The sequence below is a fragment of the Diplotaxodon limnothrissa genome, linkage group LG20 (genome assembly GCF_057381915.1).
Source record: "Diplotaxodon limnothrissa isolate DT_005_m linkage group LG20, D_limnothrissa_male_GT1.1, whole genome shotgun sequence".
Taxonomy (NCBI): domain Eukaryota; kingdom Metazoa; phylum Chordata; class Actinopteri; order Cichliformes; family Cichlidae; genus Diplotaxodon; species Diplotaxodon limnothrissa.
This window is the reverse complement of record NC_140615.1, coordinates 10,048,845-10,191,151: the sequence shown is the minus strand read 5'-3', so window position 1 is coordinate 10,191,151 and position 142,307 is coordinate 10,048,845. Positions and strand designations below refer to the sequence as shown.

Genomic DNA, 142,307 nt, shown 5'->3' with positions numbered 1-142,307 from the left:
GGATTTTGTAAAAACATTTAAACTTAATTACTAAAAGTCTTACAGCACCAATTTAAACTGAGGTCAAAATTCTCCCTGCTTCCTGTAAAGGTTGTGTGTCTGTGTGTGCGTGTGTGAGTTATAAATTGCAGGGTGTTTTCGTAGATTAGCTGCCATGTGCATCAGAATATTTAGAACCTTCAGAGAGTACATCATGTACTGTTCCCTTATTGCCCAAGTGCGCACTCTCTCACACCCTCACACAGTCACAAACATTCAGAAAGCCACTCAAGGATAAACACATATATTTCAGTGTCGGGGCCAGAAGATGAAGGCAAACCGTAGACACACATACCTGCAACACAAACAAATGAGGATGGGAGGGTGAGAGAGATGGCCGTGATAAACAGAGACGGTTAATATGTAGATGTGAAAGCTGAGAAAGACAAAAGCAAAGAGGAAAAAAGGCAAATGTAAGGGGGAGAGGGGAAGGGAGATGAAAGGGGAAAGTGTGGGTCTGTGTGTGTGTGTGGGCGCAGATCAGAGTGGGTCTGTGGAGCAATAAAGCCGGCTAATCCTGGTTATGAGCCAGAACACACTCACATAACAAACACACACACTTTCACCACAGTGGCACAGTGACATTTCTAGTTTGGGTTGCATAACCAGTCTCCCCCTCCACTCTAATCCTACTTGTATAACCAGCCATTCACTGCAGTTATATAAGCTCTCTCTCCCTCTCTCTCTCTCGCGCGCGCGCGCGCGCACACACACTAACATACTGACACACACCACCTCTTCCCGTTGTGCCCTCACAGGCTGCCAGCTTGTGTAACTTTAACCACTTGATACCGCTGACGTTGAATTCCTTTTTTTATCAGATATGGATTTCGGTCGTTCCATTTCCAAACGCGCACGCACATAACCTTCGCGTTTGAAGCAGCGTCATACAAGATGCGACCAGTGACCCCTGTTACTTGACATGAATGTATGAAGGCCATTAAAAAGAAGGAGGGCTTGTTTTCATTGGAATAGCTGCTGCAAGATTTCTCAATCTTTGGCACTTGGGCCGCTGGGCCTGTTTATTCACAGTCTCTCATTCTGTGTGTCTCAAAAGCGAAACAGCCCTGCTCACCACGAAAACAGCATGAAATGCACCGATTCTTAAAGTGTTTATCATTTAACCTAGTAGAATTACCAATTTTACATAATTAATAACTTCTCCAGTTTGCAATTTCTCCTCCACCCCCAAAAAAATGATGAAAATTTTTTATATGCAAGTGTTTGTGTACTCTCTCCGGCCTGCGCAGACGTCATAGATCTGAGCTCTGGCGAGGACGACTCCATCGTCCACGTTAGCGAGTCTACAGCTGAGGAAGAAGAAAGCGAGCCGAGCGACGCCCACATCAACGATACCCTCAACCAGCCGGACGCCCAGGGGAGGGTGCTGGTCAACCTGAACCATCCGACTACAGAGGAAGACATCTTCCTGTCGCCTCAGCTGGCCAGAGCAGTGAAACCTCATCAGGTACTAATGTAGCAGCACCTAGTGTAACTTTTTGAAAAATCCAAAAAAAGGAGAATTTATTCATTGTGTTTAAAAAGTCCTTTAATGTCAATTTTGTAAAGCCCCATAAATCCTGACCCCGGAGTTTCACTCTCTCTGCTTTTCTTATGCTGCCTCTTCCTCCTTCTCAGATTGGGGGAATCCGTTTTCTGTACGATAACCTGGTGGAGTCGGTGGAGCGCTTCAGCAGCAGCAGTGGATTCGGCTGTATCCTGGCACACAGCATGGGCCTGGGAAAAACGCTGCAGGTCATCTCCTTCATCGACGTCCTCTTCAGACGCACCCAGGCTCACACCGTGCTCGCCATCGTACCTGTAAGAACCCGCGGGTTTGATCTTGGTGTAGTAGAACGGAGAAGGAATCAATAAATGCTCAGATATATGGAAGAAGAGAAAAATCTAAGTGGATTAAATCAAAAGATATAAGTGAATAGATGAATAATAGAATAAGTGCAGGGACACGTTTTGCCTGCGAGCTTTCGATCGATAGAAAGAAAGTGTGTGTAAAAGTTGATGTGAAGAGAAACTCAGAGAAAAGGGCATGTTAATAAATAATGTTAAGATGTTCTGCAGCTCACGCTTGCATGAATTATTGATCGTATTTATCCTTGAGTTCTATTATCTTAAAATGATTTTGCATCAAAAGGGAAAATGAAACACAAAAAACGGAACACATTTGCTGGACTTGTGAAGCTGGAAGGCAACACGCTTGTTGCCTTTGTTTGGAGTGAGGTTTCTGAGCTGTCACTCTTATGACGTGAACAGAATTCTTATAGAAATTAGATGATAAGCTATAAGAGGGTTTGGTGATTTTTTAAAATGTATATATTTTTTGTTGTTCCAGGTGAACACGCTGCAGAACTGGCTGTCAGAGTTCAACACCTGGGTCCCGCCCCCTGAGGCTTTACCTCCAGATCCTGATCCTGCAGTGGTGACACCACGTACCTTTAAGGTTCACATTCTCAACGATGAACACAAGTGAGTAACAAACACACTTCTTTTTCTTTTTTTTTAACCTAATCCTTTTTAAGATTGGGCGCTTAAAAACAACCACGTCTTTGTTGTTTTGCTCTATCACACTAGACAGAATTCAAATTGATTAAATGTTATGTAATCATCGAGGAAGAACCAAAAACAATAAAAATCCTGCAGGTTCTCTCCTCCTCACACAGACAGCAGGGTCAAAGCAGTCAGGAAGTGTTTCATTTATCTGCCTTTAAAAAAACCAAAAAGACTAAGCTGACCCTCTGGTCGGCCTGTGAACTTAATCCCCGTCTGGCCCGTCCTTTCTCCCGTCTCTCTAGTATCTTCCCTCCCAACAGCTGCTGGATTTCTGCTGGAAAAGATTTTCTGATTCTCACGCGTATGTGAATGTCTGAAAATATTTATTTAATATAAGATAATCGGATATTATTACAGGATTTCCTCCCTTCTTTGACTCATTTTCTTCGCCTTTAGTCATACATCTCACACTTTTTCATAGGTTTCACTTAAAGGTGCTTCGAATCACATTTAAGCTCATCACTCAAAGGAAAACATGCCTCCAGCTTTCTTTCTCTTTTTTTTCTTCTTTTTTTTATTGAACTGTAATGAATGTTATCTTTTTAGGAAAACACTTTTACTTTGTGGATTGCTGCCAGGCAAAAATATATTTCATTGTCTTACCTTTGAGAAACACAAGCAGTAACCAACCTGATATCTTCTGGTGATATCCAGGAATACTACAGCCAGGGCAAAGGTGGTGGAGGACTGGGCTCGGGACGGGGGCGTGCTGCTGATGGGCTACGAGATGTATCGCCTTTTGTCACTGAAGAAGAGCTTCGTGGCTGGAAGGAAAAAGAAGAGCAAGAAAGCAGCGGGACCTGTCGTCATCGACTTGGATGAAGAGGACAGGCAGCAGGAGCTACTTAAAGGTTGGAGAGACTGGGGATGATGATAGAGGTTGCAGGACAGGAAGGACAGGACGTGAAGTAAAAATGGGAGAAATGCAAAGACTAGAAGTTTCAGATTACAGCGCAAGAACAATCAGAATTGCAAATTAGATTAAAAATATCCTCACTTGTTCTCTGTAGGTATCGAGAAAGCTTTGGCTCGGCCCGGTCCAGACGTGGTAATCTGCGACGAAGGACATCGCATCAAGAACTGCCACGCCAGCACGTCGCAGGCTCTAAAGAACATCCGAACCAGACGCCGTGTGGTCCTCACCGGTTACCCGCTCCAGAACAACCTGATTGAATACTGGTGCATGGTCGACTTTGTCCGGCCCGATTTTCTAGGTACGGAGCAACCTGTGCCTCGTTTCAGCAGACGAGCATTAGCAGTTAATGTCAACACTGCAGCTTTTACACCCTGTGCACATTTCAGGTACGCGGCAGGAGTTCAGCAACATGTTCGAGCGTCCCATTCTGAACGGCCAGTGTGTGGACAGCACACCTCAGGACATCCAGCTGATGAGGTACAGGAGCCACGTCCTGCACAGCCTGCTGGAGGGCTTTGTACAGAGGTAAGGGTCACTGTCATTGTCCATAAAAGAAAAGCTCAGTGAGGTTTTTGCGAATATTGATTGTAATTTGTCTTTAATCCAGACGAGGCCACGATGTCCTGAAGGACCAGCTGCCTTCTAAGGAGGAGCATGTGATTCTGGTGCGTCTGTCTCCCCTGCAGAGGGCCCTCTACACAGAGTTCATGAACCGCTTCAGAGAGGCAGGAAACACGGGCTGGCTCAGCCTCAACCCGCTCAAAGCGTTTTGCGTCTGCTGCAAGGTGAGGAGTGCGAGCGTGTGTCTGGATCTCTTCAGAAACTTTGTTTCACTGGTGACGATAATGACATTTATATATAGTTTTTTTAAATATAAATTTGCGTTATTCTTCAGATTTGGAACCATCCAGATGTCCTGTACGAGGCTCTGCAGAAGGAAAACCTGGCAAGCGACCAGGATTTAGACCTTGATGACATCACCTCTACAGGACGATGTCCGGCACCAACCAATCAAAAGCCCAAGAACCTGGACAACTCTAACCCCGTCGGTGGCCTGAGCCTTAACCAGCTGCAGGAGAAAGCCAATCAGGTCATCACATATGAATGGGTACGTTGGAAGACTATTAGAAAAGTGCGATCCAATCAAAGTTAACAAATGTTGGTACTGAAATTTTAAATAGTCCATGCTGTGTTCAGATGTGAGAAAACTGGCCCATAGTTCCCATCTGTAACCTCACTTTTTCAAAATCAGTGAAACTGCTTATATAGGAAAAACCTCTGAAGCTGGTCTGCAAGCAGTTTTTACAGTCTGTCTTCTCACGCGGACAGGCAAAGGACATCATGACTGACTACAAGCCTGGCATCCTGGAGAACTCTGCAAAGATGGTTCTGCTGTTCCACCTGATAGAGGAGAGTGTCAGAAAGGGAGACAAACTCCTCGTCTTCAGGTAAAAGATGTAAAAAGTGCTAGGATGCAGATTTTTGATTCGAAAGAAAAAGTAATAAAAATCTTTACTTTTCAACAATTTTGCATTCCATTACTTACACTCGTGCACCTCATGGATCAGATTTCTTATCCCCCCCCCGTCCGTCTGCCTTCTTGCAGTCAGAGTTTGTCCACGCTGACCGTGATCGAGGATTTTTTGGCTAAGAGACCAGTGCCTCCATCACCCAATGTGCCCAGCAGAGACAGACCCAATCAAAACTGGGTCCGCAACCTCAACTACTATCGTAAGTAATCATGAGGTTTCGGAGGTGCGAAACAGCGCTCTATGTAATATGCTAAACCGAGCCGCTAATTATGCTGAACTGATGAGTCTGTTCTCTTTGGGGGAACTGACTGCAATGCTTTGGGTGCTGCCACTCTCATTGACTTGCCATGAGTGCTGCCACCTGCTGGTGTTTTCGATTTCTTTAAATAATACCTATATGTTGATTTATCATTTTTCTGCAAGCCAGTGTTTTCATTTACAGCTGTTCTATTTGTGGGGTTCATGTGTCGTAATTGATAAGAATGATCCACAGATATTTATAAAGATCTGTCATCCAAGATCAAATTACAGTTAATGTTTTATTTTAACTGGTTAGTTGAGCTCTAATAATATGAATCCTCAGCTGTAACTTGTCTCTATATACATGGTACTTTATCTGTACAGTCCATATAATAGCATATGGGGATTCAAATATTGAAGGGTAAAGTTTCACTGTACTGTGAAACAAGCAAGCAAGCGGTATAAATTCAGAGAAAAACAGGAAGAGAAGAGCTACAAGAATATAAAACTTAAAGAACATGAGAACCTCTTAGATATGAGTTGCCGTGTGATATTTTGAAGGACTGGATGGAAGCACAACTGCCTCAGAGAGAGAGCGACTGATAAACCAGTTCAATGACCCCTCCAACACCTCCGCATGGGTTTTTCTGCTGTCAACCAGGTAACACGCTCTCCACACTAATTATATCAATATTATAGGTCATAAATCTTAAAAGGAGTAATCAGCTTACTGCTGTCCCGTCTGTTCCTGCCAGGGCTGGTTGTCTAGGTGTGAACCTGATCGGGGCAAACCGCGTGGTGGTTTTTGACGCCTCCTGGAACCCGTGCCACGACGCCCAGGCCGTGTGCCGTGTCTACCGCTATGGGCAGAGGAAGCCGTGCCACATCTACAGGCTGGTGTGCGACTTTACGCTGGAGAAGAAGATCTACGACCGCCAGATCTCCAAACAGGGCATGTCTGGTGAGTCGGAAACATGTGAAAAAGCGCTGCAGAGAGTTCCAACGGAGCTGCAGTCAAATAACCTCTCCTAAAATATGTGCGTGGTAACGTTTTAGTTACTTAAAAATGCATTGCATACAGGAGCATTTGTCACAGACATTTTCCTGTATTTTTAACCAGAAATAACTCAAATTTTAAAAAAAGGAGGAGGAAAGGGAAAAAATAAGGAAAAATTATAAGACGTGGAGATTGTATTCAACCTCCATCATCCTCACTTCATGGAAATTTCACTCCCTTCAAACATCTGTCAGTGTTGAAATTCACTGAAAACCCCAAGTGTAGGTTCCTCTGTGCGAGCAGTACCCCTAAAACTAAATAATAAGCTCTGAGGTAAAGTCAGAGCTCTTCTGCCAAGAGGCTGTCGTCTGACACTGAAGTGTCTCAAGTGTTTGCTGTAAGCTTTGTCTGGTGAGACGAATACATCGAGGCCATTCAAATGTAGCCATTTCTGTCTACATTTTTTTTCCTTAGATGAATCTTTTTCCAAACAATTTTACCTCAATGTCTTAGTTCTTCTGCTTTTTTTTCCTTTCTGTCAATCAGACCGCGTTGTGGATGACCTGAACCCCGTGCTGACCTTCACCAGGAGAGAAGTTGAGTCTCTTCTTCATTTTGTGGAGGAGGAACCAGACTCATCTAGCATCCATCTGCAGCCCAACGACAGAATGGAGAGCATCCTCAAGAAGGCCCTGCACCTCAATCCCCACCTGATTACAAAGGTATGAGGAAACATATTGTCCCCATACGCCCTCTAGAGGCGATTACAAATAGAGCATAGACGCTCCTGCACTCCATTGTGTATTTTTTCCATTGTTCACTACGATTTGATGAAGATAAAAACTTGTTTTCTACAGACAGAAGTCTCCTTAAGTAAGCTTGTTTATGTTTTAGAGTTCTCTGCTAATTGAATAAGCCCCTAGCTGTCATTACAGCAGGATGACATGTCCAAGTGTGTCCATAGTTGCCAACTAAAATCCATTTTTGGAACTATGGGAAGTATGCCAAGGAGTTACAGTGAAGCTTTGTTTTACATTTATAACACTATTTTAAACAGCTTGTGAGGTTCTGGAGATTAAGACGTGATGAGTCATCACATAATTACACCCCTTTTTGTGGCTCGCTTTAAAAAGCAGAGAATCTTCCAATTGGCGTTCTCATGAATTTTATTAAATTGAATTGGTATAAGCTGGAAAAAATATAAATGTATAGGATGAGGTCATCATAAGTGAGGTAATCGTGCAAACTTGGAGCAGAACACTGATCAGCTTTCAACCTCCTCCTTTCTAGCAACCATTCCCCCACGAGTCCTTGCTGATAGACCGCAGGGAGCTGAAGCTGAGCAATGCAGAGAAGAAAGCAGCAAAGAAGGGCTACGAGGCTGAAAAGAGGGCCTCGGTGCCATACACCCGCCCTTCCTACGCTCACTATTACCCTGCCAGTGATCAGAGCCTTACCAACATCCCTGCCTTTAGCCAGAGAAACTGGTTAGTAATTGACATCTACAATCCCAGTATGTATGCTAACAAGCTACCGTAAATCCAGTTCGTATCACTTGTCTCATAATCATTTTAAAAGGTTGAGCATTTATCAAGTAAACCCTCCTTCAAAAAAATAAAGACAAGTCATAAATCAAGAGTAAAAAACAGAAAATCTCTGTCTATTCAGGCGTCCTCCCACTAGCACTGAAGAGAAGCCAGTGGCCAGTGTCAGGCCAGTCCAGTCAACTCCAGTCTCTATGATGCCCCGCCAGGCATCTGCAAGCTCTGCCCCAGGCAATGACTCTTCTAAATGCAGCCTCGGAGGCTTCCCTGTCAACTGCCTGCAGAAAGCTGGCGTGTTTGTACAGAAAATTGTCACCACCACTGGTAAGCAGATTCTCCATGCACTCCATTTTATCCCTATTCTTTCTGTCAGTACTAAAGATTACTATTTCTTTATGGCCTTAAACTCTGATTGTCTTTCTTTATCTCTTTATAGACATAGTGATTCCAGGCACCAACAACTCCACAGATGTCCAGGCCAGGATCACCGCTGGAGAGAGTATCCATGTCATCAGGGGCACTAAAGGTACAATACCGCTTTGTTATACATGTCAGTTCTTTTGTGCGGTGGTCACAAAATGCAGATAATTGTGTGAACGTGTCCTTGTTCCAGCTGTTTTTTGTTTGTTTTTTGTTATTATTGAAGAGATTATTTAAAAAAAACTTTTGGTATTTGTCGAGTTAGTCGGGTAAAAAGATGTAATAATGAAATGTTTTCATTTAATTCTAATAACGGTTTTGTTTACCTGTGGCTTTCATAGGGACTTACATCAGGACATCTGATGGCCGAATCTTTGCCATCAGAGCAGCTAATAAGGCCAAGTCGGTGGAGGAGAGTTCAACAGCACCACCCAAAGGTAGGATGATTCCCTTACAATAACACCTCTGAAAGCATGTAACCCTAGTTACTGTATTTACGTACCATGTCAGAGATGTAGCACACTGATATTAATGACTTTATTGTATTCTTTCAGTAAACTGAGGCTTGAATTCTTGTAAAGCTTAAATCCAATTCTTTTCCCCTCAGATTTGCAAGCACCCCCTCCAGAGGTTCCCACCCATGTCAGTAACGGTTGCCTGTCACCAAAGACTGTGCCCCGCCCTCTTTCCCCCGACAGCCCGGAGATCATTAATGAGTTGCAGCGCTATACGGGCGGCGCAGGAGCTGGTGGGTCAGCAGGCTCTGCTGTTCATCTGCCAGAGAGCAGCGTGAGCAGCCTGCCCTCAACCAAACTGGTTCAGACCAATGGCAGCGGTGGGAGTGGGTTATTAAGTGGAAATCTGAGCCACCATGATGCCTCTGTGACTAATGTCATTCAGCCCAACATGGATGCCACTGCCGCCCAAGATCTGAGAACGGGCTCCAAGCGCAAAGCCTCCACCCCATCCTTGGATGAGCGGGCCAGTAAGCAGCCTTCTGCCGGCAAGCACTCCTCAGCCCCTGTGGCCTCGCAGGGCTTCCCCTTCACTGGGGGCTATGGGCTCCCCCCTATGGGTCTAAACTCTGGCATGCTGGGTGGTTCACTGGGGCATCCGCTTTTCATGGGGGCAGGCTCGCATTACTTCCAGCCCCCCCACACTCAGCTGAGTGACGCCAGTTACATGTACCCAGATCGGCATGGGTGGAACATGGGCGGAGCCGGCACTGTTCCCACTTCCTCTCCTTCCTCATCACTGATGACAACCACCGCTCCCACCGTCTCATCTTCCTCCTCAACATCATCATCCTCTCCATCAGTCAAAGCTGCCAGTTCACTTTCAGGAGCCTTGCCACCATTCATGCTGAGCTCCAACATGCCAGGCATGGCTGGGATGCTCCCACCAGGCTTCCCTCTGTCGTATAGTCCATCTCTGGCGAGCCTCTACACCAGCTCAATGCTCCCAGGAGGGGTGTCGGGCCCAGCTGCTACTCCCGGCCCAGCTGGAGCCAGTTTCTTGTCCCAATACCCTCCTACTGCTGCATCCAGCTCCTCCTCATCTTCCCCTTCTTCCTTCTCCCCCTCAGCTCGGTCCGAGGGTCAGCGAGGCCCGGTGCTGGTGAACAGCGGGAATGTCAGCAGCATCAGCAGCTCAGATGAAGATGATGTAATTGAGGTGAGGGGACAGTGACAAAAGAATGATGTCCTTTTGTGAGAATGCTTTCAGAAATTGTAATAGTCACCATAAAAGAATGGCAGCCCATTTGCCAGGATGCAGGTTTCCAAGAGGCCAAGATGAAATTAAATTAAATGAAATGAGGAAAAAATGACAGACATTTAAGGTGTTGAGATCTGAGGCCCTGCTGAAGTGTTTCTCCTGAACATCTCTACTTGCCTTGAAGAAATGGTCTGAATGGGGATTTAACAGTGACTGGACAGAGAGAGATAATCGTGATGCTGAATATCAGAAGAAGAATCCTGATAAAGGCTTAAAAACCCTCCAAAGGGATGGAGAAAATAAAAGTTTGAAGATTTTGAGCTTCCAAAAAAAACTGTTCTTTTTTTTTTTTTTTTGTCCAATGCCGGCATTAAGATGCTTATCACTGGACTGAGTACTGCTGAGTATGGGCCTATAGTGACCACAAGCGGCCACTAGTTATACTGTTGACTTTTAGAGATACTAGCTCTGCAGCTTTGCTAAGTGTCAAGACTTTTGCTTTCCGCTAATTAAAAAGAGGAGCTGGAGTTGCTTGTGAAACAGGTTTTGCTATTACATTAGCTGGTAGCACAGTTTATTTCATAACTGAAGTGGTATCGTCCATCACTTGTTGCTACTGAACACTTCTTAAAACGGCAAACGCAACGGTTACAAGATCACACAGAAGTTTTAGAGAGCGTTTTTGACAGAACGTAATAATAACTCACTGCCAGGACAGGTGTATTGTAGGATTTTTGTTCTTGAAAGAACACACAACAGATGTGAGATCATATTGAAATACTGAAGAAACAGTTGTGCTTTGAGGATGAGGTTAAAGATATTCACTGAAACTTTAAAAACTAATGAAAGAATGTACGCTTAATCAAATGCCTTTACACCGGGCCTTTTTGAAAAGACTCCTTCTCTTTAGGCATCAGATGTGGGAAGATTTGTTTTTCTTCTTTTTGTGCGTGTTTTTTCTATTTATGTAATCTCTGATTGCCTAAAAAAAACAACAGCCAGGTGAAAATGAGGAAAAAAATAAACTGTGTCCCAGTGAGGTGTCCTCCTTGTAGCGGAGAAACAACCAACAGAAAATGCCTTTTTGCCTCCATCTTTCTGAATGTTAACTGTGAGAGAGGCGAGGTAAAGAGAGACAGACAGTCGCCATGGCTCTCTGAATCTCACCCACAGTCTTACTGTAGCCTAGTGAAAAACGATGCAAAACACTCACTCAAGCCTATATATGTATTTGTACAACCCCAGAGGAACGCTCGTGTTATTACTGTGTTTGTAACTGCTTGTTGTGTTTTTAAGGGTTGCAAAAGGAATCATTAAAAAAGAAAAGAAAAAATTTAGATTCATGTTACTCGGTTTGGTAACATGTTTTGAGAGAGATTTCACCTCTGCTCTGCTGTTTTTCCTTTTTCTTTCTCTGTTTCATCTCGGTTCGTGAACAGAGGTCAATGTGAAACCAAACCTTTTTTTTAGGGAGAGATGATGTAGCTTTGCCAAAAGGAAAAAGAAGGAAATGGCACATCTGAAACCTCCATCAAAGAGGATTGTGTCTTAAGAGACCAAATAATGCAGAGCAGATAAAAAATAAAAACAATCCTTTGCAGAAACACACTCTCTCTACAGCATGCTCACAGCTACAGTTGAGAAGTACATATCCATTTTTACACTGTAAAAAGATACAAATCTGTGTTTGACTGGGTGGAAGCTAGAAAATCTTCATAGTGTGACCAATTTCCCCTTTAAATTTGCTATAAATGGAGTCCGACCTATATATTGTGTATATCAGCCGATATTAATTTTTTGCCAATATTTCAGTTTTGGCATTTATAATAGATGGTGAATGGAAAATTCAAATAAGAGATTTTGGGGTGGGGGTTGCATCCACCAGAGGACAGTCTGCACTCGCAGCTAACACGTGTTTGGAACTACTAGCAGATCAGATGATTGTTGGGTAGAGCAAAAAAGAGCAATCCGCTACTTGTGACAATAAAACAATGTTATTTTTAAACTGCAGGGTTGGATGTTGGTCAAGACTCATAAATAGCTATAAATAAAAAATCTTAGGGAAATCTGTTTGTTTTCTGTGCGTGAAAGGAAAAAAATATCGGCTGATATATGAGATTTTTAAATCCTCAAATCCGATGTATCAGTAAACAATATCGGTACCAATATCGGCATCGGTTCTAAAAATCCCATATCAGTCCGGTTCTAGATGTAAACCATCAATCTGCTGTTCCAGCTGACCCCCCTCGGCCTAAACAGCTGCAGGAAGAGCTTTAAAAACCACTAGCTCTTTTGTTAAAGATAAAACAACGTCAAGTTAAGACTCAGCATTACCTGTCCTTTTCTCCCTCTTCCATGTGTTTGTTCTCCATACTGAAACTGTAAGTTTACTTGTGTTTCATTTTTGCTCTCTACAATGTTTGAATTTACCAAATTTATTTATTTATGACGGTGTATATTTATTCATTTGTATTTTTATTTTTTTACAATGTCTTTTTGGTTTCATTTGTTTCATCACTATCTTGTTTGTAAGATTTTTACAGTCATATTAGTATTGTTACTACAGTTTTTGTTTTTTAAGAACTAATGATAAGCCAGTCTGACCCAACACATGTGAAACTGTGCAGAACTTTGATGTGGACCAACCAATGTGTTATTAAGCACATTACTATCCAGGATAGCATAGAGTTAAAATCATATCTAATAACTGATCAGCCGTTTAATATGAAAAACCAAAAAACTGTCACCAGGGATATTCAACGACTGCACAGTGTTGAAATCATTTCCTATTTATCTGCGCTCAGATAATATAGATGCAAATTTTAGTATTGAATCTGAGCTAAATGAGCCATTTATGTGCATGCTAGCTCAATCACAAGTAATGGGTCAGAAACCGAGGCAGCCCAGCCCACTTATCATCTGGAAAAACAAAGCAAAACAACAACAATAAAAAAAAAACATCCATTCTCCCCTTTTCTGTGCTGTATTACCATATCACCAGAATTGTCCAGGCGTGTCATCACCCCTGTGATGGCAAAACAGCAAGTTTTCCTCAGTGTTGAACTGTTTGGTTGTCAGCTCAGCGTTTGCTGCGCAGACTGACTGCTCTTTAGTTTCACAGCTTTCTACTTGAATTTACATATTTATTTATACAAATCAAGGTGGTCGGGCAAGCAGAGCCGACTGTCTGAATTCCATTTTAGCCGAGGTGAAGATTAAATCTGCTGTCTTTGAGGATTGGCTCCAGTCAAAGCTTGTTGTGTGGACAATGTGTATGACTTTGGATTACATCATTTTTTTTGTTTTTTGAAATTTGTAAATAAAAAGAAACATGTTCTAAATCATACTCTTCCTACTTTGTTTATATCAGCGGTGACCGATGCAGTACTTGCCCTCTTTATTTGTTATTCACACGCAGAGACTCACACATACATACAGGCAACTGAGGGCATCTAAATCTTACAACAGATTTGAAGAAGATACACTTGGAAGAGGTGCTGCAGTATATTTGTCTCGAAGTAACTCAGTTTTGCATGTTAATCTTCAATTTTGTGCATGTGTAATCTAAAGTGAGACTTGAAGTTAGGGATAGAAGTATTCTAAGTGAGTTTTTAATTGCGTTAAAATGCCTGAAGCACTTCAAATAATAGGTTTCTCTTAAGTTAGATAGACCCTTAAGTCATTTAGGTCTATTATTCTTTAAAATTGAGATACATATTCACTCTAAATATAAAATAGTCAGGTTTTACTGTTGCCTCAGTCATGAACAGTAAGTTACACTGATTTAACTGGAGATAATAATAATAATAATAATAATAACCAGGAGGTTCAAATAAATAAGCTCATAGTAGCAAAACAGAAAAAAATGGTGCAGTTTTAAGAAAGTAAAAAAGCTCAAGTGAATTTGATAGTTTTACTCTATTGATTTCTTTCACCTCATACATGCTAGTGACTAGTTTCTGATCTGATTATTCCGTTTTGGTGACACTGACTCGATGTAACACGGAGGGTCAAATCAGGCTTGCATGTTCTACTTCATACTACTTGTGTGTGGGAGAAACTTTCAAAACAAGCAGACATTTACCCCTCAGGTGTAAAAGGCAGTGTGGATGCCCAAGCTCAGTGACCTTGACCTTAAGGACAAGGTCAGAGGTGAAGTTCTGAAAATTCTGTGAACAAGGTTACTCAAGAACGAAGCGACGTAGGAAAAAAAAAATCTAGGCCAGAAACAAGCTTCCACAAATATGATCGCTGAACATTTCCACCGAAGTCGCAAGAGAGATGTAAACTTCAGCTTTGGGCTGGTTTTCTGTGTCATTTACTTTATTGCTGTCATCAAAAGAAGAAACAGTGGACAATGTAAAGAATACATCAAGCTTTATTTCTAGTGTTCTGTGGTGTCTAAATAAGAAATGGTAGTATATTGTTTCATTTCAGCCATATATACAGGTATACGTGGATAACTGGAATAATTATTGCACTGCAGGAACAAATAGCCCCTCTGACAAAATGCAGTCACCCGCACCATCACTGCACTGTAGTAGCAAAGTAGCAGTTACTTTCCTAATATTAATTTAGCATAATCTGGCTGTTGGGAGAATATAATGAATATTACTGGTTATGTCACAGTTTTTATTAAACGCCTTTTATTTGTTCTCGAATTAAACTGCCAAAGCCTTAGGTCAGGGGTCTCAAACTTGAGGCCCGGAGGCCACGTGCGGCCCACGTCACCCCTTCTTGAGTTGAAGAAATAAAAAGCAATTTGGCCCTTTAAGTGACTTTTTTTGTCATTAGCCAAAAATGATTTTAACCCGCTGGGTTTATTAAAAATCACTACCCTTTCAGCTTGTTTGTGGCCAAAAGTGTCCACCAACAAATTAGGTCTTTCATTTTTAGCATTTTTATGGTTTTGTGCAATTTCTTCTGCATAAAGTTTTTAACTAACACCAGTTCTTTCCATAAATATAAAATAGTCATTACTTTTTACATTTTTAACTCTTTAAACAACAGTTTGTTTGTACAAGACAAACTCAAATCTCACAATTTTATATATTTGCAGTGCTGCTGGATTTTTTTGTATTTTAAATAGTAGAGTCTGGGACGTACTACTAAAATATTTTCTCTCCTACTAAATGCTTATTACCTTGTTGTGTTCTAAAATAAGATAAAATCAATAATGTAAAGAAAACCACAAGATCAGTTTGAACCAGAAAAACATTTTAGAAAGATGAACGTGAACATTTATGTTGTTGGGGATGGGGAAAAGGCATGAGAGAGAGTATCTGTCTGGGTGTGAGAGTCCTGCTTAGGTGGAACAGAGGCTGCAAATGGACAGACTGTGGTCCTTGCATGTAAACTTCCCACATTTGCAGCAGAAGCTGCCATTTCATCTCTTTCTGTCTGTGAAAAGGTCGCACTGCCTCCTGCCCTTACATTTAATGATAAGAGAGGGGCCTGCAGCAGCGCCCTGCACCATTTGTGTTCATCCTTCCTATAGTCATAAGGAAAAACAAATTCACACTTTATAGTTATCTTCACTCTCACTATCAGTCTCTCTTCATCTGATTCTCCACCCTTTGTTCAAAAGAATGACAGTTATAATATAAAAGAAAACAAACATGTAAGATCACATACAGAAATGAAACAGCATTAGTTGTTCATCTATAAAAGAAAACTTCAACCTTAGTACGACCGAAGTGTAAGTGTCTTACAACCGTTGTTGGGCAAGACACTTCACCCATTGCCTACTGGTGGTGGTCAGAGGGCCCGGTGACGCCAGTGTCCGGCAGCCTCGCCTCTGTCAGTGTGCCCCAGGGTGGCTGTGGCTACAATGTAACTTGCCATCGCCAGTGTGTGAATGTATGTGTGAATGGGTGGATGACTGGATGTGTAAAGCGCTTTGGGGTCCTTAGGGACTAGTAAAGCTCTATACAAATACAGGCCATTTACCATTTGTAAAATGATTAGAAACGTTACACCAACGACTACCGGTCATCTATTTAAATTACTTAGGATGGGATGGGCATTTCCTAGGGGTCCAGGTGTTGTGCCAAAAAGTGATCGTCGGGCAGAAAGTGATTGCTGTCCGTGGGAGCGCGCGCAGCTGCTTAAAACTGTAGAGTCCAGATTACTTACAGCTACTTCCGTGCAACTGATATAAGAAGCGGTAAGCTGAACACAGCTTCAACCGTCTGTTTGTTGAAAAATAGTAACGCGACCGCATTTTCTTGTTAGTAACAGTAACGGTGTTGTAACGGTAGGAATAGTAATTAATTAGATTACTCGTTACTGAAAAAAGTAACACCGTTAGTAACGCTGTTACTTGTAACGCCGTTACTTGTAATGCCGTTATTCCCATCACTGGTCATAAGAGTAATAAGGCATCCAGCACTACAGACACAAGTGTGCCATGTGCAGTTTATTTCTCCAGATCACTAAAAGCACTACTGTTGCCATAATTTGCCCAAATCAAGGATCATCCCATGTGTTTAATCAAAACTGCTGTAACCGGTGACTGTTCTTAAGTAATGTCACTTACTTGGTTTAACACTACAAGCTCAATAGCTTGAGATAAATAGTGATATGATAATGAGCCCAACACTAAAATGTTTTGTAATCACTGCACATCCTGCTTTATTGTCACTCATGTCTGTCTGTGTGATGCCAAATCCTCCACAAAGACCCTTAGAGAGAGGGGGAAAAAAACATTAGCAGTGGAGCGTCCAGGAGGTCAGGCCTGGATCAACAGATTCCAGAGGTGCTGCTGTAAATCATGTAGTCAACAATCTGCTGCTGTGAACGCTGGTTTCAACACAGTATATTTTCTACATTGTATACACATTTTCCCACTGTAATATTTAAAATTTTCCAACAATACAGTGTGATAGCACAACCAACAAGCAGCCAGTACAACCATAGTTTCCTTAACACAAAAATCAGTAACACAGAAAAGTGTCAGCTAAAGGGTTAAGTCTGCAGGGCCCACACACACTTATGTGAACCTCCTCTGGTCTCTGTCATCCTCTTGCTCCTGCAAAAACAAGCAAACCAAAAACCCCCAAAACAAAACACATACATCCACAACTTTGTCACTGTTTGGGGTGGATTAGGCATTAGAAGTGACTAATCCTAAAATAGTTACAGTCATCTCAATTTCAAGTCAGTCACACTTAGTACACATCATCAGTCCATCACAGTCCAGTCACATGCATTCATACCAATCATTGCTGATAGTGGAAACCTGCGCACCAGCTTAAATATCCACTGAAAGCAATATGACATCATTACAAAAAAACCCCAAACAATTCTCTATGATTTTGGAATGGATTAAATCGCTGCAATCCTTCTAGTCACAGGACTTACCATCTAAAATGGCCAGTGTCTCAGGTAGGTGAATTTCTCCTGAGCCCACTGTAATTTGTAGAAGCTCGCCTTGTATTCGCTTTCAATGCTTTATGTGAGTAGTGTGGGCCTGTGGGCCTCAGCAGCAGTAAAGCTAGCGGTTGCTAGTGACAGGGTGAGCTTGTGGGACCCTGGAAGTGCATCCTCGTGGTGTGGGGTTTTTTGTTCGGTTGTTGTGTTTTTTATTGTTGCAACTTTTTTTCTTTTTCTAGTGTTATTGGAAAAACGGCGGTGCCGGCTCTTTATGTTAAGGTTCTCTATAATAAAAACTATTTTATTTACTAAACACCTGTCTGTTTTCCTTTTCATTCTGTTTCCGGGCTCATTTGTTACTGGTTCGCTTACTCGCATGCCTAGACCCCTTCGGGGGGGACGTAACAATGAATATTTCACACTTTAAAGCTGCCTGTTTATTTAAGGGAGGTGAACAATACATTATAATTGTGCACAATAATATCACAGATGACATATATACTTAAAGTCGTATATATGCTGTGTCATCTGTTCGAAGCCTCTCATGGTCAGTGCTGTTCTCCATGCCTGTCTTACTGTACATGATGTTATTTGTCATGGTCCTGGGTCATTTGACCCAGTGTTTTGAGTTTTCCTGTATTTTTACACTTTTGTACTATGATTTATGTATAACGTTCACTTTGTTAGTCTTTAGTTTATTCTATAGAGTCTAGTTATTCTGTTTTGAGTTTCTTGTATTCCCTGTTTAGTTCCCTGATTATTTAGTAGTTTCCCCCTGTGTAGCTGCCCTCTGTGTCTCCCTCTTGCTTTGCGATATTTTTTTTTCCAACAGGATATCTCTTATCTAGATCTCTGCTCTATCAGACATGCCGGTCCACATTTACAAGACTTCAGCAAAATCAAATCAATGGTGTTTTACGATGTTTGGCCACATCCTCCACCTTTGCATCTCAAATGCCTGGCTTGTTCACAAGAGGGACTGTGCCCTACTAAATGAGAAACCACTCTCTCTCAAAAGGTTTCATCGTGCAGTTGCCCACAGTTTGATGCAGGTCAACAAGCTTCCATCAAAGTTTAGCTGACCATCATCTTCTTCTCCACCTCAAATGTTGCCTCAGCAGAAACGTTACACCCCAAGATCTTCACATCCACAACCAGATGTGCGTTATGACAACTTGGGACACCTGCCACTTCACTCTGACAACCAAGGCTGGTGTAACCTCTGTTCAAAGGAAGTGTCAAGGTGGAAATATGTCCAACTTTGTGCTGCTCTGGGTCACTTTGCTAGCTCTTCCTGTGACTATGTCAGTAACTTGGGTGTATTGCTGGATAGCTCGCTCAAACTTGATAAGCAAGTGTCTGCTAGTGAGATCTAGCTTCCACCAACTGCGCCTTATCTCTAAGGCTAGGCATTATGTTCTGCATGAGGACCTGGAGAAGCTTATTCACGCTTTTGTGACCTCCAGGTTGGATTATTGTAATTCTCCGTACTACGGTCTTCCCTCTTCTCTTTTCCTTAGACTGCAAACAGTCCAAAATGGGGCAGCCCGCCTCTTGACTGGTACCAGGAAATTCTGCTCTATTACTCCTGTTCTAGCTGGCTTGCACTGACTGCCCATAAAGTGCCATATTCAATTTAAAATATTACTCCTTACGTTCAAAACTATTAATAAATTAGCGCCGAGTTATCTTAGTGAACTTCTCAGGCCACATACTCGTAATAGGACACTTAGATCTGCTACTCAACTACTTCTGACGCAACCTAGATCTCAGCTGAAGTCTCGGGGTGACCGTGCGTTTGCTCTGGCTGCCCCGGTACTGTGGAATAACCTCCTTCTCGCTATCCGCACCTCTGATTCTATTGTACTATTTAAATTACGACTAAAGACCCACTTCAATCTTGCCTTTCCTTCTGGTTAACATTTCACTTATGATTTTACATTATGCACTTTTATGCTCATTTAATTCCTTGTTTGTTCTGTATCTGCTGCTTCTCCTATGTATCAGTGACAGTTATCTGCTTGCATACCTAGTGCTTACTTTGGTCCCATTTCTATTTCTATTATCTTCCTCTTGTTCTCTATGTTACTTGTTAAGCACCTTGGTATACCCTTGGTTTTAAGTGTGCTTTATAAATAAATAAAGTTTATTATTATTATTATTATTATTATTATTATTATTATTATTATTATTATTATTATTATTGTATCATTAAGTGCAAAGTGCTTCTGTGCCTGAATGCCCACCAGCAGTGCTTTGTTGCATATCACCAGAAATAAAGGAAATCTAAGGCCTCTAAATTGCAGTTGCAGTTGGTCCTGTAGCACTACAACTCTCTTGTATCTGTTCAGTTACTGTGCTGCTAAGTTACAGAAGTTTATAACTGTTTTGTTAAGCTTTTAAAAATATTTTTTGTATTCAGTTTTACCATGAATGAAAATCTCAGTCGTTTGGTTGAGGCCCAAGTTTAAAAAACTATGGAGTTGTTTGAAAAAAAAAAATCTAAACTTTGTTACTGTTGTTCTAAATGAATAGAAAAATGCAAAAGAAATTATTTTTAATTGCAATTTTCTTGGTGTGAACCTCAAAGGGTTAAAGTAAAAGTACTATAAAGGCAGGATAAAAAAAAGTGAAATATTTAACTTAAAATATAGTGCAAATTAAATAGCGTATATAAGTAAATGTAAACTAAATGAAATAGTTTTCACCGTAGGCAAACGAAAGTCATCATTTACAGACTCGTTTTACGGAAATGATTGTGTAAAAACTCAGTATCCCAGAGTGCTATGCTGTCCGGAAGTTACGCAACGGCGTTTTTTCACCGATTGTTGATGACGGTGGCAGACAGCGCAGGTCAGTTCGCTGTGTGGTGTTTTCTGGGAGGAGAAGTGCCTGGAAAGGTAACATAATTTTGTCTGGCAACCTGCTTTGAAAGGAGAGAAGAACATTAAAATAAACCAATGAAGCTAGGGTCGTATGAGAAAGACTATGAACTGTATGAGAGCTGACGCTGGTCCGGGAACGTCTTTAATATTGTTTTGAGGGCCTGTTGCTAGCGACGGGAAACCCTCAGGCTAGCCCGGGCCGAGAGGACTAAGAACTGGGGCTCGGTGGGCTTTTTCATCGACCAGGTTTTACTGGCCCTAGCTGTTCTGTTTTACACTCACACGAAACCTCTTCTGATCTTCAGTGGACATAAAGTAAAGTACTTGGAAACACTCTCAGTTTGACAGCTAGCTAGCCTTAGCTATCAGTGTTTACAAGCTAGCTCAGCCAGACTGCTCTTAAGAAATTACTACTTGGCTATTTTGCTTCTCTTATTGTTGGCATATTTGGCCCCTAGCACCTGTCTGGTAACTGGTGGTGATTTGTAAGCTTGCCCTACTTTTGTCTACACCGACTGAAGGTCGCCAGCTTGATTAAAATGCCCCAGCTAAGGTTATCTACTGAAGCCCGAAGTTTGTTACTTTGTTAAACTGTAAGAATCAGCGGTTTTGCTTGTTTTCCACTGTACTGTTCCTTTTGAAGGGTAGATGAGCTGTAACGCTTCAAACTCCCTTAATGAGTTTTAATACAATTGCTAACAAACGTTTGTAGGAAGAGTAGAAGCTAACTGTATTGATTACTAAAGCTGCCTATGCCCACTTCACAGACATTATCCGGATGAAGGCTCACAGAGGAGTGTGGATTTTGATGCTGTCAGGACCCACGGGTGTCTCCTGTTTTGCTTGGCATCATTGACCTCTCTCCATTATTCAAGAACTGCTACAACAACAGGCAACTAGTTCTGCTTTTTTAACTCTTTTGGGCAGAGTTGCTCAAAGAGGACCTTCTTCATAACTGACCACAATGAATCGTTACCTGCCTGTGGCACGACAGCACTTCCTGGCTGCCCTTGCCAGCACCAGTGTAGTAGTAAAAGCTATAAGTGCTCTAGTAGTACTGCTGTACCTGCTTTCATGGGCTGTCAACACTCCATACGCATTGGGGGTGACCCCGGGCTACCTTTTTCCACCCAACTTTTGGGTGTGGACGCTGGTAACCCATGGAGTGGTGGAGCAGCACGTCTGGGGTGTGGCAGCCAATGTGGGGACAGTAATGGCCTGTGGGCGCCTGCTGGAGCCTTTGTGGGGTGCTCTGGAGCTCCTGATCTTTTTCGCAGTGGTTAACGTGTCTGCAGGCCTGTTAGCAGGCTTCTCCTACCTCCTCACCTATGTGGCTACCTTTGACCTGGACTTCCTGTTTGCTGTGCGTGTCCATGGAGCAGCCGGATTCCTGGGAGGTGTCCTGGTGGCGCTGAAGCAGACCATGGGGGATACTACAGTGCTCAGAGTGCCACAGGTGAGCATAATTAATAAGAGAGGGTGGGGTAAAAAGGCGGGCCGCCGAGTGGCTCATGGGAACGTGACAGGCCCTATGGCAGAGATTGAGGACAGAGGGCAGTGGTTCGAATCCCATGCGGACCATATGCTGGGGACACAAAAAAAAAAAAAAAAAGTAAAAAGGCGTAAAGATGAACTGAGTATGTACCCTAACAACTGCACAAATAACAATGGAAAGCTAACCACTAGTCTCTAGAATATGTGCATAAACTCTGTTTTTTTGGACGTGACAGATCAGTATAACACCAGTCAATGTTGAATTATTATTATTATTAATTATTATCTGGATTAATACAAGCTTAGGAGTATTACCTGCAGACTGCTTGCTTTGCCATTAGATGTGCAGCAGTAATTAATTATTAGTAGATATGTAAGATTTAGTGTCTCAAAATCACTTTTTTAGACTGGATGAAAGTTGGAATTTCTGGTTTTGATAGGAGTGCATATATTGAAGAATAAAACCAAATGTATATGGTGGAGTACAGTGTAAAATCGCTGGCTTTGTATGATATGTGTAATCATTTGTGGTTTTATAATGCAAAATTCAGGTGTTTCTTGGATGTACTGTTGGCTAAAAAGTACTCAGCAACTTTTCACAGTCTGAACAAACACAGGATAAGTCTTGATGAGATTGTATCTGTAATTGTGTTTAAAATAAACGACCCCCCCGCCCCAACACACACACAAAACAATTCTTTTTATCTATTGCATTATTTTTGCATTATATGGGGATTTGGTGTTTTACCTTTTTTCCTGTATAGAGAAGTTTTGGCACCCCCTCCTCAGAGGTCTTTTACAGAGGTCTGTTATTTGGACTTTATCAATTCATCCATCCACTTCAACTTTTCAAACTCAGGGGTGTGAGGTGACTGACCATAACAGGTCACCAGTCTGTCACAGGGCTGGGTTTGTATCAAGTGATAAATAAAAACAAAACAAAACATAGATTTCTGTCAGCTAGATATCACAGATTTATTGCCTTAACTGTAACACTTGTAAGTCGTCTTCCCAAAGTCTGTAAAAGTGGTCTGTTTGTAGTTTATGCTGGAGGAGAGACATAACTTTTTTTAATTGTCATATTTCTACCATCTGTATATTAATTTAAAAATCATGTTGCAAAACGTGAAACGCTTTCAGAGGTTTCATTCATCCAAGTGTCATTTTGTCACCAGTTTTTGCTCTTAGTGGGATTATATGGTCATAAGTTATCACTGTGTAAGCACATGTAGTTTACAGACTGAAGTGTTCAGCGTTTTCTCCAGTTGGCCTGTGTTCGATTTTCTTCGACATTTGGATTATAGTGCAGTCTTTTAATTTACATTTTAGGGTTTAGTTTCCTGCTCGTCTGCAGAGCAGCTGTGTCCAGATAAGGTTTTAGTTTTTCTTGCTGAGACACACTTTAGTGGCATGTTCCCAATAAGTTTCTGAAACGTCTTGGCCATTCTGCCTTAGTTTGCCCTCATTTTTGCTTTTTGTGCTTGTTGCCAGTTTGAGTGAAACTGGGTCACTTCTCAAATCTCTTGGTCTCAATTGACCAGGTTAGGAACTTTGTTGAAACATTTGTTGAAACACTTGGACTGTGACTTCTGCCTGTTACCCGGCATCTAACCAGTTGGTTTTCCCCATTCCTAAATCTAACTCACTTAAAGAGATTGTGAGAACTGCAAGCCAACAAGTTTTTATAAAATGGTAGCTTCCTCGATGATTTTGGCCACCAGAACTGAAGTCTTTTTGTTCCTTTCAGGTGAGACTCAAAGCAGCACCAGCTTTGGTCCTCCTCTTCCTGGCTTTATTGCGCCTGTCTGGATTGCTTGACAGCTCCGCTCCCCTGGCTTCATACAGTTATGGTGCACTGTCCGGATGGGTCTACCTGCGCTTCTACCAGAGGCACAGCCGGGGCCGCGGCGACATGTCAGACCACTTTGCCTTCGCAAGTTTCTTCCCAGAGGCAGTGCAGCCAGCTGTGGGACTGCTGGCAGGGCTCGTCCACTCTGCCCTGGTGAAGATGAAGGTGTGCAGGAAGATGGTAAAGAGATACGACGTGGGAGCGCCCTCCTCCATCACCATCAGCTTACCTGGGACAGACCCACAGGATGCAGAAAGGAGGAGGTGAGTGAGCGCAAACAAGAAGGAGTTAAATATTTACATCTGTAAACATATGTCCTCATACACTAAACTGAAATTGAAGCATTGAATACAACCAGCCTCAGTTTGTCTCAGTAAAGTGTTGTATAAAATGTTATTTTTGCCTTCATCTATTTATATTTCAAATTATGGTCTAAAATGCCCACGTTAAGGCCACACTCCAACAGTCCCTGCATAATTAAATAAATGGTGCGAATAGGTTCCTAATGGCATTCTAATGCCGTTCTATTAAAAGAGAACGTTTGAGTTATGGCTCTTAAAATGTCAGACTCTCAATACACATTCATTAATAATTAGGGCTGAACGATATATCGCATTTGCGATAATATCGCGACATGATCAAGTGCAATTTTCTAACCGCAAAGGCTGCGATTATACTGCGATTATAAGGCTGTCCAAATTACTACCATATCCCAGAATTCATAGCGCGGCCCAGCCAAACTCCAGTTTCCAGCAATGGCGGCCGCTACTAAGTTTTAAAATTACTCATACTAATCTTTCTGGGTCACAAAATAAACTTTTAACATATTTTCAGGCGAGAAAGTAGTTGTGTAAACATCAAATATCTGCTCGGTTTATCAAGATATCCCATATTTGCAAAAGTGCTTCGACGTTTTCAGAGGCGTCTGCTACCCACCAGCTCGACAGCTAGCCGGGAGCTCGAGGATTACTGATGCGGCCGAGAACGGCACAACTCCCGGCACATCATTTTCAGATCACCGCGGAGTTTCGCTGCTCGGGTTAAACGTAATATATAAGTCACTTAGACAACCTAAAAATGTTATTGTTGGGCTTTTTTCAGTGTTTTGTTTGTTCGTGAGTAAATCGGTTTGGCTGAGATTAAAGTTATTAGATTAGATAAAATAAAACTTTATTAATCCCCCGGGTGGGTTCCTCCTTGGTTTTCACACAGCTGACTAAACGTCAAACAGAAAACTTATTAAACAGAAGTATGAGACAGTCGAGAATTTACACCAGTGTCTGGTTATATTTTAGATAGCAAGAAGCAGACGGCCGAGTTTATTAAACTCCACCGAGACAGCGGTGACGCTAATCAGAACTAGCCTTCTGATTAGCTAATCAGAAGGCTAGACCGTCCAATTTCACGCCTTTAAACTTTAAAGGCGTGTTTGTGTGTGTGTTTATACAATTGCTATTATGTTTGCACTTTATGTGTAATGTTACTGACTGCAGAGATCAGTAAGATGTGTGTATTTTTTATTTATTAGTTTTATTTATTTAATATTATTTTTTAATTGAATGACAGTCTAGTAGTTCACAGATGTCGAAAAACTGAGTGTGGTAAAGCCACTGATTTTTTTTTATGTATATTTCTGCAATCTGCACATTGTACTGACTTTCATTTTAATGTTTACACCAGGGTTCCTTGTCAGCACTTTATGCTCAGATGTTTGTAAGCTTAAAAATAAACTATTGTGTATGTTCAAATATACTGTTGTGATTGAAGAAGTTAAATAAAAATGTCAGTCATCAATTCATGCATCACCTCATGTCATCATAACAGAGGTCTGTCTTCCAGGAAAGAACAGTTTAAAATTAATGTAATATAGTATTGGCCATACTATATGATGTATTGCTTGTCTTTGTTTAATAATACAGAAGACAAATACCTTAAAAAATAATCGCATATCGCATCGCAATCGCAATATTGGGGCAAAAAATCGCAATTAGATTATTTTCCATAATCGTTCAGCCCTATTAATAATACATTGTTAATGGGATAGCTACAAAATATACTTTATTGTGTGTGTTTGGTGTCATGTTTGGCAAATTTACAAAGTAAGGGAAGAGACCATAATCGTAACTGTAAAAAATGTACAAAATAAGAATTGCATATTAATTTAAACACTTGTGTATCATTAACATGATACAGTTATTTATTTAATTTTTTACAATATTACAGTAGTTGTTAGTAGCCATGTAGTTAACCAAAGAAAAGACTGGGTGTGACATGTGTGTTTTGTCTAGAATAGCAAAGTCTGCCAGTGTGTTCAGTAACGTCTGTGTGTAAGCACAGATATCTTAAAACAAGTTACTGTTACCACTTTAGATTATATGTTTGTTGATGTGAAACAATTGTGAATTATACATTTGCAACTTTTTTGGCTACATGTTTGGAGAGAAATAAATGCCCCCACAGCAGCAATGACTTCTTTGACATTTTAATAAATTTAGAGTTGACTTTTGAGCAAAAGTTAAGTAAAACATTATTTAGGATTTTTTTTTTCACTGCTAGATTTGGGTACTCCTACTTAAAAAAAGAAATCCTAAAAGACAACAGAGAATTTGGTGAGGTAGCTCTAGTAAGTATTGATTTGTCATAACTAGGAATGGATGGATTCAGTTTGACATGTCCGATCTTGACTCAAAAAGCTTGATTGGGTGTCACGACAGCAGCCAATCTACTCAATTTAGTGTGACTTTATTCTTTGTTAATTACGTCACACCTCGGCACAACTACTATAAGAGGTAATGCACCATGGAGGAAATGAAGAGCAAAGAGTCAGCAGTAGTTTTGTACGTTTGCGGTAGTTTTTGACTTAACCACCAACTTTGGTAAAATGAGTTGACGCATGTGAAAAGCTCTATTGGTGCTTTTCCTGTCAGGTTCTGTGTTTCTCTTAATGTTCAGCGTCACAATTGTTGGGAGGCTTTAATTGCACAATGATGTAATCTTAATTTCTAGTATTTCGTTTCCACTGACTCCCTGATGTGTTTGAGACAAAAGGTGAGATTAGTGCAGTATGAAGTAGTCTAATCAGAATTACACGCAGTTAAAATGGATGTAATTCTGATTAGACTAGTGCAAACATAATGTTTCTGTTCTTTTGGCACCATTCAAATAGTCACATTTTATTTTACAATTAGAAAAGCAGTGTTTGGGTTGAGTTTGATGTTGCCTCACACAAAAACTTGTGTCAGATACTTGAAGCCAAGTTATTTGAACTCCCCGAGGGGCCCACTTGGTAGATGTTGCTCGTTTTTTATATGTATTTTTTATTTTGGTGAATTTAAATATTGTTCAACATTATCAGCTTTTTAGTCTTTATCATTAAAGACTCTCAGTGTGTACGTATGAAATTCCTACAAGAATCCCATAGAGACACATTACTCACTTCTTTTTATTATGTCAGTAGTTTAGTGTTTTGAGCCCTGAAATCATTGAAGCAAAGCATTTCTCTTCGTCTCATCCTTGTAGACAACTGGCCCTGAAAGCTCTGAACGAGCGTCTAAAACGCGTAGAGGACCAGTCTGCTTGGCCCAGCATGGATGACGAGGAAGACGACGATGACGACGAGGTCAGAACCGACACACAGCCGCTCCTACCAGGCGGACGTGAGCCCTCCTCCACACCAAGAACAGCAGGGGGAGCCATCAGTGCCTCCCTCTCCTCCACCTCCTCATCATTGATGTCACAAAGTGGCGGAGCACCTTCCTCGGGTGGAGTGCAGCACCCAGAGTCCAGCATCATCAGCTTTGAGGATGCACCTTCAAGATCATAGCAAACAGAACACAAGTGTACAGATATGCACGCTCTGTTTGAGGTCACTGGCAAGTATACTGGTGTGTTCAGAGTTCCTGACTAGTATACAGGTTTATTCAGTGACAGCTATTAGGCATACACACACACACACACACACACACACACACACACACACACACACACACACACACACACACACACACCCCTTTGACCAGTGTATACAAACAGCTGTGCACACTCAAACTCTGTCAGCATCATTGTGAAGCCCAAAAGACTGTACAGTGCTTTCAGTTGAGACACGATGGTTGTAAATGCTCAGTGTAGTTGGGCAGACTGAACACTAAATTCTTGACTCGCTCCTGCATACAAACGAAAGAAAGTCACAAAAATTCTTTCTTTTCCAGACTTAATCCCAGCTTGCAGAAATCTGTTCACTGCTTCGTGTGTCTTTTTCTTTTTTTTTGCTTTCTAAATAAATAATGAAATGGGTGTATGATATTCTTTTTTTGTAAGTTTTACAGAGCAGCCATATTCATTCTTTTGTTTTTCGCTGTGGGGAAAGCTGTCCGTGACAGAGGCTGGGTTTGAGTTCCTGATTCTCGATGAAAGACTGTGGCGCGTCAAATTGAGAAGCACTAAGTCAGATTAGCTTTGGGTTCACTGGTTCCAAATATAGAACCAGGTGTGGAACGGAGGAAGCATGAAAAGCATGTTACTCAGCACCAACTGCTGGACCACAGGAAAGAAGCTGCTGCGGGTCTGTCCTGCTGATGAACTGTGTTACCAAACATCAAGATTTGAAAAAGTGCCAGGTGAAAGAAAAATTCCAGACCAGGTTAACTTGCCACCCGATACCTCTCTGGAATCACAAGCAGAAGTACAAACCACATTAACCCCACCCACCCTCCTTTTTTTTTTTTTTTTTTTTTCTTTTCTTTTCTTTTCTTTTCTTGTCAGTGCCCCCCCCCCCCCTCCCCCCCCCCAAATAGTCTATTCACTTATTTAATTCAACAAAAATTTAACTTTTTTGGACTAACAAGACATGTTGGTGGTGTTACGCTCACACAGATCTGTGGATGATTTTCTTGTTTTGCAAGCTGATTTTATTTCTTTCCTGATCCTAACCTGTTTACACTTCTGCATTCAAGATTCTGAAATTATGCTACAAATGTGTGAGCAAGTGCTGTTCTGTTATCTGGGTGCCTACAATGAAGGGAGGGTGGTCATTGTCTGCGCTTCTTTTATCCATTTGCACCATTAGAAATGTGGTATTTAAAGAAAATCACATTGATTTATGAGTTACCGATTTTAAGTTTTATAATTGTTGTAACTCTGGCACTGGTCCATGAGGACAAATGATTCCACAAACAGAGGACTGCTGTCCTGGTCAGTAGTCAACATGGCACAGGTCTCACAGTCACATCCTTTGGACTTGTAGCATTACCATCTCTAAATTTATACTTCCAGACCTGACTCATGGTGAATCGTTTTCTAGGGTTGTTGATAGCAGCTAAATTATTTCATCTAAATAAACATGAACTTCATTTACACCTAAAGGTCATCAGTTCACTGATTGTGCTGCCAGTCATTGCTGTTGCTGTTGCATGCTATTGTGGAAACAATCAAATCATTGAATTTGCAATTTCCCTCCTGTCCTTTTTGATTAGTCATTTGAAGCAAATGAATTGTTTAGCAATGATGACAAACTGAAACCGTACTTTGGAAAAATACGTTTGCACTCATAATCATAATCATAAGCTTGTAATTTCAGTGAGAAATTACAACTAGCTGAGACTGTGAACCATGGTGTTTTTTTGTTTTTTTTTAAAATCACTTTAGATTAGAAGAGCAAAAGTCCATGAGGTTATATTCACACCCTCCTTCGGCCTCTATGATTCTTCCTGTGAAAACAGGCCAAACATTAAGACTAAATGCTGATTAGGGTGAACTGCTAAGAATTAAGAGTTACCTCTACTTTCCTAAAGATATTTAAGAAAATTACAGATTGTTATTATTATATTATTGGGGAAACTACAGAGCTACAAAAATGAGTATGATGTTACATGTGTAATTCCATTTAATAGTTTTGAATTCAAAATAAATATTAAAATAGGTTGTTTTTAATGTTGTTTTATCAACATAATGAAACTTCCTGTGTCACCACACCTTCAAAATAAAAAAACAAAAACAAAAAACCCACATAAATGTAGCCAACCAAATTGAATTCCTCCTAAGTGAAAATGTTTATCTGTGGCTCAGAAGGAGTGATTCTGAGCACGCCTTTGAAGCTACGAGAAAACGGTCAGCCTTGTGTCTGGACTCAAATTTTCCCTTTTTTTTTTTTTTTTTTAACACTGAAATATAGAATTGGGTTCTTTGCTTCTTAATAAATGGCAAAAATAGCCTGTAGTCTGCAGACCTTCGCCCCATGTGATAAATTGAAACGGTTGATGGAATGAGATGTGATGTTGACAGGGAAGTGATAAGCCATATTAGAGGGATGGAATTCTGTGTGCTGTCCTGTTTATTCTTGTTTTATCTCACTGTGCTCATATTTTGGCAAGCCTGTGTATACATGGGATGATTTGGGCCTCTACATTAATTTGAATGTTACTGTTTCTGTAAATGAACGGACACAGGAACTGATCTTCAGAGTGGAGCAGGTGAAGCTGCAGTCAGACGTCTGATACTTAACACTGCACCCGACCATCAAACACAGTAGCAACGGATAAAAACAGTCAAGGCAACTTTGTACATAATTGCATAGAATTACAGTGCAATTTACAGCTTTATGGTGTCATTTTCATACCCTTTACATGCAAGATAGTCCGCAAATAGTCAAATAGCAGTTAAAAAGTGTGTGTTAAGCTTGACTGGCTGCCCAATTCAGCTTGCATCACAAAATCAGCATTGCAGCAAAACATGCTAATGCGGTTGCCTGCAGATAACTGTGAAGTTCAGTGATTTGGTGAAGTTGTACCTTTTTATTTTTTTTTTAAATTTTTTAATTTTTTAGTGGTTTGAAGGCTGTGGAGCATTGTAGCTGGCAGTCTGAGGTTTCAGACTGAATCTCGTCAGTCTGACATTCAGCCAAACCTCACCTCCAGTCCTGTTTCCAATGTTTTGTTTTTTATTTATTTCCTCCCCCCCCCTTGAATTAAAATGTCATTAAAGCGAAGAAGGCAGATCCTGTCTGTGTGTCTTATCCCTTTGTACAGTTGGGTCAAACTATAAAAACTGCAGACGAGCATAATGAATGATGTCAGTGCTGTTCACTGTTAAATTACAGTGGCCTCTCTTTTAGGCTCTGCAGAAATGCTAGCATTGCAACTTGGCCGACATAAATTTGGTTCAAGTCTTTTTTTCCCCTTCCCCTGTTCACATGTATCATGTCTTCAGCCGGGCATGGTGACTTTTTTAAAGCTTGTTTCACTCCACCCTTACATTCATCCTTAAATGTATTCTCACAAATCATTTCCCAATTGGATGTCCAGTTACATAATTTTATGTTCAATTTTTTCAGGTCTTAAACAAGCTCCTTGCTTTGAGACACATGAGAGATGGATGAAAATTGTATGCCCAAGGTATAAAATTGGAAGACGAGTAACTGAAGGGCTTCATGTGTTGTTACATCAGAATTTAAGACTTCTTTTAGAACTATTGCCTCTATTAATCTGATTGTTTTTCTTGTCTTAATTTTCCAGTATGAGTGTTTTTACAAATGTGAAGCTGAGAAAAGAGAGTTGTACCAATGACATTAAATATAATCACTGCTTGATATGGCTGGGTTATCACTTGTAAGGTACATTTGGGTGTTTGGGGGATGCTGTACATGTAAGGTTGTCAAGTCTTTAAGACACTTTGTGAGACAACATAGTCCTAGGAAAAATGTCATTGTTTTGGGAAACACCAAACTTCATGAGCTTTAGATAAAAATGGTTAAGAAAGATGAGACTGTTGTGTTTTGGCAGAGTTGATCACCCACAAGGTTTATTTTTCTTGCTTTTCATTACTTCCATTTTCCTTCTCTGTCTCTACTTTTGCTCCAGCAGATCTCGTTCACACTAAGGACATCTTTCTTTCTCTGTACTGTGGCATTTGCACAGACTTCTGTTGATTTTCAAATATATTAGTTCATCTCAATATGAAATAAAAGGCGATTGTATGAAATGTTAGTGAATGGTGTATTACTCTTGTGGTAATTGGTACCCTGCTGTGGAGCTACTATTGAATTTGTGGGCTCAGTAGTCATGTGAAAGAGTTTTTACATGTCACTATAAGTCACACATCAGACCTTTAGAATCCTAAATTTAGATTTTTGGGTTTTTTCAGCTTTCCTGAGCATTGCACAGTCCAACCTTGATGGGTGAATTTGCTGTGGCGTCCACTCCTGGGAAGACTGTCAGTTGTTTTGAGTGTTTTCCCACTAGTGACTAATCCTTCTAATGTATAATGATGAATTTATAACCCTTACCAGAATGAAGGGGAGAAACAGTTGCTTCTTTAAGATCATTGTTGATGCACTTCCTCCTTGGCATTGCATTAACACAAATACTACCAAAGCCTTTTCTTTTATAGAGGTGATCACACAGTAGTATTTATTAGAAGGACTTGGCTAATACTTAACCTCTTAATTCCTAGTAAAGTAAAAAGTGTGATTAATTTGGCATATATTATATATTGCCAGAGGTGAGGAAAACCTGTAGTGTAACATTTATTTTGTTTTTCATATTTACAGGAACATTTTTACACAATTTCGTCTCCCTGCCTCTGAATTGGCTTGTTTTCTGAAATTGACCGCCAGGTGGGGCAGTAAGCACAAAGTTTTTCCTGTTAGGCTCTGGCTCTGGCACTGTTTAGAATTGGACCTTAATGCTATAACTTGGGTTCAATTAACTCGGTTCTTAAAATATTTTCGCCCGTAGGGGCATAACCCCATCATTTATTTTATACTGGACCAGTACAGTAATGGCCACTGTCACTTGTTTAGCCCAAAGCTACAATTAGCTGGAACCTAAGGAAAACGAGTTACTGTTAAAGTGTAAGGAAATGTTGGAGTCAGTCGTTTTGGACACCGCGTAGTGGTTTAAGTAAGATTATTTTAGATTACCTGTAATTGGAAACCCTTGTAAAAGTCTTTTGGTTGGATAGAAACACTTACGCTGTTTTAAAACACATGTTAACCTGAGTGAAAGTCTTTTTTTTAAAATTCCACCTGTGAAATAGACTCTGTTTATGGCTCACATAGTACCCTGAAATTACACATTTCCACAAGTGTTCATACCAAGTCGTGCCCGCGCAGGTGTGGCTCTCAGGCTCGTGCCCGCCACCCCTCCCCCTCTGCTAGAAACTACAAACCTTAGCGGCTCGCTCTCGTCAAGTAATTCATTGTATCAGATTTAGACGGGAGGAAGCAGCGAGCGAGTCGGCTGGTCGGAAAAACAACTTTGGTCCGGGAAACACTGAAAAACCCAACTGCTAGGCACATAAACTGAAGGTAAACAACTTTCTGCGATATCCGACTATGATGAAATGTTGTTTCTTTCGCACTGTTATTTTTAAAAGTGATGGAAATATTTTTTTTAAAGTTGCCCGGAGCTGAGCGAGGCCGTGCTAGCGAAGCTAAAAGCTAGCGATGTTAGCTTACGGTAGCTAAGTTAGCCTTTCCCCGAGCCGACCTCTATTTTAGTGCCGCTTCCGCAGTTGCTGTTCAGTTGTGCTGAAGAAAAAACTAGTGTGTGCTTATCGTAGAAAGTCTTTCGACCCCTGCCTCCCCCTAAAGAAAATTATCAGGCTATACCGGGCACTGTTTACAAACTGTGCAAACTTAGCAAGGCTTATAAATGGAACCGCAAAGATTGGTCTAGATTGTCGAGTCTTAACCAAACAATGAGGCGATTTTCCTGACTTGCCTCGGCTGATCAGGCGGTTCTCCGGCGTCTCTTTTTTGTCTGTTAGTATGGCTGTTAGGCGGGTTATAATTTTCCCGTGACTAGTTAAAGATAAGAAGGGCGGTGTGAAAGAGCGTTGCAGTTTCTTTAAAACCTAAAATTCATATTTCTCGTCATTTTGTACGCTTTAGAAGGCGTCAGTTGTACTTGGGCGCACCATTTCTACTTATTAGGGCATTTTAAGAGTTGCGTTTTCTTTGAGACGCTTTGTGGCGAGAAGGTTTTACCTCTGGTAAATCGTACGTGTGTTATGTGTGGATCTCGCTTGGTGTGTAGTTTGGATGTTGGCCACCCACCCATTCTTCCACTGCGGACACACTAGCCATCTGTTGCCTCTGTGATGACGCCATTTTTCTGGTGACCCACCCAGTGGCTAGCTGGTTAAAAAAATGTTTGGTTTAACACTCCCGAGCTCTCACAGGCGACACAACTTTTTCTGTACCTTGGCTATAGTGGACGACCATGTATAGCAGAAGTCAGCTTTCTAACCCGCCACATGGGTGTTGCTTGGTGATACCAAAGTGATCCATCATCATATTTATGCGTTATGGTTATTGTTGATGTGACAGTATCATGGGTGTGACTTTGTGTTCTCTCACAGTTAAAATCAAAACTAAAGATCTAATGCAGTCTTGGGGAGATGGTAGCAGTGTATGTAATTGTCAAGTTGACAGAAGTATTTCCTGTTCTTTTTTTTCTTTTCTTTGACTAATAATGAGAAACTGTTACATGTAATCTAGTGCCGGAGCCAGTGACCACAATCGCAAAGCATAGCTTTTTGTATAGCATATAAATTGATTTTAAAGTACTGTACATTAATAATCAAAGTAAATATTTCTTGACATTATTCTTTTCAATGTAGAATAGCCTCCAGGGTAACTCCTTCATAAGGTTCTATCACTCTGAATCTGCCTCCTAATACACGAGCAAGGTTTTACTGCAGGACTTGCGGGTTGTTGCCCTTGAAGCTGTTAACTAAATTCATATCCTCTCCACTGTAATAGAGGAAGATGATGGCTTTTGAACAGTATCCAATTTAGATAAATGGTCAGCTTTGTCAAAATAATTTCATACCGATTAAGACTTCTTACCCATACCACATATATATCAGTACATGCGTGATGACAAAGACAAGCCCAAAGTGTAGGATGGTGATGAATGGGTGGCTGGAATTTGTGTGCTGATTATTGGTAATTGTTCTGCAGCCTTATTATCCACAATAGTGTCTCCAGAGGTTTGTACCAAAGAAACTGTAATTGTTTTTATTTTATTCTTTAAATTGCAGTTGGTACCATAATCATTTTTAAAATGGTGTATATTAAATGTTTAACAGTAATTTTATTGGCTGTGCTTATCTGTAGATCAACTGGTCTCATACACTTGATGGTATGCTTAACCTAAGCTAATAAAAGCTTCTGGTATTGATTATGGTAACTGGAGTCTCAGAACTGAAATGCATTTTGAAATTGTTGTTAACAAGAATTGATTGAGCCTTTGAAATTTGACAGTAGTGCTTTTACTTATGGTTTTCTTTTTCATTTTAATTGATGATTGATGACTGTGCCTCCTGTTTGCGGAGTAATTCAGTAAGATGTAGTTATCAACGAACAGTTATCAGAATGTAGTATGTAATAGGAACCTACATTTCTACTATATGTATTGTATTAATAAGGCCCACGATGTTGTTCCCTTTAATTTAATGTTGTGTAAAGTACACATTATAGTATGCGTGTTTCATTGTATGTTTATAACGCTACATGGCTAATCCGTTCAATGCTGTAAAAAACATTTCCTGTTTATAGAACTGGGCTTGAAAGGGCATCACATATGTGCATACTTTAAAAGTAAATTTGAAAACCGAGACCAGAATTGCTCCCACAGTAACTTACAGTGGTTTTTATCTTCGTGTATTGTGATGCCCAACTGGAGCTGCTAGTGCTATTAGTTAAAACATTGAGTGTGGTAAAGTTCATTCAAGTATGAAATGCACTGAAAATTCAAAAGAAAAATTGGATTTATTTTATTTTGTTTATGATCAAAAACTGTGGCATAAATAGTTATTTCCTCTAGATTCGTACCTGCCTGAAAAATGAGAGATGAACTGAACCGTGGGTTTAAAGAAATGCTACACCCTTAAAATAAATGAATTATCATCTGATCGCATACAGGGCAAAACCGAAACCGTGACGTACAGATTCATCTGCACTGTTTATACCGACAATGGTCTGATATTTACAGATGGCTGTCTAGCCACTTTTAGCAAACCAGCAGGGACAAACTGGAGTACACACAATGTTGAATCAAGTTCAGCAACATTGTACTTGGTAGGCTGAGATGACATCCAGTCAAAAAACCATGGGTTTGACCAGTGTGAAGAAGCTGTTTTCAATTCAATCTTTCACACAGACAGAATTCCTAGATCACAGGGGACATGGCCAGACAGCTAACTTGATGAGCAAATACTGTAAGGTCATAATTTAAAGGGCTGTCTTGACCAAAGGTAGCTAGTATAACAAGCTCGTCTTTGTTACTTTGACATGTAATGACCTGAGTTCCAAAGTAAATTCATACACCGTGTATCTCTAGCCAAACTGCTTACAGCAGGTGACTACTGCCTACATTAAGTACAGGTTATGTTAGGGGAAAAATCGCTGAAATGCAAATATTTCTCTTCTTGAATACAACCCTTGTGAGCAGCCTAGTCATTTCATTAGCTGAAGATCTATGACATGTTGTCAAGTCTGTAGTGCTTTAGCAAACTAATAGCGCATACATTACCAAGCAGTTTTAAAGGGGATATTTTTATACTGCATTTTTCCGTTATGTATGTGCTGTACATATTGATAATAAATTGCATTTCTTTGGGCTGCAATTTATTATCAATATGTACAGCACATACATGTTAGATCACAGAAGAAGCTTGTGTCACGTATCTGTGAGAAATTGAAATATTTATCAGCCAGCAGTCAGTTAACCAGCCTTAAGTGGGGGTAATTTTCCACCCTGGAGAATGTATGTGTGGGGTTTTTCCTCACCAAGCATACACACCTTATCGATGCCACCGTGGCACTTTCTAAAGGTTTCTTGTCTTTTGTTTTGTTTTTGTTGTTGTTTTCTTTCTAGCAGACAAGATGATGAATCATCAGGTGCACAGTAATGTTTAAGGCTGTGTCATACAAAGTGAAAATGCTGACAGAATAGCATGTCACTTCACACTTGAATGACGTGTGAAAGCATTATGGAAGTGTTTTTGTGTTTGAAAGTGGTTGTGTATCTAAACAGGGCTGCTTTTCATAAGTAACCAGAAATGCCTACTTGATTTTTTTTTTTTTAATATAATATTTTAACAAACTAACAAAAAACTGCTGGCTAAGTGTATATTAACCAGTTGTTATTTGTTGCTCTCTGCTTCTCTGTGTACTCTTCGCTGTAATTTGATCCTGTTGGTTGTCAACGTCTCTCTCATTTGAGTTAATCTAATAGACTCTTGCTGACTACCATGCTAATTGGGTGGGGATTTGCACGTGTAGCCTAGTCCTTACTATCTACAAGGTTATGACTGACAAGTGAAGTAACATGTTACCTTGGTTTGCTGCTCATCCAGCATACAACACAGCTTGTATAACCAGCCGTGTTTTGTTAAACTCGAACAATATACTATCTTTAGTGACGGTCAGCTTGCCCACTATCTGCGTTATCACCATGATGTCAATGTCTGAGAATGTGGTGTTTTTGAAAAGGACTTGTTACGTCACTCCTGTTAATTGACAAACATGTTTAAATTTAGCATGGCTATGAAAAATGGGCTGCCTAAATTTTAACAGCCGATGATGATGTGTGGAAATCTTCATTTCACATTCTGTTTGTTGTAAACAGGTAGACAATGCTCAAGTTTTATTTTTTCATTGAGTACATCTGGATTTTAGAAAAGGAATGATTAACTAACAATTATCCTGTCGTTTAAATGTACATCTAGAGACACTAAGGGCACTTAGTCATTATTCAATGATGCCCCCTTGAAAGGTGCACGTTTACTTGATGCATTGGTCCAGAGATTTTACATTACAATCTACACGTCCTAAAAAAAATTGGCAGGTATGTGGAAACGTGCACAGAGCGTCACAGTCATTGTCTGATGACAACATTACGTCATAGATCCTAGCGTGCTCACAGCTCCAGAATCTGAAAACACGCTTTGTAGCTTTCAATCACGTGTGGGATGGGCAACATTGTTATGTAGTTTTTGTACTTTGGCCATCAGTATTCACCCTAAGAACTAATAATCAACCTATATTAATCTTTTGACAGCACTTCTGTACTAGGTCATACTTACATTGTGATAATTGTATTTACTGAAATTAATGCCTAAAACCAGCTTTATATCATTTCTATTGCGGAGACCCCTGCTAGCTATTAAGCATGGTTGGTACGTTTAACGACTTGACGTATAACCAACATTCATCAAAAGGAGGTCACAGATACTCATTTTTACCTAGTGGGCAAATTGACTGTATACCCACCTCTAGGCTACAGCTGCCCCAATTCTTGTCTTTTCCTTTTATTCTCAAGTCATGGTGGGGGTGATCTGATCCTTCTTTTTTTTTTTTTTTTTCCTCCTTTTTTTGGACGCCGATGTCCTACTTAGACAATTCATCTACCATTTATGAGATGCTTTCCATGCTTTTTAGATTTGATAACTAGAAATTGAAAAGAAAATGTGTAACATAATTATTAACTAATTTATGTTCACTTGCTTCATCCTCTGTTTCTTCATTTCTATGGGAAGGGGCTAACTGAGCAGAGCAGCGGGCATAAGATGAAGACAACGCAATTTGTTCCTGAGCGCAATACAAGCCAGTCCTGGCCAGAGCATTAACAGCTCTGTCACAGTTGCTCTGCTTGGCAAGCAAATTTTAAAAAATGAGAGAGTGAAGCCCACAGGGAAGAGCAGCATAGCCAGCGAGTGACAGGAACTCTAGCATGTGTGAATTTAACCTGTGGTTGATGAATGTGTTCTGTGGAAAAAATCTTAGTGGTGGAAGTAAGCCCTTTGTTCAGATGTGCTGTGCTTTAGGAAAACGCTGCCTTTTCATCAGAAATTTACTGATTTTGTTGCCAGAAACTAAAGACTGTAGGCACATGTATCTGAGAATTTCAGTTGCATGCAAATTACTATATGGACGTAGGGCTGCTCAATTAATCGAATTTTAATCACGATTACGATCTGGGCTTTCAACGATCATTAAAAATGACTGAGCCGATTATTAGCCCCTCCCTCATTTATCCGCGACACCTTATAAACCGGTCCGTGGCGCAAAAAAGGTTGGAGACCGCTGATTAAGAGGACCCGAGGGAAGCTCGGAAAGCTAAGCAGAAGTTATTTGGAGAGGAGAGTGACTGCCGTTGGTTGAAAAGAGAGTTTAAAAAAAAAAAACTTCAGTGGTGTTGCACACTATTTTATATTATTTTTTTAAAGTCATTGTTAACCCTTTAAAGCCGGTCAGAGCAGCACGCTCCGTTTTGCGTAACTATTTTTAAATCCCTGTAGAACCTGAACCGTGTAAGCTAGCGCAATAATTTGTTTTGCATATGAAACCGGAGGAGTTGTACTTACATCTTATGCCATCAGCTTGTCCTCGGTCACGGTTTCGTTCCACATATAGCTTTGCAAAAATTGCATAAAAAGCGCTTGCAGGAACAAAAACATAATATTCCAGAAACACGCTTTGCCGTTCCTATCAGCTGTTCGTAACGCTTCCCACAGTGAAATGAGGCACATGCTGTTTTCTTTGCAAATTTGCATCATAGGATTGTTTTTTGTTTTTCCTGCAGTATATAAAAATTGCTGTATCTCCAAAATAAAACTATGAAGACACTCAAAATAAATTTCCTGTGGTGGGAAACTATTTTTTGCAACTTTATTGTATTTAAAGTTTTGAGGGATAAACCTCTTAAATTTCTCCAAGTAGAAATATATGTAAACAAAACAAAAGCGATTTTCAATTTTTTTTTGTAGTTTATTGCACTTTTTTGCAATTTATGTAATTACTATGCACTTAATGCATACATATTATTAAAATATGGGCTATAACAGTTGTATTGATGTATAGCAACTTGAAATGCTCCCACAAATGGCACTACAGCATGTAAAAAAAATATATATATATATATATATAAGCTCTGGTGGACTTGGTTCTATAGTAGGTCTTAAAGGGTTAAATAAATATCGTCAAATAATCGTGATCTCAATTTCAGTGAAAATAATTGTGATTATCATTTTTGCCATAATCGAGCAGCCTTATATGGACGCACACACAAACATAATGGTATATTAACTAATTTTTATTTTCATGCAGCTGGGGTTTTATTAAACTATGGTACATCAATAAAACTCTGGTACCCTAGCAGATTAAAGGGGCCAGTTAAACAAAGATACATCTCCAGAACTGCAGCAGATTAACACCATATTTTAGCTGACGGATTGAAAGACAACAGGAGAGGTGTCAAGCAGTTTGCTCTCTACCACGCCTCCACCTGACTCACTATGATGGAGATAGCAGGGTAGAGAATGATGATTGGCACTCCACACTGCTATACCTTCTCAAACCAAGGAGGAAATATCCATTCAGGGATGTGATTTATTAGCCCTGCTATGTGAGGTCCCGTTGTCCTTGTGCTGTTAGCAAGTACACAGTATATGTACTGTGTTGGTGTGAAAGTCTAAGCAGCAGGGCCACCATGACAAATGAGCTATGTTTGATGTGTGCTCAATGAATAAAGAGAGCGTTTCAGTGTGTCCAGCTGAACAACGCTAGCATTTAAAACACATTTCCTATTCAAATGAAGACAAGTCACCTTCTTTTGTCCTGTTTAGTGTCTCAGATTTTTTTTTCTTTTTAAATGTGGCTGAGATTATAGTCATTTTCCATAGTTTAAACAGCAGTGCATATTAAATAATTGTAAAATATCTGTGGAGGTTCAGCAGAAAATCCAAAACACTGGCACTCATTTCGTGTCTTTAACATTCAGCTGAATGCAATTTCCCAACATGGACTGATCCTAGCTGCTGCAAACCAGTGACACAAGACTGCATGTCACTCATTTGCACTAACTTCCCTTAACTCTGTTGGGCAAGTTCATCTCACACCCACACTGGTGCGCTTGTTGGGTCATTTACAATAATGAATTACTGGAACCTTGACTCAGTACTTCCTAGTAGCTCGCATCTTTGTGCACCACACAACACCTTTGTGATGTTGTGTATAGGTAGTGCAGAAAACGTGCAGTGCAGTTAGAAGAACAGGGGACAGTGTAAACACTACACGTATTCTTAAGTTACATGCACAAGACATTGGATTATTAATGAAAGTGGGTTACAGTTATTTACTCAATTTTACATCGAGAATGTGAACAACGTAATTAACCTTTTAGTTTTTAACAAACTATATGTAGTAGCCTGCAGGAAGTTTAACTTTACCCCAATACAAAATGATTCCTGCTCTTTTCTTTGCCATTTTTATCAAGTATACTCTGTTTTCAAATCAGTTTGAATAGTGATACCAATATATTTCTGATTATTTTCTGATTTCATTAATCATTTCACAACTCTGGGGGGCTTCTGAGACTGAGTTGCTTTTCAGCTATGTGGTTTAAAGGTGTTAAGTGTAGTGTTGCATAGTTCAGGTGCACCTAGCAACACTACCCTTCTATGTGGCACAAATGTGACTCAACTTTCACATTTTTCTCTGTTCTCATGCTCAAAATGGGCAGTCAAACAAGACCTGAGTAGCACAAATTTTATTTGTGAACAGGAGAGTAATTCTCCCAGTGGTTACAGTCAGTGCCTTTTTGATGCTCTGCTGTAATGCCATGCTATACATATACTTCATACAACGCTTTTCCTGTGGTTCCCTGATTAAAATGTTCCTTTTTGTATTCCACCAGGGATGGCAGCCATCCGTAAGAAGCTGGTAATAGTGGGGGATGGAGCGTGCGGGAAGACTTGCCTTCTAATTGTCTTCAGCAAAGATCAGTTCCCTGAAGTCTATGTCCCCACTGTGTTTGAGAACTACGTTGCTGACATAGAGGTGGACAGCAAACAGGTGAGACAACTGCAGGGATTCGAACTACTACACTGCCTACTGATACTTAATGTCATGTAAGAGTGGTGCTTTGGGGTAGATGCTTTAGACCTGTTGACCCATCTGCATAAGTGACTGTTTTACTCTGTGAACAAATTTAAAGATTCTTACCTGAATTATATTTTTTGAATATTTTAATAAAGTAGGTGACTCAGTCTTGGGTCTTCTAAATGTCACAGCACATCTTTCCCTTCCTTACTATCTGCACTGGTTTTTGTGCTGGGACTCATTTCCTGGGTGCTTAATCATGCTCAGTGCTTTAATTCTACCTTCAGGGCCAAGTGAGCAAGTGTTGAAAAAAATGTACTGTTCCATTTTCACATCTTCCTTCACACAACAGCAGTCATCTGCTAAGTCTGGTTTCTTTTTGAGCTTGGTCATCATGTTTTACAAAGTGTCTGTAGCTTGTGTGTTTGCACTAAGTGAGGATTATATAAAATATAGTAGGACACTCTGCTCTGGAGTTCAGTGGATTTGATTATTTAGCACTCCACACATATCCTGTGTGGGTGGAGTTAGTTCCTCCCAGATAACTGCGGCAGCCAGCCTCATCAGTCACAAACTCTTGAGTCCTGACCTCTTTGTGGGTTAATAGGATTCTGGGACGGGAAGTCTTTATTGGCTGTCTGATTTCTAACCTCCTGTGCTGCTGCAAAGGATTCATGCTTCTTGAAGTGTGACACTTTTCCAAATGCCTTCTTTTACCATTTAGATTTGCATTCTGTATAGAGAAGATGTTATGTCACTGTCATGTTTTGTATTGTCTCTGAAATTAAATGGCACGTGCAGAATGAACAAGAGCACAATTTATGTGAGCACATTGTTGGTATTTTTTCCCCTACCTCTTACAAATTTGGCACGTGTATTACATATACCAAGGCTTTGCAGAAATATTAATTTAAACTAAAATTGCTCTTTGAATGTGATTGATTTTAGGCAGCTTGTGGATGTTCTCTTATGTCTGGCTAATAATGTAATGCTTTATATGGCTTTCAAACTGGGTATTCAAAAGGTTGTGAAGAGAATATTTGAACTATTGAATGGCAACAGCTGGGGAAAAAAATGTATTTATCATTTCCATATCATAGATCATCACTCTTTCAGGTCTTTTTCAAATTATAATTAGTGATTATGTTAGTAATCCTTGCCAGTTTAAGGTTGTAAAAAAAGCCTTTGTTGTCAGGACTGTCTGCTGCAGGTGTTGCTCACCTTCTTTGCTGGCTTCAGTGTAAAAGTTATGCTGATCAAGATGAAAATTACACATTTTTCCATCCCCTTTTGATCAGTTTTTAAAAGTTTTCCTTGTTCTCCTTTCATCAAATCTCATCTTTTGTCCTTCTTTGCCTTCTCTTTTCTCAATGTTGGTCAGGTGGAGTTGGCTCTTTGGGACACAGCAGGTCAGGAGGACTATGACAGACTGAGACCTCTCTCCTATCCAGACACTGACGTCATCCTCATGTGTTTCTCCATAGACAGCCCTGACAGCTTGGGTGTGTACAAAGCAAACACATTCTTGCAGTTGCATACACTCATGACATAAATAAAACAAATTCTCTCTTTTGTGTTTGCCACATTTCTGATTTCATTAGAAGATATTTCTGGACTGTTTTGATTGTGCACTTGCAGAGGAACTACTTACATTTGTGTGCACGCAGAGTAACAACTCGTTTGTTATGTAGTGTCATCCATTCCTGCTGTTAAACAGAGTCGTATCTTTTTTCCTCATGATGATTATTAACAGCACTTCCATGATCACATGGAAATGGCTGTACATAAAAGTGATAAAAGCAGCAGAAAAATTAAACTGCCAGAGATTAATTAAGCTTCAATGAAAGGACATAGTTGTAATAAAACAAAGTCTTATTGCACGAAAGATTGTCATATATCTTCAAAGCAACATTTTTTGCTGACCAAGTAAGATAACATTTGATACTCAGTGGAGATAAAAGCAGAGCTCTTTCTTCTTTTCAGAAACATAATTTAATTATGTCTGCATAAGCTTAAATTTTAAAGACTGATCAGAACGCTGACATCCTCCAATTTTACTCTGCTAACACATTTAAATGTAAATGCAGCTGCGGTGACATCAAACTGCTTTGTTTTTGCAAAGAATGCAATGATGGTTTGTGGTGCCCACTTTTCCTATGAAAAAATGGGATTAAATGGTAAATAGTACTTTGTTTCTCCTTTAAGTGAGACACAGAGGGCTACAAAAAGATAAACAAGTCCACTGGAACAGGGCAGGGATGGACACATCATCACTGGAGAATGTCTTAAAGCAAAAAAAAGAAAGAAAAAAGGGTCACCTCAGGCATAAAGGGCTCTCAATTAAATTTTAGTCTGACAGTTATAACACTTAAACAATTGAATTATTTGTTTGTTTATGCCTCCCGTCTCTGGTCTTTGTCCATTACAGAAAACATTCCAGAGAAGTGGACCCCGGAGGTCAAACACTTCTGTCCAAACGTTCCCATCATTCTGGTCGGAAACAAGAAAGATCTGCGTAATGACGAGCACACACGCAGAGAGCTGGCCAAGATGAAACAGGTGCCTGACTTTTTACTTGGTTTGAATTAACATGTTTGTTCTGAACTAAGCGAGAGTGAATCTTAAGTGTTCTTCTGATTTTTAGATCTTGAATTAGTGGTGCCGTGTTTCTGCCAGTCACTATAGCAAAAGCTGTTTGAGATTAAACACTTATCTAGAATATGTGTGTTCCTAAACTACCACTTTGTTTTTCTCGGCTAATAGGAGCCAGTGAAATCAGAAGAGGGCCGAGACATGGCCGGGCGGATTGCAGCATTTGGCTACATGGAGTGCTCTGCTAAGACAAAGGACGGCGTGCGGGAGGTGTTTGAGATGGCCACCAGGGCAGCACTGCAGGCCCGTCGTGGGAAAAAGAGCAATAAATGTGTGCTACTGTAAATTGGCCGTCATATTTGGACTGTTTCACCCTGGGTTACTATACCTGGGGATAGGGCTTGGGAGGGACAGAGGGATTACAAGATGGGAGGGAGGGAGGGGGAGGAAGAAAAGAGTGCAGTAAATGACTACCGCTGTAACCTGGCTGTTTGTTGGACTGAATTTACCCTGGGACTTGGGTTTGAAAGGCTTTGATGGCAAAGTACAGGTGGGGAGACGAAGGGAAGGGAGGTGGTAAACGACTACCGCTGTAAACCATTGGGCTCTTTACCTGTGGGTTTACCATCTGGGTGGGAAATTTACACCAGCGACCAGCCAAATGCTGGAACAGTTACTTTTCAACAAGCCACTTACACTGATAAAGATCCTTAAGATCGAGTCCTTCGTAAAATCTAGCTGACTGGTAGCCCTGATAAAGTTGCTCATGAATTACAGGGAGTTGGGGACAATAACAAAATTTTTTAAAGTTACCTGAATGGATGACCAGACAGACGGAAGGGAGAAACGGACAGCACAGTAAATGAGTACCACTGTAAAAGGCCACCAGTGGACTTCATCCCCAGGTGCTCATGCCTGGAATTAGGGCTAAGATGGTGTGAAGTTTGGAAGATGGAGGGATGGGATGTATGAAGTTCTGAAGTGGCCACGATAAGACAGGGAAGCCAGGGCATCACTTCCTAGTTTTGCACTTTTATCTTACTCGTTATATGCTGTAGGTCAGTTAAAACAGCCCTCAATAGGAGACAAATCGCCAGTTAAATAAATTGAGTGCTCCTCAGAATGGTGCTTGAAACAAATTTGAGGTGTATTAGCTAGCACTTCAATCCGATGGAAGAAAAACTCTCTTATTGATAGGATTAAACTAGTAGTCACATGTTGTCAGGTGGGTTGTGTTATTGGAGAGGCATGGAGCATGCTCACATGCCATTTAGTTTCTCTTTGTAGTTAATCCTCTGTTTATAGACTCTGTGACAAACACATTTAGCCTCTACTCTTACTGGATAATCTGTTGCAGACACCTGACATTGAGTGCTGTTGTTATTTGAGGCTAGCTGCTTGTTTTAAACGAGATCTGAAGTGTATCTTATCACAATCTGCTTGCTTCAGATGATCTTAGTGTTTTAGAAAACACAGCCAGGTTCAGTTATTTCCAGGTTAGCAGCAGTGTGCCTTTGGTGGCCAGACAAGATGAGCATAAACATGCTGGAGTCTTAACTGCAGCTGGTTTGTCTACTTTAGTTCACATCTGAGGGTTCTTTAACATTTAAGTTCTTCAGACTGAATCAGTGGAAGTGGCAGGTGAATTGTGGTCCCATTGGAAGACAAAGGTAGCTTCCTGTGTTGCGTAGACCCACCTGAGCAAACTGCCATGGCTCTGCTCCCATCCCTTCCTGTTCCACAGCTGGCCGCTGGTGCTCATCCTCCTCTGGTTTTAGGCCAGGACAAAGAACAAGGAGGGGAGAGTAATGTTTACATGCACACCACTGATTTCCTTATTTGGGATGAATGACTATGAATATTACGTGTGTGTGCTTGTGTAAGCATGTAGAAGGGTCATGTGTACATTAAGCAGATCAGGTAAATTTTTGAGGGGGGGGAGGGAACGGATACCTGGGATTTACCATCCCTTTTACAGGTTGCCTGTTAGTAACTCTCATCTGCTTTAACGGTTAAAGAGAGACAAACAACAAAGTGACATGACCTTTTTATCCCAGAACAGTGCATAGAAATGCCAGAATTGTCAGGTTGGTCAGCCAGGTGGATTTCGTATAACATGCAGGTGAGCCACATCAAAGAAATAACCACCTGCTGCTAATATAGTTTTGTTTTGTTAAAATAAAGAAAAAAGAAAATGTAGGCATGGCCAGTCTGAGGATTGGTTAGTCACCAGCCTTTCCTGACTTTACTGTGTATTTTGCTAACACATTCTGGCTCTCTTCTGTGAAAGCGTTGCGCCCTCCTGTTCTTCTTCCTGGTCTACAGGGAGGAGCCTGTTCTAGAAACCAGTCTCGTGGTGTTTGTTTTTATACTTTATTTCCAACTTCTTTAAAAAAAAGTCATAAACATATGTTGTCTATCAGTATTTAAAAAAAATTAAAAATAAAATAAAAAATAAGAGGTGGAAGACTAGGGAATACTTATGTTGCTTTAGGTTTTTGTTTTTTCCTTCTCTGTGCTTTACCTGAATCTTTCTGATGATTTACTGTTGGTTTTAATAACCAATCAATCATCCCGCCAAATGCTGTTGTTGGGCAGTCAGGAGAAAGGCTGGCCTCTCGGCTGCCTGTCTAGAGCATCGCTAGGACAATTAGTGCTGGCTTTTTTTTTTCTGTTTGTTTGTTTTTGAACACACTGTTAGCTGAAAAGACAAAAAAGGAAAGCAAACTTTATTCTCATGTACAAATCATTTTTATTTCTAGTTTTTATTGTATTTTTAAGTCCTTATTTTGGATGCTGAAGTAGTGATTTAAACAAAGGAACAGGAAAAAAACAAGCTGTATGCAAAGTCTGTAAATATATTAAAAAAATAGGAAAAAAGATGTGGGTTTGTTCATACTAGGCTATACACACGCACATGACTGGAAACTATTTGTAAACTAGCTTTGGTTTGTGTAATAAATTACTTTCTATAACACACAACTCCTATTCATTATCGTCCGGGTTGGGGAAGAGCACTTTGGCTCAGTCAATAAACATGTAATATAAATGAATGGTTTAGTGTTTAATGTACTGGTGCCTTTATGTCTTAAGATTACAACACTGTCTGAATACATGACAGTAAAACTAGCACGGGAAATCTAGAGAAAAATCCAGACAGCAGCTGAGGGGAAGTGAAACGACTTGAGATGCAATAGAGCATTTTAAAAGGAACCAATTCTTTCTTTTTTCCTTTTTAAGCCTTTACTCGAGAGGTACATTTCAGGAAAAAAAGTAACATGAAGCAAAGACTCAACTCAAGGTTGCTGCAGCCAGAAACTAACTTAATGTTACGTGGGGGATGCACTAAATCTAAATGAGCTGCACAATACAGCTCAGGTGATCAGGGTTTAGGATTTAGTCTCTCGCAGGAAGCTTCAGTCATGCTCTTAATCTTAAAGTCATCCACACTTAATTTGTGCTACAGAACGTGGTCATTATTTTATACTTTGTGGTCTGAGATCAGTTCAGACTGAGAAGTCTCAACTCAGGATGAAAATATGAAATTGCATTCCCACTGCACCTTTAAACGTCAGAATGAGCTTAGATTAAATAAAAAGCTGATTCTCGCTGAAGTTTGATTACGACCTTGATAAATAACCAGTCGTTAGGATGACTGCTGCCTGGGGAGCAGAAAGTAACACCATACCACTCAAAGATGATGTTCCTGCGCTGCAGAGAGTGTGTGGGATGCTGAGGTGAGGCAGTTTCAGCCTGCGTGGGACGGTGCTGGATGTTGTGGGGCAAGTAATCGAGAATCTGCGAGTGTGTGCGGAGTGTGGTGCCACTCGGTGTCCAGCAGTGGTTGTGTAATGCAGCGTGGAGGAGTGGAAATCCAGGAATAAAATGGATTAAATGTATGAGCAGGATGGTACTTGCATGGAGCTGAGCCTACATACGCCTTTGTGTAACTTAAAAGAAAAAAATACCTCTGTGTAGCACATGTAAGCAGTCAAACGGCGTGGACTAAATACTGGTTAAAAAAAATCTGCCTGTGTCAGTTCCTTTCTTGTGCTGCCAGACACTTTGATGTGAACACGGAAATCATGATTTGGAGAGTAATGATCGCCACGGGCATTCGAGTGCAAGAGGACACAGGAACAGAAATTAAGCATTCATTTAATATTCACAGAAGTAGCATAATAATGCCAGGCCATTTCAAAAGGAGGGGATATCAGAAACTCCGGCTACTTTATTATTAAAAAAAAACCCAATGCTGTGCAAAAAGCTTGAGGCACCATCGTCTCTTTATTATTTTGTTTCCAAGCAGCATGACTTTCTTGTCATTTTCTAAAGTGGTCTTGACCTATGGTTCTGAGTTTTCTGAGTTATAGTTTTCTGAAGGTCTTCCAAAGCTTTTCTTTAGACAAGTTTTCTTGCACAAACAATGAGCTATTAGCCAACAACTTGGCTCGGTGGAAGGGTGGCTATCAGGAAACCATTCTTAATGAAGGAAAACAGGGAGAAAAGGCTGATGTATTACAAGTTACACATTAAGAACTTGACTGAAAATCAGCAGGAACAGGTCTAATAGAGTGATGAATCCAAAGTATACATTTGTGGTTCAAATTGTCATCAGTATATAAAGAGGAAGTAAGCAGAGAGGTACAACAGTGAGTGTCTACAGCCATCTGTAAAACACACTGGAGGCTCTTTAATAGTTTGGTGCTGCATTTTAGCCAGTAAGTTTGGGGTGCTTGTAGAAAACTGATGGAAGTAGACTTTGACCCACCATGAAAAACTATCTAGAATGCGTCTGATTGGCCACATCTTCATTTTTCAGCACAAGAATAATCTCAAACATACTGCCAATGCAGTAAAACACCCAGTGGAGCACAATCAGTCATGGATTGGCCTCCTCAGAGCCCAGATCTCAACATGATTGAAGCAGTGTGGGATCATCTTGACAGAACAGAACAAAAGGCAGCCAACATCCAAAGAAGAGCTTTGAATGTCCTGCACTATTTAAAAGAAATAAAAGAAAGCTTGACTAAGAGTTCAGGCTGTGTTCAAAAATAAAGGTGATTTTGATATTGGAGTTGTGCAAACTCTATTTTTGCCTTATATACTGTATTTACGTGTATTTACATGCACATTTCCATAAATCTCTGCACCCGTTTCCCATTTCCAAAACATAAGAAAATGAGAGGTACTTTAAGATTTTTGCTCAGTAATATTAAATGATATAGAAAATATGCCTCTAGTATACAGGTAGGAGGTCGTCTCCAACAGTAAACTACAAAAGCCACAGTGGGCGGATGTGAGAGGAACCACGTCAACTTAAGCCTGCCAGACTGCAAAAGGACCGACCTCCGTGACTGCGGACCTTCTTGTAGGAGAGGGCCTCATCCAGAAACAATAAGCTGTGTTGTACTCTATTCTTATTTTACCGACTCTGCCCTCGTGATCTCATCTGTTTCCTGTTTGTCACTAAACGGGCACAGCCTCAGTCTCAGTAAAGTTTGTAATAACCGTATTAAAATGCTGTTACACTTGCAAAGTGGCAAACACAACACAGGCACACAAGAAGCAACATTGTTAGAACCACTGTAGTTTGTTGTAGTCACAGCTACACCAGCTATGACTATACAGACAGACACTTAAGACATATTAAGGGTATTCCCGACTTAATAAAAAGCACCTCCTCAACTGTGAGATCTCTGCTGGCTAGGCAAGGAAATGGACTGGGGCTCTCTAGAGACGCATTCAGAGCGAAACCCACGAAGTCGAAGAGGAAGGAAGGAAGTTCGTCACTGCCTACTCCACCCAAAACTGGTGGCATGTAAGACATAAGACGCGCTGTCTCTAGCGCAACACTTGTAGAGGAATGAGCTGAAGGGGAGGGTACCGATGCTGCTTTCTTTCTTTTGCTGTGTGGCTCCTTCCCCTCCCGTCTTTCTTTCTTTCTTTCTTTCAGTCAGTCTTTCCCTCTCTCCCCCTCCTTCCCTTCCCTTCCCTTTCGCCTAACAGCCGGGGAAGACTAGCGAGCAAAGAGGCTCAACTGCCGGCTTTATATACCGCTCTATTTTTAGCCACTCACGGGCCCGACTATTTTTAACCAATATGAGCTCATTGCCTGGTCCGCCTGTCCAATAAGATAAGAGGAAGATGAAGGGAGTCGTCCAATAGGTGCTAGGAAAAAAGAGAAGGGGCGGGTTACACAAGAGTCTGTTATCTGCAGTGAAACGGTCGGCTTGTGAGGGAGGCAGCAAGGAAAAAGGAAAGACCTCTCACTTTGCTGCATTTCCATAGGATCTTTTTGAAGTTCATCATTATTCAGACTCGCTGTTCTACAGCCCAAAGCGGATCTGCATGGAGGCAACGATTTTTTTGTCTAATTATGCACCTAAAATTGTCTTTGATTTCTTAGAAGCGATAACGATACAATACATAGTTTTAAATTGTTTTAAAAATATTTTGTTGATCCCATTTATATAGAGGAGATTTTCGAAGAGAAGTGTGTGAAAATCCAATTAACCTGCCTAAACCTCTTGTACCTTCCTTGCAGAAGTTTTCACATTATGTTTTAAATTAGCATTAGCTAGCAATTGTTATTTTAAATATGTTAAAAAAAATAGTTAGTGATAATCTTTCAGTAAAAGCTAACCCCAAACCAAGCTATAGCCCCTGGCTTGAATTTGTAGGCCATAACATTTTGTTCGCGATCCATCCATCCTACAATAGACGGCCTTCCCAGGATGGGATGCCGTCTATTGTAGGCTGAACACAGAGAACCATTCACACTGACACTTAAGGCAAATTTATATTCTCCAATTAACTAAACCCCACGAATGCCTTTAAATGTTGCACTGAAGCTGAAGTACCCTGAGATAACCTGCATAGACAAAGGGAAACTCCACAGAGGATTCAAACCCAGGACCTCCTCGCTGTGAGTCAACAGTGCTGACCAGTGTACCCCCCTCTTCCATCCAGATCCACTGAACACGATCAGCCAAGGGTAATTTAAGATGATTCGCATTATAAAACTGAAAAAACAAACAAAACAAAAAACATCTCGTCAACTTCCTGACAGGAAAAGATCTCATTTCATGTGAGCATCACTGCAATTTAACTCTGGCCCAAGATACATGACTACAGCAGTGTTGACGTCAGAAATGTCTGGCCCCTCAGTCTGGAACCGTTTTTACTCACAACAGAAACATTAAATTTTCACAACAATGTTGTCTCGGCAATGAATAAACATCTATGGATTAAACTACTGCAGTACTATTAGTTTGCTGTGTATGCTACTGCCTTCATTTTATATTTGCCCTTATAATTTGCCAGTGTCGAGTGGCCCTCTCTAATCACATGCATTAGATCATATTACTAGATTATAATTTGCAGATTCATTATTAGAATTAGCTACTATTTTGTTTATTAAACTTATTACTGTGATGTGAGCTAGTTTTAAGTAATTATATGATGCCAGGAAGCTTTATCTTTATCATAATAGATTTGACTTTTATCCATAGAATAATTAAAGGTTTTAAATAAATGGTGTTGACTATGTAATAACAATGTAAAATATTTGCGTGGCTAGGGTTGTGGTTATATACAAAATCTTTAAGGGGGCTGCTGCCACCCATGCCCACCTCTGGAAACATCTCTGTTTAAAACAACTTCATTCTTAAAAGAACATTTTCCCATTAATCAGCATTCATGAACAGTGTTGAGGTAACGAGGTTTTCTAAAAACCAATACTGGCTGAAACTGACTGAGTGGTTTCACATACATCATCCAAACAAGCCTGCAGTGAATCATAAAATGACGAGACTCGGAGTTGTGTCGTAACAATACCTATTTCCTTATTCTTAATTAGCAGAGCCATCCATGCGGCAGCTGCTGCCCAGATTTGCCTGTCACACCCTTATATTTTCCCGATAGTCATCTTTCAATTAGACGATCTTCGGTAGTGGCTTTGGACTGGTGGGACTGGCTGCTCGGTCCTGTGTGTGTGTGTGTGTGTGGGAGAGAGAGAGACTGGTGTGTAGTTTTTGTTATGACTTTGGACGGAGGGTATGACAAGGATTTCCCCGTGATTGTGACTCATCGATACACCCACCTATTCTTCTTGTTTCCAAAAGTTTTATTTTTAACCGCTGGGTGTCCTGTCACCAGTGAGTGTCTGTTTCTCCGGTAGAACAAGAATTACGATTCACGACACAGTTAAAAAACAGAAGAAGAATAAAGCTGCCAGTTGGGTGTCTTAGCTGTTACTTCTTAAAAATGCTAATGTTTTGGATCTACTTTTAATTCACTAACAGCTGCCGCTCATCCCCCAACAAAGCGCGCTCACGACAGCCGCGCCCCCGCACAAAAGGTTCCAACACATCATGATGTGAGCGCGGAGGACGAGAACGGTCAAGTCCACTCCCTCCAAAACACTCTCCACCCTGCCATATACTCCATATCATCTGCTAAAGAATTTCTTTCCCGACCTCACCGTGGGATTAAAAATTTAAAAATATGGCTAATTTAAAACTGGCTAATTTAAAAATATATTTAGCCCAATTTAAAATAGCCAAAAACCAAATAACGGCAGTCGTAAATGAAAGTTGAACCATTCATGAGGATACAACCACAGTAATTACTTTTAGCTATGTACCCGTTCTATGTTTTATTCTAACATCTGAATAGTATATTAAAAACATAACACAAGGTAAGTTTACTCCACTCTGAGATGACTATTATCATATTCTTACATATTCGCTGTAACAGTTCAGGCCACACAATGTCAGACTGACCTCTAGCGGTACAAAGGCGTCATTACAACTGTGTCGCTCGGTGTTCTGGTGAAACGCCAGAGATTACGGTTAGTCCAGAGTCTCGCGGGATTACGAGATCACATTCAGGTAAACAGTAAGAAGAAACGTAAGGTGGCAGCATAGTCCTACCCCTCTGATGTAAGTGCACTATAACCACCGTACTGAATAGGTGGCACAGACAAGGTTACACTTTAGCACCCTGACTAAATTATGGCCAACTTTTCTTTCTTTCCAGATGTTTATAGTTTCGATTGAAATATGAAAGTCACACGAGCATGCTAAATCTTTTCTTATAGGACAAATATGGCACATAACCTGTATATAAAGGAGTTAAATAAACACTGCTGTCATTGAAAGTAATAATTAAGCAAACAGTAATATAAAATTTGAAGTGACCTAGCTTGAAATAATGGTTCAAGCTAATTATGACTTTATGACTCTAATTACTCCCAGCCCCATTATATCCCATAGTGTAGTAAATAAACATGGCTACAGTTTGTAACGTTTGACCTTTCAGAGCTCTGGTGTTGATTCTCAGTCTGTGATTATTTGCATCAAAAGGCCACTTAAATGAAGCTGATGCTCGTTTTGTTTTTACATCACTTACACTGGTTTGTGAACCATTACTGTCATTAACAATTACTGGTCATCAGGGTTCATGTTATGTCTGCCTTATAGGGGTCCATAAGCCAAACAGAAGAAAACGACGACAATGAGCTGCTCATTAACTGCTGCATTCTCACTCACTTCACGAAACACGGGGAATGTGCATGAGTCAATGGACGTGTCTGTGTGTGCCTGGTTTGCAGAGAATAGCTGCGGTGGGATCCAAGACCACTAACAATTGGTCTTAGCAGCCAGAGTTTGCATGCTAATTGACAAATGACGTAACGTGTCAAAGACAAATCGGAGGCTTTTTGTTCAGGCTGACTGGGAGGTCATTAGTTGCAATTAACAAGCAGACTGACTCTGGCAGGATCAGCAACGAGCTTCTAATTATCCTGCCTTAATGACCTGAGGGTTTAAAAGGTTCCGGTAAGAGATGGATGCAACATTAATATTTTTAAGCTTGTCATTTTACACATTTTCTCTTTAGGTATTAGAAATGTGAACATCAGAACCAGGAGAAGAACCTGCATCATCAGTAGCATGCTAAGTTCCTGGTGAGGATTTCTGTTTGGCCCATTACTGACAGGTGAAACTGTAGCTTTACCAGATTCTTGCGCAATTTCAACCAGCTGTTTACAAAATGCACATCGAAAGACAGCAAATGCTGACTCAGTAGAGACTTATATGTGTAAATGATTACTCCAGCATCCCATTTTTCCTCATTTTCAGTCGCAGTAGCGTTATTCTAAAATGTCACGTCTGACTTGACGTTTAACACTTTACCAACAGAAGCCGTAGAAACAGCTTCAAGGTGCAATAGGACAGGAAATATTAAAAGTTGTAGCATGAAATTCCATTTCCCCAACACTTAATCAAAGTAATCCACAGTAAAAACACATAATATCTGTGGGATTTTCCCCAAAAATTGGGCTGTATTTTTATTTACCTACAGTGTACAGTGAAAGTGAAAGAGGGAAACAATTCTGTTTTTTACCAGAAAGAAGAAACATGAAGTGATTTTAAGTAGTGAGTAACTTCCATGTATTTCAAAGGAACTCTATTTCCCTTTTTAACCTGTAAATATGCTTTATTTTTAGGGGTATGGCCATATTATGGAATAGCTTATACTTCCCTTCTTACATCAGGTGTACATCTACATTTTAGGGGTACAGATGACATAATGGAGAAGCTTAACCTCCCCATTTTACATTGTATGCACAACTGACTTTTTTAGTCACGTGGGCCGAAGTATGGAGTGGTTTTAACCTCCCCATCGTATATTGTATGCTTACATTACTTTTAGGGTCACTTATAACACTTAACCTTGCCTTTTGAGGATAAGGCTATAGCAACACTTGTAGTATTGAAAGAGTGTTAGTTACTCACTTACCAAAGGTGCATAGAGTACATAAAGGTTTTTTGAATCCTTTCTAAAAAATTGTACTATCTGCTAAGTTTTTTTAAAGGTATGATTATAACCTAAATTAAAATAAAAGACCTTGTAATTTAATGCTAAATCTGGAGGGCAATATTATAAAGTGCTATGCAATTTTTTTTAACTATCAAAACACCAAAACACAAGTGATACAACACGTCCAAACATAAAACATCTGCATATCTATTGCATAGGATCTCTCTGTCCTGCGTTACCTGTTTGTCTAAAACACAAAACTAGCCCGGGCGGTTAGTGTGGGACATGATGACTGTGTAAAAGCAACACTACTATATGCACTGTTTTACTTGCAGGTGATCTCAGCATGGGTGAAAAAAGGACTGGCACTGCTATAATGAGAGGTAAGCAGTAGTACTGCTGGCTGTACTGTAACTGCAGAAATAATCATGCATTGTTTCTAAGTGATACAAAACAGCACATGAATATATCTGAGGTTCAGTTATGCTTATTTTCCTTGGCCACACCCCGAAAGAATCACTTAATTACCAAGAGATGCATTTGCAGTGACGTCTTGCCCAAGGTCAGTTTAGTAGTGCATAGTGTCATCACAATGGGAGTCTCTATGGATAGAGAGAGTTTTTCTCCTTCACTAATTGAATAACTTAATTAATGACCGGGTTTGACCAGATTTGACCTCCACGAACTGTAAGCTTTATGAGGTTGTGTAAACACCAAGACAGAGGACATCTAATCACATAATTAAACCGCTGGGTCATATTTAAAGAAAAACCTGCACTAATTATGCAATAACAAACAAGCTCGGAGAATAAATCATTTACAAAGCAGAAATCCTCAGAGGGAGCATATACTTGTTCATTTGCACGTAACCTAAATTCATTATTTATCCAGGAGAATGAATAAATCGTCCCCGCTAGCCTGTGATTGAACTTGAGCTGGTGAAAAATTCAGCCCGGCGCAGCTGTACTCCAGTGAGTCGGTATCTAATGAAAATAACAGAGCAGGAGAGAAGGCACGGGCTCGGTAATGATTGCATTTGGGTTAGGAGTGGAAAAAGAGAAAATAATGAGGATAAGGAAAGAGACTGAGGGGTAGAGTTTGGTGTTTTGCGTGGGTTGTTTTGGAACTGATTGTAAGATCTCACTCATTTACTTTTAGTGCACTTCTTGGCTCGGTCCCTGATTGTGTTTCATGAGTTGGTCTCACCTGAACGCAGTCCTGAGGCTGGAACCTGCGGTTCATAGAAACGCTAAAACCCTTTTTCGCCTCTCATAAAAAGTAGATTTATTCTTAATCGATTCTCAAAACCTATTTTCATTGAGTGGTTAACACAATAAACATGTGTCTATACCTGTTGCTTTAAAAAAAAGTTTCCATAATCTTTTATCAGCCACTTTTTCTTATTCTATTTATTTTTTGATAAGTATAAAGCCATCAGAAGAAAAGAAAAAGAGTGAGCGAGAGAGTAAGCGCAATAAGGAGAGGTCGGGAGAGAGACTAAGAGAATGGTGCATAAAGATGAAAGCTGATTTCCTCCGTCTCAGTTCCACTTTAACAAGGTTTTCCTGGAGCGGAGTGAATAGGCGAGCACGTCTGCATATGTGTGGCCACAAAGATCTCGGATTTTTCTTCTCCTTCCTGAGAGAGAGAGAGAGAGAGAGAGAGGGGGAGGGAGGGAGACAGCGAGCACATGTAGAGAGGAGCTGGGACGAGAGACAGAACAGTAGAGAGCTGTCAGGCTGCGAGGAGGCAGCAGAGAGACGACTCACTCATTTTCTTGGAGTACGTTTTGCCTCCATCTCTGACGCGTGCGTGCACAGATAGCATCGCGGACACAAAGATGGTAAAGTTTGAGTGTGAGTGCTACTTCTTACCTTCCTGTGAAAAACTGTGAATCATTTTAAGGATCTGGACTTAAGCCTGACACACTGTGACTGGGACTTCACAGTTTACTTTGGCAGGCAGGTTAGCCCTTTCTCTGAGTTCTACACTGAGTTAGTGTGTCTGTTGCCAGAATTCAGTACATTTGAAGCTGGACTTGGACTCCCCGTGTGCGATGAGGAGAAGGATGCAATTGCTGGTGGTGGTCCTGCTAGCCCACCTCGGTGCCACCTTGACAGGAGCGTGGAGAGCATCTCAACCCAGACTGCAGTTCACACACCCTGGTAAGAAGCAGCACGTCCATTTCTGAGCATTTCTCTTTATGTTTCCTTTAGTGTTTCAAGTCTTGGTTCCCCACATGTACATGCAGGTGGCTGGAATCATGTACCGCTTCACATTTTTCCCCACTTTTCTTTCTTTGTCCTTCTATTAATGCCCACACACTGTTATGCAATTCATGTATAAATTATACAAAGCCTTTCTGTTCATGTACCTGTCTCCATCAGCCCTTTTCTTTCCTATATTGTCCTCCAACTCTCTAACCACCTGTATTTAATCAATCATCCTCCAGTAGTCAGGTTCAGAGTGTGACAGCCGTATCTTTAGCCCCACCTTGCTTCCTCCTTTCACTGTGAGGTCTGACACTTTAAGTGAAAAGTAGCGCTTTTGTCCTTTTGTCACTTTTGAATAATAACAGCATATTCTTGAAAGTTAAGAGTCTTTGTAAAACCACATGTCAGACGTGGCAAATGACAAAAAAAAAGTCCGGGAAAGAAAAGAAGAAACGAAAGAACCGATTTAAATGCAGCACTCATAAGAGTATTTCAGATAAGCTCTTATTGCACAAGAAAATAGAGTGCAAGTGTAACTGTAGAAGGCACGGCAGGTAAAGATGAACCAGCCAATCAAGTGGGATAGTGTGGAGGATGTTTGCTGCTGGCAGTTTGGGTAATTATTTTAGTGTTTGTCTCTGATTTCTCTTGGCTAAACTGGGACTTTGCCAGACAAAAAGTCATGCTGCTTCTTCTTCCCGTTGTATTTTGGTTTGAACAGCTTGAACAGCATTATGAGAAAACCTGTACATGCTGCTTCTTTGGCAAAAATACCCAATTACAGTGTTATCCTTATCAATCGAGAAGTTTTTCTAAAGCATAACGAAAGCATGGAGAATTCATGTGCAAAGCCTACTTTATCGACTCGAGATTAATTTCCTGTCAAGCTCAAATCTTTTGCCAGCGCCTTTGAAGCACTTCGTTAATGAAGTTTCAAACTCGAAAGACCTTCTCCATGACAGCACCTCAAACCTCCCGTCACCCCACCTCGCCCCCTCTTCCAGGATTTGGAAATGTGTCCTTGTCTGTTAGTTTCAGTTATGGCTAACAAAGAAATAATTATCTCATGGCAGAAATCCCAGATTCAGATCATCAGTGAGTTAATTATTTCTTGGCCCCGGGCCGATCTGTCCGCTGTAGTGAGGTCCACGCAGTGGTGGAAGGACACACATAACAGAACCTCCTTTTAAAAAAAGGGAAAGGACAGCTGTAGCCACTTGAAGTTTCAGCTGTTTGTCGGTGGAGAACTGCATTGTGCTTCTGTGTGCGTTACACATTTTTTCCTCTTTCTCCATGCACTTGTATCACTGTGCAGCATGTCGCATGAACTATGCTGTTACAGGCTGATGCGTTGGTGAACCGGAGTTGATTTTGACTACTACAAGGTGGTGCTGTTCTGCATCAGCTGCTCCAGTTTTACTGTTTACTTTACCCTCGTGGATGCAGCAGTTGGGTGGGGTCTGCCTCGCTGAAGAAACAAGGGGACTCTAGGATGATGTGTGCGTAACAAACACTGTAGCTATAGATGCTCTTGTCACCACTGAATAGGGCAGGACTAAATGCTTTGACCCGTTTTGGGGTTTTGCTGTTTGAGGATAACAAACGTGACGGTCAAAAGTTTTGTGAAAGCAAAATCCTGTAATTAAAACAGGATTTGGATTTCAGCGTTTGCCCTCGCGGCTCTGGCGAATCCCTTTCAAATGAAAAGGATTTTTGAGGCCTTTAGTTACAGCGAGGTAAACTCAACTCCCTTTAATCATGTTTACCGGAGCCACCGTTGATTACGACACCAGCTGATTACACATCCTTGCATAAGCCGAAAGATGCTGTAGAATCCGTACTTTAAATCTGGAGTCGACCAATTGTGACCTAGAAAGTAAAGAGAGAGGGAGAAGGGGAATCCTTTTGGATTCTCCCAGGGGGGAGTTTGGCTCTAATGGAATCTGGAGTAGCTTTGATTGAGTGATTGTGATACAATAGGTGCCTGCATGTCCTTGAATATATATGGCTGCATATTCTTGGACAGGAATATGGAGTGTGTGAGTGTTGGCGTGTTGGTGCATGTGTTTAAAGGCTTCTGCATATGTACCTAAATAGAGCAGCTTCATTTCCAGGATCTCTGCCCGTTTTAATTTTTGTTGTGTATTATGTTGAGACGAATCCTCGCATCCTTGAACAGCAGCGGTGTAGGTGTGCGTGTGCGTATGTATATATGTGTCTGTATGTGTGTTTCCTATCTACAGCGGTCAATATGCTCGTCTCTGGAAAGAGAACAAAAAGAAAAGTATGATGTGTTTACTGTGGTGCCCACCATCATGCTGTTGTACACATTTGTTTTTGTTTGTGTGTGCGCGTGCACGCTCTTCCTGCCTCTCTGTGGGAGCTCTATACTGTGGTCATTTCCCTTCTCATCACCACAGAGGTTTTCCTCAGACACAAGGAGGAGATTTTTTTTTTTTTCATGGAATTGCTGTAATTACTCGAAATATTTTTTGGCCGCTTAGAGACACTGTACATTTAGCTTTTCCTTTTCCTTTGGTATGCACAGCAGATGATTAACTAAAAGAGAAAAAACAGTACAGGCTGACATTTAAGTGAAGTATTTCACCCTATCACTGGAGAAAATTGGCTACTACAAAGAGCTTTGAAGCAGAAACCAAAAGCATCCCTCAGACTCAAGTGAGTGGTACAGCAGCAGTAAATTGATGATGAAGTAATAGAAGGAAAATAGACAACTGAGGGAAAAGGTACAGGAGACAAAAAAAAAACAAAAACAAAAAAATTGTATCCACTGAGTTGGTGCCTCAGTAGCAGCACTGCTGATGAGACAGTTCAGAATGTGAAAGGGCGTACAACATTGGGACCATGGGACAAAAGCAGTGATGTAATGAAACAACAATGCTAACGCTCACTAGCCTTATTGACCCCTGGATCACTGAACTAGCATGCTTGCTCTGCTGTCAGTCATGCCTGCTGTTCACAATCCCGAGTCTGTGTCTAGAATAATGACTGGATAAGTTGATGGGTGTTTTCTTAGATTTCAAGAAAAAGCTGTGTTGGTTCATTCAGCAAATGCCCCAAAAAGTCACTGTAATAATTTTACAGCAGCAAGAAAAGATGTTAGTTATTATAAAGTTGGCCAAGGCAGTGTAGGAGGAGATTGTGGTGGATAGAGCATGTGAGATAATTATTTCCAACTGACAGCGAATGTTACTTTGTTCTTTTAACTACAACCACAAGCCTTGTCTGAGCTACTTTAAAAAAAACACCACGTTCACCCCAGATGGGACTCGAACCCACAATCCCTGGCTTAGGAGGCCAGTGCCTTATCCGTTAGGCCACTGGGGCTCTGGCTGGGTATATATGTGGAGACAGTTTGTGTTATCAACTTTGCTATGAACCACAACAGATGTGACTTGAATTCTCAGTCACTGGGTTTGGAGGCATGTAGTATCCTGCAGTATCTCTGAAAACTGCAGTGATATATATATATATATATATATATATATGACAAAGGTCCTTTTACCTTTTACTGAGAAATATAACTGACCAAACAGCTTTGTGTGTGTCTCAGAATTAAAAAAACAAACAAAACAGCTTTAAATACTTAAATACACGCTTGATTACCTCCTAACCCCCACCTATCTCTTAATGGCTAAATGATCCCAGTTATTCACTCGCCAATACACACACAGACACACTTATGTATAATGAGTCCATTATCCCGGCCATTCAGTCAGTGATAGTGCGCATTTCTTGAGGGAAAATGGCAGTTATAGATACGATCTGTGTCCCCCGCACACATGCAGACGTACACATTTGCTTGGGAATGTGTTATGTGAAACCTGTTTGGTGGATTGCTGCATGAAGACCCTATAAAACAATTACTCTGGATGCAGCATGTGAGACTTCACGCACACAGTAACGCTGTATACCCGAACGCAGCTACACAAATGTGTATGTGTACAAAAACACAATCATTACAAGTTCCTAAAGAAGAATGCAGTCCCTTACAGCTGCATCAGCACCAACCACCCTTCCAACTCTGAAACTAAAGGAAGCATCACGATGATGTGGCGAGGATGAGAATATCATCCTCACCACATTACCACAGCAAAACTTCATAAAAGCCTCAGAGGAGCTGCGGCTGGCTTATCTAAGTGAATTCGAACCTATTAACTCACACAGAGGCTGAGTCATGTTTTATTCATGTGGCATTCACTTCATCAATTGGTTTGCCATAGACATTTAATAGCAGTCAGTCTCTGTAGTGAATTGGAATGAAGTCAGAGTTTGCTTGGCGTGAATGGAGACACTGGCTTTGATGGCTCACCTTTAAACTGCTGATTCCTTGTGATGGGGCGTAATCCGGGCATTTTACTCATCCTGCAGTTTCTCTCTGGACAAATGCCCACATTGTAATGTGAACGTAATGAGTCGTTTTAAATTGCATGCTATTAAAATGCAAATTGCGTGGTTATTATACACAGTAGATTCGTTCATCAACGTCCAGATGCATGTTTGCTCATGCGCTTGTCCGCGGGACTCAATCTGGGTTTTCTAAAAGAGAAAATGTTGCTACAGAAAAAGCTATAGTTAAGATAAATCCTTAAATAGTTTCATTTTTATCTCTGTGATATTTAAGGATGGTTAAAGCCCTGGCATTGCCCATCCACGAGCTGACTGGTTTTGATAACGCAGAAGGACATTTATTATGCAGCTGTGTTGTCTGTGAGACACACAAACCAGCAGCTGTCAGCATATGTGGCCACTGTTTGCCTTAAATGAGTAGAGAGAGATTGTAGAAAGAAAATGCAGGCTGTTCCAAAAAGATAGGACGGTTTATTGGTTTTAAACTTGATGTTCTCACCTCACAGATCACAGATATTTGGCATCCCAGATTTTAGTGCTATTCAGGCTCATTAGCTTAATCTGTAGCTTAATGGATTACCATTAAGTATAAATATATCTTAGCGTGTTTTCCAGCCGAGAGAAGCAGATAAACAGTTAGCACTCGACCTCGGCTTACTTTTATTTCACTGCTGTGTTGAGATTCCAGGTTAGGAACAGTAATCTGTTTTGTTCCTTGTTCGCTTGACTGGCGTGCAAAAGTTCGTCTCCTCTCTCCAGCCTCACCTTTCTCTTTTCCGCGTGTCCCAATAAAGCACAAAAGCCTTCAGAGGGATATTAAAATCAAGAAATATTTCATTATTCATTTATTCTTTCAGATCTGTTTCTATCTAGGCCAGTGCTTTCCAGGCTCTGGGCTGAAGATGTTGCTGAGACTTGGATTTCACTGGGATGGGTATCTGGCACAGAATCTGGATAGTCTCTGTTATTAATTTTAATGGTACCAGGCCCCAATGGTGGCGCAGTTGTTGCCTGTCACTGCTGAAGTCAAACGGCAGCTGTTTGCTCATCCCACGCTTCATAAAAGACTCAACTAAGACTGCCTTTTCTCTGGAAGAAGACCTTAATTTACTAGCTGCTTGCAGACTAATTTGAAAAGTATAGCTGCTACCGAGGCTTTTGAAAAGACTTCACCCTCCTCTGCTGTTTAAAATGATTCCTCCAGAATATTTGGAAGACCTACACTAAACTTTAAGTACTTGCTAAGACTTAAAAAAAAACCCTGATTAAGGGACTCTGAGGTGGAGGGGTTTCTCCTGTTTCTGGACAGAGACGGTGAATAGAGTCTAATTACACCCTTGCTTTGGCAACAGCAACCCATGACAACAGTGGACATGCTGTAAATTTACCCTCCGGAGGTTTCTGGTGTTAATATGTGAGCGCTATCTTTAGCCAGTCATTAAATAAAAATCCACAAGCTTCATATTTCTTCAATTTCCCTCAAGTATTAATTTGCTCCAATCTGACCTGCTGTCAATAAGCTAGAGCTGAGTTTCCAACCATTCCTCTGTGGTTCTTTCTGTGTGTCAGCAAGTCTTTTCAAGCAGTGTGAGACTGAAATTTTACTCCCATTATTCAGGTGTTGTTTAGGGAGTTTAACTTTGTTCTACTGTGTACTGAAAGCCAGACAGGGGGAAACTCAGTAAAGACGCAAACAACAAAAGAAGCTCAATATTTTTTAATGAGCTGACGCTTCAGAGTCATGAATGGAGGGGGGAAAGTTTTATTGGGCTGTTTTCTGTGATTTTGGTCTTCATCTTTGTCCAGATGTATATTTCTCACAGCTTTCCTTCACGTTAGCAGTATTTCTGTGGTATTGTGGGATTTTAATCCACAAAACACACTTGAGGTCTTCATCAGCTGCAAGCCAGAAACAGATGGGATCAATAGTGCTAAGATCTACTCTGACTGTTAGTTTACCTCATTAGGTGTAGTTTAGGCCAAGCTGGAGATGGAGGATGTGAGTGTAAATGTAGAGGATACAGAGGTATATTAACAGGAATTGGCTGGAAATGTATATTTGTGTTTAAACTAAAGTTTTCTCTCTTAAAATCCATCTGTAATCGAGACTATAGTCTATGATTATGTCAGGATTTTACTTTCTGTTCTATGCCCATTTTCATGAACAGTCATTTTAAATTATTTTTCACCTTTTGAACGAAAGCATAGGACATCTAGAATCAGTCGACCACGCTTCCTCAGTCAGTTGTTCTTAGACTGACTGTGAAGGACTTCTAAGGTCGAGGCTCACTGAGAGTATTTTAAAAATGTTTGTGACTACAGCCGATCTTTAACCTCTCATGTTACCGATCTGACGTTCCCATGTCTCTGCAAAAGAAGCAGAAACCACAAGAATAAGATTCTCTCTGTTTTAGCAGCAGTGGAAAGATCAGACATGTGCCACAAAAGGAAGTCAGACTTCCTTTTCCTGTTAAGAAGCAAGAGGATGCAGAGTAACAGATAATGCGTTTGATCATCTGGGCTGGCTTTAGAGTAGAGAGTCTTCACAAGTTTGACCCTCAAAGTTGCCTGTAAATCGCTGTAGACATCACGGCTGTCCACAACCGTCAGGGGACAGCTACTTGTCTTCATGGCTGCCCATATAAAAAAATATCCATGAAGCACGCTACGCATCTAGTAGCCATTTTTCACATTAACAGGTCAGTGTGGATGACGATTGTGCTGCAGAGCAAGCTCATCAGCAGTGATGTGTTGCCTCACAGTCTATGAAACAACACAGTGGTGATTTTATTTAAGACTCTGTCACCAGTCCAGGCCACTAAGGGCAATTGTTTCCTCTTTGGATGAGCCCACTGCAGAGTCATGAACTTGAAGACTCAGAGTCAGCAGAATCACAGACAGATGTCACACTGACTCAACTGAATCTGAAGGAGGAAAAAAAATTATCACATGCCTTTTGGATTTTTGTCCATTTGCTCCAAATAGCTTATAATCTATACGTTTTCACTATTAATGGATTACAAAACTGTTCTTTTTTGAGAAACAGGAGCTAAGCACTAACTTCAGCAGTCCTAAATGTCTTTTAAGGTTCTTTGTGTTTCAGATTGTGAAGCTCAGGGTGGGAAAATAGACAAACTTCAGCTGTCCAATGCAAAACATTTGTTTTTGTTGCCATTAGCAAATGAGTTAACCCAGAACATTGGTCTGCACTGAGGTCCCCACACTAGGCTGCGTATAACTGTGAGAATATGAAGCGAAAGACGAAAACAATGAGTTCTCAGTGATCCTTCATTTACATTAATTAGAATAAAAAAAAACAAATTAGAGTAAAAGTAAACAGCGGATGGACTCCAGTGTGTGCGTGTAGCGGCACAGCGACCTAAACGAACAGTCTAGTGATGATGATGATGAATAATCGTTCCCTCTAGGGTCAAAGGTCAAGCTATCCACGTGGGTCTGGTCTCTTGGTGACACAGTCCAGATATAGTGCGTGTCTGTGTGTTTGGCTATAATTCCGCTCTGGTATGTATGCGTGTATGTGTGTGGGCGCATATGTTTTCGATGTGATAGAAGAGTTGAGCCTGTGTAAATTAAAAATGGAGTATTTCAAAAAAGACAAAGGTATGATTACTGAATGTCAGCCGAGTCTATGTGCAGTCTGGTTGAACAGTGCTCGGCATTCCAGATTCATGTTGTGTACTGCGTGTTATTTTGCAGATGATTAATTCGGCATCTGGGACGCCTCACGTCGGACATCAGAGTTTCATTCATCATTATTGCTCATTGTGGATTCTGACACTCAGCGGGAGCTTAAGGCGGCGCGAGCACCCTCTGTAACACAGTCGGGCTTTGTGAGAGATGCAAAGTAGCAAGAACTTGGCATGAAAGGGAGAAAAAACAAGGAGACAATTAGATTTTATTGCGAGCTAGAAAAGATTTTGTGTGCGCACATACTGCTCGTGCATGTCCCCACATCGAGTGCCCATCTGTGTGCCTATGGGCTTTGTTCCCAGGCTTCTGCAGGCCTCCCACTGTAATTGCACCAGTAATTGGTGAAGTGATAACCCCATTTCCACAGGAAATGTGCCCCGGTTTCCTCGCCCCTACCAAGACTACCCCCTCCCCGATGGCGCAGCTAACAAAGTCCTCCCCCTGGGAACGCCGCACCAGACAGCTAAAGTTCCCCAGGGCTCAGCGGGTAGACGAACAGACAGACAAAAGCAGTCGCACAAAACTACACACACACACACTGTATGCAGCTTATAAATGGACAATGGTTTAGGCCATGAGCTAATAATTGGATAGATTAATGATAAGTGTCGCTTGTGTGTGCACGCAGCTATAAGTGGAGTGTCTGGATGTGGAAGAGATTGCAATAAGACACCAGGAAAATAACAAAGCTGGACTCCCGGGAGTGAGATAACGATTGAAATAGCAACTTGATTCTTTCATCATCTTTTTCTTTCAATTTTCTCTTGTATGCCACTCACTTTTCAAACGTGTCAGTACCAACTTTTGAAAGAGTTGCAGACCTCTTCTGTTCTTCTTGAAATAGCTTGCAAGTTCCTCACTCAGCAGGGAAAGTTTCCGTTCTTGAAACCTCCTGCTCGCTAATGAAATCAGCTCACCTGTCCAGCGGTGCGCATAGTCACGTACTCATGATGTGTTCCTCTGATGCTGGCATGGAAAAGCTGTGCTGGCATTCGCTGTACTGTGTGTCAAATTGATGCTTCTCAGTGTCATCCCTGCACCTTGGCTGCCAGCCTCACCTTGACAGTCCACCTGAGCTCAGAGCACAGAGTCACGTCCATAAGAGGAAATCTCAAACATCAAACAAAATAAGTCATAAAGTTAGAACTGCAGAGAATATGTTAAAAAAAGAAAGAAAGAAAGAAATGTAAGTACAAAACATGATGTCACCCATCGGTTTGTGGGCCAGGCCCTTCTGAAGACTTGGTTTTAGCACTGCATCTTAGTCTCTTTGGAGGCAGCAGTGACCCATATTTAGATCAGAGAGCTAAGTTATCATCTGGCACCAGCAAATTTGGTTAGCAAGCTGCATCCATAAATAGTAGGAGTGTTACACACATAAGCGGTAATTAGTGTTAAGAGACTTTTGTACTTTCTAACACTCACACTCCGATGAATGAATTAGGAGCAACTCAGGGTTCAATAACTTGCCCAAGGTTATTTGGCATGGAGACTGAAGCATCCAAGGATCAAACCACCAAACCACCAAACTTCAGAAGACGCCATAAAATAGTTCAGAGGTGCACTTCACTGACTCACATTAGTGGAGGTGAGGCCTAGCAGACAGGAAATCAAACAGCCACCTGTGCTGGCTTCCACCTGGATTCAAAATGAGCTCTTAAAGTCGTCATGAATTGAAATATTGTCTATAGTATAGAGTATAGATATTGTTGTTGTTTTTCTGTACCAGGCTGTAAATTCCAGCAATTTATTTCAGTTCTGAAGATTGGCATTACAGTGTGTGGGCATATGGGGAATTAGTTCAAGTTTGTTTTATTTATATAGCACATTTAATTACAACAGCAACACTGACCAAAGTGCTGTACAGAAGTACAAAATAATTAGTACCAAATAACTTATAACTTATAATATTAGTACCAAATAACTCTCATACTGTAGAATACAAATGTCTTTTGTATTCCCTGGCATACAAATGACTTCCTTTTGGAGCCAGCCTTAAGTGACCATTTGAGGAACTGCATTTTCTTTTTTATCCATGTTTCACTTCTGTTCTTCCTCCTGCTCCTGATGTGACTGTTGGGGTGGAACGCCAAAGTGGATGTATAAACCCACACAGAAATCTCTACGGGCCACTTATCAGTTCAGTTTTGAAGTTATGCCTTTTTTTCTTCTCATGTAACAAGCAGCGCTTCTGACCATCTACTAAATTTGTTATGAAAGGTACTTCCAGAAGACAGATGCCAAGACAAATACTCTCTGCACAAGAAAATTAGCTCCAAACAGAGCTCCTAACTAGTACCAGTAACCATCCTCTGTAAGAGGAGGTGTCATGAAAACTTAAGTTTTACACTTATCTGTTTCTTCAGTGATTTTTCATTCTTTGCTGTAAGCTGCACACGTACACAGCAGGTTGCCTCTGCTGCAGAGTGCAGACCAGTCACTGCACTGTGTCTGAATCAATCCCTATAGTGTAGTCCTGACATCTATAGCTGAGTTATTTATAGAAAGTAAATTAGAACTCATTTCGAAGTCTCTATTTAGTGTCATATGAATGTCGTCTGTGAATTATGTAGCAAATGACATAATGCATACAGAGCCTATGATTAGCATAGTTTGCTGCGTCAGGGCTTGTAAAACAGAGAGAACGACAAACATACTGAACATTTTCTGCCTTAAACGTCTTAAACAAACACTATCGAGCTAAATTGGATTTGAAACCAGCTTGATCAGCAAAAAAATCATGTTCGTTTGATCATAATATGCAATCTTTTGTGCGTGTATATCATGTGCGCGTGCATGCGAGTCAGATATGTGCAATGCAGGAATGTTCTTAGCCGGATCACACGCCGCACATTTGCACTAATCATATCAAGGTCCATCAGAGCTCCCATGACCAGCAACCTTTAATCTAATGTTCACCATGGACAAAAATATCCAGCCACTCACACATAGAAACACACACACAGACCCTCAAAATGAATAGTATGTAAATAACAACACTTACCGAAGGCGAATAAGGACAGGCAGATTGTTGCACTAATATAAAAGAACCATTCATGCAGAGACAAAATCTGTGTGTGTGTCTGTGTATGTGCGTCTGGACTGACCTGTAGGCTTATTTCTTAGCGTGTCTGTTCTTTTACATCTTAACCTTTTCCGTCTTTGATTCCAAGTGACAGGAGTCAGAGGCCAATTGGCTCCGATCAGAGGTCACGACCCTCATTGACCTCCCTGTCAGTTTGATGCTGATAAGAGTGGTTGAACTCTGCAAGAGCTTGCACTGGCAAGTGTGCATTTGTGTGTGTTTGAGTGTGTGGCAAAAGAGCAGATTGTAGTGCTTTGATGGATCAGAAGTAGTTGGTTCCGTTTTAATATATTAGAGTTACACTTTTAATTATCTCCGCTTTGTCTTGTCTCTTTAAGACTCACGTCACTTCAGTGGGACAGCTTTTGATAACACTATACAGGTGTATGCAGGGTTGAGGAAGTAATGCAGTTTTTAGCACGTCTCTCCCTCTATAGTGCCATAACTACTACAATCCATCAGATTTCTGTGATCAATGGTTTGCTTGGTAGACTAGTGAGAATAGTACAACATGGTCGAAGAGTAAGTAAGTCTTTTATTATGAAAGGTCACTACAAAGAAAGGTTAAAGAGAGGGAGAAAACAGTAATTACCTTCACTTTACGCCCTGCTATCCACATCTGATGTATTTCTCATCTTGTTCGTCTTTGTGTGCCACATGACAACTCCCTATCTTGGTATCAGATGGTTTTTCCAGCTTTCAGTTTGATTTGAAGGGAGCAGAGAATCCGTTTAACAACAACAACATAAAAAGAAGAAAGAAATCAATTGTAATTCCGAGTTTCTGAAAAGACCGCTGTCTCGAAAAGCGTATTGCATCTGGGTCGATAAACTCTTCACAAACTGCCACGGACAAAACTTTGGTCTTTCTCTTGCGCTCTGACTGCGACTTTTCAGACACCTCCATTCTGGAGCTTTATGGGGGTGTGAGGTGAAATTGGTTGACTTTCCATCACCGCGCTTTGCTGATAATGGCCAGAGATTCTGGTGATGGTGGGTGTCTGTGTGTAAACATCCTGCTGAATGTTGTCAGGGGCAGACAAACAGGCGGACAGGGTCACAGATGATGCTTGCTGCATTGTGAAATATCTGTAAATGCATGTGGTCAGTGGTATGCATGAACGCTTGTCTGTGTTTATTTGCCCTCCCATTACCTAAATGGCTTGATGTCTTGGAACAACACTCCATCATTCCAGACTTCGCTGTGTTGATGAGAGGTGTGGACCAGATTATTATTATGTGTGTGTGTGTGTGTGTGTGTGTGTATAAGAGACCTGGGTGGTAGGGGGGTGTAGAGTCCAAGAGACACCCCTCAACACAACACAGACCCAACCCCCCCCCCCCCCCCCCCAGCTTTGAAATTATGTCGGCATGGTTGCCGTTACCAAGGCAACTGTCCCATGAGTAAGGGTGGGGTGGGTGCAGCTGGTGCTTCATGACTGAGTCAAGGGTGTGCGTGTGTGTGTGCGTGTGTGTGTGTGTGTGTGTGTGTGTGTGTGTGTGTGTGTGTGTATGGTGGAGAAAGAATGTGTTTTTTTTCTCCATATTGAATAAGAGCCATTCATCGTGGTGAGGTCAAGATGGTCGATGTCTGAATGGTGCAAAGTTTTCCTGGGTGTGTGTGTGTATGCGTGTGTGTATGTGGGTGGGTGGATGTGCAGGGTAAAGACAGAGTTGTAACCAAACTGAGAGAATGGGTTAGTACGTGTTTGTGTGGATGCAAAGATCTAAATTTGTTTCAGCATTAAACATGTGCTGCTGACTCACCCACTGCACCCACTTTCCATCTTTGCACACACACAATCATATAAATATGTGTGTGTGTGTGTGTGTGTGTGTGTGTGTGTGTGTGTGTGCACGCGCGTGCATGTGTGTTCTGGTACATCCACTCTCAGTTCCCATCTTGGAGTGTCATCCTCCTTGTTATAATGCTGATTTAATGAACTCCAAGCTATGAGCTGTACTTTTCAGCCTGTCTTAACCAATAGGATCTTGTGACGCTGAATGGTGCCGTTATTTTTTACTGCAGAGGTGGTTTCATATTCAATTAGGCTGAGTTTTTTTTAAAAAACCCCCTTCATATTGAATTAAGCAAGGTCATGCTGCTCTTGAGGCGCACACGCTGTAATTCAAATGAAGTGCTGGATGCTTGAATGGGCCGAGCAAGGCATGAAATCCACCAGGCTTTGATTGCCTTGAAGAGGAAACACCATTCTGTTAAATATAAGCTGTGAAGTTGAGTACGCATGCTTCAAATTCAATATTCAACATAAATAGACCACTTTTAAAAAATAGTGAATGTCTTCTTATCATTATTATTTTGAAATTTGGTAGGGTTGGAGACACAAATCCCTTCGGGGTTGCATCAGGAAGAGCATCCGGCGTGAAAAATCTGCCAAATCAAACATGCAGCGCTACCCACTGTGGCGACCCCTCGTGAATAAAGAAGCAGCCCAAAGTAGCTCTTTTAGGAATGTGTAAAGAAAAGAGACTATAAGCTGAAAATTAACAAGTGCCAATCCCAGAAAGTTGACGATCAACTGGCTTATTGAGCATGCATCAAGAAATGAGTGCCATCACGAATAGCACATTTAAATGTAAACACAGCCCCACTTGAAAGTGCCGCAAAGCTTCTCCAAGATGTGCATCTTTCCATTCTGGTGTTTTGATGAATGTTGCACGCTATTTTTGGGTAGAGCTACTCAGTTCTATTGTCATTATCATTGTCAGTTGTGATAGAAGACAAATAGCAGTAGAAGAATTCAAGTCAATCGAAGCTGATGGCAGTGCACTACTCACCATTCATTTGCTGATTAAGGGGAAAACACTTCACTGTTTGCCCAGTGAATAAAAACAGAATGGCAGTGATGAATGGAGTGGTATAAAAAATAGGGGCATGTTTTCATTAGCACTGATTAGAACAGATTTTCTTCTCTTTCTTTCTTTTTTTTTTTTTTTTTGTATAATTTGCACGAATCATGTTTCACAGAACCTTCAGCTTTCAGGCCCTTCCACTGTGGAACCAGCTCTCAGTTTGGGTTCAGGAGACAGACACCCACTCTACTTTAAGATTATTCTTAAAACGTTCCTTTTTGATAAAGCATAGAGTAAGGATTGGATCAGGTGACCCTGAATCCTCTGTTAGTTACGCTGTAATTGGGCTGGGCTGCTGATGGCTTCCCATGATGCACTTGGTGTTTTGTCTCCCTAAGCCTGGTTCTGCCGGAGGTTTCTTCCTGTTAAAAGGGAGTTTTTCCTTCTCGGTCTTGCCAAGGGCTTGCTCATAGGGGTTTGTCTGATTGTTGTAGTTTTTAGTTATGAAAACTATGAAGCACCATGAGGAGACTGTTGTTGTGAATTGGAACTTTATAGATAAAACTGAATTGAATTGAATTGAAATCTGTTGTTAAGATGGAGGTGGTGGGTTAGGTGGGAGTCAGCTATTACTATAACCTTGGTCAAGGCTTTGTAAGGACTTTCGTCTGCATCTTTTGTCAGCAGCAACTACGTCAAACACTTTGAGCACACCAAACTAAAAGTCCCGATTGTGTTGCACTCTTTGTGTTTCTGATGCTCCTTCTGGGATTAATGAAGCTCAGATCAGTGTGAAGCAAAACAATTTACCTCTCTGACCGTTTGCTGAATATTAACAAAGTACCCGGGGAGATTTCACACTGAGCTCAAGTATAAGTTTCTGCTATCTACCTTTAGTGTGCAAGGCCATTCCTCTCCTACCGCGGCTCGCTCTCTGCTTCGCATTATCTTCCCATTTCCATTGAGTCATGTCTTCTTCTCTTTTTCTACCCTAATTTCCTTTCTGCTCATCCATCTCTTGTGTTTTTTTGCCTGACTGTCAGCATGTTGTGCTTCCTCTCATTTCTGTCTTCAGCATTTTTCTTGCATTCCTTCTGTCACCTCCTCCTTCTCCTTCTCTTTTTCCTCATCACCTGTTCTTTGCCTTTTTCTCTTGTCTGTATTTTTCATCCTTCTTGCCATTGTTTTCCTCTTTTCTCCCACAGTCACTGTCTTCCCTGCTCTTTCCCCCACCTGTCATCCATCCAATCACCATTTTTCATCTTGTCATCATAGCAGTGTTGCTGTTTCCCATCTTGCCTTTTTGCCGTTCTCCCCTTCTGTCACGGTTCTGGGTCCGTTGGACCCAGTATTTTGAGTTTCTTATGTTTTGGTTTATTTTGCATTATGGATTGGTTATTTTCTGGTGATACTGTTTTGATTGCAATTATATTCTGATTCTTTGGTTGTCTGATGGTGTTGATGATGATTGTGTTTGGTTTGGGTTGCCTGTGCTTGGTCTTCTCTGCCCGTATGTCCCTCTGTTTGTCCATGACGTCATTATGCCTGTTTACAAGTCTGTCTCTGTCTGGCGTGTGCTTCCTGTCTTATTTTGTAGGTCTGTGTCCTTTGTCAGTGCGTTCAGCTTTGTGCTCTCCCTGTCTCGTCAGTGTAATCTACGTCAGCCGTGTCTCCCAGCTGTTTCCTCTTTGCTCCGTTCACCTCTTGTATTTAGTGTCTGTGTCTTCCCCTACTCGGTGTCGCATCGTTAACGTCTGTTCACCCTCATGCCGTGTGTGGATCTCCCTGTGTCTCTCTGTGAATTCTTAGTTTGTAGTTTTCCCAGTTTAGTTTTGTATTTCCTATGTTCTGCCTCCTCAGCAATAAAGCTGCCTTTTGAGTTTATTCCCTCGTGCCTGTGAGTCCTGCATTTTGGGTCCTACTCCTGCCTGCCACACAGCCGACCATGACAGAACGATGCGACCATTTCCTGGACCCAGCGGATTCATCCCGGGAACATGACCTCTCCCGCATCCACCGCCTGATCGAGCGGGTCTCCCACGCTAAGGACGCTAAGACTATGGCAGTTGGGATTAACGCTATAGAAGCGATCCTGGAGGGGAGTCCTCATTTGCGCACACTAAGGGGATTTAGGGGCTTCATAGACCAGCTGCATGAAGCCCAGGAGGTGCTACAGGCTCGGGAGCTTGCAGCTTTTGTCCGCGCCCAGTATTCTTCGCCGAAGCCGTCGCATCGGCAGCAGCCGCAACACAAGGAGCTCTCCGCGGAGTCGGCCGCCGTACAGCAGCAATTGCAACAGAGGAAAGGCGTTTCCGCACCGCGGCCACAGAGCTCCACTTCTTGCCGCTCAGGGCTTAGTTCACCTGCCTCCTGCTTGGCGGCGATGTGGTCGCAGGACGAGGACGAGGACGTCTTTTCTCCATCGTCACCAGTTTCTCCTGTCGCCTCAGCCCCTGCCGCCAGGAGGAAGCGGCGCCACCGCCGTCATTCCTCACTACAACCGGAGCCCAATCACTCGTCAGAACAGCAGGCAATGGTGAGTGATACTGACTGTACCCCTATTGCTTCACCTGCAAATAGTAATGGGAACTGTTTTCTTCTCACGGCTAAGAGTAGTGAGGTGAAGGCGGTTTGTTCCATGGACGTTCACCCCGGCCCAGTAGAAAGAAAAGACTCCCTGACTCATTATGTTGATGCCTTTTCCGCTGAAGAACCAGAATGTATGGGCAAAACTCTGATTGTGCACCCTCTGTTGGAGCCTGCTAAGAACTTTTCTGTCGATACAGAGTTAACCCCGGACAGTTTGAATTCGGTTCTGACATGTACTGCTGAATCTATGAATGGCGCTGTGGGTTCGCAACCCAAGAATGGGGAGGGGGACTTAACGGGCTGTTTCTGCCCTGTTCTCTTAGAGCAGAGAAGCCTAAGCAGAACTGTTTCTTCTGAACTCCTTCAGCTAGTTAAACCGAGCCCTAGAGGCTCAGGGGAGCCTATACCACCCCCTGCATCACGCTCACTACAAACACCTCCTCAACCGTTAGCCCGTTCAGCAGCCCAGCTAGCTGTTCAGCTGCCCTCAGCTCAGTCAGCTGCCCAGTTAGCCACTCCGTTACCCGCAGCTCAATCATCTGCTCCTTCATCAGTTTCATTCTCCCCACAAGGGTCACTTCAGTCTTTCTCAACCCAGTCTCCTGCTGAGCAGCCATCTTTTCTCACTCGTATTAAGCAGGAAAACATGCTCAACAGGACTGTTTTCGTTCCTCGAAAGCTGGCCCGATTAGAGACATTTACTACCTCCAGGGCCTCCCCAGAGTCCGAGTTTCAACCCGCAGTTGACTCTGGACCCCTGGGGGCTAAGGAGTCAGCCGATGACTGCACCCAATTGTTGCCTCCTGAGCCTAACCTATGTGTTGCTCAGCCCCAGTCGGCATCAACGCTGCCAGAGGCCCGTGTGCCTGCTGGTCCTGTTCTGTCCCTGCCGGAGGCCCGTGTGCCTGCCGGTCCTGTTCTGTCCCTGCCGGAGGCCCGTGTGCCTGCCGGTCCTGTTCTGTCCCTGCCGGAGGCCCGTGTGCCTGCTGGTCCTGTTCTGTCCCTGCCAGAGGCCCGTGTGCCTGCTGGTCCTGTTCTGTCCCTGCCAGAGGCCCGTGTGCCTGCTGGTCCTGTTCTGTCCCTGCCAGAGGCCCGTGTGCCTGCTGGTCCTGTTCTGTCCCTGCCAGAGGTCTCCGCACCTGCTGGTTCCGTTCTGTGTGTGCCAGGGGCTCCAGTGCCCACTGGTTCTGAGACTGTTTTTGCTGGGGGGCCCGAGGAGCCCGTCCAGTCTCCTTCCTCGTCAGCTGGGGGGCCCGAGGAGCCCGTCCAGCCTCCTTCCTCGTCAGCTGGGGGGCCCGAGGAGCCCGTCCAGCCACCAGCTGCTCCACCTGCAGCCTCTGTGTCTCCACCCACGCCAGCTGCAGCCTCTGTGTCTCCACCCACGCCAGCTGCAGCCTCTGTGTCATCCTCCACGCCGTTGCCTGGTCCGGATTCAGCATCCTCAGCGTCGCCTGGTCCAGCGCATGCTTCGACTTCATCCGCCTCGCCTGGTCCAGCCTCCGCATCACCTGCAGTGGCCTCCTCTTCAGCTTCCTCATCAGCTGCTTTGCCCGGTCCGGCATCCTCATCTGCATCGCCCGGTCCGGCATCTGCATCTGCATCGCCCGGTCCGGCATCTGCATCTGCATCGCCCGGTCCGGCATCTGCATCTGCATCGCCCGGTCCGGCATCTGCATCGCCCGGTCCGGCGTCTGCTTCGGCGTCCTCTTCGCCCGGTCCGGCATCTGCATCGCCCGGTCCGGCGTCTGCTTCGGCGTCCTCTTCGCCTGGTCCGGCATCTGCATCGCCCGGTCCGGCGTCTGCTTCGGCGTCCTCTTCGCCTGGCCCGGCATCTGCATCGCCCGGTCCGGCGTCTGCTTCGGCGTCCTCTTCGCCTGGCCCGGCTCCAGCCTCCTCACCAGCCGCTGCCTCGCCTGGCCCGGCTCCAGCCTCCTCACCAGCCGCTGCCTCGCCTGGCCCGGCTCCAGCCTCCTCACCAGCCGCTGCCTCGCCTGGCCCGGCTCCAGCCTCCTCACCAGCCGCTGCCTCGCCTGGCCCGGCTTCAGCCTCCTCACCTGCCTCGGCCTCGCCTGGCCCGGCTTCAGCCTCCTCACCTGCCTCGGCCTCGCCTGGCCCGGCTTCAGCCTCCTCACCTGCCTCGGCCTCGCCTGGCCCGGCTTCAGCCTCCTCACCTGCTTCGGCCTCGCCTGGTCCAACTTCTGCATCGTCTGGTCCGGCCTCCGCTTCGCCTGGGGCTGCAGGGGCCACGAAGCCTTCAGGTCCCCTACTACCGCCTCCACATCGTCGGTCATCTGCCAGGCCGCTTGTTGGGCGTCTCCGCCACCGTAGGCGCCCTCCTGAACACCCTCCTGGACGCCGCCACTGCCTTCCGCGTGGCCGGCCCCCGGATCTGCTCTGTCGCCGCCACTGCCTTCCGCGTGGCCGGCCCCCGGAACTGTTCGCCCGTCGCCGCCGTTGCCGTGTGCACGGTCGGCCTCCAGAACTGTACGCCCGTCGCCGCCGTTTCCGCGTGCACGGTCGGCCCCCTGAACTTTTTGTGGACTCTTGGTGAGCTCTGGTTTCGTTTTGTTTTTGTTATGCTCTCCTGCGTTTTTTGGACTCTGGTGCTCCTTGTTTTTTTGTTTGGGCTCTGTCCCTCCATCCTGGACCCCCCTCCGCCCGCCCTGGCCTGGTGCTTTGTTGTGCCTTTTTTTTGTTTGGGGCTGTCGGGAGTCAGCCCTTAGAGGGGGGGTACTGTCACGGTTCTGGGTCCGTTGGACCCAGTATTTTGAGTTTCTTATGTTTTGGTTTATTTTGCATTATGGATTGGTTATTTTCTGGTGATACTGTTTTGATTGCAATTATATTCTGATTCTTTGGTTGTCTGATGGTGTTGATGATGATTGTGTTTGGTTTGGGTTGCCTGTGCTTGGTCTTCTCTGCCCGTATGTCCCTCTGTTTGTCCATGACGTCATTATGCCTGTTTACAAGTCTGTCTCTGTCTGGCGTGTGCTTCCTGTCTTATTTTGTAGGTCTGTGTCCTTTGTCAGTGCGTTCAGCTTTGTGCTCTCCCTGTCTCGTCAGTGTAATCTACGTCAGCCGTGTCTCCCAGCTGTTTCCTCTTTGCTCCGTTCACCTCTTGTATTTAGTGTCTGTGTCTTCCCCTACTCGGTGTCGCATCGTTAACGTCTGTTCACCCTCATGCCGTGTGTGGATCTCCCTGTGTCTCTCTGTGAATTCTTAGTTTGTAGTTTTCCCAGTTTAGTTTTGTATTTCCTATGTTCTGCCTCCTCAGCAATAAAGCTGCCTTTTGAGTTTATTCCCTCGTGCCTGTGAGTCCTGCATTTTGGGTCCTACTCCTGCCTGCCACACAGCCGACCATGACACCTTCTATCTACTTATTTATCCATCATTTTTCACTTTTTTATTGCATAGTTTTCTGTCACGCTTACGGCTTCTCTCTTCCCCCACCCAGTCCTGCTTTCTCCCCTGATTCCACTTCTTCCTCAATCCTTCCATACGTCCATCATTTGCCCCGCCACATCATTGCAGTATTATTTTTACAGGCACACTTTTTCAACTGCTCTCATCAACCGTCCTCGTCATCATTACCCATCAGTATTTGTTAATTTCCCAGACCAGGATTTCTGTTCCTGCCCTTTTGCCTCATCCCGCCCCCTCCTTTTCTCAACTGTCTGTCATCGTGTTGTGTTTTGACATTTTTCTCATTTTCATTTCCGAACTGTCTCCACCCATCAGACCGTTTTCATCTTGCTGTCACTTTGCCGTGTCATTTTTCTCATCTTCCCTCCTCGCTGTCGCTCTTCTCCCGTCTCCCCTCCCTCTTCCTTTCTTCTGACTTCATTCACCTTTGCTGTTTTACCCTCTCACTTTTATTTCAGGGTTTCACTGCACTTTGAACGTCACAGGTCTCAGGTGGTAACACAGTGAACACAACATTACAACAAATACCTTTTTATGCAAAAACATTTTATTTCTTTGTCCAACAGCCAGATGCACTTATAGAAAATATATTTGGAAAGAACACCTCAAGGCCGTCTGTTTTGTAGTAATTTGTACAACAAATATATTAACAACTGGAGTATTCTGGAGGGTTCTCATGTGCTACTCTTTGGATTCAAAGGCTAGCATTTTCTGCTTACTTCTTGTGTGGCGTTTTGCATAACTCTGATGTCAGAATTCCTTCAGCTGCAAGTAGGTTTTTCAATTTGATTTTAAATCCTCCCACAAAATGTCAGTATGATTCAAATCTGGGCTTTGAAGAGGCCATTCCATAAACCTTTATGGCCGATCGGCTTGTGCTCCTATTCTGTTGAAAGGCCTGATTTTGATTGAGTTTAAACTTTTGGACAGATGACCTCACATTATTCTATCCTGTTATCACAGCTGAATTAATGACTGCAAGCTGCCAAGTCCCGGTGGCGGTGAAGCATCCCAAAAAATTTCCCCTCTAACACACTTTACAATTTGTGTGCGATGCTTGTTTAAAAAACGTCTGCTGATTCTGTGGCCTGATAATCTTAGATTCATCTATTCAGACCAAAATCTTCCAGCAGACCTGGTTTTGGCAAACTGTAGTTTTGATCTTTTTTGGACAGCTTGGACTTTTTCCTGGCACGATAGCAGTGAAGGTCAAATGTGTGCAATCCTTTGCTGATCAGCTCCGTTAATAGTCGCCGTTTCAAAAAGGGAACAAATATTTGCTTGCTTGAATTTGTCAAGAAAGTCGACAGTTGACTGTGCACGCCAACTGGGAACAAAAGTCACACGGGCTAACAGCAGGACACTTCTTAATTGGACACAGTTGTGGGAACCTGTCATTCCGCCGTGTTAGCCATTTTGATGAATTTGGACATGGCCCAAATATATCTGATTCGAGTTTCTGTAAAATTACTTGAGCGTGATGGACTTGCACACTCTTTGTTGCCTGTTAGCAGTTAAAAACACATCAAGAAATGGTTGAACAGGAACTTCAGACTGCACATGTGTGCTTCTGAAGACTTTTCCAAAGCCTGCTTAACAGCAGTGAGAAAACCCACATCTATGGGAGCTGCAATGTTCAGTATAAGTAGCAGCTGTATTGCATGAATGTTAGCATTTAAGGCACCTTAACTGAGCCACCCACTTACAGTCAGCCCTACAGAATGCTTCCTCTATGCAACACTGGGGCTCTCATTCTTAAGGAATTTCACCTTCTGTGCTCAACAGTTTGCTATCTGTTTTATTGCAAATGATTTGATTTATGCTGGTTTTAGGGTATTATACAGTTAATAGGTGTTTCCAAGTGTTTCTGTCAGTACTGGCATTAGGCTGGGCCAAATAGCATAGACATCACCCAGCCACATTGTTTGGCCCCGTCTGGGAAATTCACAGGCATTTCCACATCAGGCTAAATATGTAATTTCCCTGGTTTGTGTACCAAAGGTTGATCTGAAAGCTGCTCAGAATACCTGTAGAGGACTCTTCCACTTCAAAATCTAGCCTAAATGCAAAGTTTTCTTTGAAGCTGCACTTTAGAGCTGCTTAATGAAAGTGAAGTTGTTTGAATTATAGTGCAAACTGAGACTTTTGTTCAGCTATTTGCATTTCTGCAGCTCGTCAATCTGAACAAAGAGGAAATAAACTTAAACGAAAACTTTTCAGCAGCTCACTGTGGCTAGTTAGTATCACCAGATTTAAACACTCTTTTTGTTACCTGAACAAACAAGTGTTAACTTCAGCTGTGACAAATACCTTTGGCCCCAGTTTGCTGCTTATCACTTCTTTGTCTTTGAATGTTATGCATTGTCCTTTATGCAGTATGACAGTTTCGGGGATTTTTGCCTTCTGTCACTTGCTTTTTCTGTCCTCCTTCTCATTTTCGAGCTCTACAAAACAGCGTTTGCTTGCTTGCTCAAACTTGAGATTGGCACAAATTGGCAAAATGGACAAAAAGGTTAAACAGGTTTCAGCTTTATCAGATTACACTGAAATCTGATCGAGACCGTGTCTGTACAAACAGAATAAAAATTCAGTTAGCTTCCTGTTACAACTCTGCATTTGCTTTGTACAAAGTTAGTTTACATTGGTAGCAAAACTATGAATGCAAATTCACACTCCTGCCACACTAGGAAACAATATATTAACCGTGCCTCCATCAGGTAATTTCCCACGGGATCTACCAACTTTTTAGGAAGTTTTTTTTTCCCACTACAGCGACTATTATTTTGCTCCCCCCAAACCCCTGCTTTGAGTGGAAATACAGCTGTTGTGTATAATGCATCTCAATGCGCAATGTTAGGTCAGATTAAACTGCTTGAAGAAAGAAAAAATGCTGTGGTTCACCAACTGCACCACATATACGCTTACAGCTCAAACAATCCAAAGTTATGCATGATGGTTTTAATAAAGTCGTGCTCTCTGCCAACGAGACAAATGCAAGTTGAATTGTTCTTTTTCCATATATACCAATCTGTCTTTGGGTTCGGTTTGAAGATTTAGCTTGGAAATTTGCTTTTGTGCATCCCTTCTCAGTTCAATTTAAAGCATTGCAGGAGAGCCTGGTTGATAAATAAGAGTATGCAGTTAGCTATTACTGTTTTTAAAGTTTGAACCACTTTTATAAGCTCTTTCTACCCCTCACTGCTATGTAGAGCTGCCAATGTGTGAAGCCATGTCTGGTGCTGCTGTAAAGCCTATATGTTTATGCTTTAGTTTTGCCAAATCCGATCTACAGAAGAAGACGTGGCAGATAAAATATGAAAGTTAGCACGAGACAGACAGACATGCAGTTTCTGTCCTTGTTCTGAAATCAGTCGATCTCCCCGCACCATAGTTCTCATAGTTTACATGGTGCAATCATTAAAAAAAGCAATCTGTGCTCTCATTATCTGAGGTTTCAGATCCGGTTGTTATCATCCAGTCTGTCTAGAGATGTGTAAGTATTGTTTGTCTACGTTTGTTTATTCACGAGAGATACATTTCAGTATTCTGTGTTTGAACATAGTGACCAACCTGGTAAGAAAAAATGAGGCAGCAAAACAAACAACTGCCAGTTCCGTTTGTGATTGGCGCTGCAGGCGTGGGACAGTCTGTGTCTTTGCGCAACACGTCACTTTATCTCAAAGATGATCCGAGTGATGATCTGTTAAGACAAAATTTGCGTCATAGTTAGGTTTATTAATTCTCACAGTCTGTTACTTTGAAAACCTGCATTTATTGTTGATTTTTACACAATTGCAACCAAACTGCGAATGGAAAAACCCGCGTATCAAAGTACTGGAAGGTATATTTTATTCGCCCCAGTCACACTGGCCTTTAGATTTGTCAGTGACCATCCAACAACCACCAGTTGGGAGGAAAAAAATTTATATTCCCCAAATGGTTGCAAGTGGTTTCTGGCAGTCGCTAGTGTGAAAATGGTTGCAGAGACAGTGCTGTATGAAATTCTCCTCGAGATTGCTTTGTTTGCTAGCACATTGGTCATCAGCGGTTTACAGACATGTCTGCAAAAACTTAAAAGCTATTTGTCATTTATTAGTAAAACTGTAAAAAGCACGGAGGCTGTTGGACCTTTTCTATGGTGGAAAACACTTCTTCATATACAGTAATGCCTAATGAATAAGACAAAGATTAGATTTTTATTGCAAACAACAGATTTCTTTCAGTTTAATGCCATTTTTGTTCCAGATTCCCTTGAATATTTTTAAAAACTGATAAGAATGGAGACCCTTATTTTGTGTTTTTTCTCTTCTTTTTTCTTCTTCTCAGAGCTGATCCAGAATGGCCGGCTGCTCACGCTACCCCTGATGGCGGGAGACCTGCACTCCCTGCTGCCCGATGAAGACAGGAGACGCCTTTATGTGGCCATGAAAGATGGCCTTCTGTCTACCAGTATGGATGACATAACGCAAAACCCACGCAAGGTTAGAACCGCAGGACGCGAGCACACATTTGCTTACCATTTAAGGAAAGGTAGACTCAAGAGATGTAACACAAAATACACACATAAAACACACAGTCAGATGACAGCAGATGAGATAGCTGATGTGTCAGAGACTTAATAGGGCTAATTGCTGATGGTTTAAGAGGAAAGTCACACCCTTCTAATATCCCCTCTAATCTCTTATCTTTGTCAAATTCCTTACTTGTGCTGCACAAAAGCTCCGCTTTTCTTCCTCTGACCCTGTTTTGTGGTTCTTAGCTGAACAAACAATTCACTTACCATTCATTTCGATTTAGCATGGAGACAGAAACAGTGTTCAAAAAGCAGAAAGAGGCTGTGCCACATTTCCACCTCTATTCAGCTTTCTCCTTGGCAGCCAAGCTGTCCATATTTGATAAAAATGTCTCCACCTTTTGAGCAGAAGGTGATTTTTTTTGGCCTGATCACTTAGTATTATTTAGTTTAGCAATTGGTAAATGGAAAAAGTACAGAAGTTGGGAATGTACACTTAAAGAAGGGGCTACGCTTTAAAAAAAGAAGGGGGGAGAAAACTTTAAAAAAGAAGACACATACAGATAGGACTGTAATGGATTCCATTCAAGCCACAATTATTTTATGCACGTTTCTTACATCCTAACTTCCTCTGCTTTCCACATTTACTGCTCAAAGGCACGATTGCCTCTGTTGGCACCAATACGGAGGTATTATGCTTCAGACGAGAACAGCTAAACTTTAGATGAAAAACGACTGCACGAGGTCAGCCGCACAGCATATTTTTGGTTTGCAAAGACTGCACAAGCGCATCTCTAGATTTTATACACTAGTGAGCGGGTCAATATTTGATTTGATTAGCTTTTTCACATATCAGTAAAGTGAAGCTTAGTCAAACGAAGACTCTGCCCAGCACATAAGCAATACACAGGAATGTGGAAGTGCCACAATAATATTCCGACCAACCCAAGACTTGCTGCGAGATGCGGCGCTCCTTCGTGGTGGCTGTTAGATGTGGAAGTTTTGTTACAGTATCTAGTTTCATTCTGCAGCTTTAGCACGGTATCGAGACAGCCAGTCAGGTAGAGTTCAGGGTCACAGCAAGGACACAGAACAGTGCTGGCTTTCTTAACCCTGCCCAGCCGGATCAAATCAATACCCTCATCAGTCAGACGTGCATGCAAGCTGTCAGAGAGCCAAACAGGTAGAAGAGCAGAATAAAAAACAACCAGCGAAACCGACAGACAGCCATCAGTTGCGCTGGCCAGCCACCCACTCAGTCAGGCAGTCAGCCAGCATAAGGATAGATAGTCACAGTCAAATCATAACTCAGCTCTGTGCGGGCTGTTAAGTTACATATTTGTACATCCAGTATTTATAGGCTGTTTGTACCTTTCCAGCCTGTGTGCAGTCCCCCCCCCCCGGTGTTAAAATCACTCAGTGCCATGTTCTCAACATTTCTGTTTATTTTCTCAGAGCTTCTTATCAATGTTGCCTGAGACAATCTGGATCCTGTTTTTATTTATATTATCTCCTCCCGACTTTACCCACACTTATGCACAGTGGACGTGCGGTTTTTCTGCTATATAAAAATCAGTGTGGCTTAGAGAGACGATCTTATAATTTATTATAACATTTAAATCACATTTTTCTTTGATCGGGGGGAAAAAAAAATACTCAGGCCATTCTTTCTGTGTGAGTCAACAGCTTGCAGCTGCTGTAACACAAAGGGTCACCAGGGGTTTAAATGTTTGTTTGCGGCTTTTTGTTTGCTTACAGTATTTGTTCTTCTCTCCTTTCATTTTCTCTGTTTTGAATCTTCTCTCGGCTCTGAAAACGACTCCAAAAGTACAGAAATTTAAATTTTTTTCTAGCTTTTTTCCCCCCTTGTTCCTTTTACTTTTTAAAATATGTTCCCTTTTTACAAAAACCCACATTTACATCTTCTGTTTCGTATAAACTGACAACCAGCATGTTTTTCACAGAGGGGTAAAATCCCATTAACCGCAGACTTTACCTGTTGAGACTCCCTTAGTGGTGGTCCGTGTTCCTGTCAGTGTGTGGTATTCGGAGATAAACGGGGTCTGTGGTCTCTAATCTAATCTGATGGTCTCAGCCCCGCACCAGCCTCTGTGGGAATGACTGCATCGTGGAACAATTAGTGTACATCCAGAAATTGTTTCCTGAAACCACCGCCATTTGTCATTAATCACTTTCTACAATCTCCTGTCACTTCTTCACATCTTCATTCACCCCAAATACAAAAAAGAGAGATAAAAACTACAATCAGTGCACAGATGTGTTTTTTTAATTAATAAAGTGCACTTGTTACAATTTATATACACATTTACTTCCTAATGCAGTGTGAAGTTGAGGTCTTGAATTCACTTCTGACACCTGAACAGCAGTTTGTGTATCACGTACTTAGCGACAAGTGCAGACATTCGCTTACTGTATCGATTACATCTCGGTCTCACCGTTCTGCTCTCCAGGGGAATGACTGTCTCAGGGAAATATTTAGATTAGTCATGTTGAAGCCATTTGACACTAAGGCTCACCTCATTCTCGCTCTCGCACTCTCTCCCTCACTGCACACCATCCCAGCCTCTGTTGTTTCCTCCCTTACTGGCTTTACATGAAAGCATTCTCCATTATAGAGTTTTTATTATACGCTGATTAAGTTTACACTGAAGCAAACAGTGTGGTTTAATGTGATTAAGCTAACAAGTGCAAGACAAACACTTCTCTGATTGCTTTAGTTTGTTAAATGGCGAAGTCATCCATTTTTCACGTTACAAATGTACCTTTTCATGTGTGATCATCTTACCTGAACCCAGGATGACCTCACACAACCAAACCTAAACAGACCCAAAGAAAAAAACTTAGCAACCTGAGGGGTTTATTACACCACACTGATTCTCACAGCTTAAACAACAACAACGGGGGAAAAAAAGAGACGTCGACATGTGGATCTCGATTATTCTCTGACTCTTCACAAAAGGCACAGATCTCTCTCATTTGTGCATTACACAGTGTGGAAAGATATTTTTTTTGGAGCAATGTCATTTATTTTCTTCTTGAAGCCCTTATCAAAGAGCTCACATACAAAGTGAAGTAAATACCATATATCTTCCTCTGAGCCAGGGTCTTCAAAATCCATCGTGTGGGCTTTATGGCAGCCCACACGATGCAGGAAAGGAATGTACGACTGTATTTCATTCATCTCCGGTTCATATCATGATATAACAGCAAAGGATGAGACTATGAGAGCTATTCTTCTTTTAGTCATCTTAGCAGACTACAGGTCTGTGAGAAAAATATGAAGTGAAACTAAACTAAACTATGACTTGTTTTGGGGGGGTGTTTAGGGAACTTCATAAAGGCTTTGCTGATGCTGCTGCACTGATAACGTTCATCTTTGTTTAAGTAAAATCCAACATGGAGTCTTTATGATTGTTATCAATAAAAAATGTGGGGCATGGGTCATGAGCTTTTTTGATCTTCAGAAAAAGTCTGAGAACTGCTGCGCTGACACAGGTTAATGTGGCCTAAGTCATTAACTTCCTGAATTGGAACTCGGTCACCGAAAGTTTGATTCCCTGTCTTAGAGCCTGTCGTGTCCAATAAGAACTACTGGTTAAAGAAGAAACTAACTGTGACCACAACAGAGAGGAAATTGTGGAGCCAGAATCCCGTTTGGTTCATCTTGGACCCTTTACAGTGGCTGCTTCAGTTGTTCTGTTGATGCAAGATAACATAATAACATCATGTTATAACTGCACAAATCAAATAATAGCACGATGTTTAGGGTTTAAAGTCAGAATAAATACTGTCAGCCATGTATAATTTTAATCAAGAGTCATTTAGTTATTTAGATGAGTGATAATAGCTGCATTGCAGTGCACATTCACAGTGTGTAGGCATGGCCAGGATTGTATGTCAGTTAGTCATGCTTGTAGTCATGTACTCTGCTCTGGCAGTTTGGCTCATTATCAGAAGTCAGCAATGCTGCCAGTTGGCTTTTTCTTTTCTCCTCCCTAAAGCTGACTGTTATCTGTTTGGAGTTAAGAGGTATGAAAATCATTTCCTTCTTTCTTCTAGATTAGTCATGTTCTGTTGACTATCCCTGCCACGCTCCCTCATAAAGCACCTGCCAATCCCCCGAAGCCCTTTATCGGAAATGTAGAGTGAGCAATAAAAACATTTCTGAAATCTCTTTGTCCCTCTCTTTTTTCTCTCCCCCTCTCTTCTTTCTGTAGCTGTATTGGCCAGCCAGTCCGGACCGCGTCCAAGAATGTCTCATGGCTGGGAAGGATCCAGAGGTAATCAAACGCACACTCGCAGATGCACACGCAAACACGCTAAGATTGGGTAAGTAACCGCGTTACCCTGACTTAAGCAACGCGGGGAAAAGAATTACATTCGGACACATTTGCGTGCAGATATGAATCGGTGTCAAACCACATCAGCCGTTTTCATCCTTTCTCTACTCCCTACTGCCGTTTGATAATACCTTACAAGAACTGTCTAGAGTTATGAAGCAATAAAGCAATACAGTAGGATGATAGATTACCATCAAGGGCAGAACTAAAGCTGAATGTATCTTATTCATTTGGGAACTGTAAACAAACAAGACAGTTTTCATGCAGGCAGGCATATCAAGATTCAGTTGATCCAAGTACTGGCAGACGTCTGGTGGGGCGTGCTGAACAGTCGGTCACATCTGAAGTTTTAGGACTACTTTTTTGCTTCTTGACTTCACAATAAGCTCAAGATGAAAGGTTTGAAAATTTGTCAGTTGAGCCAGAGTTTAATAAGTGCAAGTCATATTGTTTGATATTCAAACAAGTAATAGAAAACAGTTAAGCATCAGTGCAAAATAATGTGTGTCATCCATTATTCCTCACTTTATGGTCCCTGTTTCTCTCTGTCCAGCTGGAGTGTGCGAACTTCCTGCGTGTTCTGCAGCCTTTTAACCAGACTCACCTGTATGTGTGCGGCACCGGGGCCTTCAACCCCCGCTGCGCTTTCATAGCCACCAGCGTCTTCCATCAGGTAATGCTACAGACACAATTACATACACTATACAGGTAATGTATGCTGGTGCAAAATATGTATTTTTATTTTCTTTTGCGACTTTGCTGGATAAAAAAATGGTATCTGTAGAGGCGTCAGCTCTACCAGACTTAAATCTGCTGCTCCTAAAAATAATAAAGCTGAAGAATGGGTTGTGTTTAAAAGACTGCTAGCTTTCTGGTCTGGTAAAAATGAAGCAGACCATCAAAACCCGATATTCGCTGAAGCCCTGCTATCAAATCCCTCTCCTTGAAATCTGAAGAAGCTCCTCTTTTTGTTCCTCACATTTTTCTTTACCTATCACACTAATGCAGAACCATCATGGTCATCACGTGTGCAGTCAACTGTAATTTCCAAACTGTCTGCTGATGTAGTTCCCACATTTATGCCACTTTAGTCACTTATCCTTCTGAAACAGCAGCCACTCGAGCAATTTTTGTGGCTGAAGCCATCTGCCCCCCAACAACAGTTACCTCTTCTTTCAAAGTCACATAGATTACTCTTTCCATTTTGGTCCAAAATCAGAATCAGTTGGGCCATTCTCTGCAATTTTATACAAGCAGCACTTTGATGTTAACTGCAGTGCTGCCCGTGGATGCAGTGTTCAGTCTGCGATATGTCAAATTAACGTTCGTCACTGATGCTCTACTCATTTATCCAGGTTTTGAGGGCTGTCTGCATTAAAAAATAGAAATATATGTATTGGATGCCTTGATTTTCCTACCACCCACCAATATGTCTGTTTTCAGACTTCGAGTTCCAGCCCCCATAAGCATGCCTACGAGCAGCTGAAATATCATGTGGTGTCTGCCCCTATGCCCACATATCCCCCAGGGTTCACCTTGTGATATGTCAAATTTCCTTTCGTCACTGATGCTGCACTGTGTGGGCTACCAGACACCTTAGATATGTTATTTGACATTTGTATGTCAAATGCAATGGATGGTGAATGTAACTGTAGAGGTCAAACCTGCCTGCTGTTGTCGGTGTGTAATTTCTCATCATAATGACACATGTGGGTTATCGTTTTTTCCCAGAAATAGGCTGCCGGTTCTGAAGTTTCTCACTCATCTCACTTAGTTGTGTATGTGTGTGTGTGTGTGTGTGTGTGTGTGTGTGTGTGTGTGTGTGTGTGTGTGTGTGTGTGTCAGAGAACAGTTAATCCCATGAAAGACCATGTAAGATCAGAGCAGAGGTTCAGACATGGTTCTTAGAGGTGCCGATGGTGCTGACTGGTTTAACATTAAGCTTCACACATTTTAAAATCCCTCCACTTAGCCCGATTACCCTCAGTTAGGTGCTCACTGAGTGCATGTGTGGCAGGGTAGTTGGGCTCGCTGAAATGGTGCTACATGCACTGGTACTTTTTATGCATGTGTGTAGGTTTTTTATGTTGCATTGTCTTTGTTTTAGTTCATAATAATAATTCATATTATATTTATTCATTTTGTTTGTTTTGTGTTTTATTCTGCTGTATTTATTATATTGATCTGTGGTTTTATCTTGTAAAGCACTTTGGTCTACTTTGTTGCTTACACGTGCTGTAGAAATAAAACTGACAGTGACATCAGGCGCAACTCGGGGTTCAGTATCCTGCCTGAGGATGCTCTGACACACGGACAGGTGGAGGTTGGGATTAATCCACCTTCTGATTGTTTGACGACTCGCTCTACCACCTGAACCGCCACTATGATGCTTCTGGATGATTTGCTGCATCAGTGGATAAACTACTTGAGATTGCAATATAAATTAGGACAGCTTTGTGATCTGTCTTCTTTCTGTGTGAGTGACGTCTGTGATTTCTTTGACAGTCAGAGCATCAGACTCTCTCCTACGGCCAGACAGAGTGCGGGAAAGGCAAATGTCCCTACGATCCATTCCAGAAAACGGCCTCTGCAGTCGTTGGTAAGTTGACTGTTTCTTTAAACCTCACCTTTAATAAACAGTACACGCACCATCATGCACTTTATTTTCTCTACAACAAAATATAACCGTTAGGTGGAAAGGAATCATCTAAATGTGCATGATTAGGTGTTTTATCAAAGAAAAACTAGATGGAAAATGGGTTTGTGTTTGTAGCAAAAGTGATGCTTTGCTGTTATAAAACTCATCAAACTGTGGAAGTTATATATAATTTCTAGAGGATGTCTAAAACAGGAGAGCCATGACTTGGATGTCTTTCAATGACTACTGATGAGAATACTGTTGTGTATTCTGTGTAGATGGAGAGCTGTATGCCGGCATCACCTCAGACTTCATGAGCCGGGACTCTGCCTTTTTCCGTAGTCTTGGCAACCGTCGTGTCATCCGCACTGAGCAGTACGATTCCACCTGGCTGCAGGGTAAGAGCAGAAAAGCACCACTTCCTTTTTGAAGTCTACCTTTGTGTTGAACAACTCAGAACTGCGTCTGACATTAGAAGTTAGTTGAGAATGTGCTCCTTACGATAACACAATCACTAAAACACAAAATTTTGTCAAATTCTCCGCCAAGAAAACATCACAAGTCACGGTTAACGTGTGCAGCACATTCAGTGTGTGTACTTTGTGAACTGAATTTTCTGAAGTAGACTGAATATCTTTGAGCATCTCTAAAATCATCTCCTGCACACCCGGTTGGTGTTTTATCAGGCTCCTGTGTATCGACGTCTGCTGCTGATAACAAGGCGATATATACTGACTCCCTGCTGTTTGGAAACTCGACTTCTCCCTAATCAGCCCTTTGCTCTTTCTCTATTCCTTGCGCTGCAAATTACATTTGTATCAGTGTAGGACTGTATTACATTTGATTTCTTATCATTTGCCTGTGTGTGTGTGTGTCTGTGGTACTTTCCTCCAGATGCCCAGTTTGTGCGGGTAGCGCCGTTGTCTGAAACTGATAATCCAGAAGATGATAAGGTTTACGTGTTCTTCACCGAGCGCGCTCAGGAGGCGGAAGGTGCTGCTGGGAAGGTGCTCTACTCCAGAGTGGCACGTGTGTGCAAGGTATGCGACATGTTTGTTTGGCATAGATAGGGTTTGTGCAGTTTGGACACTCATCAGAACACGTCTGCATGTAGCTTACATAAACACGTTTACCTCCATGGGATGGTATGTACGTGCTGTTTGGTCAGTGTGTGTGTTAGAGCAGGCAACTGTGTATCTGTGTATCACTGAAATGTATGAGGGACTGTTTATGTTTGTCACAATCACTGCGTCTTCCACTGTTGTGTGTGTTTTCTGTGTGGACATGTTTGCACATTCATGGCTTTGTTAGAATCAGAGAGACTTTATAAAGCCCAGAGGGAAATTGAGTTGTCATAGCAGCAAATATACAATAAACATCAAACACTTGTTTAAAAAGAGTGTAGAAACAGAGATATTGATAGATAAATATTAAGATAAATAGATAAATATAGAGATATAGGTATAAATATCAAAGGAAAAGCATGTGCTCAAATATATGTCATCATGTACAAAAGTGACAGGGTGCGGTGAGGTGTGATTAATTCTGTTCCACATGTGTGATCTGACCCAAGTGGATGAATTAAAGAGCCCGATAGCAGCGGGAAGGAACGACCTCCTGTAACGTCCCTCAGACAGCGAGGTTAAAGGAACCTGTTGCTGAAACTGCTCTTCACATTGTGTGTTATGGAGGGGGTGGGAGTCATTGTCCATAATTGCAAGCAGTCTTGGCAGCGTGGCGAGCTTCATGCCAATGTTACTGTGTGTGCATGAATTTTTTTGCCAGCTTAAATATGCAATGTTTGTATGTTTGCTACTTCTGTAATCATAGCAGATCTAATTCAGTTCTTTGTAATGTTCATGTAGAACGACATCGGAGGCCAGAGGAGTTTAGTTAATAAGTGGAGCACTTTCCAGAAGGCTCGAATGGTCTGTTCAGTCCCAGGACCAGATGGCTTACAGACACATTTCGACCAGCTCCGTGAGTACACACATGAAAGCATCAAAAGGCAAAACGCATCACATTAAAGCTAAAACAAAATCACATCCGACAGGTCTTAACCGCTGGTCGTACAGCTGAAGGTCTGTCCCTGAATGTTTCATAAAAGAGGAATTGAGTTCAGGCACTCAGCCTGTGTGTGTGTGTGTGTGTGTGTGTGTGTGTGTGTGTGTGTGTGTGTGTGTGTTTCATGTGAGTTCGCAGACACTTAAGGAAACTTAAAAACCACTGCCTCAGTAAATGCCTTCATAGCTCCACTGTTACCACGGTGACCAACAGCCCTGTCGGTCACCTTGGGTTTGTCTTCGTGCCTCAGTCTTGGTTACCACGGCAACATTCGTTGCAATGGGTTTATTCGTTATCGAGGATTTTCACATCAGAGTGCTCCGGTCAGCTCTGAGTGTGGGTGCGTGCAGCAGCAGGTCTGTGAGAGGTGCGAGATGCTGAATTTGTGAACTTGGACGCTGCCGTTGTGAATTTGTCGCTCACAGATGTGCAGATGCACAACTCTGAGTTTCTCTTAAAAAACGGTGGCATTAATGTTAATGGGCAATCAGCAAGCTTTAAAACATCATTAAAAGACACCACCACAGTAACTGGGTTGATTCATCAGAATCAGAATACTTTATTCTCTAAGGAAATTATGTTTAGCTGAGATCGGAGCTACAATATTAGCGATTTAAATATTTTACTACAGAAATCTTTATTTATTCATAGAAGACATCAACATTTCAACATCGATGTAACTGTGCCTCAGTAGAAAGCTTTAGTAAATAACTGCAGTTGATGATACAGCCTGTTAATTCATTGCTACTGCTAGCTCCCCGCACAGTAGGGGATGTAGCAGTAGGTCCGATGCTTGCACCAGGGTATCTCTATCTTTACCATTATAATTTGGTGGTGGAGAGTACAGAAACTATGTAGAGGATGCCTTTTACAAATTAAGTTCCCTATTTTATTTGAGTAGAAACTTAATATTCATGTACTCCTACTTCACCTTTAGTCCTCTGTGGCGGGCGGGTGGGATTATGTTCTTTAAAGTTGCCTCTGCCCATACAGCTCAGAATTAGTCATTTCATATTTTGATTGGAAGTTATGAAAAGGAAAGGGTGGATGGTAGAAAGAGGAAAGCATGGTGAGGTTTTAAAAAAAGGAAGGCGTAGGAGGATGAAGCAAATCGGTTTTGTTTTTACTGCACATTTAGCACACATAAACCTCGCAGTGTGCTGCATAAACAAAGTGAAATTAATTGTTGAATAAATAATATTTTTGAATTTCTGCTGCCAATGAATTACAGAGGCCATGGCTTTGGGTCTTCATTAAATGTCATCTAACACGGGTGTGTCTGCAATAACAGTCCAGATGAAGATCCTTGAGCCACGGACAGATGTTTGGATTCCTGAGGAAACCGAATGAGAGCTAGAACTTGCTTCCTTTATCTAATTTCCACCATCATAAAAGAAGTGGGCTTGTATCGAGTGTGAAACACTCCTCTGCAGAAAACTGGCTCCTCCTTGGCCCTGACTTCAGCCCACAAACCTAATACTCTTGAGACTGCAAGGTTTTTGTGAAAAGTCTGCATTAAAAATTAGAGGCTTGGAGTTTGAAATTCATGGGTGTTCTTGGAAGGGAGAGTTTACCCAAAGAACACTAAATTGCTAATGGAGTTCCTCGAGTGTTTGAAATCTCTAATCAACTGCCAAGACAAACAGTTAACAAAGAAATGTTTTGATCCATGAGTTACGAGCCCGGCGTGCTTTCACTGCACCACCCTGTTTTCGAGCAGATCATCTGAGACTCTCTTTCTTATGAAGCCACTGTGTTTCCTGCTCGGCCCTTAGGGGATTAGGTATTTGTTAGGAAAAGAAAAAAGGTGTAAATCTGAGACACGCAGTTTGACATATGGTAACAGTGGGACAGCGTGAGGTTGGCACTTGTCTCTGCTTAGGTTACTCGTCTCCGCTCTTTGTGTAAACAGAGCACACTTAGAGTAAACTAAGTAACTCACTCAGAGAGTTACCATTTGCGTGAATGTATACAGTACATTAACATATACAGTAAATTTTACACTCCTTCACATAGTCCAACCATTACACAAACACACGCTCAACAATAACAAACACCTGAAAGCACACACACTGTTTTTCAGCTGTTACCACACACACACAAAGACACTCAAGCCTTAGCCTGTCTGTGTATACAAAAGAGTTCAGACTTGTCAAGAGCATAAACATCTCTACCCAGCATGCCTCTGGCCATGTTTTAAACATCTGATAAGGCTGCATACAAATTTGTTTGTGAAAACACTTCAGCAGCACACACACATACAAAACCACGACCTGCATATACAGGAGATTAACCCATCGTGTTAAGAATGCTGCCAATGTTGTGTTTATGCCATGCTCTGCCACATAGAAACACTACAAATCCCATAAACTCGCGACGCTCTGCTGGTCCCTCCAGAGCAGAGGGTGACACCAGGCTGCGTGTGGGTGCTTTTATTTGCATACATTTTTTTTTTGTTGAACATTTTTTTCATTTTTGCTAATTCTGTAAGGCACAAAAGAAATATATTAACAACAGTCAAACACCCATTAAGTTCAATCCAAATGTATTTATGTGGCGCCTTGAGACGGCTGTCTCAAGGTGCTTTATATTGTAAGGTAAAGATGTTGGGAAAGTGGGAAGGAAAAACTCTTTTATTAGGAGGAAACCTTCTGCAGCTCAGAGGGCACGGAGCCGGGACAAAAACACACTGTGGAAGAGAGCCAGAGCTTAATAATAACCAATGATTAAACACAGAGTAGTGTATAAACAATCCATAAAAGTACCATCTTAAGTAACACTATGAGTACTTAACACTGTAAAGGCAATGAATAGATAAATAATAAGCGTTCGCACAATTCCAGATATTCCATTAAAAAAGAGAGACCCGAAAAATGATACTGTAGCTCAGAGGGCACGGAGCCGGGACAAAAACACACTGTGGAAGCTAAACCTCTAGTAGCTGTAATATTTTCACTAGCAAATGATCTCAGTCTAGCTCACAAGATAATTCCAGTCCAGTCTGTTTCATCGCTGACCTGTGCAGTGTTGAAACAGATTAGACAAATGGCCGGAGATAGACTTATATACATCTTGATATATATGTATATATAGTATAGATAGAATTTTTCATATTATTCATTGTAACCTGTACCATATTTCCACTGAGTTATGCAGAGTGTAGTTCTTAATTTACTTTATGCCCCATGTCTGTTACAGAGTGTCAAAATCAGCACAGGGAGGAGGTTGGGGTGGATGGATTGGCGGCCACTCTTCATTTACCATTTCCAATGTAAAGCAAATGTTTGCATTTCTGACCACAATCATTCTCTAACCTTGGCGCCTTTATTCTAAACACCATGATGAAGTTCTCCACACCTTTACTGAGAAGGATTTATTTGAACCTGAGCTCTGAACTTTTCCTGATACTACATTTTTGGATCTAAACTTAGCCCAGCTATAGAAAATCTATTTCCTTTTGTGTTCATAGCAGTTCTGTAACACATGTCATGTCACTCAACAGGCAGGGGAATCAGATCAAAGCTGCACGTGTTGCTCTACAAGCTTGTCAAAGCACTTGTTGCAAATTGCTGATTCACCTCTTGTTCCTTTAGCATAGTTTTGTCGGGATTGACTCAGATGTTCTATGAGGGTTTTGAACACCCTCAGAGTTGGCTTTGTTTTGGACAAAGCATTTGGGCTGTAATTGCCACGAGGACTGACTCACAGCACCGGACTGCTTTGGATTTATTGTTCAGTTGTTTTGTGTCTGGAGCTTTAGGGCCTTTTGTTCACTTGTGTAAGTGTTAATGCTGAGCTCTTGTTGTCAACCACGCTAGTGTGAGAAAAACAAAAATCAGACCTCACTTAACCATAATTATTCAAAGAATCAAAGAGTCGAGTGGAAGCCGAGTCCCTCACAGGAAAGGACCGTGCAGTGCTGTTTTCCCCGCTGTTGTGGTTGTTGTTGTTGTTGTGGAGGAGAGTCATGCTATGAGGTTTTAGAGCTGGAGACAGGCAACCCTCTGTGGCCGGATTCTGTGTCCTGACACTGGAGCTACTTCGATTTTCTCAGCCATTTTCCTCGTCTATTTTTGTCTGCGTGCGTAAGAGTCAGTGCTTCAGACATAAGGCAGCACCCGTACGCTTCCCACAGACAGGAAAAGTGCAGGGGAGGAAGAGTGTCACTAGGAGAGTTTGTGGATGGTATAAAAGCATGACAGTGACGAGAGACAGAGAAACACATCAGCCAAGTAAGCCTCTTGTTCAAGCTCAAATGTAGATTTCATTATTTTTTAAATCCACATATAATTTAAAATGAGTTTGAGATGATGACGACGATGACCTTCTGAACAGTCAGCTGTTGTAAGCGATCCAAAAAACATCAGTGATGTATGAGAGCCACAACCCAGAAACAGCAAGTATGACATTTCTGGGAGATTGATGTTTTATATATTGGACGTTTTTGAAATGACCTTAACCTTTCTTTGGGTCAGCCGTGTCTTCTCCGGGTCTGTTTGACCTCATCAGATGGAGAAAAAGGTCAGAAGATAAACTAGAGGGAAAGATTTGTCTCCCTCCGTATATGAAGTGACGGTTAAGCAGTTGCACATATTGCCAAGCCTTCCCAATCCTTTCAGGTTAATCTGACAAATGTGTTTCCACTATTTAATGCTTAATTGCCTCGTCGACAAACGCCATTTGTTCAAACTGGTTAGGAAAACATGTTTTGTGATGCTGAGGCAGATTTGACTCCCCCGTTGAACCTTACTAATCCATCATCGCTTGACTGCAAACACTTGAAAGGAAGCCCAGTTTATCAGAGGGAGAAAAAAAAGAGGAGATGGATAGAAAGTGAGTGAAAGTGAGGAGCTGGGCTGATGGCCAAAAGAAGGGTAGGAGGAGGGGGATCTAGTAGGACGGGCAGGATGAGGGCAGAGGTTGTAGCACGTGGTGTTGACCAGACATGAGAAGGACAAAGAAAGATGGGCTGAGGGAGATGAGGAGGGATGTGGAAGCTGTCATCAACGGGTTATTACTGCAACACTGTGCAAGAGAAGGTGAAGGAGGGGGAGGGAGCAGGAGAGGGGAATATCTGATTTAAGAGAACATTGGAAATAAATTTGGCTTCTGGGCAGGGCATATGAAGAAAAAAGAGAGGGGATGAAGAAAGGAGTGGTAATCGCAGAAAGAAAAACGTTTTATTTTCTTCTTACGGCCAAACAAAAATGTGGAGAAATGAAAGGAATAGTTACAATTTTAGCATTTCAAAAGGTTAAGACTTCTAAAGTGGAAATTGAAGAAGCATAGGCAGAAATTTACCCTCGCGCATTCAGCTTTTTATTGTTGCCATCACTTCTCTGATCCCTCTTCACATTTTTACTATATTAAGAATGACAGAATAGTTTATTAAAGCATGTGTTGAGTGTAAAGTCCCTGGGTTAGTGTAACAGCCATCGCTATCAAGTTGTCAGGAAGAAAGGAAAAATAAAGTTGATGTAAAGGACTGAGGGAAAGGATAATGGTCAGAGAGAGTTAGAATTGCTGCAGGCCATGCACAAATATATTTTCCCTCTAAGGACCAGGATTGGATGAGTGAGGTGAAGTGAATCTAAAAGGGTGTGAAGGTTGACTGAAGTGAGACAGAGAGAGACGGAAGCAGGGAAATGGAGTTAATGGGGAAGGCTGAAGCAGACTGAAGGTGGAGATGAAAGAGATTAGAGATTTGCACTATATTTGTCTTGTAGTAAACTCAGTGTAATTTACTGGATTTCAAATGTATATTTGTTGGTGTGCAATTCCATCCTGAAGCGAAAAAAAAGAACAAAAACATTGTATGACACAGAGAGTGGTATCAAACGTCCTTTGTTACCACCGATGGAGAGCTGGCATCTTAGTCTGGCCATGGATGGCAAAACTGAGTTAACAGCTGTTGCTAGAGGGTAAAACATGTATCACAGTGAGAAATATGGAGTGTCAGAAGGAATAGGGTCAATAGCCGAGAGGGTTAAGGATCGGATAAGATGGAGGCAGGGCTATTATTGGCAAATTACTGTAAGATGGAGGGACGAGACAAGAGGAGTTGGCAGAAAGGTGACGAGCATAAAGGAGGCACGATCTAGGTGTTGGTATTCGGGGTGGCTGGATGAAAAGGGAGGGAAAGAAGAAACAGTGGAGAAATGAGGAGAATATGGGAGTTTGCCTGAGGGCGCACTGGCCAGACAATTAGGATGAGGGGTAGGAGGAGGAGGAAGAAGACAGGGGCTGGGTCTGCAGGTCTGCGGGCTAGACAAGACTGTCTTCCCTCAGGGGGAAAACAACCTCGTTTTGTTTAGAGAAGAAGACACAAGAACAATCCTCCAGAGAAAATAGGCCAGACAGACAGATGGACGGGGGGGACAGAGGGAAGAAGAGATAGCGGGAGGGAGGGATGGAGACTGGGAGGGACAGCGAAAGTGAGAAACAAAGAGAACAAGATACACCCAGAGGGCTTCCGGGAAATCCAGGTGGATTTGAGCAGAAAGGAGCACGGGATGAGAAAACTAATAAAAAGATAAAGAGATGGAAAGAAAAAGGAGAGAAGATGATTCAGGAGACAAAAAGAAAACATCTTGGAGTGTAAGATAGTGGTCGAGGCTGAAAGAGTAAAGAAGCTGTGCTTAAAAAAAGATAAGAAGCCATGAATCTGTCGTCTTTAACTGTAGCATGAGCAAGAAACCAAATAAACACTCTTTCTTGCTTCAGCGGTCAAACACTCTCACCTGGTCAGCCCGTCTTGCAGATAGAAGCAGAGTGACCTCATATTTTCTGCACTATATTTGTGATTAATGCATGTCTGAGTGTTGCGTTATCCCTCCCCTATTAAAGATTAATGACATTAGAAGCCACTCCAGTTTACTAAATCAAACATGCGAGGGATGTAGGTGGAACAGCACTGAATCAGTCGAGGTTTAAACTCGTCACGGAGCGATAAGAGTGAAGTTTTGCCAAGCTGAGCCGTAAATAACTAAGACGTCTTGTTCAAAGTGTCTAAGAAAGAAAAATGTTGCGCTGGCTGCGTCTTCTAAATTTGAACTGCATTTTTATGTGGAGCTGCATGTACACTGAGGTGCAAAGAAGAAAGGGAGACTAACTTTCGAGCAGAAGGCAAGTTTTTCCCCTGCAGGGTTTTACCAGAGTTTGTATTAAGTTTACTCAGAACAAAAAAATGCATGTATTTACTTTTACGTGCTGTGTGGCCTCATTTTTACCTGTCTTAAAATACCACAAAGTAAATTGGGATTTTTTTCCTCAATTGGAAACCTTTGTTCTTTCTTACATTCATAATAGTTGGTGCATTGTTTGGAGATGCAGCTCTGTGGATGCTAGCCAGACCTGCTGTTTTGATCATTTTTGATCCACACTGAAATATGTCAGGTTTTAATTATACAGAGCAGTAACAAATCCTAAATAAGCATATTTCACGGCAGTCAGTTTGTCCTGAAACAGCATGTATACACATGTGTTACTAATGACGTTAATAAAGTTTCTTGCCTGTTTAGGTGAACCGAATTTGTTTACATATTGTATTTCAAAATGGCTTCTGTGAAATCAGTCTATTGCCTTGAAATCTGGTGCAGCCATTCGTACCTTCCCTCTGAACAACTCAGATGAATCTCTAACTTCTTGTCATGCAATCAACAGTCATGTTTCTTTTTCCAGCACTTTTTCACTCAATACCTGCAAAACTAGTTTAGGTATTGTGCTAACAAGTGGATGTTAGCATGTCAAATCTACCTAATCTCACTTGACCCCATGTTAGCATGCTGATGTTAGTAAGTCTTTTATACAGTTACTGGTCTTGGCTTGGAAAAAAATTCTTATTTGGCTTGAAACTGACTCTGAAATACTTCACTTTTTACACTTTTTACGCTCAGTTTGGGCATCGTCTGGCAACCACCGGTCGCTACAGAAAAATGTTGCGAGTGGTTGCTGGAGAAATCGATTGCTAAATCCCCAGTGCACAGGGTTGACTCCCTAGTAACTACGGTTGCTAGGGAAAAATGTATATTCCCGCACCAGTTGGCAAGTTGCTGGGGGATAGTTGTTTGGTGTCGTTTATTAGTGGTTAGAAAAATACTTGCTAACTACTGACAGACAAGTCAGGGTACAAACTATAGGCGACTGAACTGTGGGCAATCTGCTAGCAACCAGGCCAATCACACAGAGGTTTTGAGTGGAGCACCGGCTACCTCTTTTGACCAATAGACCTGTGTGACTGAAGCCTAATGTAATTACATTAGATTACAACATTAAAAGTATTTTTCCTGCAGTAGTGCATTAGTCTTTAACAAGGCCAAGTATTGTTCTGTCCAAATGTGGTGTATCTAACTACAAGTCCAATGCCAGCTTGGCTGCACTTCCAGATGAGTTTCATCTGTTCTTTGCTCTGTTTGACTGCAATCCCATCACCTGGTAAACTTTTCCACTAGGTTTTAAAGGGGCTTTCATCTGTACTCAGAAGGGTTCCACCAGGGTGGCTGTGTGACTATAAAATTGAGCTCTGTGGGTGTAGATGTGCATCTTACAATGCCCTTCTTTTTTAGTCTGACTCATCTCTTCTTTGAACAAAACTTCGAGGAGCTTCAGATGAAAGTGTACTCAGGATATACATCATCCAGAGTAATAATGCATGAAGGCCATAAAAAAAACAGGTAGACATAGAGATGCAAAGTAAACCAACAGATGATAAAGGTTTTGATTAATGAAAAGCATTCTTTGGAAGATGTGAGAGCAGAAGATAAGCTCGAACAAATGATGGGAAAGTAGAGAAGAGGCTGTTTAGAAAGATGGAGGGATGATATGAGTAGAATTAGGGAGTGATAGGAAACAGGAAGAGAGGTAAAAGGAGTGATAACACAAATGGGGGCATCTACATTGTGATTTAAAGGCAGGAAGAGCTCAAAGAAGCAGTAAATAAAATGCAATAACAAAGAAGTGATATATTAAAGGGAAGAGGGAGTGAGCAATTGGTACGCTGGAGGCAGCAGACTACCCATGCTCTTCTGTTCCCTATCTTTGAGGGGCCTGTGTGGGTGTTTGTGTGTCTATCGGTACCATGCAAGTTTGAGTCAATGTTCCTTGCTCCCTGCAGTTTAACAATTTGGTATGTGTGGGTGCATGAATGTGGCTATACATGCCTTTATTTCTCTTTGCGTGCTCCCAAATCTGCCACTGTGTGTGGCAGCTGCAAGTGTGTGTAGCTGTGTCGAGATGAGATTAGCCTTCCTGCAGGGCCGTAGTTCCACGGAGGCCACCTGAAGCAGCAGGAACGGCAGGAATGTGGGAACATTGATACGCTTCGTCGTCTCCAGCACCACAACAACATATCTGCCTCTGCATGGGAGAGGAGAAGAATAAAAGTAGAGACATACGGGGCACTCATTGAGTACTCCTTGGGTCGAACCTGTTTTTTAGAGTTTCGGGAACTTTTAAAGCTATTTGCCACAAAAGTAGGAAGCAAAAAGAAAGGAGCCCTAGGAGTCATGTATTTATAGATTATCACAGCGTGTTGCACGGAAAACAAAGGGCTCCATTCTCCTCCATTTTGATGGGATGATAAAACATTCCCTGCTCTTATCTGAGACAAAAGTGCAGAACAGAAAACCTTTGATTTATTCTGATTTAAATAAACTGTGAAAGCCAAGGTCTAGTGTGAGCTGCAAGTGTAGGCAACTGAATAACACAGCGATGAACAAAAGTGGAAATATGGGAGGCAAAAAAGTCAAACTGTGCACAACTTTCAGGAACATTAATAAATTTTTTTAATGTGTGTTTTTTTTTTTTAATGTTTTATCACAATTTGTCAGTATTGAACCACTGGTGCTTCATACGAGACACAATGTTTCCATTGTCAGTCTATATGTGTTCACAGTTGTGGGCCTTTTATTACCAGTCTGTTTTATTTGATTGTGAGTTCATGTCACATCAGTTTGTTCCTATTTTACTCCCCCATGAATCAGAGTTGTGAGCGTTGTGGTAAAGTGCTTCACAACTCAAGATGTATTGACCCATTTGCTTTTTATGCTATACATTCAGCACCTTTACTGTCACACACAAAGTGATGATACGGCAGTTTTTTACGGTTCAGCATATTTCCAAAGAAAACTTCCATACTCAGGCTGGAGGAGCTGGGAATCTGCCAGCCTTATGTACCCGGTCTGGCCTTAAACTCTTATTGCCGTTAGTTCTCTGCGTTGTGTTGTGTGAATGACCAGAGGAGTCAGCTCTCACTTTGCCAGCCGGGTGGATTTATTCTCCCAGAACTGTTTAAAATAAAAACAAAACAGTACAGCAACTTCGCTTTACTGGACTTCTGCATGAACACCTCTCCTCAGCGGGGCCTCTAGGCGACTGAGGTACAACATCACAACAAATCCAATTACCAAATAATACTGCTAAAATGTATTTATATTCATATATAACAAACAAAAATGCACTGCATCGTGAACATATAGTGACAATTACCTCATCAACAAAATTATACTTTAGGGAGACTTCATTTACCAGTGGCAATTTTACATATTTACAGTAAGTTGAAACAGTGAACATGAATCACAAACAAACAAAAGATATAACCAGTTCACATGACACAAAAATAAAAGAGGGAGCTCACATACCTGTTTAAAATAAAAACAAAACAGTACAGCAACTTCACTATACTGGACTTCTGCATGAACACCTTCAAGGGAGAGAGAAGGATAGCGGACCACATGAGAAGCCACGTGCATGCTCCTATGCTCTCATCTGAGACATGCTAACTAGCATGTTACAATAAAGTGCTGTACTCGACAGAGAAACAATAATTCACACTAAAACATCAAACAGAACTATGAGACAAAATGCACAAAGGGAACGAGCAGTGTTTGAATTACTTTTAGTTACTTTAACTGTGTTTATTTGCTCTGTAACTGAGAACACTAGCGTACGCTCACCTCTCCTCAGCGGGGCCTCTAGGCGACTGAGGAAAATAGCACGCAGCTACAGGAAGTGACTTCGTGGGAAGTCAAAGGTCACACAAACAAAATAAAAGCTCCCAAAATACAAATACAGAAAATAAACATATATAAATAAACACATATACATAACCAATACTGACAAAGCGAGATAACACTGCAGGATGGATCTTTGGTGAAATATAAATTATTTTTTAATACACCCGTTACACTTACACTCCTGAGCTGTAGTCACAGAGTCGCTTTATTTCTTTATCATACACACAGTATCTTTTTGGACCTCCAAAGTATTTGTAACCTTTTTCACGGACTTACATTGAATCTGATGGGAACACAAGATAAAAACAAAACAGTTAATCACTTTCTAACTATCACACACTCACTCACACTCCGATGAAAACATCAGAGGCAATTTGCAGTTCAGTCTTGCCCGAGGCCACTTTGACACGAGGACAGCGGAGGAGCCTAGGGATCAAACCGCTGACCTTCCCATTAGTAGATGGGGCCACAAGCTGCCCCACTTTTTCTTTTCCTTTTTTCCTTAACACTTCTGAGGATACTTTTAGCATTTGAACTTAAATCTACAAGTTCATTAAAAAAAAAGATCCCACAGTTTTACCTGCTGTATTCAAATGCGGTGTTATGGCCGCTGAGCTATCAGGTGTCGAAGGCAGACAGATGGAAAGAGCTAAAAAAACAAATCCGCACTACACCTGATTGCGCTGCATGAGCGGATCACTATCAGAGCGACGCCAAAGTGAGAAAAACATATCAAATGTGTGTGTGTGTGTGATCCGCTGTGTTTGAAATGACGAGTGGAGACCGAGGTGTGGTGTTAGTGTGTGTGACAGCAGGTGCTGTGTTCCTGTGGCGGACGGAGCGCTCGGCTCTCCCACTGCGGCTGGTTATTAATGGCTACAGATTCATTACAAGCAGCCAGTCAGCCATGCTGCCAGCATGCCCGACGCTATTAGTCACACAGTCAGACTGATAGATGCACACACTCAGATACGCACACGGGCATACACATAATGAATACAAAGTACCTAAAACTGAACACACACTCACACAAATAAAGAAAATAGACTGTTACACAGACTCATGAGCATTGCTCACATGAATAGACATGTAGAGTTTATGCAGTCCTGTGCAACTCTCCAAAACTTCTCCGTAATTCAGACATCATTCTGATCTTTTCTGACTAACATTTTTATGTCTTTGTCTCCTTCCATTTCCCTTCCCCGTCTTTCTCCTTATCCCTCCCTTCCTTTCATCATTATGTCTGGATGTTCTCCATTCAGAGGACATCTTCATCCTCCAGGGGAAAGACAAGAAGAATCCTCTCATCTACGGCCTGTTTACCACTTCAAGGTATGTGCCTCTGTAAAGCAGAAATCATGGGAATTGAGTAACTTGAATGGGTGGTGTGTAAACTGCATACCCTTGTTTATGTGTGGAAAATGTCAGTATATGGTGGTAGATGGGAGGGAGTCCCTTCACTTTTACACTGGGCGGACTAGTTTTAGAAGGACTTTAGTCCTTAGCATTTAGTTCTGTATTGATCAAGCCATGCAAAAAAAAAAGAAAAAAAAAAAGAATAGAAATGGAGTGCAAAAGAGTGGAAGAGAGGAGAAGAGTAACTGTGTACTCAACGTGTACAGGATAAATACGATTTCTTGAAAAGGATTAGATGATTTGTCAATAGTTTATTTTGAAATAGGATCCGTGGTATGCATAGTTATACTTTTTGGTGACAGTTTTATTATGGAGCATTGGGTTTCTTGGGGCCCCAGAGGCAGGAATTGCTGTAATTGTTTAAATAAAAGGTTTAAAAGCAGTTTAAAGCCAGCTGTAAATTGAACTGCCGACGACAGTGGAGGCTGATGAGGTTTTAGTGAGAATTTCAAACCACTAACCAGACACTGAATTAAAAACAGATGACAGAAGCATCAGATCTTTAACGATAAATACCTGTTGACCCACACAGTAACTCCTCAACATGTCATTTTTAACAAGTTAAAACATGTGATATAAGAAGCTTTTTTTTTTAGTGGTAATCGTTTTAAAATATGAAGAAAATAAAAGTATAAAGTTTTTTTTCTTCAAATACTGAATAAATGATCATCTGCACCGTCCTGTACTGTGATGACACACGATGACAAGAGAGCGTCTGTGACAGGATATGAGTGCTCGATGTTTCACATCCACGTGTCAGATGTTGATGTCACACGCTGTGAGATACACACCACCCGCCGGGTCTCATGTCACAGTGACTCATGAATGAAATACATCCATTCATGTGAACAACATGGAGCGTATATGAGCCTTCACAGTTGTCATCATCAGTGCACAGTTTCTTCATCTGTGTCCAACTGTGTGTGTTTGTGTTACAGAAAGGTTACAACTTGACTTCTACTGTATTTTTTCACACACAAATAGACAAAAAGGCAATTTTGAGATCCTGGAAGAAGTGCATGAGGACAAAATTGCAAAAAAAATGAATTGTGACTTTAATAAGGAGTTGATGATTTTCAACAAGACTCTAAAGCAGCTTTGCATAACTCACAGTTTAAAAAATGCTTTTGAGGACAAATGCTTTAGGGCCTTTCAACCAATTTTCTTCTGATTGGCTCCCAATTTATATGTTCCCGATGAGGTCACAAAGAGCCAGAAGTAAGGCTTGCAGGATCACTTGTACATATGCTGGCCTTAATTATTTGAAACTTTTGACCATGTTTAACTTACATGACTGAAAAAAGGAATAATAAATACCCTTTATAAAAAGGCTACTATGAAGCAGCCCACAGGAGATATGCTTTCTGTTGAAGTCTACGTTAAAGCCTAGGAAATGTACAAATTGCATACATGTCAGACATAATAGAGAAGAATCAAAAATATTCTTTCAGACCATCAAAGGCTGTTAGTTTAAAAAAGGCAGTTGTCCGAATAGACAGGCTTTCATAAAAGCTCACGCAGATGTCTGCTGAAAAAACACAGACATGAAAAAAGCAGGTTCTGTCTGAAAAACGAGTAAAAAATGATCCAGCAAGCAGCCTAATTAAAGTAAAAGAAAAAGGCTGCGTTTTCTCATTTTCTCTACTCCACTGACCATGTTGCATATCCAGAGAATAACACAGTTTCTGAGCTGGACGCCAGAGCTCCACAGTAGCAGCAAAAGTATGACGGCATCTGGCATTGCAGAGCAGGGAGTTGGTCTGTTTTTGGGGGTTTTGGAAAGTGTGTGGAATCTTAGCAGGGAACAGAAATCCAAAGCATCACCAAGGGTGCGGTCGCAACCACAGAACTGGAAAAGAGCAAAAAGGTCATTCCTTCTGAAAGGAGACTTGTCTCTCTGGTACAGTAACGATTGCACACGTGCCGGTTTTTATGCCTGTGATGAAGGCAAGCGTGTTAACAGTTCTTTGCTTTTATTTTGCTCTCTGCTTTTATTTTTAATTGTTTGTGATTCATAATGTATCAGACAGCTGATTAATTGATTTTGCCCACCGGTAGCCTTGTTGTCACATTTATTCTCGCAATGCAAAGTGGCCGGGACCCAAAGTAAAACTAGACGCTAAGCTCAACTCCTGGTAGCACACCTTTGGTAAAGTTGAACCACTCCATGAAACTAACAGCACTGCCAATAACCTGCAACACAACTAATAATTATTAAAGCACAACCGCAAAAAGCAACAGGGGACTGAGGTCTGCTCAGGTGGAGGAATGTTTGTGCAGGTGAGCTTCCAGAGGAGGCCACTTATAAACAAAACAGAATAGGAAAGAGGAGAATTTACAAGTGTAAAGGTGACATCCCCAACTTGTAAAAACACAATTTAGAGGCTGACATGAATGCTTTTTTACAACGTCACGGTTCACTTTTGTACTCTGTATGATTTGGCATCTGAATACCAGACTGAGACCTCTGACCACTGAGGAGAGAAAAAAGCTTCCTCTCTAAGAGCCCCCTGATTCATCATAACGTGGCCTTTCTATCTGTTCTGTTTCTGCTTTGCTGGAATCTCTAGCTCGTGCGTGCTTTGCCACAAATCCTCCAGAAATGTGTGATCTTAACTGCAGTGGATGGGATGTGTTATAGTGGGGACCGATGTGCTGAAAGCAGCATATTCACCCAGGCTGGATTTTGGGTTGGAGCGCATTCATTTAATTGATGCGTTCAAGCTGGAAAGCCACAATGAGTCACAGCTCCTAATACAGTACTCCATTTACTGCTTAAAGACCTTTGCAGTATATCAAGTAAAGTAATCAAAGGTATGCTCTGCTTCAGACATATCTGATGTCTGAATCTGCTCTCCTTTTGTCTTCTCCTTAGTGATATCCTGAACGGTTCAGCGGTGTGTGTTTACCGAATGGAGGATGTGGTTCGAGCCTTTAAAGGGAACTTCCTGCATAAGGAAGGGCCTCAGTATAAATGGGCAGAATTTACAGGCAAGGTGCCCTATCCACGGCCAGGAACAGTAAGTTCATACTCAAAACTGGTAGATACCACCGCTATCTCTCCAGGTGACTTTTTGTATTTCTCTAAAAGCAAATGCGTGATTTACCAAGGTAATACATTGCAATAATATGCTGTCTTTGATGGAGGGTCATTTAATTCTGCAAAATTGTGCTTAATTTCCATATAAGAATGCTCAAAACAAAAGACTGGAAACATTATGATCTCAGTCTCTGTCTCTCTCTTTCTTTGTCAGTGTCCGAGCAGTACATATGGAAGCTATAGCTCGACCAGAGAGTATCCCGACGACGTCATTTTCTTCAGCAGAACTCATCCGCTGCTGCAGGTTTGGCTGATATTTCACTTTATTAAATTAAGCCAGTTTAGCTTAATTAGATTGCCGCATTTTACAGCAGGTCAAGCCATTTTTTTCTCTCTATTTCTGTCTAAATTCTGAAGTGAACATAGGAAATTAAATTAGCAGTCCTTGCCAACAGGGCACTGCTTCATCACAGGGAATATGAAACCTTTGCTGTATTAATGATGAATAGCAAGACTGGCTGAAAAAATTTATTAGTCAAAGATTTCACATTTAATGTGATGCATTCTTGCTTTTTCTTTTTCTTTTTTATAGGAAAATGTCCTGCCGCTTGGAGAGCGACCCCTCCTGGTCAGGGTGGGTGTTCATTACAAGTTCACCAAACTGCTGGTGGACAGAGTGGAGGCTGTCGATGGCACCTACGACGTCCTGTTCATCGGTACAGGTAGGTCATGTGACATTGAAGGTTGTGTTTCTGGCATTTTAAAGTGTTTTTTCAAAATGAAATATGGTGAATGATTTGTTTATTTTTATTTTTTTTGTCTTTAGACTCAGGACTCGTTATGAAAGCAATCCATCTGCACAGGGAGCACGGCCAGAGTCAGGAGATCACTCTGGAGCAGATGCAGGTGTTTCAGGTACTGCAAGCTTTTTCTGTGAGGAAAACCAGGCTGAAACCTTAAAAAACTCAGATTTGTTAAGAGCTGGTCTATTTTGTAGTAAAGCTCATTGTTTGCAGATTGAGTTGATTTCTTCGCGGCGTCCATTCATTCCTCCTCCATTAAAAAAAATTCAATTACCTCTCAAAACTAGATCCAAATGTACATTATTGTCACAACATAATGCAGCACAGACTTTTCAAATTAGCCTGCGTGACAACAATGCATGCAGACACAGTGTGACTAATTCCATATCTGTCCATGCCATATGGAAATGAATGGAAATACATGCATTCTCTCAACAGTAAGGAAACGCATGCGTGCAAAGACACCATTCTGCTCTGGTTAATGCAAAGATAGTTATGCACATACTATACCACTAAAGTACTGCGCATATTGACATGAAATGCAGTAAATACCTTTATTTAACCCCTTAATGTCTAGTGTATCATATTTGATGCATGAGTTTTTTTAGACTTATACATCTTAAATAAATTGCACAACAGATTTTTAAGCAATGATCTGAACAAAATTTTCAAATGGAACAAATACAATACAAATTAAAACTAGTTTATGTATATTAATATTAAAAACATTTTTAAATCAGAAGGTTCAATAAATGCTCAATTTTTTCAATTATCTCACAGTTCAGGATTTAAAGGGTTAAAGCTTGTCACTGCACCAAGACCAAGTTACTGCAGCTGGGCATAGTTACCAAAAAAGAGAAGATCACAGTTCACAAAATCCACATTTTTGTCCAGAATGAACTCCGCTTTGGGTTCAAACAGCAAAATGAAGGAAAACAACTTTGGGTTCAACCTGAATGATGTGGCTGAGATATCTGTGGTCAGACCTGACTGTGTTTTTCCTGCTCTGTATTCTAAAGTATATGCTTTGTAAAACCCTATCTATCTATCTATCTATCTATCTATCTATCTATCTATCTATCTATCTATCTATCTATCTATCTATCTATCTATCTATCTATCTATCTATCTATCTATCTATCTATCTATCTATCTATCTATCTATCTATCTATCTATCTATCTAAACCTGGTGTGTTTCTCAGTTTCCCTTTCCTGTCTCCTTCACAGCACAAATCACCGGTCACAGCCATGGAACTCTCAAAGAAAAAGGTAACAGACGAGACTCGCTTTCAAAGTTCCAAACTGCCGCACTCACACACGGTAACATCGCACTTCTCACTCGTCTCTCCACCTTGCGTCTCCAAGGACGGCTTCATCACCAGTTGCCATGGTTACCTCACCTCAGTCAGAGCAGTAATGAAGAGATGCTAACACACAAATGCACCTTGCATTATTAAAACAGTTTGGCATGAGAGAGAAAAAAGAAAACGACACCCCAGCTCGCACACACGAAGATTATAAAAAGCAAGCATCCTCACATTTCTCTGTTTTCCACCCCGCATGCAAACACACACTCTCCGTGGCCACTGACATTGATACAGCTTGAGTTGGATTTGTGACTCACAGAGTGGAGATGAATCTGCTTTTTTTTCCTGGTGACTGTCAAAGTGTCCGTGTTGCAGGGGAGTGAACTTGATGCCCCTTTGTTTTTCTCTTCTGGCTCTCCCACATTGTCTCTGCTTTCCCCCCTCCATCGTTGTTTTCTCTTCCATCTCTATTTCAATCTTTCACCCACCCCCTCTCCTCTAGCAGTGGTTGTTTGTGGGCTCCAAGGAGGGTGTGTCTCAGCTGGCCCTTTACCAGTGTGAGCTGTACGGTCAGGCCTGCGCTGAGTGCTGCCTGGCCAGGGACCCCTACTGCACCTGGGACGGACATGCTTGCAGCCCCTATATGCCGACCGTGCGCAGGTAGGGAGGACATACCAGCTCTATGCAGATCCAGACAGCACTGATAACATTACAGCAGATTGAGTTTCCCCTTACGGCTTGAACTTATTTTATTATGAAAAGAATCAATGTGGAATCAATCTTCCCAAATTTGATTTAAACCACATTTGTTGATAGTCAGAAACGTGGTTCAAGTTACACCTAAGCTCAGATTTTTCTGATTAGATTTTAGGCATTTTTTCCACATGATTAAGATTTTGTTTCTTTACTAAGTATCACAACTGGCCATAATTTCTATGATTAGGTTGTTTATGATGATATCCTGACTTTTGCCCCAGTGAGCAAATTGATTCTGCCAAGGAAGTTATGGTTTTGCGTGTGTGTCGTTCTGTCTTTAAACACGATAGCTCAAAAAGTTTTGAATGAATTCTGAGTATACAGTGAACTCATGTCAATAGATTGATCTGAAGGTCAAATTAAAAATGCTATATAGAGCTATTTAAAACTATGTTTCTTACTGGCATTGTTTGTGTTGACAACATATAGGCATGATACGTGTGACCCCAAAATGCGTGCCCTTTCTCCTAGTGCTGCTCTCACTTTGTTAAAATCATCGCTTTGCTGTCCGTTCTGTCTAACACAAGCTTGTTGTTTCTGTTTGTCTGCAGGAGGAATGCTCGTCATTTAGGAGAGGATGAGGATCCACTGACTCAGTGTGTCAGACAGGGAGGTGAGCAGCTTCCATTGTTTCCATTCAGGGTCTTTGCTTTACCTGTTGAACTATGCTCAGGCCACATTATGGAGCACTACCAGTGTAGTAGGGTTTCAGAGGGCTCAAGCCTGTTCCAGCTGAGACTGGCGAGAAGCAGGCTTCTCGGACAGGTCACCATATCTTTAACCTGTTTCACCTTTTCTCTCTTTAATTTAGCCGGACTGCAGGTGGAGGCAGAACAGAGGGTGATGATGGTGGCAGAGGGTAACAGCACCTACCTGGAGTGTTTGCCCAGATCCAGACATGCTGCAGTGACCTGGTACAAACAGGCTGGAGAGAACAGCGCTGAACTAAACCAGGTGCAGTCACACGTTTTACACTTGTGCTTTCATTTATGTTCCAAATCCTTTTTACAGCCACTTTGTTCGAGATTATCCAGATTATAAATTTCCTCTCCAAAAATCTCTCATCAGGTGATAACTGGTGACCAGCTGGTGGTGATCGAGCGGGGCGTCCTGATTCGTCGAGCCGAGCTGTCTCACGGCGGGGTCTACCACTGCCAGGTGGAGGAGCACGGCTACCACTGGACTGCGGTCACCGTGCGCCTCGCTGTTTGGAGCCCCTCTGCCAATCGCCTCCTGGCTTCCTGGTCGGCCTCGTCCTATCAGAGCGCCGGAACCCAGCCGTGGTACGAGAACGTGATGGCACTGATTCACCCCGGAAACCTTGGCCAGCACTGCAAGGCTCTGGGATACCGCCCTCCACGCAACCACCATCGCCATGGTGACACAAAGGCGGAGCTACACAAGGAGAAAGAGAGGCACAAGCATGGCGGGGGAAGAGGAGGAGGAGGAGGCGGCGGAGGAAGAGCAGCGGGGAGGAAGAGCAGGAGCAAGCCGCAGCAGAGGGCACCGAGGAGTGCTTGAACGCATCCACGAGCGGGGGGACAGATTTTCAGTGACTTCAACAACTACACAAACACGCAAACACACACACACACAAATGCACACATGTACACATACACAGTTAACTTATACACTGAGACACACACATACTGTATGTACAGAGACTACTTCATGCGCATGCACTTATCTACAAACAAACATGGCGTCCTTTCATTATAGAGACAAACAAGCTAAGCTACACACGAGTGACTGAAGTATGTACAGGATCTGGACAGCGAGGACTGTTTCACCGGGACAAACGACTGCATGAATGAAAAGGCTTAGGTTGCATCGCATGTTGAATGAAGGATAAACGGCATGCCTAAATCCCTAAGTTTGACTGACTCTGAGTCATGACAAGGACATTTGATTGGATTCTTTAGATTTGGACGCTCTACAGAGAGAGAGAAAAAAAATAAAAACAAAAATCCAAGTCTCGTTCCAGAAGTCGATTTTAAGCATTTGGAAAAATCATCCAAACCGTCTGTCCCGAAAAGGACCATACTTGTGGTTTTGCATGTTTTTGCCCATTAATTAGGAATCACAGCTATCCCTCAAAACAGAGCAGATGTTTTTTAGATTGATTTCCTACCTTCCAGGCAAAAAACTGCTTTCCATTTATTTTGTGATGTGGAAAGAGAGACATTTTTTTTCAAAGTCATGTTCTTGAAGTTGAAGAAGTACTTTTTTCCCCAAGTACTTTGCAAAACAATTATTGCGCTTCAATTTCAAGGACACTCTTTCCTCTGGCATACAGGAATAAATTTTCAAACTGCTTCTTTGTTGTTGGAAAGAGAACAGAAGTTGACAGAAGGGCAAATATGTATTTGCTGAAAGGCTGTCAAATACCATTCAAATGTCATTGGAACCCAATGAAACAGCACAAAAAAGAAAGCTGTCAAACTGTTCTCTGTAGTGAAGAGTTGTTCATCTTAAAACTTAGTATGTACGGCAGTGATACATAATGAAAAGGGCTAAAACATCCAAAACAAGCTGTTAGTGATCAAGGTAACAGTTTAATTCTGCAGAAACTTTGATTATTTTTATTTTGAGCAGCAGCAAATAGCACTGATGAGTTTTAATTTTCTTCACTTAATGGATATATAACATATAATCCTTCAGGCAGTTTCCCTACAGTAAGGGCTTTGTTGGTTTCTTCAGATAGGTGGGGTCTGACCACGAGATGACTGACTGCGACCATGAAGATGAAAGGCAGAGAAAAAGCATGGCGACGGCTTTGATGAGGTTACAGATCAGCTTTCCCAGGACATTAGTGCTCTGTGTTGCAGCCGTGCAGACCCGCTACAGGAGATGTTTCCATTATGTTCTCCTCAGTGTTTGCTTCTGCATTGCTGGCTCGGTTAAGACTCACGGGCATAAGCTACCATTGGTTTTGTGCCACGACACAGAGAGCGGTTTGGTTTAGGTGTGGAAACAAAGTGAACAAAAGAAGGAAAAAAAATGCTCCGTGCTGTTTAAAGTGTTGGTTGAGTGTATCTGGAGTCCCACGTGTGGACGTTGTACAAATTTAGGAAAAAGGTGCAGACACGTCTGAACATCAACTCCAACAGAAACTTCACTTTGACATTCAGAACTGAGTGTCGTCCGCTGGTCTGAAGTAGGGCGCTTTCAAGCTTTCTATATATTCAACATCTATTAGGTTATTGTTTAAGAAGTTGAGAGTGAATTTTAAAAGATTTTCATTACAACATGAACAAGAGGATCAAACTGTAAACCGAACTAGAAGAAAACTCTGTACAGAAATGCATGTTTCCCAACCTGTTGGTGAATTTCAGTGGATTAGACTAACACAGAAGAGTGGAGCACATTATTGCAGGTTCTGCAGCCCCAGCTGGTAATGACATCTGACTGTAAATTATGAAGCAGGCCCAGCGGATCATAAAGAAGCCTTTATTATACCAAGCTGGAACTGGAGAAAGTGCTAAACAGGACTGGCGTCAAATGGACTCTGGCCAGTGGGATTTGAGTGACTTTGTGAGGCAGTAAATTGTGATTTGTTCTTAAAATGTTAAACGAACACAGCTACTTCCATCTCTATTTAACTTCCTTCTTTGTGCTATTTATTATTTTAATCTGGTGTGAGACTACTTCTTTGAGGAGTTGTGATACTTTTTTGACATGAGTGTCTTTGTTGTTCTGTCTTTGCACGTATGTCTGACGTCCAATTGTTACCAGTTGATGTACCTTCCCACATTCACCAGTGGAAATGTTTTTATTTTCGTTTTTTGAATCTTGTCTTTCGTATTGGCATCGAAAGGAAGTGCTGCTTCAGTCTGAGGCAGTGGGAACTAAATGTGCATTTAAAATATGATATTTTTTCTGCTTGTCTTCTCGTTGTTGACGTTTCCCAGAACACTGGATGCAGACTAAAAGTTCCAACATCAAGCCTGAGCTCAACAGTACTGCTGTTGTGTGTGGCTCACATTGCATGAGTTCTAGTTAAATCATAGAGAGAGAAAGGTGTAGCTAAAGGACAGAGGGAAAACTTACTAAATTAAAACTTAATCGAATTTTATATGCTATACTGGAAGAACGAGCATTACATGCATGGTTAAGCCCAATAATAACAGCCTCAAAGTTTTCCCTTATTTAATATCATCCAGCAGTGGTGATACTGAGCACACATTACTGACGGTAATATATACCATGATCCTGCTGGATCCCAGTCTCTTTGCTGTATGCTTCGTCTCTCTATGTGGGTAAGGATCTGTGTGTCTTTTTGTGTGTTTGACATTAATGGGATCAGATTTAGAGTAGCTGACAGGGCTGTGTCAATAAATCTTCCAAACGTGGAACTCTGCAATATATTCGAGATATTTTTTGATGCTATAAGAAGAATGTAGCATCAACACAAAGCACAGAGAGCCCACAGATAATTAATATGGGTTTGGCTTCTTGGTGTCTTGGCTCTTTGCTTCTTGGCTCGGGCCACATGAAAGAAGTCACAGCACTGAACTAATTCTGAGTTTAGTTTATAAGGGAACGTGTGACACTGAGCAGCTGTCCAAGTGTCACGCAGCCAATTCTTAAAAATGAAAGTGTGTGTGAGAGTGTAACGCTGCAGCTGTAATCTAAAATGAAATCAAGATTTGGCCTGTTGTTAAGCTGCTGTTTAAAGTCGTTTAGAGTCGAATAGCTTACTGCTAAATTATTTTGATTGGTCACACAGCTGGTTTTCTAGCAGATTTTCTGTGCTCATGAAAATTGGAAATATTTCCCTGAAATATGTCCAGAGCAAGCAAATAATCATCATAACATAACAGGACTAAAGCTTTGATTAATTCAATTTCAATTTAGTTGTAGCTAAAGTGCCAAATCAGCATAACAATTGCCTCAAGGCACTCTATATTCTAATGTAACGATTCAATAATAATAGAGAGAAAATCTCGACAGTGGGACAACCCTCTGTGATCAAGCACCTGGTGACAGTGGCAAGGAAAAACTCTTTTAATAGGAAGAAACCTCTGGCAGAACCAGGCTCAGGCAGCGGCGACCGGTTGGGGGAGTGAGGGAAGGAAGACAGCATAAAAGTCGTGCTGTAGAAGAGGGCCAGAGATTGTAGCTTTCTCGTCACATAATATTGTATCATTTATCAGTTATCATACTGCCGCTGAAGCTGCTGAATGCTAACACTACAATCACTTATGTATTCTATCACAGATTTAAAGCTCTTCTAATTAGCCATTGTTGTGCACGCCCGTTGTTAAGAAAACATGCAGGATTTCTGCCCAAATGGCTATCCATTACTGCAAAAGAAACTACGATAGAATCACAAATCACAATACATAACAGCATTTAATAGAGCTGAGCAATTGAACCATAATCAGGTCAACTGAAGCAAGTGCCACTAGCTAGCTAGTTTAGCTTAGCATAAAGGTTAAAAAATAGTGGCAGTGCAGCTAGCCTCTCAAACTGCAGTTTGTTATATGGACATTTTACCCCAGAGACCCATGCAGATCATAAATATAGGCTCGAATTCTACTCAATAAGAAAACACACCCTCAGTCTAACAAAGCAAAGCTTTCAACTCTATTTTTCTTGCTAATTTCGACTGCTCTTCGGGTTATTTGAATTACTATTCAAGAGATCCAGAAACATTAAAAAGATAAACCTAACTATGCTTGTAATGACCCTGCCTTGTGGATATTGTGTGTATATATATATATGAATGTGTAACGTGTATATTTTATGTCGGATCCCATCTCTGCTGAAAGTTCTCTGCAGAACTCCAACGAGACATTTTTATGGAGGACCATCTTAAACATTTAATGCTTTTCCTGTAAGACGAGGTGCAGAGCTGCTCCTCGTTCATTACAATGGCCTCACTCTGTTATGCTGTATTTACATCTGAGTGCCAACATTCGTCTCTTGTGATTTTCCAGAACGACTTCTCTGCAGACAAAATGAAACTGTCATCACATGATCTCCTCTCATGTGCAGAGACTTTGTTTTTCTTTTTGTAAATATGTATAAAGGTCTGCTTTCAAATGAGCTTGTGTCTTGTGGTTTAGCGTGCCTATACGAAAAATATCCATATTCTGAGCTACACACCGATCCACACATTTTAGTGCAGGATGAACAAAATTTACAGCAACACGGGCACCTTTGCACTTTCTTTTTCAGCATTTTTTTTTAGAATGTGTTTTACAGAGTTTACAATATAAAGCTTTTACTTGTAAATTATATAGTTTGCAAGGGTCAATTATAAGTAATGGAAAATCATTTAAACCGTGTCCTAAACCCCAGGGGTTTCAGCCTTCTTAGGACACGTGTCCTTTAGAAGCATATGGGCAGATTTGGACAGGCATTCATTACAGCTATGCTATTTTTCATGCATTCTGTCCATCACCGGTTTCACTCCAAAACAGTAACATACCGTTCAATACCAAATCACCATCTGTCTCTGCCAAAGCGACCACATACACTACTTTCTCATCAAATGATAAACAACTGGTATGCTGAGTAATCTGATTGGCGACAGATGCGTTCCAGTCGTGCTCAACATCCTTGACTTTGCTTGTTTCTGCTGTTTGGAAAACTTCTGATAACAGAGAGGTCAAGAACTCTATCATAGAAATAGAGAACTGTGCATTTATATGAAGTTAGTCTATTGTAATCCTGTGTTTTGTTAAGAAATAAACATTCTCTTTCCAGTGTTTTTACAAACCTCTACTGGATGACAAAGTTGTGATTCCATAATTATATTTCATTTGGTTTCTTATTAGGCTATACATTAAAGGCAAAAGGTATCATCTGGCTCTCATCAGCGATTACAGTCTTTTCGAATACATCGTGTCGATTTACTCACGTCATGTTATAAAACAAAACAAAACAAAAAAAAACCCTATGAAGGACTCTGTGAAGTGGAACTTTTAGAAAACGCTTTTTGTTTTGGCATGCGAGCAGCTGAAACTCACTCTGATGTGACTTCATCTTCTAACAAAACATTTAGACAAAAGTTTTCATGTTCTTGTGTGGCAGAATATCAGTTTGGCTCTCTTTTATGTTTCTGAACAACAAAAACCTTTTTTGCCATTCGTAAGTCAAAATTGTCTCAAGATTTTAACAGCTTAAGGTTGTTGGTTTTTTTTTTCAATTTTGAGTTATTTTTTCAGATGTTTTAGTTAGGAACTTAAAAATTTTAGGATAATAATCCCTCAATTGTTTTGCAGTCTAGTCTTCGGACCTGCTGCAAGGTCTTTGTTGTTTTCCTGGATTACTCCAGCACTTTGATTCAAAGTTTCATACTTTGAGTTCCTTTTATACACGGGGTTCCCAGGAAAATGCTCATAATTTCACAATTTTTAACTTACCCAGTGAAATACGTCAAGATCTAGAAGATAAAGTGTCATTCTTTTTGTTAAAGACAGAGGATGACCCATAATGACCTCTGATGTTTCTTTGTCATGGCAAAATTAGTCCTTTGTATAACACTTAAAAATGTAAACGTTCAGTGACAGCTGGCTGAAAAGGTTAGCATGCTTATGCACAAACACAAGTTGCTGATGATGGAAAACACTGATCAATAACTGTCAGCATGTCTTATCAATGTGAGCATATCAGCATGCCGTCAGTAGAATTTAGCTCAGAGTGCCATATTAGAGTTTCACATGGCTGATAAGGAATTTGTGAAGCTTTACTAAACAAATGCAGAGTGTGCACAGTGCACCACAGTGAACAACCAGCAGAGGAAATGCATGATTCTCATGTACAGTTAATATAGAATCGCCAATTAGCCCAACTGTGGGAGGATCTCTTGCAGATGTGCAAACGACATCTAGAAAGACCCCAGACTGGATTTGAATGGGGGGCTTTCTTGCCGTGAGGCGACAGTGCTAACCACCACACGCAAATTAGACTCCCCGTGTGACCGATATGGTGACAAGACATGAGACATGTGGTGACATAAATGGCTTTGCGTTTATTGGTATTTGCTGTTTCCTTCAAGGGCTCAATAAAAACAGCATGCTTGGGAAATGTACCAAAAACTAGTGCATGCTTTAAAAAAAAATTCTCAGAAGGGGAAACTTTAGAATTTGCCACACAGAATGACTCATCTACTTGTCTGGCTTTCCCATTGGTTGGTGACCAGAAAGACGTCTTTTCACCATTTCGCTCATAAAAGAGTCTTTTTAGGTGTAATAAGGGGGTTGTGCACTTCACCACAGTATCCCATTCAGTGAAGTTCTCATGCTGAATAAAATTGTCTGCTCAGGCTTCAGATTAAATTTTCCAGCTAACTGCCACTGATGGTTTTCTGGAGTGACTCCACTGGAGCTCTAAGGACTCCACGGTTGTTGGAAACGCCGGCATTATCACAGATGCCTCTGTTTGATTATGTCTTCTACTTTGTCTTGCACTTACCCGATCTGCCAGACTTTCCAAAATGCTCTGAAGCTGCCTCGCCAAAAACACAATATCTCTCCTATGTAACAGCTGTACTTAAATATGTCCATGTTTGTGATGGGTTTCTAAGCACCCTTATAGGATCCCTGGCCTTTAGTGCCTCACTAAAAGCTAGTCATATTTTAATTCAGTTCTCATTTTGTCCTAAACCTGACCGGCTTTGACTAGTTTGTTGGCATCTCGATAGACAGCAAGTCGAAGGTAAATTGAACAACAAGGGAAAATGTAACTAACCTGTGGAAGAAACTAAACACAAAACAGGGTCTCTGTGTTCACAGTTTAGTGATAAATGCCAGCCACATCTCACCTGTGTGCTTCACAATGAGTGTTATAACCTTATACTCACCTGCGACTTCGTTAGCAACATCTTGCCAGTACTGGGTTGAACCTCCTTTTGTCTTCAGAGCTTTATAATTTTTTTAATGGCTCAGATCCAACACAGTGCACAACACAGCTCTGTTGGACAGAAATCTGGTTACTGTGGAGGGTGTTTGAATGCAGAGAATTTATTGTTATCGTCACTGACTGTGGTCATAAAAGGATGAACATGGTCAGCAACAGTAGTCAGACAGGCTGTGCCATTTAAACTCTGCTCAGGTAACTAAGAAACTATCCCCCACACACCTCTAAACTACATGTACATCACTGATACAAGGTAGGACTGATTAAAGCTTTCATGCTGTTTCTGAAATTAAGACTCATACGTTTTCAGTCTCATATTGCCCAAGTTTTGTAAGCAAGTGCAAACTGTAGCCCCAGTTTCCTGTTCTTAGCTGACAGAGTGGCACCCACTGTGGTCTTCTGCTGAAGTAGCCCAACTTTTTGAAGGTTTGATGTGTTGTGCATTCAGAGATGTTCTTCTGCATTCCTTGGTCATAATGTGTGAGCTTTGTGCCTTCCTATCAGCTCAAAGCAGTCTGGACATTCTCTTCTGACCCCTGTTATCAACAAGGCATTTTCAGCCAGAGAACAGATATTCTCCGTTCTCTGGAAACCCTCAAGATGGTCACTTGAGAAAGTCTCTACATCTCTACAAGTTGCAGCAATATGACTGGCTGATTAGACATTAAAACGCAGTTTAACAGGTGTACCTAATGAAGTGTCCATGGCAAGTGTATTAACCATCCAGCCATGTTTATTGTTAACAGTTTACCAAGTTTTATAAGCACCATTTGCTTCTTGATAACCAGATGTTTGCATTAGTTTGCAAATTAATTATTAAACTGCTAACCCATTTACCGTTGTAAACTGTGAAAAAGTTTAATTAACTATGAATTCATGAATTTAATTATTTGCATAGAGTCAAATCACAAAAACAGTCACTTCAAGGCACTTTATATTATGAGGTAAAGACCCTACAATAATACAGAGAAAATGCCAACAATCAGATGAACTCCTAGGGGCAAACACTTGGCAACAGTTAGTAGGAAAAAACAGTTGGGGGCGATGGGAGGATTTATAATTTTCATCTACAGTTTTAAAGTGTTACCCTGTTAAAGTTTATGTCTAAACTGAACAAAACTGAATAAATTCAGCTGCAGTTTTGGTTGCCGTGAGCAAAAATTGCCTCACATGAAGAAGAGCAGATTTAATTCAAGTCATCTGAAGAGCACAGCTGTCTTGCCCCTTGAGTATGGGTGTAATTAATATCTGTGACTTGTGGGATAATGATTTACAGGCTTTTACTTTCATTTGTGCAACATGCAGTCTCCAGCTTTCATTATGCAAAAACCACATGTGTGTGGAGCCATGTGCCTTCAATTTGCTTTTTTTTATTCCTCGTTTTCCTAAACGGTGCCTTTCTTGTGGCAGTTCCTAATATGCTAAAATAGCTTCTTTGGCATTAATAGCCTTAAAAAAAAGAAACACAAAACCTGGAAACAGTCAAAGTGACTACTAAGTGCTCTACTGGGAAATCCTTGAATATTGGCTTATTTCTAAAGTCTTTTAGTCTTTAGGTAAATTTCACAGGCTTTGATGTTTGTCACATCAGGAGAAGAACAAAATTGGATAAAACAGCTGAATCTTCACCAAGAGACAGGACACAGCTGGCCTGAATGGATGGCTTAGATTAGAAATTATACGAGATCCTCAGATGTGGTGATTGTGTGGTTTTGACTCCTCTCTCCTCCTCTACAGCAGTGTTTGTCATTTCTGACCACATTTAAAGATTTAAGAAGCCACAGACACTGTCCTGACTTCCAGTGTGCAACCAGGCAAAACTGGGGGCCCTTTGGCTTTGTACTTATGCTCAGTTACTAATTTTATTTCACCATCTGCTAAAATTATGTCCAATATTCCTAAAAAAAAACAAAACCCAAAACAAACCGATGTTGTTGTTTTTTAAATGAGGCTTTAGTGAAATAGTGTTTCTGAAACAAATTAGAGCAAACGCAGTGGTGCACATTTTTCTATGATTGCTTATTTACACTAGATTTGGAGATATGTAACTGAAGAGAAGTACAAAGCCAAACCAGTATATGCTGACGCTTGGCCCATGTGGCATGAACATTACAACACATATTGCACCTTCAAGGTAACCAACATTTCAGTTTTTGTTGCTATTGTTCAGTTTATTTTAGTGGACTTGCTTCTTGCTTAGTTGCTAAAGCTCCACAACACTGGGGTGGTTTGGTCATAGGCTATAACTACAGGTAAAGGAGGGTCCACCTCAATCTGTATTTGGCAGAAGAAAATCACCAACAGGTAGCTTGTAGTCGAGGAAGTTTCTTTGCAGACTGGAGACCTGCGGTGTTTGTCTCCATCTGTTGGGGTAAATAGAGAAATGCAGGATTATCATGTGGATAAACGGTTTACTGAGTTTCAGCACATATAGGAACGAAAGGATGCTGATAAACTGAAAACATAAGTACACTCAGAACACAACCGGTTTTCTTTAAAGCAAGGGTGCCAGAATCTGCCTGACAAAGACATTTGTGGTCCATTTGTACATCTGTGGAAAATGTGTTGCTGTATTTTGATACATTTTACAGCTTATTCTGCTGATAAAGACATCTCTCACTGCCATTCATACTAAACCAAAGTAACTAAGTAACAGATTAAATAGAAACAAAGTACAAAGAAGTAACAGAACCTTTATGTTTTATAACAGGATAATCTGAGACATTTTTTAATGAAATTTTACAAATTATTTTTCACATTTAAACCCAAAGAGTCGTGCTGACAGAACTTTTTTTCTTTCGTATAACATATATATCTATATATCTATCTATATCTATATATCTATCTATCTATCTATCTATACATACATATATATATATATGTTTAATGATGGCTTTTGCAGGCCGGAACATTTCTTTCGGAACTTGACGCGGAAGGATATTTTCATCGGACTCGGTTGTTGCTTACATCTATCAGGATAGAAACTCCTCAGGTGAGTGTTTTTATCGCCTAACGGAGCTCTGTAGCGCTGCTGTATGAGCCTGTTTGTGGGTAACTGCGAAGGTTAGCACTAAATGTACGTTTTGATGTAGCCGTGTCAAACAATAAAAGCCAGCTGTGAGTGTTCTGGGAGTTGGAGGCCTGGACTGCTAATGTTAGCCGCGCTGCGCTAACGTCATTTAACTGCACTGGCAGCTGAAAGGGAGCTAGCAAGGCGACTCTGACAGCACTACGACAACTTCCTCAGCGCTGGCAGACACTTATGCTTGTCAGGGTTTTTTTTCTTAGTTCCTCTTTGTTTGTCACACAGTAATTTTCGGGCGTTGCTGTCTTAAAATTTGGAAATATAAGCTAATATTAACACTAAGGTAGCTTAGTATTGAGCTAAACCATTTAGTACGACGCCATTTCAGTCTTTATGAAAAATTGTTATGATCCATAAGTGTGTCAGCTAACACCGACGTGTTTAAATCTCTCGAAAATTCTCACAGCAGCCCCCTTCTTCTCACAGTCTAATTGTTTCCATTGTCTTGTACGTCATATGAGAGGTCAGGAGACCAAGCACATTATTCACTTATTCTACTTTTGAAGAGGAGTCAGTGAATTCAGTGGATGTACTCCTCTCCTTTTGTCTGTGGTTGTGCCTTTAGAGTTGTCTCTTTACAGCAGTAACGTAAGTCTCCTTACTCACATTAAGCATTTCTCATTGTGTTTATACGCACTGCTGTTGTTTCTACACATACTTCACTTTCTCATTGTGTTGATGCATTTTTCATTTGACTCTGATTCATGAAAACCAGTTTTTAACACTTTTGGCAGTCAGATTTTCAGATATCACTTACCTTAATGCTGTCTGGTATTGATTTAGTATTTTAAATTATATCAGTTTTAAAGCTTTTTCAACTATAAAGGGAAGAGCAAGGCCAGTTACACACACAGTAATAGCTGCCCTACAATATTCATTGGTGACAGATTGGACGTTGTCGACTGACTTTGCTTGGTTTGGCGTGAAAAACTTTTGTTTTAGTCTTTTGCACAGTTCAGTGTTATGAGAAATGGCTTAACTGTTTTGAGAACTGCTTTAGGAGTGGTGAGAACGATGTTCCTGATGCATCGAAGTGATCAAGACAAACCATAAACAGCTGCCATTGTTCAGCTACATGGCAAAATGTAGTTAACCTATTCTTACTTACATTTGATAATGTCCAGTTGTGGTCAGAAATCACAAAGAGATTAACATTTTACACCCAATTCTCGATTTTTCTTTTTTGAAGTTATTAAAGATGTTTGTTGTGTAATCATTCCACTCAGGTAAAAGACCAGTTCAAGGAGATCATTAAAAGCCCAAAATTAAAGTGACATTAATGTCCATTATGATTGTATGCAAACTTTTGTTTGCTTTGCCTTTCTGTTGCATCCCATGTACTCAAAAATCTAGAAAATTCTCTTTACTGCTGTATATGTAAATAATCCATTGGATAAAATTCATAGGTTCTACCCACATCATCAGGCCCTAATGATGGATATTTGACCCCCTGACTCGTGTTTCTCAAGTACGATCTGGCCAAACCATTGAATACTCAATACTGTAGCAAAAAATGGCATTGAATGCTTGGTCAGACTCTTGACTTTGTTTACGACTTTTTTGATCAAACATTTTCTAATGTACTTTAGTGTTTAGCGCTGATGATTAAGGAAGGATAAGGGGATGAGATGGGTTCATGTTTTTAAAAAATGGTTTGTATGAAAAATTTTATTTTGGTATGTGGGAAAACCCTTTTAGCTCATGGTAAAACCAGTTAATTTAATTATAGATTTAAAAGGCAGAGTCACTTCCAGGTTTCCAGTAATGTTCTTTCTTTGTAATCAGCAGGCGGAGGGATGAGTCTCTCCCCTGTGATTGGCACAGAAGTGCCAGAAACGGCAAATGGGGTAGCGACACCTGTTGCACTGGAGAATGGCCCTCAAGCTCCGGTCTCAGTGAAATGTTCAAGTAGAGTACCAGGTACCGGGGAGGCATCTGTGGATGAGTCCCACATGCACACAGAGAACCATGCTGATGCTAATATGGAAAACCTAGTTCACCATGGGAAAGGCCACTTGGACACAGAGATGGACATGAATGAGAGAACCTCTAGCTTATCATTACAAAGCCCTGAGGAGGCAAACCCCTCCCTCCCCACGGTGACAGGCACAGGAGAAACAGATCTAGGATCCAAAGACATTCCTGATGAAACCTCTAAGACTGTGGACCCTGCTGATGCAGTTCTTCTGTGGGACTCAGCATTGCACAGGCAGTCCAAAGACTCGTATCAGCAAGGACACCCAGTCACCACAGAAAGGCAGCAGACAGAAGCAGAGACTGCGGATGGAGGCTCCAACAGCCAAGAGGAGGATGTAGATGGAGAGACAGAGAAACAGGATGTGGAGGAGGATGAGAAGAATGAAAACAAGTTGGAGAATCAGCGCGCCGGAAGGAGAACAAAGGTGGAAGTGAGTGGAGTGCCGGATTATTGTTCTGACATTTCAGGTTTATTAGATTGTGTGTACCGAAGAGAGAATGATGTCAGCAGATGTAATGAGAACTAAAGCCAGCGCAAATAAATGTAGCTGAGTCATCAGAACATGACCTCTTTCAGACAAATTTCAGTAGGATTAAAATAAAGTGCAGCGTGCTGACTATCAATGATTGACAAGATGATTGTCGTTATTTTAGAGTGAATAAACCTAAGAGTGAGAAAAGAAGCCGTCTATCAAAGAAAAGCGTGGCCACTGTAAACGACAGGAGATATGTGTAGCTCCACATGGTTCAGTAAATTTTCTCTACTTTTTTTATTTTTTATTTGTTCTCCAAAATTTCCAGTCTTCACAACGCTACTCATCTTCAGCCCCTGGTCCGAGTACCTCCACCTCTTCTACTCCTCCACCTCCTCTTCTTTCTTCAGATGATACCCCTTGCCCTCCTCACATCATGGCCCAGGTCTGGGTTCGCAATGTGCGGGGAATGCAGGACAGCAAGAGCCTGGATGAAATTAGTCAAGCGTGTGGAGGTAGATGTGCATCTTCCCGTGGTCTGGCTTTTTCTTCGTGTCTTTTCTAAACTGAGAAATGTAGAAAATCTTTTTCTGTAAAGCACCAGAGTGAAGTAAAAAGAAGTGGAATTTGTGACATTGTTTAACTTTTCTTCCACGTTGAACTGTGTTATTGACTATCGACAGTGTTTTGTAACCACAAGTTGTTGATATTGGTTGCAGGTGGTTCAGGGGCTCGAGGAGGGGGCAGAAGTGGCCAGTCAGAGGGCCGAAGGGCCACCATCTCCTCGGCTTTGGAACTAGAGGGTACAGTCAGTCATGATGGAGACCTGACTAACTTCATCACAAAAAACCTCGAGCAGAAGATCAAAATGAGCTCCAAGCCTAGTCTGGACTGCAGTGACTGTGAGTAAAGAGTCAGAGGAATAATTGACATTATTCAAACACAGTTTTTCTCCCTTTTTTTTTGTAAATTATGAAAACATTTTGTATTTCTTTATTAGTTTTTTATTCTAAGTGCAAACAGAAGAAACATGCATACTGTATGTGTGGACTGTATACAGTTTGTGCTGGTGTAGAGGACATGTAGATAGAGCTCTTTCATGACTGCTTGTACTCCTGCTGTAGAATATGGCATTTCAACAGGTTATTGGTATTTGTATAGCTGGTGGGACTGAACTGCAGTGACAGTTGTCTTCTTTAAGATTCACAGCCTGCTCCTCCTTGCAGAGGCAAACACACCCAGTCAGTGACTAGTCATCATTAATGCATTGCTTAGACCATAATAAGTAAATTGGAATTGAGGTACTAATTTAAGCAAATTAATTGCCATGGTTGGTTATCCTATTATGAACTGGCTTACTTGAATCCCTTAATGGCCTGTGGGGTCATTCAGTGACAGTTGATCAAGTGCATACAATCTGATCGGTGCAACTCAGATTTGCTTGAGAAAAGAATTCCACGGTAAAGACAGATGTGGTGATATATGTGTGAGTGTGGACTCTAAGCTGTATGGTTTACAGCTCTGTGTGGGCAACATTCAGACCTAAAGAGACAAGTTTACTTATAATGATGATTGCTTGATTTCACTAAAATATTTAGCTGTTAGATCTCTGATTGTAGATTTTACCTCAGGCAAACAAAGGCAGGTGCAACAGATTTATGTAACAAGAATAACTGTCAGACAAATTCCATTTGATCTTTTTTACAGGTTTTACTGGTTTGAGCCGTTGCTCATGTCGAGGTTGCTGGGTCAGAGCTCTGAATAGTTTTAGCTTTGGTGTCTTTTCCTTTCTTAGCTACTTTATAATGCCCATGTTCAGCTGGGTGTGGTTGATATAAGTGTCTGGTTAGGTTTGATCCCCACCCCCCCTTTACAGTTTACTTTAGCAAACTTTGTGTCTTCACTCACAGTGAAAAGCTTCCACGCTTCACAACATGGTAGCATATGGCTGTCAATGTGCGCATGACTGTTCGTGTGCATCGCTGTGCATGTGTTGCCCATGCATAAACCAGACCGGTTCATGCATGGGACATTCCCGAGTCTCACCAACTGGAACTCGTCAGAGCAGAGAAGACTAAAAAAAATCATCCTTTTCTGGTCCCTGGCCTATCGATCGATGCATCTCTAGTAAATGTATAATTTTTCCTCCGAGCACGCAATAGCTGCAGTTGACTGGTTTGTCGTTATCACACAATGTTAATGCGGTACAAGCTAAGCAATTCATGCAGTCGCTATTTTTTTAAGTTATTTATTTTACTTTCTGTCTCAATAGATTGAGTGAAAAATCATGTGACTGACTCAAGGAAAGATGTGTTTATTCAGTTAGGAAGTGCACCATATATACAGATCGTTACAGTTGAAGAGTAGTTAAGTGTTGAAACATCACTTGCTGCAGCAAATAATGAAATAAAGCAAAGCTAAAAACGTGACTAATGTCAGTGATGGTGCCAACATGAAGCAACAAGCCATTCTAACAGGTAGATACTCTACACTGTGTATGAATCAGGTTTATCCTGTCTTAGTGATTCTTACGTACTCAGGAAATGTTTCTGCATTAAGCTTTATGCTCATATCATTGAGAACAGTGTGGGAAATCTCTAAAAGTTACACTTTTGGTTAGTGAAACCCTCCACCAGTGCTTGTTTCCCTTCAGAGTCCTCTCTGCATAAGATTTTATAAGCGTAATAATTAAAAGGTGATTTTGTTCTTCCCCTCTCCTCATCTTCCCATTTTCCTGTGTGATTAAATTAGCCTAAGTCTGAGCTGTGGGGAGATGATGGAGACCCAACCCCAGCAGAAAAGGTTTTGTTTCTTTTTCCTCAAAATCCCACACGTGTGCCGCTGTCTCAGAAATTAAATCATCTATGTAGGTTCAGCAGGTCGACCTGGCAGAGCTTGTGCATTAGCAGCCATCCGTCTTGTCAGATTTTGCTGGAGTAAGACACAGAGCCCCTGCCCTTCACTCAGAAACCTCCCTGGATGAGAGTGTCAGCTAAACTGGCCTCTCAATTTAAACACAGGGCCACAGTCAATATGTCCTCTGTGGCAGCTCATTCTCTCTACCTGCTGATTCAATTAAGATTGATGACGCACAGACCTTGTTTAGACTGAAGGGATTTCTTAAAGGTCCTGCCACAGCCCGACAGAAACTTTTCAGAGGTTGAAACTGTTTTTGTTTTTAAATTCCAATTTATTGACTGGGGTTTGTTTAATCCAAGGTTTAATTACTCATGGCACTCTTGGCTAAGTGTGTAATTTGTTTCAATTTCTGAGAAACAGTCAAATAAAAATGTTTCATTTTATTCAGTGTTTCTTTTTTTTTTTTTTTTTTCCTTCCTCACTGTAGTTATAGTTTAATTTTGCACCCCACAGGTCCGACTAGAATTTGGTTCACTGCATTTCACTCAGAAGGCATATGCTTATCTCCTCCTCCAGTGTCCATAATTTTGCACTTTATAGATAATTCTGCTAATGGCTTATATAAAAAAGTATATTCTATATTAGCTATTCTATATTGTATATCTAATTTATGATGACTCTCACTAGCGGACTGTTCGGGTCCTATTTACCGAAGTCGAGGGTTGACACGGCGACCAGCGGATATACCACCCATTGATCCCACCGTCCTTTTGGACCTTCAGAGACACACCCAGGAAGTGGCACACAGTGTGGAGGTGATGATGCGGAGCCTCAATGGAACCATCCAAAATGTGAGTCTTAGTAGTTCTTTCTTCAAATCACCCTGCTTATGCTGTCGTCTGAGTCAGAAGTGTAACACGTACACGTCATTGAAGTCTGTGTATTACGTAGTAGTTTAAGGTGAGGATGGGTGTCACAGATGTCAGCTGAGAACAGCATTGCCTGGTGATGAGTCTCGATTTCTGCTTTGGATTCAGACGGTAGGGTCAGAATTTGGCATAAACAACATAAAAGCTTCCTGCCTTCCATCAACACCTCATATCACAAGTTCACTGTTGTCACCAGATATCAATCCAAAGAGCATCTTTCACATCATGGATGTGCAACCAACAAATCTGCAGCTGACTTTGTGATGCTTTCATGTTGACATCAATGTTCCCAGCACCTTGTTGAATCTATGCCATTAAGAGTTAATGCAGCTCTTAAGGCAAAAAGGGGTCTAACCCTGTAATAGCACTGCTGAGGGTGTATGTAGATATATTGCAGGGTCTTCATGTTTTATGTTACTATTTTATTTCTCCCCTTTTGTTTTTGTGCTATTCTTTAATCTCTCTCTTAACCATCTCTTTTATGCAGATGACAGCTCTGAGTGTGGGGTATATCCAGACCTACAGAGACTCAGTGGACAGCCTGGGAGAGTCTGTAGATATGAGTATAAAGGTGACATGTAATTTCTGTTCCTTTCACATAATGTGACAAGTAAAGATTGCTGTTTGCTGGGTCCACCAGAGCATGCATTATGAACCTTTACTACCTAATTAGCTAAATAATAGTGATAGCCCAGCTTATGTCATTTTGCAGGATTTTCCTTGGACACGAGTTTTGTTTATGGGTTTGGATTTTGGATTGTAGTCGCTACATGATAGGTCACTTTACAGAAATATGATTTAACATAAGGCATTCCTAACTTGTGAACCTGAAAAGAAACTGTTAATGAGGAAAAACCTTAAATTAGGACCACAGTGGGAAACCCCCTCACATTATTTTTTTAAAGTACAAATTATTCCTTTTCTGATAAATTCTGTCGTCCATGTTTTTGCCTCCACAGGGCATGTATACACTAATGGCTCGCTGCGAGGAGTTGGATCGTTCCATGCAGCCCATACACAACCTGGCTACGCAGATACGCGATATCAAACGCACCCTTGACACTCTGGAGGCAATTTGCAAGTAACACCATAAACAAACATCCCAGATGCAAAGGTCTAGCATCAGGCGCATGTGTGCAACCCACCCACCCATGTGCAGGTAGCACACTGCAGCGAAGACACCCGTGGAGTCCGGGAACTGTTGCTGCTCGGCATGTTGGATTATTGGCACTCCTAGTTCCTCTGGACTGGCTTAGACGTTCCTCATGTTTGTGTTGTGAGATCTCAGATGAACTGTGCTTATTTCGCTCTTCAGGCTGAGCTTTTTCCTTTTCACAACATTTACGCTATCCAAGTTGTCAAGAAACAAAATCTCACAAATTAACCAATTTTAGAGACTCTTGTACCGTGGACACATGCACATGGACAGATCTTTAAAGAAGGTGGGATAATGGGCTCTTTTTTTGTGTTTTGTTTTTTCACTTCACTGTCTAAAAGGAGTGAGTTGGTCTCCGTCCAGCCTGCTTGGTTCAGATTGCACTAACCTCTGTTCCCCACATGGAGGTGATGTTTCGTTCTCCGTCTCTCTGCCACTGGAGAGGCAATAATAAACTGCTCAGAAGGCGGTGACTTTTGCACAGGAACAGAAAGTCTATTTTTTAATCTTATGCAACAAGGGTCAGATTCTTTCACTGCAAGAGAAATTACAGTTGTGTCATGTCTGTTTGTCCTTACGTGTTTTGTGTGTTTTCAGTTTCCTCAGCATGCGTGCTTGTTCAAAAACACTGAAACTTTGTGCCACTGGGAACCAGTACAGTCCGTACTCTGTCAGTGCAGTCCAAGATGATGTTGAGTACATAACTGGAAAAATATGTTGTGCAGCCTTCGCAGTGGCTTTAAATATTACGTGTAAGATTAACAGCTTCAGGTATTTAATTTCCTTTGACTTTTAGATGCCATTTATAAGGCTGGATACTGACGTTGATCTCCTGATTTTAATTCTTCATTATTCAGCTGCATCACATCTTGAGAACCTAAATTCTTACATCCTATAAAACTGTAAAACTAAGTAAAGTGCATCTGATGGGCTAAATTGTAAAACACAATCAAGGGGCAGCATAATTGTGCGTAACTTAAAAATAAAAGCATTGTAACTTTGAGCACACGCAGGACTGAATGTCTCATCTCATTCTCGTTAGCACTGTTTGTGCTGAGATGGCTAGCTTACATTAGCAACCCAAGAGACTGACTGGATTAAGTAAATTCATGACTTGCGTGCCTCCATAACTTGTAGCCAGAGATAACATCTCATCTTGTCATCAAACACAAACCAAGGGCTCAGATCAGTGTGCAGTCTTCTTTTTTTCAGTCTGTCCCCCTCATGATTATAGTCGTGACTCAATGTGGCTTTATAAAACAAGATTCATGTGCACATTGTGACAACTCTATTTCCAAGGTTTAAACACTTTACACTCTATGCAGCTCTGACTGAAACCACTTAGAAAAATTAACCACTGCAGCCACACAAAACTGAGAATAACGAGAAAAAAAAAAGCGAAGATTGATTTCCAGTGAAATCTAAAGCTGTTGAAAGTCTTTTTATTTCCAGGCGAGTAACTACAAAAACACTGCTCAGTGTCATTAATTGTATCGTGTTTGGTTAGGTTCCTGTTCACCCAATTTAAAGAAATGATTTATGCATTAGAATTTGCTCCATTCAAAAACACATTTTAAATCCATTAAACTGCTCTTGAATGATTGTGAGGGCTTTGCCAGCTGTGGACTTAAATCAGCTGCTAAACGTGGTGAATGACTCAAGTTGGAGGTTTTGTAGCTTTCTGTTTTACTTTGGTGAAGATGGGTACTTTTGCATTTAATAAATGTGTTTGAAACATGGAAAATCAAATGCTAAAAATTAATTTTGATTCACAGTTCTGACTTTTGATTGCACCGAAGGGTTGGAGAGAAATTACTCAGACAGCAGATAAACTGTTGTGCAACTTTTTATAATGTCAGCACAGTGGACACAGTGTTACAACAAAAAAGAGCTACGGCCTGTGGATGTGAGCTAAGGTGGTTTACTTAAGCATTTATTAATTTACCCAATGATAAAGCCAGTGAGTGCAGCGTCGCCCTGCTGTTGTTCCCAGCCTTTCTTAATTTAATGAAATGTCTGCTGTAATTGCACTTGTAGGATTAATCTAGATCAGAGTATGTGTTGAAGATCTTCATTCTAAGAGCGAACCTTATTATAGATGTCATTTGGAATGAGGAGTCTTGTTTTGGTTGTCTTACACTGGACTCTGCATACATTTCTGTCAGTAGCGTTTCAAGATTGATCCAAACCAAATACTGAAGTCATTTTTAATCTAAAATGTTGTCTGAGCAATACTGTAAGCAAGGTAAGTATACATTTTAATCTTGAACATAATATTGAAGCTTAATTCAGCCATTAAATCACTTTCAAACATCTTTACGAAGTGTCATATGTGGATGTGGAGCTCAGAGCAGCGCATTAACTCTGCAAAACGTGCCCCTCTATGGCTACGTTCACACTGCAGGTCTTAATGCTCAATTCCGATTTTTTGATCAAATCCGATTTTTTTGTCTCCTCGTTCACACTACAAATAAAATGCGACAGCAAACGCGCTCTAGTGTGAACGCTCAAAGCGGCCCGCATGCGCAAAAGAAGATGTCACACACAACGCGCTCTGTTTAGACCAAGAACAAACAGTATTGTTTGACTGATGGCCGTTAATATAAAGACTTCGGACTTTACGTTTCCCAATTTTTGCTTTAAGTTATTTTGTTATTTACATAATAATGTAAATAACCTAATAATGATCATTATTGCTGTTTAAGAGAGGAGCGGTGCTTCAAAGGATAGCTGCAGATTTCTGTCAGAATCTGCAGATTATACAGTACAAATAAAATGTTCACGTTGTCTTCCCAACAGTTTCACTGACATCTACACTGGATGGCCAGGAAGCGTTCGCGATGTCTTCTCGGGCGCTGATAATTGGCTTCAGTCTTGTGTCGGTGACGTAAAAGGCGGATTTAATGCGACTTGACCGTTCAAACAGCAGTCGCTTTCTAAAACATCGGATATGTATCGGATTCAGTACCACATACGAAAGTGACCCAGATCGGATTTGAAAATATCGGATTTGCGCCGTTCACACTGTCATAGCATGATCGGATATGGGTCGCATAGGGTCAAAAAAATCGGATTTGATGCGCTTTCGCCTGCAGTGTGAACGTAGCCTTGGTCGCTCTGCACTTGTTATCATCAGTGCGGTAAAGATCAAACCAAAAAATACATTCAATTGGTTATGATGGCTGTTTGTGTAAAACTGCTCTTTGGTTTCTTAATTACGTCCCTTGAACCTCGTTGGAAAGGGTTTTAGCCAGGAAATTTTATTAAAATTTCAAGGTATATAGTAAAGTTAATATTCATCCAGGTTCCCTCAGTTATACTGACGTATACCAGTACATGTGTGTAAAGATGTAAATGCTGTTTTGTAGGAGAGTGTAAAGTAAAAAAAAAATGTTACTGGAAGACTTGATAGATATTTGAGGCAAGAGAAACATCATAGAGCTGTGATGTAAGAGAGGAAATGTCATTTTCTTGTTTTGTTTTTTAAATTCTGTTTTACAATCAGAGGCACCTGTGTACATATGATCTCTTTCTGTAACTAAAATGATTTAGATACCTTTGTCTTGACTGTATATTTTATTGAAAAATAAATTTACAGAAGCTGCAAAAAACCCAAACATTTGGAGCTTTTTTTTAACAGAATACCACCTCCAGTATTCTGTTACAGTCCTGTGATTAAAAATGAATCTTTACTGCTGCCAGAGGAGTGTAAGTAGCAGTCAGGAGGAAAGACATCAGCAGTGAAGTAAAGTAAAGAAGCAATTGTTGCTGCCCATCAGTCTGCAAAGGGTTAAAAAGCTACTTGCGAACAATTTAAAGTCCATCATTCTACAGTGAGAAAGATTATTCACCTTCCCACGAATGGACGTCCCAGCAGATTCAACCAAAGTAACTGTGTGATATGTTCTGACTCAGACTCTACAGGCCTTAGTTAACATCTTAATTTTTCAAGTTCATGACCCCACAGTTAGAAAAAGACTAATCAGACTTCTGGAACAATGTCCTTTGGATAGACCAGATCGAAGTGGAGATGTTTGGCTATAATGCACAGCACCACATTTGGTGAAATCCAACCACAGCATACCCATACCTACTGCCAAGCACGGTGGTGGAGGGATGGTGATTTGGGCTTGTTTTGCAGCCATGGAATCCAAGACCAAAGTATTCTAGAGTCAAATGTCAGAGTTGGGTCGTGCACGGACAATGATGTGAAGCACAGCAACAAACCTGTGAAAGAAATACTGAAAAAAAAGAGAAAAACCCATCCATTGATGAGAGCGTCGCCGATTTTGAAATGCTTTGGCAGGACCTTGAGAGAGCTGTGCATAAAACCAAACAATTGGTGAACTGAAGAGAGGTTGTATTGAAGAGTGGGACAAAATTCCTCTGCAACAATGTGAGAGTCACACAAAAAATGATTTCTTTAGATTATCTAAAGATGGTTGTACAAGCTCTTGGATCATCAAGTGTACTTCAGTTTCACAGGACAGCACAGTCTTATACACAAGACTATATATATATGAATTTGCAGCTTGTCTGGAGTACTGCGTTTACTGCTTTCTTTGTAAGCCATGAAAATGTGGTGTTGAGCCCAGATTTGAAATCCAGTGACCCTGAAAGTGAAATGGCAAACCAGAATTGTGCCTTCACTCATTTTATTGTTTACAACTGAGCTTTTCCTACAGTGACGGTTTCCCAGTGTGGAGCGGTGTAGTTCCTGCAGAACTCAGGCAGAGGAGGCCAGAGCACTCAGAAAATATGTGCTGCATCTCAGCAGTATTAACATTTATGATATGTAAAGCTTAAGTGAGTTTTGTGTGTGTGTGTGTGTGTGTGTGTGTGTGTGTGTGTGTGTGTGTGTGTGTGTTAATATGGTAAATATGTAGCCCAAGGATGACACACATTCATTGTGTAGGAAATTTGCATTTAAATTCTTCATGCCAAGCTTTAAATAAACTCCCTGTTAAAAGCAGATTCAAAGTTGAGCTTCCCAAAATAAGAGAACGTGACATTTCACTTACCTGGACCATGATTCAGGGATGTGAATAGGTTTGGTTTTATTACCCAGGCACCGTTACCATGGATCATCTACACTTGTAACTAACAGCAGCCTTCGTTACATGCATATGAAATCAGTCACTGACATTTGTGTGTGCTTGTGTGGTTTCTTCTGTTCTTTTATTTCATGATAAAATAAAACATTTATTTTTGAACCAGCCCTTTAACATGACTCATTTCTTGAAATACAAGGGGAGCCAGAGTATTTTGGGCCTTCTCTGGCCATACACACATGCACGGACAAACCTCAAAGCAGTTTTACAAACGTTACCAGTGCGTGGCGAGGTTGGATGACTTTCTGGCTTATTAGTCATTTCTCTTTAAATCCAACCAGTCAGTGTAACCTGAATCTGTTGGCACAACCAGTGGTAGGTCTTCACCCTCAGCTCTGGTCATAGTTTGTCCTTTTCTTAATGATGCACCATTCAGATCACACACTTGGTTAATCGTCTGCACCTGGCAGGGTTTGGATGTTTTGCTCAAGGGCACTTCAGAAGGGCTCACACGTGTGGTTTTGATGCAGTCCTCCAAGAGGAAGGCTGTTCAGTTCAAAATTTAAGGTTCCAGGCTTAGGCTTCCAACCACCAGCAACAGCAAAACGGTGATGCTTGGGGGACTCGGGGGATTGGTACCCTTATCTGTCGATGCTTCCAGTGAAGGTGCTGGAATTCCAGTACCAGCTGTGCTACTCCCACTAAATTCTGTCACAGAGGCACGTTTTGTTGCAGCAGTTGTTGTAGTCTCTGTTACACCTCCAGCATTTGCTTCCAGTGTTCCTCCAAGAGACACTCCATCTTTGGGAGACTGCAGGTCTAAGACATCCTGGTCTTCTGTCTTATACCACTGGCACTGGAAGTCTTTCTTCCAGGTTTCAGCTGGATCCGGTTCAGCTGTCTTAGTGTCTGTGTCCGGCAGATCCGTGGCTTTCGCTGCCTCCACCTGAGACTGATGGCAGAAAATTATGTTATCAGTAACAAACACTACTATATTTACTCTCACAGGAAATATTGCAGTTTTTTGGAGTATTAGTCTAAAGTTTTCTGCACTTTAAGAACTACTCAACAAACCTTGACACCTTCTCCACACTTTTCTCTTCCCAATGATGGAAAGAGAAAAGTGTGGAGAAGGAGAGAAACTGATCGGACAGCGCATCATAGTGCAAATAGACAATGACCCATAGCGTCCTGCAAAATCAACCCAAGAGTTTCTAAAGGCAAAGAAATGGGACATTCTTTAAGCAACAGGTCAGTCAACTGATCTCAAGCCAACAGAGCGTGATTTTCAGCGACGGAGGAATAAACTGAATACAGACAGTCTAAAACAAGCAGCAGTGGAAGATGACTGCAGTAAAAAGATAACAGCATCTCAAGGGAGGAATCCCAGCGCTGGGTAATGTACATGGATTTTAGTATTCAGACTCCAACTGATTTTCATCCAAGTGTTAAAAACAATCATTAATATAATATTTAAAATTACATTAGTCTAACCTTTTGATTTAGATCCTCTGAAAATGGGGGCTATACATAAAAACAGCTGTGCTTCATATTAATGAAGTTAATGCAAAATTTTTCGAAAACCCTTGAACTAAAGCTGAAAGTCTACACTTCAATCACATGTTGATTGTTTGATTTAAAATCCAATGTTATGGTGAGCAGAGGAAAAACTACAAAAAAGCATCATTGCCATTAGGTGTATGCACCTAACCGTGTGTACTGAGTGTTGTGAAATCCTGATCTAGTCATTTACAGAAATATAACACGGTGTTCCTGCTGTGGAGGATCAGACTCCACTGCATCCACCTCCTTTGCATCTTAGCTGCCGTCTTCTTGTCTGTTGAACACAGAATATCCTCAAGCGGTCAAACTCCCTGCTGTTTTTGTTCCCTCTGAGATTAGTTTATATTCCCCCTGATAAAGCATACCTGGTTTACTTTAAAATTTTCTTCTTCAAAATTAGCTTTTATGTTTCCAACTTTTCAAACATGCAGCAGGTTAGGAGCGTGCATCACTGCGTCCCTGTAAACTACAGTAAGCAGACTTTGTGAATCAGTTGTAGAAATCTAGGTTTTATTATATAGCCTCTGGTACCACAATGTGTTTGTCAGCCTTCTCCACAAACATGATTTCACTGCGACTACTACATAGTTCATTCCTGACATGCAGGAAGCTGAAGTTTAAATGGCTTTAAATAGTATTTTCTCACCTTTTCAGCCACTGTGGATGGAGGTGGGAGATGGAGATAGGCAGAGCTTTCTGGATTTTGACGGACACATCTACCTCTTCCTTGACAAAGGGAGGCTGAGCAGAGTCGAGCTGCTGTGGTAACGTTGATGGAGTAGGGTCCCAGGACCTTACGGACAAACTCAGCCAGTTCCTGGCACTCTCTCTGGAAAAAGAGAGGCAGTTTGATGTAAACAGGAAAATGGACGAAACTCTCTTAAAGTTTCCTTTATGAAGTTAAGCGTTGTAGCAGACCACAAAAGTTGTAATGCAAACATAAAAATATATGGGAGGCGAGGAGACCAGTTGCCGGAGAGGAATGTTGTCTTATTCGTGTCTGATTTAGGGTTGTAGCTCCAATCACTAATGCACCCCCATACTTTGATATACCTTTATTAGTCCCACATTAGTCTTCCAGCCAACTCAGGTGGCCTTGCATAGAATGGGAAGAACAGTCTAAACACAGTCCATTATCAGGGTGTTGTTGTTCAGCTCCAGCCTTGAGACCGCAGCTGGCGCCAAAGGGGTATCCGTATGAAGTGATGGTGGTTTTTACGTTAGTGCGAACAGCTCATGAATTTCAAAGCTGTTCTAACAGTCCGACACTGGTCTCTCAATCTCCCGTTGGAGAGCCGCGAGCTTCTCCATGATGTTATCAAACTTACACTCCGTGATGTTGTCATTCTTGTGCTCAAAGAGCCGATTCTGAGAACTCACGACTGCAGTGAGCTTCTCCAAGATGTCATCCAATTTGCGCTCAGAGGTGTTATTCCGAGCGAGCCCCTCCAAGATGTAATCCAGTTTGCACTCAGAGGTCTTATTCTGAGTATTCACGGCAGCCGTAAGCTTCTCCAAGATCTTATCTGTGCTGACTCAATAAGCCCATTTTGAGAAACTCACGCCTCGTCCCATCGTTTCAGTCCCAGCGGGCAGCCTTGTGGGGGTTTGAACAGCCGGTTCCGCTCTCTTAATTCTTCGATAAGTCAGGGCCAAGCCAGCTCCGATCAGCAAGAACCTTGTTATCATGGTTCCGAATAGGTAGATATCTTCAGCACTCAGGCTCACCCAAGCCCAAACTTCTCATTGAGAAAGGGGTGTCAATTGCATTCAGGGACCAGTTGATCAAATCCATAATTCTCTTGTAGGTTTTAGAGAACAGACTGTGAGAGAGTGTTCCAGGGAAAAGTAATACAAAAAACACGAGACTAGACAAGGACACAAGAGGCTAAGCAGGGAAGCTAAGGGAGGGGAGGAGAGGAGAAAAGTGCGACCGCCTTCGTCAAGAGCAAGAGCAGAATTTTGATACCATCAGGGATGCAGGCTTTTGAACTGAGTGCTGATCACAAGTTGAATTGTTCTGCTTATTTTCATTCCCGAGGACAGAAGCCATTTTTTCTACACAGATTTTCGATTCCTCTGACCACAGAAGAGTTTTTCACTTTCCCTCAGTCCATTTTAAATGAGCTTTGGCCCGGAGAGGATATGTGGATTGTGCTCACATATCTCTTTAACCTGGATTTGTAGATGGCCGGGTGAGCTGTGTTCACGGACGATGATTTCTGGAAGTGTTCTTGAGCCCATGCGCTGATTTCCATGACAGAATCGAGCCTGTTTGTAATTCAGGGTTGTGTGAGGGCCCAAATATTATGACCATCCAGTACTGATGTTTGGTCTTGTCCCTTCCACCCACACATTTCTCAAAGTTTTTGGACTCTTTTTGATGATATTATGTACTGTAGATGATTCGATACTAAAAGTCTTCACAGTTTTATGCTGTGGAATGTTTTCCACCTCTCTAAGACCTAAGATGCTCTTTTTATACCCAATCACGTTACTGACCTGTGGCCAGTTTACCTAATTAACCTAATGTTTCCCTTTTCTAGACGTTTGCTGCCCTCACCCCTGCCATCACATTTAAACTGAGCCAATGTTTTTTTTTAAATTTCCACAGTTTGACATATTTTTATGTTCTACTGAAGTAAAATATGGGTTTATGAAATTTGCAAATCACTGTTTTCTGTTTATTTATATTTCACACAGTGTCCCACATTTTTCAGAAGTAATGAGGGTGCAGAGCATGCTGTGGTCTTTATGCACAGTGTGTACCTCTGTTTTAGTCTCACTTCTCTCCCACACGACAACTCCTGCTGTTCCCATGGCAGCACTTTCTCCTACGCTGCTGACCAGATCAGCCTGTAACAAAAAGACGAAGAAAATGTGCAATAAATTAAGCCATGAAAGGTCAATACAATGGCTTTGTAATATTCAGTGTATATTACAGTGGAACTATCTGTTTATTAAGCCATGAATCATAATCCCATAAGGAAGCTGTGAAGCAACAGAAAAACACATTTTCTGAGATTACATTTTAAACTGGAATATGTCACTGGAATTAACTTCTGCACTTCATCTGTTTATGTTTTGCTTGACTATTTAAGTAAAATATGTTTGCTGTGCACTACAAGTGTATATCATTGTATCTTATGTCTTACCTGTGATAAAAAAGTGTTAGTTGAGGCATAAACACTCTTAACAAGAGGAAATACTGGAAGGTCAAACTCTGCCCCGCTTGCAGAAGATATTCGTAGTGCTTCCTTTATTTGACTGGATAAAAAAAGTCTGGCTCCAGGTGTCCCACTCTATAAAAAAGCAAACATAATGCACACACTTTTAACAGAAATAAACGGTGTCATCTTGTGGTGATCAAAGCTCCTTTTCCAGGTTTCTTCTTGACATGGACATGTGTTTACTGTGCAGCGTTTTAGAATTGAAATTGGTTGGTCTTTGTCAAATGCAAAAACACTCAGGTTTTTTTGGCTCTTCTCGGTACTGTATCTCTGAGCTCACAGAGATGTTGGCATGCATTAACTCTGACAGGTAAAAGGTTTCAAACCAGACGTGACCTTCTTCTTTTTTTGGTTTTACACTAGGAGCTGCCTTTCTACAGTCGGGTAGATTTTGACAGCCCAAGAAGTGAAACTGAGCTGGAGAACAGTTTTTGGGACTTGTTCTCTTCTCCCTAGTTTTCCCTCTGCTTGTCTGACAGACAAGCTGAAGTACACATGACAGTGATTAGGTTTTCAGTGCTCCCTAAACACAATGTTTTCTATTATCATAGTTTTATCATACAAATAAAGGTGGGTCATAATAGCAATACATAATAGCAATTACAAGCAAATAAAACTGTTCACTTAAAACATACACGTGGAAAAGTTACTGACCTGCAGCTTCTCCAGGGTGAGGAGAGGGTAGAGGGCAGAGCTTCGTTTCCATAGCCACGAAAGCTCATCATTAAGAGCCATCTCTGCAGGGGGGCACTGGCCGGTGTAATTGGCTAACATGGTTTGAGTTGGGTCGCTATTGTAGCAGCTAGGGTAAGGGGAAAAGCCCCATAATGCTTTGGGTCTTAACCTTTTGACCTCCCGTAGAGTCTCCATCATTACTGACTGGGCTGCTGCCTCGAAGTCCACCTGTGAAAACATGAGCAGATCTTTATGTCTTTTAAGGGGAAATTTCTGTTTTGTGGTCTAAAAAGACTTTGGGCACGTCATCATCCCGACACATTTTATTTGATGATAAACAACAAAATACAACACAAGATGACAGAAATGTACAAGCAGGTCTTATCAGCTCAATGAACAGGACTTCTTGGCAGTATCAGCAGTATTTTTTTGACACTTTGTTACTAGTAGTCTTTTACAAAAGCACATAATTTATTTCCATTTTCTTAGTTGTATCTATGAAAAATGCCAAATATAACACAGTTTGAGAGACATGAAGTTGTACTTTTGCACCAGCAAGGTGATTCCTAAACTGTTATTGGAATAAAACTTGGTATATGTTAGCCTTGTGTGCAGTGTGTCCTTAACACATTTGAGGATTTGGGGTTTGGTTTTTTTTAGCCACACAGTATCATCTAGACAGCATCTAATTGGCACCAGGTTCCAAACACACTGCCAATACAGTAAAAGCTTGGATGGATAGAAAAGTACACAATGGAACACTACAGTTGATAGACTAGCCTCCCCAGAAGAAGCCAACCCATATGGAAAAGAAATAGCAAAAGCATATATGATTTACTCATGAAAGTGGCCACTTTCTCATTACTTTCATATATTTTTTTAGTAAGTATACAAAACATACAAGTTTCATTATATAATTTTTCAAGGGATCTTATATGTGTTTTCACTCTTGTATGCTTTTCATACAAGTTTCATACAAGACAGATAAAAACTTTATAAGATTTATATATCTTTTCCATATGGGAATGCACTGATAAACACAACTCATCTGCGACACATTTCTTTGCAATAGGGGATTCGACACAGCTGGTTGCTTATATTCCTGTGTAAAAGCTTGGTCACTGAGCGCCTCTGTCATTTTGCAATTTAAATTACTTTCCTGCAGCAACTATGAATTTCTGAATTTCTGTTTCAAATCTATGAGGTTCTGTCTGGACTGAATGCAAGTAGTTAATGTAAATTTCTGTTTAATATGAATTTCTTTGTATGTACATTGTAGTTTTGGTTGTGCTGCAGTTACCAGCCACTGTTTACCCAGTAGAACTATAATGTTACAGGAAGAGACCTACAACAGATCAAAATCAATATATATATATATATTTAAATACATTACCTTAAAATAATTTATTAAGAGTTTACTACAAATAGTTGATACTATAATTTGATTGACATTTTATTAGCAATATTCTCTGCCTTTACTAAAATGCCTCTTACCATGCTGGCCTTGATAGTACACCAAATACATCTGAAATCTCTTTAGCAGTTTTATTACATAAATACAACTGCTTAGAGTTGCTAAGTGTGAATATGTGGTTAAAATATCTTATTTACACCTATTTATGTTCACACAAATTGTCTAAATTAATGCAAGTTGTGTATTTTCTAAGGCCAGGCTGAGGTTTAAATGATAATCTCTCTGCTACAAAATGATGCCAAGGATCACTTTGTCCAAGTGAGTCATCACATAAAATACACTCACGAGATAAGTACCAAATTTTCAGTCTGACTTTCTTCTACATTTTCCTTCCTCACATTTCCTCATCGTCTTTCTCTTTATAGTTTATTACACTGTTACTTTAAAATCTTGCCTGCTTAATGATGCAACTTTGGTGTGATAACCAAAAGCAAAATAGACCATAGTGGGGCTTTTAGTAGCAGTATTTCTTTTGAATTTTTCATCAAACATTTTTTCTTAAAACAAAGTTGGCTTCTTCCCAGTTTGCCCTGAACTTTAAAATGAACTCATCTTAGCATTTTTACCTTTTCACCATCTTTTCTTCGTGCCATAGTGGCTCTTTATTTCTACCACCTTGGACTTTCCTTACCTTTGACCACTTCTCCACTTCTGCAGGGGTCCAGTTAGGAAAAAAACCCTTGAGCAGTTTCTTTGATGCCTCCACATATAACGCTTGCTTCTCTCGACTCCGCGACCACTGAGGGACCCACTCACCCCAACGCAGTACCCCCAGACCAAGGTACCTTGGGGCAGGTAAAGCTTCCTCTAAGTCCTGCTTCATCTTCTGGAGGTGAGTTTCCAGCCGTGTGTGCTGTGGTAGTCCCCCATTTATTGGCGTGTCTATATCTACAAAGTAAGGGTAGTTCCCCAATGTATCTTCATAAAAGACAGCTACACGGCTGTCCCGTTCCATCCCGAAAGAGCCGGGATCTGGCCGACCAGAGCAGGAAGAATCAGGGATACCCCAGAAGATAATAAAAGGCTGTCCAGACAGGAGAGGGGGGAAGGCTGGCCGCGGTGGAGCAGCTGTACAGATGCCAGCAAAGGCAGCAATCATGAGGAAAAAGAGAGCTGATAAAGAAGCAGAGTGAGTTCTGAGATGGTAAAGTTTCAGTTTTGGTTTTGGCTGTGGGTCTTGATGAGACCGAGGCTCAGTCCACGCCATTGAAGCAGTTCCCTCTCAGGTTCTCGTCTCCTTGAGCCCCTCACAGCAAATCATGTTCCTGGAAAACACAAAGCAGGAGTTAAACTTTATTCTATAAAGAGATGCAGTTGCTAAACAATGTCACCATCAAGTTGTATGCAGCAAGTGATGAACAAGTTATTTGTTGTCAGTTAGTTGTTGAAGGTCATTTGAGCTCATTAGAGCAACTTGAAACATTAAGAATGGTCACTGGGGAATAACCTGTCCCAGATATCTGTGGATCTTAAACATGTATGTAAACATTCGAATTGGCTTTCCACTTGTTTGATGATGCCCTCATGGTGCACTTTACACATCTGCTTGAGCTCAAGAATACTCACCACATGTTGGTGAGAGACACTAAACATAACTTCTATTTTACAAGGAAAGTCCAGAAGGAAAGAAACCCACCACCCATGACCAGATGTGCTCATTGACACTGCATCTTCTCAGGACTGTAACTGGCTTGATGGCTATCTTTTTTTGCAGTTGTGTTCATTTTGTTGCAACAGTTAGGATGGGAAACTTTGATCTTATTTGTTAATACATAAGCTTTGCTGATTGCATTTAATAACCAGTACTGATTATTATCAGTCAGAAATGCTGAAAAGGCTTTTTAAGGTCTAAATGGTAAAATTTAGATTTCATGTATCAGTCACATTGTACAAAACCCGCTCTTCTTCTTTTACACTGACAAAATGCCCAATGACTAACAGCACAGTAAAATACATTGTTTCATAGATACATTT

At 41.3% G+C, this 142,307-nt stretch overlaps 6 protein-coding genes and 1 non-coding gene across 14 annotated transcripts in view; 5 read left to right on the top strand and 2 right to left on the bottom strand.

Moving 5' to 3' along the window:
* Positions 1-12,689, top strand: part of LOC146610583 (helicase ARIP4-like) — an 83,594-nt gene extending 70,905 nt beyond the window's left edge. For all 3 annotated transcript variants that reach the window (XM_085344989.1, XM_085344991.1, XM_085344990.1), the window contains 18 exons: positions 1,290-1,507; positions 1,678-1,860; positions 2,390-2,523; positions 3,262-3,458; positions 3,618-3,821; positions 3,910-4,048; positions 4,131-4,308; positions 4,419-4,631; positions 4,853-4,971; positions 5,130-5,254; positions 5,857-5,956; positions 6,051-6,256; positions 6,839-7,014; positions 7,583-7,779; positions 7,961-8,160; positions 8,273-8,362; positions 8,598-8,693; positions 8,864-12,689. In XM_085344989.1, the coding sequence (XP_085201115.1) occupies positions 1,290-1,507; positions 1,678-1,860; positions 2,390-2,523; positions 3,262-3,458; positions 3,618-3,821; positions 3,910-4,048; positions 4,131-4,308; positions 4,419-4,631; positions 4,853-4,971; positions 5,130-5,254; positions 5,857-5,956; positions 6,051-6,256; positions 6,839-7,014; positions 7,583-7,779; positions 7,961-8,160; positions 8,273-8,362; positions 8,598-8,693; positions 8,864-9,945 (3,857 nt within the window). In that variant the 3' untranslated portion in view covers positions 9,946-12,689. The remainder of the gene's footprint in view (positions 1-1,289; positions 1,508-1,677; positions 1,861-2,389; positions 2,524-3,261; positions 3,459-3,617; positions 3,822-3,909; positions 4,049-4,130; positions 4,309-4,418; positions 4,632-4,852; positions 4,972-5,129; positions 5,255-5,856; positions 5,957-6,050; positions 6,257-6,838; positions 7,015-7,582; positions 7,780-7,960; positions 8,161-8,272; positions 8,363-8,597; positions 8,694-8,863) is intronic.
* A 7,492-nt stretch (positions 12,690-20,181) lies between these two features.
* On the top strand, positions 20,182-28,280 carry tmem115 (transmembrane protein 115). Of its 2 annotated transcripts, none has more exons than XM_085344634.1 (4): positions 20,182-20,246; positions 20,999-21,687; positions 23,473-23,837; positions 27,094-28,280. In XM_085344634.1, the coding sequence occupies exons 2-4, from the start codon at positions 21,196-21,198 to the stop codon at positions 27,395-27,397; spliced, it is 1,161 nt and encodes a 386-aa protein (XP_085200760.1). In that variant the 5' UTR covers positions 20,182-20,246; positions 20,999-21,195; the 3' UTR covers positions 27,398-28,280. The 2 variants fall into 2 exon arrangements, with proteins under 2 accessions (XP_085200760.1, XP_085200761.1); XM_085344635.1 differs by lacking the exon at positions 20,182-20,246 and adding an exon at positions 20,521-20,546.
* A 4,497-nt stretch (positions 28,281-32,777) lies between these two features.
* Positions 32,778-44,423, top strand: rhoab (ras homolog gene family, member Ab). Its single transcript, XM_085345311.1, has 5 exons — positions 32,778-32,875; positions 41,274-41,431; positions 42,840-42,960; positions 43,887-44,017; positions 44,222-44,423. The coding sequence occupies exons 2-5, from the start codon at positions 41,276-41,278 to the stop codon at positions 44,393-44,395; spliced, it is 582 nt and encodes a 193-aa protein (XP_085201437.1). The 5' UTR covers positions 32,778-32,875; positions 41,274-41,275; the 3' UTR covers positions 44,396-44,423.
* Positions 44,424-56,933: 12,510 nt separating this feature from the next.
* Positions 56,934-110,514, top strand: sema3h (sema domain, immunoglobulin domain (Ig), short basic domain, secreted, (semaphorin) 3H). 3 transcript variants are annotated; one of them, XM_085343869.1, is made up of 19 exons: positions 56,934-57,042; positions 81,409-81,563; positions 85,834-85,896; positions 86,510-86,629; positions 88,462-88,555; positions 88,873-88,992; positions 89,489-89,634; positions 90,460-90,574; positions 102,933-103,002; positions 105,962-106,106; positions 106,341-106,430; positions 106,719-106,848; positions 106,953-107,041; positions 108,158-108,199; positions 108,740-108,897; positions 109,545-109,622; positions 109,681-109,688; positions 109,805-109,947; positions 110,062-110,514. In XM_085343869.1, exons 1-19 carry the CDS (start codon positions 56,934-56,936, stop codon positions 110,512-110,514), a joined length of 2,328 nt encoding a protein of 775 aa, XP_085199995.1. The 3 variants fall into 3 exon arrangements, with proteins under 3 accessions (XP_085199995.1, XP_085199994.1, XP_085199993.1); XM_085343868.1 differs by lacking the exon at positions 109,681-109,688 and having other exon boundaries at positions 108,743-108,897; positions 109,545-109,606; XM_085343867.1 differs by lacking the exon at positions 109,681-109,688 and having other exon boundaries at positions 109,545-109,606.
* Positions 60,366-60,438, bottom strand: trnar-ccu (transfer RNA arginine (anticodon CCU)). Its single transcript has one exon. It is a non-coding gene; the product is annotated as a tRNA-Arg (tRNA).
* A 10,302-nt stretch (positions 110,515-120,816) lies between the features above and the next one.
* Positions 120,817-130,710, top strand: borcs6 (BLOC-1 related complex subunit 6). 2 transcript variants are annotated; one of them, XM_085344395.1, is made up of 7 exons: positions 120,817-120,853; positions 122,735-123,354; positions 123,725-123,911; positions 124,116-124,298; positions 126,943-127,106; positions 127,672-127,755; positions 128,144-130,710. In XM_085344395.1, the coding sequence occupies exons 2-7, from the start codon at positions 122,743-122,745 to the stop codon at positions 128,267-128,269; spliced, it is 1,356 nt and encodes a 451-aa protein (XP_085200521.1). In that variant the 5' UTR covers positions 120,817-120,853; positions 122,735-122,742; the 3' UTR covers positions 128,270-130,710. The 2 variants fall into 2 exon arrangements, with proteins under 2 accessions (XP_085200521.1, XP_085200520.1); XM_085344394.1 differs by having other exon boundaries at positions 120,818-120,853; positions 122,732-123,354.
* A 3,243-nt stretch (positions 130,711-133,953) lies between these two features.
* LOC146610577 (hyaluronidase-1) lies at positions 133,954-141,540 on the bottom strand. Of its 2 annotated transcripts, none has more exons than XM_085345549.1 (6): positions 140,965-141,540; positions 138,839-139,087; positions 138,110-138,256; positions 137,724-137,810; positions 135,601-135,783; positions 133,954-134,343 (listed from the first exon to the last, which is right to left on the bottom strand). In XM_085345549.1, exons 1-6 carry the CDS (start codon positions 141,538-141,540, stop codon positions 133,954-133,956), a joined length of 1,632 nt encoding a protein of 543 aa, XP_085201675.1. The 2 variants fall into 2 exon arrangements, with proteins under 2 accessions (XP_085201675.1, XP_085201676.1); XM_085345550.1 differs by having other exon boundaries at positions 133,954-134,337.
* Positions 141,541-142,307: the final 767 nt, after the last annotated feature.

Coding starts and splice junctions, on each gene's coding strand:
- LOC146610577 (XM_085345549.1), bottom strand. CDS start 141,540: ATGGCGTGGACTGAGCCTCGGTCTCATCAAGACCCACAGCCAAAACCA. Junction 138,257..138,838: donor TCACCCTGGAGAAGCTGCAG/GTCAGTAACTTT, acceptor GCTTTTTTATAG/AGTGGGACACCTGGAGCCAG. Junction 137,811..138,109: donor CTAACACTTTTTTATCACAG/GTAAGACATAAG, acceptor TTTTTGTTACAG/GCTGATCTGGTCAGCAGCGT.
- sema3h (XM_085343869.1), top strand. CDS start 56,934: ATGAGGAGAAGGATGCAATTGCTGGTGGTGGTCCTGCTAGCCCACCTC. Junction 86,630..88,461: donor CCACCAGCGTCTTCCATCAG/GTAATGCTACAG, acceptor TTTCTTTGACAG/TCAGAGCATCAGACTCTCTC. Junction 106,107..106,340: donor CCTATCCACGGCCAGGAACA/GTAAGTTCATAC, acceptor TTTCTTTGTCAG/TGTCCGAGCAGTACATATGG.
- rhoab (XM_085345311.1), top strand. CDS start 41,276: ATGGCAGCCATCCGTAAGAAGCTGGTAATAGTGGGGGATGGAGCGTGC. Junction 42,961..43,886: donor AGACAGCCCTGACAGCTTGG/GTGTGTACAAAG, acceptor TGTCCATTACAG/AAAACATTCCAGAGAAGTGG. Junction 44,018..44,221: donor AGCTGGCCAAGATGAAACAG/GTGCCTGACTTT, acceptor CTCGGCTAATAG/GAGCCAGTGAAATCAGAAGA.
- borcs6 (XM_085344395.1), top strand. CDS start 122,743: ATGAGTCTCTCCCCTGTGATTGGCACAGAAGTGCCAGAAACGGCAAAT. Junction 123,355..123,724: donor GAAGGAGAACAAAGGTGGAA/GTGAGTGGAGTG, acceptor CAAAATTTCCAG/TCTTCACAACGCTACTCATC. Junction 127,756..128,143: donor CTGTAGATATGAGTATAAAG/GTGACATGTAAT, acceptor TTGCCTCCACAG/GGCATGTATACACTAATGGC.
- tmem115 (XM_085344634.1), top strand. CDS start 21,196: ATGAATCGTTACCTGCCTGTGGCACGACAGCACTTCCTGGCTGCCCTT. Junction 21,688..23,472: donor CAGTGCTCAGAGTGCCACAG/GTGAGCATAATT, acceptor TGTTCCTTTCAG/GTGAGACTCAAAGCAGCACC. Junction 23,838..27,093: donor CAGGATGCAGAAAGGAGGAG/GTGAGTGAGCGC, acceptor TCATCCTTGTAG/ACAACTGGCCCTGAAAGCTC.